Below are 137,013 nucleotides of genomic sequence, written 5' to 3'. Positions count from 1 at the left end.
CTTGAAAGCATGAACAATTTAGTAGCTTGAACGGCCAGAATTGTAAAAAAGTGATCAAAAATACGAGAGTATTTAATCTTGTACGGGTTCGATGTTTACATAATTAAATCTTATAACTTTTATTTCGTGTTCTTTAGATTTTTTTAACATTAAGTAAGACTAATTTGATAAACTTTTGTATTATTTTGAAAACACCTGAATGTGTGAATTTATTCGTTCATTTTCCATTGTTTTATTTTATCATAAAATATGATAAAGATGAAAAGAAGCCGTTACAAAGTCACAAAGCACGCAAACAGGAATGTATTATAAAAAAAAAATGCTGAATAGTTTTTAGTAGCTTTACAAAACGTTTTAGCAAGTAAAGGTCAGTTAAAGTATGAAGTTAAGGTTTTTCAAAAACCGAGGTTTTGATTACCGTCATTTTTCAGAACAGCTGGGTCATCTTTTTCCACGTCTTTAAAGATGTGAGAAAAGATGACCCAGCTGTCCATAAACAAAAATACAAAAATTTATTTTGGGAAAATATTTTTATCAGGTGAAATTAAGGCTTCTCCAACTTATTGAGACGATTAATCAACTTGTCCCGCTGAGTTAGGAATCTCGAAAAACCTGGCCAAAAGTCGAAAATTCACTGGAATTACATAAAACTTGTGCATAACATCTAAATCGCCGGATCCGAAATTGATGTTGGAATTAAAAAATTCAATATGTCAGAACCAAAATGTAGAATATGTTAACAGGGTCGCTCTTGAGAGGTGTAAGTTAAATCTTTTTTTTTATTATTATTTACTCTGACTTCTAAATAGCTGTGAAAGGTGCATATACATATTTACAATATTTCACATATACTATTTACAATTAGATGTTTGTTTGGTTTTCGTTTTATATATATGGGCAATTCAACGTAAAAGAGGAAAAGAAAAAAAGAATTTCATGGCGACATATAATAACTTCATTAAATTTTTTTTCCAACTTTTTAAGAATACTTTTAAGAAAAAAATTTCTTAAAAAATCATTTTATCACACTATAACATCCTTTTAAAATTGTTAAGGGTTATATGAGCATTTTTTGACGTTTATATATAGTCATGTTGTGAAGCGTTGAAAAAAGTTTCAGTGCTGTTTTTTTAAATAACTATTACTTCTAAGTTTGACTAAAAGGCAAAATTAAACATTATGCATAATATTTTTTATAAAAACGAACTCTGACTAGGTCTATAAGAAGAGCATATTAATGAAAACAAGACGTTACGACCCTCAAAAAAAAAAGTCGAAAAGTTTTTTCTACGCTTCGTATCAAACTTTTTAAAACTACAACCACGGTAAAAGTAAAGATACTCATACATATTTTATTATCTTTTCAAAAATAAAAAACATTAAAGTGCTTTAAATCACCATTTCAACATGTTACTAAGTACGTTACGACCATCGCGAAATGTTTGTTTTCCCATCACGGTTTCTTGACTTAAAAAAAAATTTAAGTACGAACGGTTTAACTCATTTCAAACGGTTTACATCATTTAAACCAAGTTACAATATAAATCATTTGTTTATTGTTGAATTTGCAGTTTGTTTATTCATCTTATTACTAAACTTGTTAAAGTGCTTTTGAAACTTTGAGTAACTAATGAAACTATGATAGTAAACTATTGAAAGTTTCTTTGCCCGAAAACGGAGACATGGATACCTTAATCACCTATAGTTGATGGATTAAAGAAGATCATCGTTGTGTACTCAGTCAACATAAAAAAAAACATAAAAAAGTATTTTTAAAGATTTCCGCGACAATTTACTAGAGTTTACTGAGCATCATCTCACTAAAAAGCACCATTCTGAGCAATATTGCTGTCAAAAAGAAAATCTCGAACCAAACCAAATTTTGATACACTTTGATAATTCACAAAACTATACATGTGGTTATCAGGATGCTGTTCAAGCTGCTTATTGGTCGCAGTCAACTATTACCTTGTTTAAAATTGTAATCTACCGTTACCAATTAGAGCCAAAATCAGTTGTAATAATATCCGACGATAATGATAAAACAAAACGCGCCACTACTACATATTTAAGTGAAATATTTGACCTCTATTGCATTGATTTTATTTAAAAAGTTATATTATGAAGTGATGGTCCATGCACTCAATTTAAAAATAGATACATGGCCGAATTCATACAAGATTGCTCTGTGAAATATCATTTTCAAAGTATAGAATGGAACTTTTTTTTCTCACGGTAAGGGGCAGTTAATGGAGTAGGAGGGTCATTAAAGCGATTTGTTTGGAACAGCGTAAAATCTCGTGAAGTGGTCGTCTTAAACGCTAGACTTTTTCTTAGCATCAAAACGGTGCAAAACTTATGTTAGACTTATCAATACTGATGATATTAATCTAAGGTGGGCCTTAATAGCTGATAAAATAGAAGAAGCGAAAGTCGTTACAAATATTACCCAAATGCATTTTTGGTAAATAAAAAATGGAAAGTTTTTGGTTTCTAAATTCTCTAATATTTTTTAATGGGGTTGCGGAGCAATTTTAAAATTTATATATTAGTAAAAAAAGTTCGCTATTCTAAGATATTTTTTTCCTATATTGGATTCCCGGCTCCTCAAAACATTTGCGAGGCATATGAAAGTACATACTCCTAGATATTGAGTTGTTTTAAATAGAGTTAATAAAACAAAAAACACAGGAAGCATAAATAGCATTAAGCGTTTTTTGCCTACTCCAAATAAAACGATCCCAATATTGAAGAAACATCATGGGTTTTCTTGATAATGTTATAAAATTCATATTTTTTAACCTAAATTAATTGGTTTTTATAACCATTCAACTTTTATCATGTCATTCATTGCGTTATTTGTTGTTTTTCATTTTTGGCTTTTTCGTTACGACCGTCACAGTTACGTCCGTCACGACATAAAACTTAATAAAGTTCTCGGAAAGCTTCAAGCTTCAAAAATCTATGAAACTCACCATATAGTAAGTTCAATGTGTAATTAAAGAACACAGGAAAGAATTTTTTTTCACTGTGTAGATGTCTGCATAAAGATTGACAAAGTTTATTTGTTTAGATTTGTCTAAAAGTAAACGTTACGGCTGTCACGTTACGTTAAGTTGATTTTTCAAATAAGTTGAACACTTGAATGATTTAACTTTTGCATACTAAATTGTATAATAGTATTTAACATTTCTGGCAATTTTCATGTGAATACCATTCTTGGTTAATTTTTAATGGCTAAAAAAGCGTCAAGTGTTACGACCGTCACTTGCGTGGAATTGCCCATATAGTTTTTTTTTTTTTTTCACATATATTTGTTATATTTACCTTTATACATATTTACTTTTTTAACCTTGTTAAGGTGTTTCTCGTATGTTGTATTGTTTCATTAAACTTGTCTATACAAAGTTGCGTTAAAGGTGTTTGTCCGGGGGGTAGTATTCTGTTCCACCTGAAATATTTTGTTTGGTTTTGTTGTTAAGATATTTGTCGAGTTTTTACCTGTGTCAGTTTTTTGTCTTTGTTTTCTATGTGGATGGTGGGGATGTGTCTTTGGCAAGGGTAGTTTTGTGTTTCGGTGTTTAGTGGGTAGAGCCACGCCGTTGGTATCCGTAACTTTATTTCCATTATTGTTTTGGATGGTATTTCTAGTTGTTCTGCTGTGAGAAAACCTGGGGTTGAGACCTTGCATATGTCTGCGATGATTCGTATGTTTTGTATTCTTGTGTCCCTTGTTTGTCTCAGTAACGGTGGAAATGAGTTTTCTGAACAGGTTTTTGTTAGCAGTTTTGGGTTAAAGTATATGGGTTGATACAGTATGGCTTCAATGGTGTTTTCTGGTGTTCTGATGTCTTCCTTAAAGTTTTCTCAGCTGTGCAGTAGATATCTGTAAGATTTTGGGATCGAAGGTTTTTCTTGTGGTGTGGGGAATGTGTGGAGCGTATAAACGTTTTGTCCTGCGTTTCTATATCTGTTCAGGAACAATATAGCTGTGTCGGTCCATGGCATGTGGTTTTCGTGTGAAAGTATTTTGATGACCCATTTTATCTGAAAAGGTTTGCGCTTTGGTATTTACGTCTATTAGGTTTTATCCTCCCTTACGGATTGTCCGTGCATCTGTTCCAATTGCCGGTTATATCATCTTTTCCGTCGTTTGGGAAAAGTTAGTCCGAGGGTATGTATCTTTGTTTTACTCCAGTCAAAACCTAGCGGTTCTGTTGTTTTGCCTTTGTTTCTTCCGAACCAGAGGCCCTGACATTTTTCTCTGTTTAGTTTTTATCCCGTTGCTTTTTCAAACTTATTTAGGGTGTTGCCTAGGTTCTGGATAGATTTTAGTTTTCTAGTATAGAACACGAGCACGTCGTGTCGTCCGCGCACGCAGTTACTTTTGTTTCGAGCTGATTTATCTTTATTCTTTTTATGCGTTTGTTCTCTGTTATATTGTGTATTAGAATGTCTGCCTGTATTATGTATAGGCTTATGGATAGAGGGCATCCTTGTCTAACTCCTCTTGTCGGTTAGAAGATTCTCGATATATGTCTGTTTGCTTTTATCTTTGTGGTAATCTTTGTATATAGCGTTTTTATGTTTTGGACTGTTTTGCTTCTGTAGTTGTATTTCATAAGTATTTTGAAGAGGTAGTTTCAGTCAACTCGGTCGAACGCTTTGATTTGGTTAATTGAAATGATAGCCGTACTTTTCATGTTTTCGATGTTTGTTATTTTTATGACGTCTCTGGTGTATAGTACGTTCATGTGGATTTGTCTTTGTGGAATGCATGATGTTTGATACCTGCAGATTAAGTATGGTAGGGTAGTTTTTAGTCTTTTCGTAATTGATTTAGCAATGATTTTGTAGTCTATGTTTAGGAGAGAGATCGGTCTCCAGTTTCTAATGTCTTCTCTTGGGTGCAAGTTAAATCTTTAACTACATTTGCAGCATGACCGACTCCTGAAGCCCGAAGACTCATCTGAGTGAAAGCTCAAACGAACTGCATGTGGAACACATTTCCTCAGTTTTTGGGCGTTTCGTTTGTTCACTTGATCAAAATTTAAAAACGGCCCTTTGCACTTTAAAAACGGCCCTTTGCACTTGAGCTTTTTTTCTTTTCTATTTTTTTTGCATGAAAAAAATTTAGATTTTTAATACAGAAAAGAATATTGAAAATTTTAACAGAGAGAAACTTAAAATATCTTGATGCGATATTTGTAGAGGCTTTCAGCCATAATCATGTGTTTTTAAAAATGTCAAAAATTTCCTTAGTTTGTCAACAAGTTTTTTTGTCGAGAAGACCTTCTTCAGTTTATTTTTCCTGGCATCTGTGATTGCAAAACTTCAAACTGGTTATCTAAATCTGAAAATAATTTGTTTTTTCAAAACTTCAAAAGTTTCCAGAGGAGTAATTTGCAGAGAATAGGCCGGGTGAATAACAATGAGCAATTGCTTTTACTCAGTAATTGGTCAGCTTTACGTGAATAAAAACTTCAACAACTTTTCTTAAGTTTTTATTAAAGTAAAATTGAGCAATTACTGAGTAAAATGCTTACTTTTACGTGAATAAAAATATGAGGAAAACTACTGAAGTTATTATTCACGTAAAGCTGACCAATTACTGAGTAAAAGTAATTGCTCATTTTTATTCAGCCGGCCTAATCTCCTTGTAAACCTTAGAACGGTGATTCCCGGCGTGGGGCGCGTGCCTCACCGGTGGAGCGTAGAATATTTTTAGGGAGCAATCATAAAATTTATTTAGGTGAAAATTACCTAAGAAACTTTTCCCCTGAAAATTTTCTATGCTCCACCGGTGGGGATCGCTGCCTATGAATGTAAAGAATGTAAAGAATGTAAAAATATATTGAATTGAAAAATTTATAAACACAATTTTATAGAATTATAGTTTTATAGAATTAAAGTTAAATTAAACAAAAAACAACCCATGTTATATTATATATATATATATTCATTCCCAAGAAGAAATGTAAAAAATATAAAACAATATTTAAATGTATAAATATATAAAAGCAATATTTAAATGTATAAATATATACAAACAGTATTTAAATGTATAAATATATACAAAAAGTATTTAAATGTATAAATATATAAAAACAACATTTAAATGTCTAAATATAGTACCCTTAAAAAAATTGTACATCTTAATAAAAATGCAGTTCTACTAAGATAAGATAGTTAGAAGCTGTTTGAAACGTTTTTTGATGTTTTAACCGCTAAAGTACAACAAGCACTTTGTAATCTGTACTTTGTGGTGTATCTAACACCACAAAGTGCAGATTACAAAGGGTTTTTTTGCCATAACTTCCTCTTTAAATTTTACCAAATACATTTTTTGTGCGTTACACGAAAGTTCAAGATAAGACACGATTGGTAGGGGCTAACCAAATTCAAGGCAAAAAAAAATAAAAAAAGAAGCTAAAAGTAAAAATAAGGTAGTGGCATTTTGCAGCTGTCCTTTTTGTGTTTTTTTTTTTTTTTTTTTTTTTTTTGCCGCGAATTTGGTTGGTTGCTAACGATTGTTACTTGATAAAATGTTCTGCGGTCACGAAAACAACGCACCATTAACTTATTATTTTAAGTTTCATTCGAAAAAAACAGTTTAAAACACCAAGCTCGGTGAAGCAGTGTATCTTCTTTGGATGGGTTGCTGTAAATCTTCCTAGTTTTGAGGAAAATTGAAAGAATTCGTATGAAAGTTTATTAAATAGTAAAAACCTGTATTAAAACATAAATAAATAAAAAGCCATTATTGTTAGAAAAAAAAAAGGTATGTAGAAATCTACATTTTATTAAAAATACTAAATACTTTAAAATTACAACTACAACGTTAATAAATAGTTTTTTTTATGCTTTCAATTAAAAATTTTTTTAGAAAAAATAGTTTCTTTTAGTTTTTTTTTTTCTTACCGTAGAAAATGAAAAAATGTGTCGTACCTGAACTTCTTGTTTTATATGCAGCCGCGACGTCTTTATTCATTTATCTCGGATACGTGAACACTAACCTAAACAAGAATCTTTATTTTTTACTCAACAAAAGCTCTACACTCAGTCTTCCTGAGACTCAAAATACTTGTTTGAAATATAAATTCCGCGAAGTTCTTCTTTTGATCACGTTTAACAATCCTCTCTACGATCATATTCCATTACTTCTAAACATGTACGGAGGTGTTTTTTCAAACATCATGTTTTGCGGACCAAAAAACTCGCCGTCTATTTATCCAATGATTAACTCAATAACTTATAAAGGATTTTTTAGCTATGATGAATGTGCTGCTCAAGTGATGCGCACACATCCCAATTACACTGGTTATTTGACCTTCAGCGATGACGTTTTGCTTAACGTTTGGAACCTAAAGAGCATCAATCTTGACAGGTTATGGCAAGGCCCAGAGTTCCCTTACAAGTCTGGAAAGTTTGTTGTTTCATCAGGAGACGACTGGCATTTTTGGAAAACCCCATTTGGTTTACAATCTTGTGTTCAAGCCCTGCAGAAAATTAGCTCACTCAACACGTATAAACATCATGTAAACCGTTTAATGAACTCTAACAACACTTACGGAAAAGGACTAATCATGAAGTCATTTGGTAACTACACCTGCTACGGTGAACGCTCTGACATTTTTTATATTCCGCAGCACATGGCAAAAGACTTTATCGAACTTTCACACGTGTTTAAAAATGAAAACGTGTTTCTTGAAATTGCCGTTCCGACTATTATAAGGTTGCTTGCCACTGACATTGAGAACTTAAAAGGCATCTACATGCCTGGAGAAGTCGGTAGCGATCTCGTGAGAAGAAGCGATCGTCTTCTTCTCTACTACAGCTTAGATTTACACTTTATTCATCCGTTTAAGTTTAACTACGGTAAAGATTCAGCTGTCGGCCTGAACTTTTTGAGAAATAACTTCACAAAAATGGTAAATAATTCAGCAGCATGTTAACAAATGGCTGTATTATGCTGATATTTTCCGAAAGAAAAAATGAAAAAAAAGTTTCTAAATGAACAAATATCGAAACGTCTTTTTACAGAAACAAAGAAAGAACAAAGATTCGACTTCTGTATGCGATGAACAACTTATAAAATAACAAAAGTTGTGAGAAGAAACAAAATCCCCAGTTAACCTCCTAAGAGTATGGAACAGAAACAGAAATATAACTTTTCAAATAAAAAGGAAATTGAATTAGTAATCTTGATTTGAATGAATCTTCAACTTTATCTAAAATCAGATTTTGTTACTTATAAAAAAAACTTGCAAAACTTGTTCCAAGGTTGCTTTTTTTCCCCCCTTTCTCAGAAATAATTTTATTATTTTTTCTCAGAAGAACTTTTTTAAATTGTTAAAAACTCATTTTGCTTACAATCACTTTGGGCGATGCGTTACTTTAGTTGTTTAATTCTATTTACAAATAATAAAAACAGCTACATCAAATCCTACAAAGGTATCTTCAAGTCTTCAGATTTAACTACCCAGATATAACTATAAATAGTTTACACCCTAAAAATCAAAGTGTAAAAGAAAGAAGATGGTTAGGAGTTTGCTAGAAGAGGGGAAAATGAGTTTAAGCCATAGGAGACATAATGATGAGTACATAGAGTTTGGGCAGTATACAGTCGGATACGCAGAGATAAAGAACAATAAAAGAAAGAGAAGGATGACCTCAGAAGCACTTTTTATTATAAAGTTCGAAATTTGTGATTAACAATGGCGTTTTCATCAGAGAAGGAAATTATTCGCGCGCACAAAAAAAAAAAAAAAAAGACGCGCGTATTGGAATTAAATCAGAGTATTACTGTTACACAGAACCTTAAGGCATCCCCACATCCTTATACAACCAATCCTCCGATCCTTGAACACCTTAAATCCCATAGAGATAATATAAGAGTAAAAAAATATTAGAAGTATCAAAGAGAAGCCCAGCCATATAAAATAAAAAGTAGATAAATTATCTCAGTAGCCACGACGTATACTGTGCCGATGTAATTTTAAAGCATAAACACAAATTTAAATTACGCGTGTTCACTAAAGCGAAAAACTCAACTCCACCCAACACGCAAGATTGTAAATAACGGACGGAAAACACTTTTTCGTTAATTGTTTTTTTTGAGGTTAATGCTCTTTAGAAAGTGCGCAGATTGTCAGCATGAAAAGGTTTTTGATTATTTTGAATGATCAAAGGTGAACTTGACTCGTTGTTTCAGAAAATATTTAAGGTGAACTTTGCAAAATAATAAAATTGCGAAGACCAACACAAATGTCTAATACATATTTTTCTTAATCAAATGAACCTTCAACTAAATGTTCTTAACCAACCAAGCATCAGAGACAGCATTCGCCAAATATTTATTGGATTCATCCAGCTGCGTAGACATGACAGAAATTTTTGGGTCATCACAAAAAGTTCGCAAGCTTTTCGAAGGAGAAAGTTGCGGCTGCGCAAACGCTATAAAAACTTTTCTATGCAAACCAATCAGTTTAATCACTAGTGTTATCTAGTAAACTTTAAAGTAAACAAAAATAGCTCCAACCATAAAAGAAAAAAGAATTTTTAAATTTATTTCAAAATGTTAACAGTTGCATCTGAATCTTAACTATAAGTAATATTTGCGCTTTATTTTTTGTTTACAGTAAAGATCATTGTTATTTTCCAATTTTTTATTTTTATATTTTATTTTTTGTATATATAATTTTTAATATATATATGAATGTATATATCGATAACAATATATACAATTTTTATTTTAATTATATATTCATGTCAACAATAATTTATATAATTTTTATTGGTTGTTTTACACACTTCAAAATAGTCAGTTTCTTCAGTACTTTAAAGTACAGAGGCTAGCTTGGATTAATACAGACTTCATTCACAAAAAAATTCAGCGATTGTCAATTTAAATCATTTAAAGGTTTGAAAAAATCCTTAAAAGTTTATTTTAAAAGTGGTTGCTTGGTGAGTTTCACACGGAAATTTAGGAAATTTATATAACCAACTTAAGTCTTGTTCATTTTTAAATGGACTGCATTTTTTAAGAAATATCAATTTTAAAATGGTTTCAACCAACTATGAATCTTAAGCAAAGTTTGTATCAGAGAGTGCACTCTTTGATACAGCAAAAGGTGTATCAAAGAGGTGCACTCTTTGATACAGCAAAAGGTGTATTAGAGAGGTGCACTCTTTGATACAGCAAAAGGTGTATCAGAGAGGTGCACTCTTTGATACAGCAAAAGGTGTATCAGAGGTGCATCTTTATGAGGGGATTACACATTAATACAAAAGTAAAGTTACTTTGATTTGTTAAAGTTATTTTGATTATTTTTGCTGATAATGTTTGCTCTGAAAGAGGGAATATTTATTTTATGGAAATTATTGGACTTTGAGCTAAAAACATTCACACGTTTAAATAGAAAACCTTTTTTTTTTTTTTTTGACTCTTTAATTGGCCATATTGTGTTAAATGCCTCTACATCCATTTTTAGCAATTTGCGGGAAAAGTGGGCTTTTTGTGTGTGTAGATGTATGGTTTAGATATATGATGCTTTTTTAAAGGTTTTTAAATTTTAAATGAAATAAAGCATTTTATTATCGTGGTTTTGGTTTTGTTTGAAAAACAAAACATGACTACGTGGAGGAGGCCATTTTACAGGTTACATTCTCCTTTAATGTTTCTTTCAATAAATCGATGAACTTCATTCTATTTGTAGCGAAAAAATAGTAATCATGTTTCTATTGATAGTTGTATTCTGGCCAACATCATTTTTGAAGAAATACGGATCAAAGTTTCTACCAACCCATAAAATACACCTAACATTGGCTTCTTACGGATGTAAGGGTGCACAGTGAATTGCCTACAACAAGTTAGTTGAAACAAAACATTTTGTTCAGCAATTTGGTTGCTATGGATGCGATTAATAATATTTGGTTTTTTGGTTTCTTCAAACCTTTAGGCAATTTTTATATCAAAAAAATTAAATACGAAAGAAAAAAATGCAATAAAAAAAAAAGAAAAGTTTTTTAGCAAAAGAAATGTTTAAAAAGAAAATACTCAGTTTAACAATTAAAAATATATGTAACTATATATACTATAATTTAGGTGGTAACCTTCGATCATCACGTGGGCTGCAGACTTTTGTTATAAAGAGTTTTTGCTGAAAATGGTGAAATTCTCAACTCCAAAAGACTTCTCTGAACCTCGAATTACATCACAAATGTTTTACAAAGTAAAAAATAAAAAAGAAGAATTTTTTTCTTATTGATTACATTTCCGGCATTCTTCAAATAATGTTTCTGAAAAAAATAATTTTTCTGAAAAAAATAATATTTCTGAAAAAAAAGCACACACAATATAAAAAAAAAAAAAAAAAACTTAAATTACAAAACATTCAACTGAATTTTGCCATGAAAATATGACAACGAAAAAAGAGAGTAAAATTTTAACAAAAATTTTTTTTAAAAAAAAATATTCTAACGTACATAACTCCTTTTTTAAATAAAATTTTTAAATAAAACAGTTAATGAAATTAAAAAGTACTTATGCTAATTTTTCGAATATGCAAATCACTTCTATGAAAGTGTTTCCTTAAATTGGAACCCTGGAAACATCATATTGCGGTTAACCATATTATACAATACGATTTGGAATTTAAACTCATAAAAATGGTGGTGAATTCATTCATCATGAGTTCAAAAAAATGATATTAGGTATGAGATAACGAAACCAAAAACCACTCAGAATATGCTAAAAGGTTACTGTTGAAAGCTGTAGAATTTGCAGCATTAAGAAAATAAAATGTCTATGCTTTTTATTAAAGTCAATATACTGTTGAGTTTGTGTACGATTGTGACAAATATTATTGCCTTTTTAGAGTAAATTGAATTTTTCGCAGAAATTCTTTGGGTTTCTAAAGAAAATGTTAGAGATTGATTATTGAATCTGTTCTAAAAATCAGATAATGGAATTAATTCTCCAACGTATTTTTTCTCAAAATTTTTCAGGAGTGATCCCTTGTGCTTCGGATTATGCTCCAATAGAAATTATCTCCAATAGCTTATAGAAATTATCTCCAATAGCTTATAGAAATTATCTCTAATAGCTTATAGAAATTATCTCTAATAGCTTATAGAAATTATCTCTAATAGCTTATAGGAATTACCTCTAATAGCTTATAGAAATTATCTCTGCTGTTTAATGACATAAAGTACAAGATTGTATTTATATATCTAATTATCAATTAACTATTATCCATGATTGGTTGATACATGATTAAAAGTTATTTACTATTTGCGATTGGTTGTTACATTATTGAATAAAATAAAAGGTTATTGACTTGTTTACATTCATCAATTTTTTTAATTTTCTTTCAATACTAAAGACCATTAGAAATGATGACTCGATAGTTTTTGGTTAATTCAAATAGTGGATGCTTTAAAAAACTTTGACGTTTGGTACAAATTTATCATCTCAAGATACAAAAAAAAAAGAGCTCCGGGCCAAAGTCGGCAGGTTTCTGGAGTCCATTCGATACCACTCTTAAAGAATATTATTTGAGTTTAATGTTTGTTTTTTTTTAGTTCATAAGTTCATTTTTTTTATTTTTTTTTAATTTTTTTTATACAAAAAAAAATAAAAAAAAATATGAACTGAAAAAAAAAAAATTACTTGAGGAAAAAAATTTTTTCATCATTCAAATTGGTGCACGCTCGTCGTTCTGATCCAGTCAGAGAACCTCAGCCCGCCTTACCACCTTCTTTTCTACTGTTTTAAGATAGACAACTCACGAAGTGTCAATGTTAGTTTTTGATGCATTTTATGTATTTGTAAATGTAATTCTAAGAAATCAGTTTATGATATTGAAATTAAATATTATGTATAAGACTTATTAGATTAAGAAAATGTGTAAATCAAGCAAACTTTTAAAATTTTTGTTGAAGCAAATTTTTTCATTGAACTTATAAAATTATAGCCAGTTTTCTTTCTTTTTTTCATCTGTATGGCGTTAAAAAATTTGTTGTTGAAAGAAACAGATAGTCCAGTCTGACACACAAGCGATTTGTTATACTCTGTTTATAGATAGCAGTAATTTAAGTTAATAAAAGTTTTCAAAAGTTTCAAGGCCGAGAAAAATAGTCGAAACCACTTTTTTTCGACGCAGTCAAGGGTTTTAATGGACCAGTAGGAAGCAACTAAGTCCCGCAGCTTCGCAAATAATGTTCGTATTTATGACGTGGAAAAAGTATTCACAAACTGTGTTTCAAAATTAACAATAATTTTTTCAAATAAATTTTTGTTTAAAAAAGATCAAGCAATCTGGATTTATATTTTTAGGACAATATAATTTCTATGCAGTAGGAAACTAGAAAAAAATTATTTTTTTCCCATAACTAACTGGTTATGTTGAGTTCTCTTGCAAGTGAAATAGCTGGATATACCCAAGAATACCACCAGCTGTGTATTGCTGCCGTTTTTGTCAGTTCTTAAAAAGAAAAATTTAAACTCTGCTCTTTAATTATATGGTAATGTCAGTATTAGTTTTTAATATCAAATGTTGAGCAAAGAGAAATAAGGTTGTAAAATAATTTGCATTAAAGCTTTTTACTTTTGTTAAATAAATTAGTTCTATTTCTTTTCAGCAATAAATAAGAGAAATGTCTGCTACTTTTTTTCTTGTTATCATTGGGCTTGCAATGTCAAATGAATCACCAGAAAAGAACAGTCAAAATGTATTTTTTTTTTTTTTCTTTAAGTTATAAATGTATATATATATATATATATATATATATATATATATATATATATATATATATATATATATATATATATATATATATATATATATATATATATATATATATAAACATACACACACACACACACACACACACACACTACTGTCCATAATTATTCAAACGACATACAGATTTTTAAAAAAAGTGCTTAAATTTCTTTTACATGAATGTGGATAGTTTAAGTAAAAAATGCTGAAAAAAGTTCTAAATTTAGCAATATATACTTTCATATTGTCTCAAGTGGTTTTTCACGGTTTCTCTATCTAAATATACTCTTTAAATAAACCATGATAACTTCTGCAGTTTTCAAGATCAATGCTCATGCTAAGAATTTAGATGCTAAGAAACAGGCATTTAGCTATTGCTTTGTATTACATTTTTAAAGGTTAAGATATTGTTTTGCCAGTGAAGTTTTATAATAATTGTAATTTTTTTATTTTTATTAAAGTTGATATTTTTGAATAAAAAATGGCAAGAAAACCTAAATTATCAGTAGAAATATGATTCGCAAAAATTACATTATGACAATATTTAGACAAATATTTAATGTGAGAAATTGCAAAAAAATTTAAAGTTTCAACTTTAATGGTATAAAATATTATAAAAAAGAAGAAAGAAACTGCAAGTGCGGTCAGTCAGAACTTATCAGGATATTAGCAAATTACCTATGCTACAGATGAACTGCTACTACTAGTAAAAGAAATAAACTATTAACTGCCACAGAAATTACAAATTGTAGGAAAAGTTCCTGAGAAGAGCCAATATTTGTGACAACAGTGAAGAAGAAATTGATTGAAGCAGGACACAGTGGTAGAATAGCTACAAGGAAACCATTTCTTTAGTCCTTAAATAAGAGAAGAAGACTAGAGAAATGGTTTCCTTTTGGCAAAACAATATGAAAAATTTGCTGTTGATGACTGGAAATGTGTTTTTTGAATAAATACTCTTCTCTTTGAAGAGTATTTATTCAAAGAAAAGTTAGTAAATGGGTGAAAAACATGGTGGAGATAGTGTCATGGTGTGGGGTTGTTTTGGTGGCAATAATACTAGTGATATTGTTAAAATAGATGGAGTAATTGTAAAAGAAATGTATTTAGGCATTTTAAAAAATTATGCGATTCCTTTCAGAAGTTGGGTTATTGGAAATTTATTCATTTGTTCAAAAAAATATTGACCCTAAGCATTTCACAAAACATTGTAGGAATCATGTAAGCAAATTAGAAAACGATAATACAATTAAAATAATTTGGCCTCTTTTAAAAGTCTATTTTATGCCACTCACTTTTAAGTTTTTCCCATATATCTTTGAAAAAGATGTTATTCCCACTCACTTTCAAGTTTTTCTTTGAAAAAGATATGTGGGAAAAACTTTAAAGTGAGTGATATAAAATAGACTTTCGAAATTGAAAAGTTTGTTATGCTTAATGCTACAAAGATATAAAGTGGTTATTGCCACTAAAGGTAACTACATAGATGAGAGCAATTTACAAGTTAAATTTTTATTATAAATTGGTCAAGTTTTAAATTTTAAAATATAAAGTTGGGTATACAACGATAACCAGGTTAACTGATGAATGATAGAAGCTGTGTATTTAATGGTGTTTAGTTTTTATTTGCATCAAATAAAAACAATTGTATATACAAATTACCTTAGAATTATTTTATGCATGCATAAAATAATTTTGAAATAATTAGTATATATAATTGTTTTTCTCTAATCCAATTTTTCATTTGTTTCGTTTTTCTTGTTGCTTATTTTTTTCTTCTTCCTTTTTTTTTATTATTTAGTTTAAGCTTTTGGTTTAAATTTAACCTAAACTCCAAAATTAAATTTTTAATCCGAAATTAAAATTTTAATTTATAATTTAAATTTATAACTTGAGTTTTTATTTTAACTTTATGATTTAACTTTTAAATTGAATTCAAATTGAAATTTACAATTTAAATTTATACTTTTACTTTATAACTTTTCTTTCAAAAATTTGCCAAATTGTCATCGTTATAATGCACATTGTATCTGGACCATGTCTTTATCAAAAGTAACTAATGAAAATAACTTAAACAAATATAGCAGTAGTGGTGTCTAACCAGCTGTATTTTCTCTTCAATCTACTTGGATAATCTCTGTTTTAGAGATGTAATTATTTTTTTCTTGGTTAAAACATTACAGATTTTTAAATGCACATAAATTTTCTTGCTATATCTCATTGACTGATGTTATCTAAAGTTAAAATTTGCAATCAATAAAAGGTGTAATACTATGACAAATCATTGTAAAAAAAAAAAAAAAAAATTTAAAAAAATGAAATTTTATGACATTTTCCCCTTTTTTTCAATTACATTTGTCTCTAAAGTGGTTTATATAAAATGTTTAGGATCAGGATTGGTTTTTTCATTTTTAAGATTTGCTGACCTCTAGATCACAGTTTTGGAGATAATTTTATATGATAAAAGAAAGAACCAAGACTCATTCTATAAATTGTCGGAACAATCTTGAAAGTAGAAATCACTTAAAATAACTTTTTTTTTGTAAGACTTTGCGCTCTTAAATATTCTAAAGGATATCTTTAATTCATTGGATTTATTATACTTTGTGTATATATTATGGAATGTGGCTTAGTATTTAGCATAATTCTAGCATAACTTTATCTTATCTAATAAATACCAATTTAGCATAATATACAATAACTATGTTTGTTTAGATATGAATTACTATGCTGAATTTATTAATTATGCTGAATATTGTAAACTAAGTTTTAGTTTTAGAGGTATTTTTTGCAAAAATTAAATTACTCTATCAAAAATTACTTAAATCAATCAATCGAAAATTTTTTCTGATTTTCTAATTGTCTTTCTCCATTACTTTTCAACAAAAGTTTGTCAATTTATGTCACAATAATATCGGGTTACAAAAAAATCATGATCCTTGTATGTTTGTGTGTGTATGTATGTATGTAATGTATGTATGTATGTATGTATGTATGTATGTATGTATGTATGTATGTATGTATGTATGTATGTATGTATGTATGTATGTATGTATGTATGTAATGTATGTATGTATGTATGTATGTATGTATGTATGTATGTATGTATGTATGTATGTATGTATGTATGTATGTATGTATGTATGTATGTATGTATAGAAAGAGATATACATACTTTTTTTTAGCAAACAAATTATATTTTCTTATTTACCAGTGTAAGTTGCTTGAAAAAGTTAACAACCAAATAGTGTTGAAGTATATGTTTTTTTAGTTTTTTTCTTTCTTAGAATCATCTCGTAATGCCTGAAAAGCTTTTATTTGTATCCACCCTTAATGGCAGTTTGTTTGCAATTAACAAGTATGGTGGTGAAATAAAATGGGTAATTAAAGAAAGTATGAAAAGCTTCTACTTTTTTTTTATTTCTCTTATAGTCAGCTGTAAATAAGAGTATGACATTCGATTATCTACTAAAAATCGAAAATTTTTACTTGAGAATTTAAAGTTTGTTTATTTTCATGTTTGTCTTCCACTTTCAACTGTTCTCAAATCTTATAAAAAATATTTTTTATACTTTGTATTTAAATTATTTTTACCAGATCCAGTTCTTACTGCACCACTTGGAGCTCATCCAGGGTAAGTTACTAGGCTTGTTGTGCTCATCCTGTCTTCATGCATAATATCTGTCTTTGTTTAGGTTTATAAAAGTTATATTCTTAGAGTTTATCAAAATTTTTCTGTAAATACTAATTGTGCCATGATTTTTAATTTCTAATTTAGACCAACTTTTTTGCCAAATCCTCATGATGGTACATTATATGCATACCTAGGAAGCCATGTACAAGACAGTTTGAGAGTAAATAACTCTTTTTATCTGAATGAAAATTTTGTTAAATTCAGAAAATATATTTTTCTGAATTTAAGAAAAGTTATTAAGATAAAGCTTTTGTTCTCAGTCTGAATATTCTTTGATAATAAAAAAAAAAAAAAAAAAATGGAGAGAGTTTTTTTTTTTCATGGTAAAATCTCTTCACATTGGTCACATTTCCCTGAAAATAGTCTTTTGTTTGAACTTAAATAGTCTTTCAATTTCTATAGCTGTTTCATTTTTAAAATAAATTTTAATGTAAATATGTTTTTTACTGAAATTATTTCAGAGTTGCTGCTCAAGTTTATTTATTTTGCTGCTCAAGTCTATTTTGCTGCCCAAGTCAATATATTTTGCTTCCTTAATCTTTCTTTTAATCTACCTATTCTATTCTATTTTGTATTTAAAAAACAATTTGTTGTTGAATTTAGCATTACAGAGCTTTCCGTCCAGAAAGTTTTGACTTTTTATTTAAAGCAAATATTATGACTGACCTAATTGATGTGATATATTAAGCAACACTTTGATGCCAACTTTCTTAGTCATAAATGTAACATTTTTAGAAACTTCCGTTTACCATTCCAGAGTTAGTACATGCCTCACCATGTCGTAGTTCTGAAGGAGTGTTATATGTTGGTATGTTCACCACTTTCATTTCATTTTAATTCTGATATTTACTTTAGAGGGAAAAAGTTCCAACTTAATTATTACATTTAGAAATATGGAATAATTTACCAAAAATAAAAACAAAAAAACAAGCAAACTAAAGCATCAATATTTCAAATCCAATTAAAATAATTTCTATTAACTGAAATAATTTTATTTACCGAACATTTTTGTTAAAAAAAATATTATGCATGTTAAATTTTATTCATCTCCTGCATATTCATAGACCTGTTGTCAAAAATGTTCTCTACATAAACCCTCCATGCTATCCCTTAAAATAGATGTAATTTGTATTTACCTCAATAGCAAACTAAGTTCAATGAAAGTTTCTAACAGTTTTCATATCAGATTTCAACATTCAGCTATAATTAAAATTGTTTTTAAATAATTATATAATATATAAAAAATGTAAGTTGTTAAGAAGTTTTTTTCTAATGGAATTCAAAATTAGAAGAAGAGCATCGTTACAAATTATATGTTTTTCAGGACAAAAGCAAGATGTGTGGCATGCTATTGATCCAATGACAGGTGTCAAGCATCATCGTCTCACAATGGATGGAGTTGATCACATGTGCCCACCAATTGAAAAGCATTCTTTATTTTATATTGGCCGCACAGGTATTTCCTTAATATCTGGTAAAATTTATCAAGTTTTTTTTTTGATTTTTAGTTGATTATAATGATAAAATTAGACAGTTTATTTTTTTGCAAGAATTATTTTTTAGAATATGTTGTTTCAATGTTTGAAGTACATTCTGGAAAAAAGAAATGGAATGTTACATTTTATGAGTATTCTGCAAAAGAATTGGAAGAAAATAGCATTCCAGGTAAACAAATCTTTTTCTAACATACGTATGGTGTATGTAGAAAAATTGTTCTTAATAATCAGGTTTCAGTAATCAATCGCTTATATCGTTTATAATTCTACAACAAAAATTTTTTATTCAGATGAAAGTAATATGAAATACTGTGATGTGCATGTTAAAAATTGTCATGTCAAAATTTAGATCAAGTTCATTTTATATCAAGTTCAAGTGGAAGAATGGTGACTATGGACCAGCTTACTGGTGATTTCTTGTGCTTTGCAAATTTTAATCAGATTTTAAGAATTTTTATAAAAAAGTCATTTTGTTTAGTTTCTGTTTGTTAAAAACTCTTTTAAAGGTGCAACCACCTGTTCAGAGTTTTTAAGTATGCTAAGATGTAAATCAATAGATTAAGTACATATTTTTTAGCTTTCAAACCAACAGTTGTTTAAAACATTTTTAAACAATTTCAAAGACTGTAAAAAAGTTGTCTTGGATTTTTTGAAAAATTTTTTATCTTTTTGAAACACTCTATTAGTACTTAGGTGAATTATCATGGGATTGTATTATTACTTAGGTGAAATATCTTGGGAGGCAGAAGTTGGAACACCAATTGCTGCTATTTATCAATGGCACCCTGAAGGTCTCCAAAAAGTTCCCTTTACGTATGTGGCAGAAGAAACTTTAAACATGATTGTCTCATCTGCTACAAGTGGAGAGAACGGAAGCCGTTTCCTTGGGAAAGGAAATGAGTTTGTTTTAAAGTAAGTTTTTTTAATTTTTTTTTGGAAAGTTGTAAGTCAATGAAGTTGTTATTAGCAACAAGGGCTTTCTCTTCTTTTTTATGTTTCCATGATCGCAATATCATCTCACAATGCTTTTCTTTCTCAAATCATGGACATGGAAAAAATGGATAATTTATTATTATTTTATAAAATTAATTATATAAAATTAATTATTATTATTACTAGTATTATTGTTATTACTAATATTGTTAATGTTATTCTTATTGTTGTTATTATCATTACTGTTATCATCATTACTATTATTATTACCATTACTATTATTATTATTATTACTTTTTTTTTTCCCTTCTATTTATTCATTTTAATTTATAGTAATTAAAAGTTTTAAAAGTACAAACAAAACAATTTTTCAGACCTACTTTGTATATTGGAAAACACAGCGGTGGTTTGTATGCTATACCAGCATTGGTTGATGAGACTTCGGTTGTCATAGATGTAAGTTCATTTGTTGAAACTATGCAATCAATTAAAATATTGTAAAGTATAATAAAAAGTCAAATATATTTGTAATTCTGCCTAGCCAAAAATGTTAATGATAGCTGGTCCCAAAAAGCATGGAGATAACAATAAAAAACAGCAAAGCTCAATTCCTATTCTGATGGGGTATCATACTGTCCCAAAAATTTCCATGTCTACACTTTCTCCAAACAGTCTCTTGACTTACCAAGATAAGTCAGTTCCTAAGAAGTTAACTGATGAGGAGATAGATGCCAGGTTTAGTCCTAAACATCAACAAAAAGAAATTTTAAAGATTTTAGAAGATGCAAAAAGTTATCAAAATATGATCTACATGTTGTTAGCTTCTGTTGGAATACCACTATTTATTACACTCCTAATTTATTTTGAAGTAAGTGCTATTAAATAATATAAGCAAAAGTTTTTGTTATTATTATTATGTTATCATCATCATCATCATCATCATCATCATCATCATCATCATCATCATCATCATCATCATCATCATCATCATCATCATCATCATCATCATCATCATCATTATCATCATCATCATCATCATCATCATCATTTTCATTATTATTGTTGTTATTATTATTATTGTTTTTATTATCATTATTACTGTTGTTATTATTGTTATTGTTATCATTATTACTATTATTATTATTATTATTATTATTATTATTATTATTATTATTATTATTATTATTATTATTATTATTATTATTATTATTATTATTATTATTATTATTATTATTATTATTGTTGTTGTTGTTACTATTATTGTTTTTGTTGTTGTTGTTATTTCTTTTTTTTTTCTTTGGCATTTATTAAATACTTAGTTTTAGAATACTTTGCTTTAAAAATCAAAAAAAAAAAAGTGATTTTCTATCAAATACTAAAAAATTTTAGTAAATATAACTTATTAGATTGAGATATATTAATAGCATTATCTATCTTAATATTTTTTTCCTAATTTTTACTTTTATTTTTTACTTTGTTGTTACATTTTAAGCGATGCTTAACAAACAGTTCCCTGCAGCAGTTGCAGTCGCCTTCTCCTTCCACTACAAAAAGCTCTCAGAATTCTTTTAGCTCCAACAATTCAAATTCTTCAACAAGTTCTTTAACAGGTGGCTCAGTTGATCACCTATATCCTATAGGTATGTCTGTAATAATTTTATATATAGTTTGTATATATATATATATATATATATATATCTTTTTTTCTTATATTTATGCTTACTATTTTATCATCTTTTAAGTTTTATACAATTTTAAATAAAGTTTACATGTTTTAAAAATGATTTAACTTTAGTTGTTTTTTTTTTTAACTTATAGAAGATGATGAAGGTTATGTTCACATTGGAAAAATTCAATTCAATCCAAAAATGCTCCTTGGAAGAGGTTGTGAAGGAACTGTTGTCTACAGGTTTCATTCTTTTAAATTTTCATTGATTTCTGCTAAAGAAAAAATTGTGTTGTTTGTTTAAAAAGAAAAATTATTTGTTTTATTAAAAAAAAAAATATGTTTTTGAAATTCCTCAAACTTAACTAATGAATTGCATTATGGTAAATTCAGCAGGATTTTTTTTACAGCCAATCAAAGTTGCATTGATCAGAAGATTTATTGCCCTCTTATATTATTAAACTTTGAATATATTATGTTATTATTGCTAATATACTTTTATCATTATTAAGTTTCTTCTTTCTTTTTTTTCTATACTTGTTACATGTCTTTTAACAATTGTCTTTTAAAATAATTTATTACTTAAATTCTATAGAGGAAAATTTGATGAGCGGGATGTTGCTGTCAAAAGAATTCTACCAGAATGCTTTAATTTTGCCGATCGTGAGGTATTTTAAATTCTTGGTGATATCTTATGCAAATCATCTTCATCTTTTTAAAAAATGCATTTTATTTTTTCTGTTTTCATTTTTTTTCCAGGTAGAACTTTTGCGAGAGTCAGATGAGCATCCCAATGTGATCAGATATTATTGCAGGGTAAGATAGCTGTGTTTGGCCAATACATGTACTGATGAATATAGTAATTTTAATGTTAATAAAAAGCAGAACTAGTCAATTTTTTAGAAAATGAGAATTCATAATTTAACATTGTAAATGTCAGCATGTTATGATTTTATTTAATTTTTGTTGTTGTTGTTGTAAAAGGAAGAAGACAAGCAGTTCCAGTACATAGCTCTAGAACTGTGTCAAGCAACATTGCAGGAGGTGCTCTTCTTTGATTCATATCTTGATGATATAGTAGTTATAGAAGTCTCTAGACCATTTTTTAATATGAGCAATTGCAATAAATATAACTTGGTAGTTTAGTAATAACAGCTCTCGATGAAGCTAATTAACCAATAATGTTATTTTCTTAATTAGTATGTGCATGTATCAACATTTGAAAAGAAAGGTTTGTCAGCATCAGATGTCTTATTTCAAGCTCTATCTGGAATAGCTCACTTACATTCATTGAATATAGGTGAATTTTTTGTGTGCAGTATTTTCTTGGCTTAAACTTTTTTTGTTGCATTAAACTTTTGCTCTAAGTAAATAGTTAATGAACCAAAGATTTTTTAGAAACGATGTCATGTTACATTTAATCAATACAAATTTTAACAAGTTTTTTTTATTTAATCATTTTTTAGAGAATCTTCTAAGAAAATAGTTCTAAGAATCTCCTCATTTTATGAAACAATTCTAAATTCCATTTTTTTCTATCTGTTATGTTAATTGTTATAAAAAACTTATCAAAAAATTGGTAAAAAATAATTTTTTTTTCCAAAAAAAAAAAGGAAATAACTCAACATGATTAAATGAGCAATTTTTATAAAACATTTTAGTGCATCGAGACATCAAGCCTCATAATGTCTTGATATCTTATCCAAATGCTTATGGTGTAATAAAAGCTATGATTTCTGATTTTGGCTTATGTAAAAAGCTGGCATTGGGGCGTCACTCTTTTTCATCACGATCAGGGATCGGTACTGAAGGATGGATTGCACCAGAAGTACTGAGCAAAGAAGCAAATATTGTTAGTCTTTTTTTATCTGACTTTTTAAGAACTTAAAGGTTTTACTGTAATTTGCAATGAGTTAGCTTATTTGAAACATTTGCTTGCACTAGACCCGAGCTTGTGACATCTTTTCATATGGTTGTGTCTTCTATTATGTGCTCTCTGGTGGCCTTCACCCATTTGGGGATAACTTCCGTAGGCAGTCAAATATAATATCAGGACAGTATTCGTTGGAAAATCTGGGTTACTTAGAAAGTAAGGAGTTTTTTTTGAGCTCTTGATGAATGTTTTTAAAATAAAAACTTTATAATTAAAAGGGTCAAGTCTTAATGTAAATTCTACAAAACTCAATCTGTTTAACATATAGCTTCTCATCCATCTTGAAATTGTTAGAAAAGTATTTAATCTTTTGGGTTGATGAATTTTAGATGAATTTGAAGCAAAAGATTTGTTAAAGCAAATGTTGCAAGTTGAACCCTCTCGAAGGTTTGATGGTTTTAATGTACAACACATCTGTGTTTTGTCTCAAAATAATTTACTCTGACCAATTTTTGGTTACTTTTCACTTTTTTTTCAATCTTCTTTTAATGTTTTTAATTAGTAAATAAATGTATGTTATACTTTAAAAAATTTATAAAATATGAAAATTCTTCTTTTTAGGCCAACAGCAAATTGTATCTTGAAACATCCTTTTTTCTGGACCAAAGCAAAACAACTTGCATTTCTGCAGGTAAATCTGTGCATTTATTTTTAACATCACAGAGAAAAGTTCAACATTCTATATGCACAGCTTGAATCTCTTGAACTTTAGGATGTGAGTGATCGTATTGAAAAAGAACCTGAAAATTCAGAAATCTTAAAATTCCTCCAAGAAGGATCGATTGCTGTAGTGAGAGGCGATTGGAAGATGCATATTGGAGAAGCGCTTCAAGAAGGTCTTTTTTTTTTTTTTCTTAAACGTAAAAATTTAGGTGAAAATTCAGAGTAAAAGTTTTTATATTTTTTTTTAATTCCAGTTGCAAATTTTTAATTTCAATTGATTAAAGAAAAAAATCTTTTTTCAGATTTGCGCAAGTTTCGCACTTACCAAGGTACACAAGTTCGTGATTTGTTGAGAGCCATGAGGAACAAGGTAAGCATAACAAACTTATTTTTTAAACAATTATTAACTTTTAGCCCCAACCAACGGTTTGAACAGTAATCTCATGAAGTAAATGCCTAAAGTGTATTCAAGATATACTCAATACATTTTAGATGCGTTTTTAGCCCTTGGGGAAATTTAAAATAGGTATCTTCAGTTTCAGGCATCAGAGGACAATTAAATCGATGATTTAAATCTTATGTTTTACATCTTCTTTGTTCTGTTTTCAACAAAAGAAAATATTTTTCATCTGTGATTTTCTTTGAATCTCTAGAAGCACCATTATAGAGAGTTGCCAGAGAAGCTTCGTGAATCTTTGGGATCAATTCCTAACGAGTTTGTAACTTACTTTACGACACGATTTCCACGACTAATCATACACGTATATAACAACATTAAACCAAATTGTGAAAATGAACCTCCTTTCAATGTATATTATTGATTGGCTGATTCGATTAAGGTATGATGCTATTAAGAGGCAGTTGCGCTAGAAAGAGGCAATTGCGCTGAAGAGACAAATTGCGTCATTAGGATGAAAATGGAAATAAAACAATTGAGATTTGTTCTTTACAGAACTTACTCAGACGGGGGTCGTTGACTAATATTCCTGGAAGATCATTTCCAAAATCCTAAGATGATTTCTCTCGTATCAACTGCGAAGATGGGGCAAATGTCTTGCTGTAGCAAGAAAGGCAATAGATCGAATTCCGATCGAATATTTTAATTCCGATCACTTTGTTTATTTGGCTTCATGACGTAATGTTTTAACATTTGAATGTTAATTTTGTTTCAGCGATGATGCGGCTTATCATTGCGCATCCTCTCATTTATTGCTGCTTTTTTTTTTTTTTTTACTGGTATCTTTGATATTTTTTGGTTAATTGAGAGTTGGTTTTACTGCTTTCGTTGCATTTAAAGGATTTTACAACTGTTGAGATTTCGCTAGGTCTCTCTAAAATTATTTATTTCTGCGGAATTTTTTTTTGTAAATTTCTTGTAAATAATTCATTGGTTTTAATGATCGTTTAATTTATTCTTGGAATTTTTTTTGCCCTTTTTACAAAATTTTTTTAAAACGTATTTTACATAGTTTGCAATATTAGTTTGTTAATTTTGAATTTAAAATGTGTTGATTATTTACGTATTTCGTTTTATGTTTTATTTATTGTTTACGGACGCTCGCGCTATTGTTTTAATTAAAAAAATCTAATTTCAGTTGGTGTAACATAATCTTAACAGCTAAAACTAGTACCCAGTACCATTAGAAACTAGTATATCAATGTACTCGTCGAAAATCAACTCCTTTGCTCAACAACAGTAAATCAAACAACTTTAAATGAGAACACAATCATCCTCGTGTTCAAACTGTATATATGTCATTGATCATAATGCACTCTCGTGTCAAAACCACGTTTTCCTCCCCTGTAGAATTCAAAAAAAAGTGACTCTTACTAAAAACCCTTCTCTGTCAAAAAAAAAAGCGACAAATATCGGTGATGTAATTGGACTAAAACTTTAACACCAGAACTGATTCAATCTTTAAAAGTGCTTAAATGTTCAAGAACTTTAACCATATTCATTAAGCTAATACATTATAAAATTTTGAATTTTATTAGAATTTTATTCGAATAAAAAAAGAAGACAAAAAAAGAATAAAAAGTTTACCTAGAAATAAAATAATTTGGATTTTTAAAATCGCGCAAAACTGAAAACTCTTAACCATAAAAGGAGAAAAAAATAAAACACATTCAATTACATGACATTAATTTTTCCCCTCTTCCTCAACACCAGATTAGGGAGAACATGTGTAGAGTGCAGAAAATTTACCAAGATTGACCACTCTCAAAGCTCACTGTTATATTAGATGTAATAATAGTGAAAATTAACCAATGAATAACTAATACCTAACAAAAGTGATCGAAACAAAATGAAAAACTCAACCATAAAAGGAAAAATTTTAAATCCAAATGAAAAGTAAAAATCTAAGGTATTAAACTTTTACATAAATTAACTTCACCAAATTTAACATCAAACGAAATTTATCTTTAAAAAGTATATCACGTACTTAACAGAAATTGATTTCTTCGGTGCCAGTGATAACCTCATACAATTAGAAGTTTAAACATACGGTTATCACCATATATTCAAACTTTTATTAGCACTCATGTCATTACAGCCACTCTCTAAAAGAATAACCTTCCCTCCAACTTTAAGGCCTTACAGTAAATATCCCCCTTAGCATCAACACAATGACTTAAAATCTTAGCTTTATTCCTAGCTTTTAATCTTAGCTTTATTCTTAGCTTTATTCTTAGCTTTATTCTTAGCTTTATTCTTAGCTTTATTCTTAGCTTTATTCTTAGCTTTATTCTTAGCTTTATTCTTAGCTTTATTCTTAGCTTTATTCTTAGCTTTATTCTTAGCTATTTTCTTAGCTTTATTCTTAGCTTTATTCTTAGCTTTATTCTTAGCTTTAGTTAAAGTTTTACTAAAAATCTTTGCTTTAGTTTACCGTAGTAAAAAAAAACTGAGAATCAAAAAACAAGAATAATGAAACCTAATTAAATCTCTCTTTCAAGAAATACACGTCCACTTTCTTTCCCTGATAGGGTAACTTTATCCTCCCCCTCGTGGCTCGTGGATCAGCATTTTCTTACCTTCAAATAAAAGGAAATAAATTTTTTTCTTGACTTAAAATAAAAGGAAAGAACATTTACTAAAATGATTCAAACACAAAATTTTAACTTTTTTATGTTCACCACGAAGTAAAAAAAGAATAAATTAAAAACCAAGAAATTAAAGTATAACAAAATAAAAACAAAGAGTCAACTTATAGAACTCAATTTATTCAAAACACTTCGTTGAGACACAAGTCAGTTTATTCAAAAACACTTCGTTGAGACACAAGTCAATAACTTGGAATCAAACTTACAAATAATTAATTAAAAAAAAAAAAAAAAAAAGATGTATAAATGATTCTTCATCTTAGTTCATCTTAAATGATTCTTCATCTTAGCTCATCTTAAAATCTCAAATTATAATTTTAATATTCTTTATTTACAAAGTTATTACCAGTTTTAAAAAGTGATAAAATTTGCTAATTGGTTGATTTTTATTGGAGATAAAACATTCATTTTATGATAAAACGATTTTCTTACACTGATAATTATCGATAAATTATTATCGTTGATGTACATTGAATTGATCATTTTTATGGTTTAAAAGAGAAAATTGTTATGCATCGCACATAAAAAAAACTACTAATGCGTTTGATTATCAAATAAATGTGCGTGATAAAACATTTTTAGGTCCCATTAATCAACGGTACCCCCCTCTGATGGGGGAATGAGGTGAGAGAGGGGTTCTAAACGAGCATACTTTGACATTGTGTAACTTAAAATCTCAAAAAACAAGTTACATTCAAAATATTATTTTCGTTAAACGCAAAAACTCGAGGTTTTTAACAGGTTTTCACCCTTTTAAGTTTGGGCATTGCGGACAACCACAGTTACTAAAACATGTAAAACTACAGTGTTTGCATTCTTGATAGCATTTGATGCAGCAGTCGTAACGATCTTGCGAGAAAAACGTTGATGGCAAAACAGGTCCGTTGCATTTAGCGAAATTTGTACAATCTTCAACGGTATGGTTTTGGTGTGGAGACGAGACGTGGCCATACGGCAGTTTTCTCTAAAATAAAATCAGTTCGTTTGGAATTGAAATATTCATTTAAGTTGAAAAGTTTTTACAACCTTAAGTTTTTGTCAACTTTTTTTTTGATGGAAAAGAAAGATTTACCGCTTCACCGTTGTTTATAAAAAACAATGTCAAAACAACCAGCACAATTTTCATCATTCTCGTAAATCAAATGCCGCAGTGAAAAAAATTATGTCTTTGGATTTGCTTTTATAGAACTTTTTGAGTTTTTGTTATGCAATATGATTGACTGAGACGTAGTTAAGTTCCTTTTTTTGTTATGCAATATGATTGGCTGAGACGTAGTTAAGTTTTTTTTTTTTTACATTTGTATCCTGTATGAATAAGAGCTTATGTAACAACCCAAATCAGCGTGACGTAATGTGGAAAGTATTTTGAATAAAATTGTGTATCTATTATTATGTCGATTAAAGTTACACATTCGTTCACCGTAGGCGTGTAAATCAGACTGGATGTAGTGTAAGCATTGTAATCCATGATTGAATAACTGTCTGTTCGCATTGACTGTTAATGCCATATATAGACAACTAGCCTGGTTATCTAAAAAGTTCTACGCCATATATAGACAAATAGCCTGGTAATCTAAGAAGTTTAAAACTTTTTACGTACTTTTCTTTAATTTAACAAAACACAAAAGCACATTCACGTAGTGACAAAATTCTTACGTCATACTTAATATCTTTTGTTTTATTTTGTTCCCTATAAAATAATTTCATTCTAAGCAAGCTAACAAGAGTAACAAAGAATAGATAATAAAATATTAACTAATAATCACAACAATAGACGCTTAAATACAAGCATAGTTTACCAAACCACAATCCAACTTTAATCAATCTATGCTTTATAATACTTTCTCAAAATCTATGACCTACTTTAACAAATCAACAAAGATTCCCTTTAAATCTTTTAAAAATGACTTTAATTTGGACTTTGTTTCGGAGTTAATGAAGAAAAGAGTGCCTATGATTTACTTTCTCATCTTTTTCTGTAAACATTAGGATAAAATCTTTCCTAAAATGAAATGCGATATAAAAACCATAATCACTTCGAAGCATGATCACAAGAAGATTATAAGACTGATCACAAGATCACAAATCTAAGATGATTACAAGAAAATGATCAAATGAACGCTCTTCGAGAACTTTGTTAAACATCAATGAAAAATGTGAAAAACTCAAAAAAACTCAAAACGTCATATGCATAATTAGTAGAACAAAACTAAAACAAATTAAAGAAGAAAATTTTTTGTCAGAAAATTAAATAAGAAAGCTTTTTTGCAGTTTCTTTTGATTCTCAACTTATGATAAAGCAAAATTGCAACACAACTAAACAAATTTAGTGGCAAAAACCCTTCAAATTCTTTCAGCTCATATCTTAAAACAAAGTGAGCTGCAACTTGGTTTGCAAACTCTTTAAAATGATAAGTGGGAAGGAATCTGTTTCTGAAATCATCGAATGACGCTTCATAGCCTGTTTTAGGAATTTTAAGAATCTGCGATGTTTAAGAAAATGTTTAAATGTGAAATGTCTCAAATAAAAGTCCCATATATCTACTTCCCTGTTTTCCAAAATATTTATAGCTTTTTTGCCAATATCATTAAATATTACATCTTGACAATTTACAATTCAATCATTGACAGCTTGAAGTTCGTTAAAGAATTTCCACTATGCAAATTGCACAGTATAGTTTTTGGTAAAGCATATATTTTAAACATGGTAATTTTTGATTGATATAAATTGTTTTGCTGCATTTTAATATATAAACAGTATTATTAATTAGGAAATAAATTGTATAGTTTTTTTGCTTTAGAAATGTTGATGGATAATTTTGGGGTTTGGTAACTAAGTGAGTGTGATGCAAAAGATATGATTCTTTATAATAATTTAAAGTACTTCTTGAATTTTGAAGATTTCACATTTTTGATAATATAATAAAAATGATTTCACTTTTTTAAATTCCTTTTCTCAATTCATTCCCAACAACAAATTAAACTTTCCCAACTCGATAGATACAGTACTGCAACCTTTCGTTACTTTGAATTTGGCATCTTTTGGCCAGTTTTGAGACTAAATTCTTTTATTATTTCAGAAATACCTAATTTGCATTTCGTCAGGTTAGAATTATTTTGTTCTATCTCCCATTTTATACGTTGAAAGAAAGTTTTGATTTTTTTTCTAAAAGTAAAAATTATTTAAAATTTTACTATTACTTTTTTAAGAAATAATAACTTATTCTTTAAATAATTTATATTTAAAGAAACTATTTAGAAAAAAAATTTCAAAAAAAAAATTTATTTTAAAAGTAATCATTGCTTAGTAAAATTAACAATTCATTTTCTCCCAACGTTTAAAATTGGAGATAGAACAAAATAATTCTAACCTGACGATTTGCCGTTTTCTAATCCATAAATCACGATCGTGGGATCGTGGAAAGAAACTCTACACGTTCTACACTTTAAAGAAACTCTACACGTTCTACACGTTAAAGAAACTCTACACGTTCTTATTATCTTATTGACTTTGAATCTTAATTTACAGGCCTGTGCACAGTGTGAAACTTCAGTACATCGTGGTGGCCAAAAATCGAAAACCATGTTAAATAAAAATTTTATGGCATTTTCTTTAGCTATACTATGATAACTCAGCCTCAATGAAATTTTCGTTTTTCCATCTCAAATAGTTTGTGAGAAATTTTAGGCAAATTTTGAAAAAATCGAAAAAAGCTCCCAATTGACTTAAAAAGAATTTTTTTATAAACCTAAGTATCACATTTTATGTCATTAAAATGATTGTCTTTTTACTAAACCTATTCTCAGTCTGAACTTTCACCCAAAGTCTTTTACAACAAGAGTCTTAAGTTTTTGTTTCAACCGGGTTTATTAGTTGATAGAGCTAATGAGAGCGTCAAATGATACTATACTCCATACGAAAATGTCTTTAAATCTGCTTCCCTACTTAATTTGAGGGTATGAAGTTCACGATACTTTCATGATACTTTCACAATACTCACGATTTATTTTTTGACTCTTCTTCACCCAATATTTCTAGTGGAACAGGCGAATGAAACAGAATTTCAGCAGCATTTGATAATACTTTATACACTTAAGATGGAATCATAAACCAAGAATTTACAATCAAGAAAGAATTGTCAATTTGAACTTATCAATATCTTGTCCGAACTGATTTGTTGTTGGCAGTTAATCGTGATTAACATAGTTTTGAATCGAACAATCAGATCTTCTGGTAGATCTGAAACTTCACTTAATTTCTTTGGATTGGAGAAAGCTCGTTGATAAATATTTTTTGTACCTGATAAACAATAGAAAAATGGCATCAATGTACCCGGTACTAAAAGAACCCGAGTTGAGACCGCAAGGTTTATACAATTTTTTATCGATATTTAATGTTTTTATGCGAGTTTTCATATTTAAATAATTATTTTGCATAAATTAAATATGTCAAAAAACTGCATAAATATTTAAATAATTATTTTTAAAATTAAATATGTCAAAAAATTGCATAAATATTTAAATAATTACTTTTAAAATTAAATATGTCAAAAAATTGCATAAATATGAAACTGGATTTTTGGCTGGAGTTAGTAAACATGTCACAGATTCGATTGCGCCGTATATCTCAGTTAAACTATTATTATTCAAACCTTTCTTTTTTTTACTTTTATTTTTAACAGCCATATTTTCTAAACTAATTTTCAGACGTCCAACAAAGATGAAGTTTAAGATATTCTTCTCTTAAATTTCATTTTTACAAAGGTAATTTGAAAGATAACCTGAAGAAATAGTACTTTTTTTTTTTTTTTACAAGTGATTATTAAAAACTACATTTAATTTAATTTTTTACGATCATAGCGGCCGAGAGAAATTTCGGGCCCCGGGGAAGTTTTTTTCATTATGATCAATTATATACCCAGGGCCAAAAGAAGCGTGCTCTGGGCATTGAAAACTAAAAATAAAAGTTAATTAAACTTTTAAAAGTCAAATCTAATTATATCTTTTGAAAATAATTTTAAAAAATTTGTTTGTACACACACAAGGCACCGGGAACCTTCCCGTTCACCCCACCCCCCTCTCCGCGGCCATGCTAACAATAGATGTCCGGGGAAGGTTTTATTCTTTACTGTACTAAGTGCTTTTCTAAAAAAAACATTTTTAAGAGTATGATTTTTACGATTTTTTTCTCGGAAACTTTGAATTTAACACTCTAAAACGGAGTTTTAAAGTCAAAGTTTCCGAGAAAAAAAATCGTTATTTTTGCTCCATCGTGATTTCGTTGAGATAGGCTTATTTTTATTGATATCTACTCCAGGTATTAATGCATATGTGTTACATTTCATTCTGTTTGTAGCGAGACAAAATTTGAGTGGTTCTTTATTTCCTTTAAAGCTGATAGTTACGGAAGAATGCTGTGACAGAACGTCCATTCCGATAATTACAGGCGCCACCAAGTTGTCAACGACAAAAAACTGTGCTTTTAGTTTTTCGCGGACCATTAGTAATGAACCTCGAAAAATTCCTTTTACTTTTAGAGTGGAGTGATCTGCCAGTGAAACCTGTGAAGTGCACCGAGTGTCGTAGACAAGGTTCCATTGCATGAGAAGTTCGGAGGTAATGAATAATTTGTCTGAGCCGGTATCCAATAATGCTTGAGTCTTATTTTTGGTTATGGTGACGTCAATTAATCTACTTGGTGAGTTGATTGCGGCTATGGCCGAAGATAGTAGTGTACTCTCATCCTCGTCGTCTGTGCATTTTTCATTAATTGCGGCTGTTTTAGCGTAATTTTTTTTTGTTTTTGAGAAACAGACGGTTGACAAGTGACCTTTTCTTTGACAGCTTGTACAGATTGTTACGTGCTGAACATTTTTCTTTTGTGTGTAACTTACCACCATACCAAAAACAAGGTTTGATAATTGCTTGATTTTTCGTAGCTGCAAAATTTGGTAATACGGTGGAAGCCGTCGTAGTTGTTAAATTGAGAGCATCTTCGGCTACCATTTTTATAGTAAGTGCTGTTTTATAAAGTACATCTAGATTATCTTCTGTAGATTCTAGTAGTAAAATTAGAGTAAATTCCTGCAATAAAAGCATCACATGTTGATAGGTTTCTATGTTGATCGGCGGTGAGAGACTGTGTAGGACACTTTCTGGCAAACTGCTTTAGGTTGCATATAAAGTTTTCGCCTGATTCGCCCTCCTGTTGTTTAAGCAATCGAGGTTTGTGACGCTTCATGTAGGTATGTGTGCAAAATTTTTAAACTATTCAGCTATTTAATTATTTTACATCATTGTAAAGAGCTTTAAATCAGTATAACGATGGTGAAAATTTCATAAAAAACTAATGATTCTACTAAAAGTTATGCCCACTTAAGTGACAAAAATTCATTATAAGGAATGCTTAAGAAAACTGCACCTAACTTAAAAAATTAGCGTTCGGCTTACGGTGGTTTTATAATAGAACTTCATTGTTTAGTTTTTAGCGCATTACTTTGCCTCGGTTATATTTTTATTCAACTAATAACAGAATATGGTTTTTTTTGTGTGTTTTTGTGTGTTAATCATATTTTGAATACTTTAAAAAAATCACCAATATTTTAAATAAAGTTTCATTTTTCTAAAAAAACAACTTTTTAATGAATAAAAAAGTCAAATATACAAAAGGTTCATAATCTTGAATCCCCCCCCCCCCCTCCCGACCTCTCCAACAGAAGAATATTTGGTACCTTTACTGCGTGCAAAAATAGAATATGAGCGTGTCATTATTTTTTAATAAAATTTGGCAGGTACATAGAAAATAGATATATAAAATTGATTCAAAAGTTAGAAAAAATACTTATCATTCCTTCAATGTCAATTCACTACCAGAGCAGGAATGAAGTTTTCAATAGCAATGAAATCACTAAAAACGCTAGTAACTGCAAAAAAAAAACAGATTGCAATAAACTTACAACACTCTACTTTCAAAATATTATCTAAGTCAAAATAACATTCTAAAAAAAAAGACGAGAAAAATCCATCCTTACGACACCTACCTCGAGCACGGGGTGAAAAAATGGTCACAGATTTAACTTTAAAATCGGTGCCGTAAATCGCAGATACGCACATACCTACATCATGATAGCCGTTGACCGTTTTGAATCTTTTGGTCAAGTATTGCTGTTGCTTCGTTGAATGAGGTTGAATCTTGATTTAATGTAAAGGCTTTAACTCCGCATAAAACAAATAAAACTTCAAGTTTACTATCTGCTGTTATAACTGCTTTTTCTAAATAAATAGCTAGCATCTTTTTCTAGTAAATATAATACTCTTCGCTCGGATCGTCACTAAGAACTTTTTTATACATTTGATTAAATTGTTGTGAGCCCGCAACAAAATACAATATTAAATATAAGGCTTTAATCAAATATATAAAGTCACTACAATAACGACAACAAAGTAACTTAGAATGTTCATATTTTTGATTTTTCTTTTTTAAATTTAAAATAAATTAAAAGAATCTTTTGAACTATATTAAATTTTTTATTTTCCCTACCGAATATGCCCGGTTAGCTCAGTCGGTAGAGCATCAGACTTTTAATCTGAGGGTCGCGGGTTCGAGTCCCTCATCGGGCGCTAGCTTTTCTTTTAATTTTCCTTTTCATTTAAAATAGTTATTCCACTGATCTCAAAATATAACTCGATAGCGTATACGTAAAACTTTTTGAAGCCAGTTTTGGCCTCCCAAGATGGCGGCGGAATTAAGGAATAGTGATATGAAAATTAAGAAATTGATGATAATCAAGTTTTATTTGTTAAGTTCAAATATTGATAAATATATAAGTTTCTAATAAAAATCTAGTTTTTTTGTTTAACATAAGATTTTTTTTTATGAAAATAACGGAATATTACATATTTACATAAATTTCAAATATATAAATAAATTTTTATTTAACAACAAATTCTTACAATAATATTCTATATTAACTTTCTGTTTTTCGTTTTTTACAATAAAAATAATAAAACAAAAATTCTCAGGAAAACTAAGAACAAGTTTTAATTTTAATTTTCTAAAATTTAGTTTGTTTAATGATAGTGAAGAAAAAGTATTTGTTTGGTTGTGCAGAAATCTCAAATTTCAAATACCGTGGTGTCACCTAACAAAGTCCTAAGCTTTAAGAAAGTCCTAATTTAAGAAATAACAAATTTCGTATATATAAAGCAAACATTTAGAAAGAAAAATAAAGTTATTTTAACTAACTAGATATCTAGTTAAAATAGGTAAGTTATTTTCCCAAAATATTTAACTTATATATACGATATTTGTTATTTCTTAAATTAGGACTTTCTTAAAGCATAGGACTTTGTTAGGTGACACCATGGTAGTTAGCATTTTTTATATAATTTACGTACCTTTTAGTTCTTAACTACCCAATGCTGTGTGCTAGAAGGTTAATAACACAACAGCATGGTAGGCAGCTGATTTTTTTTTTTAAGATAAAATATTTTTTAGGCATTAGTTTATCAGATAGCCACTACAAAATTATAAATGCTGCATGAACTATTAGCTGAGCGCTGTGATTACACACAACTCAGAGGTTTCTTCTAGAGTTATTTTATATATATATATATACATATATATATATATATATATATATATATATATATATATATATATATATATATATATATATATATATATATATATATATATATATATATATATATCATAAAATTTATTATAAAAATATTTTAATGATAACTTTTGTTAATTGCTTCCAGTTATTTTATTTATGAGCTTTGTTCCAGTTATTTTGGCAGTTTGTTCTTTACCCAGGTGATAAAAACGTATTTTTGCATAGTTTTCTGAAATAAGTTTAATCAGTGCAAATAAATGGTTATCAGTTATAGTTGAGTCAAACATATGAGAAGTTTGTTCATTAAATATTTTTGAGTAATCAACTGATCTTAAAACAGCACTAGAAATGGCATTTTGAATTCCTATTTCATTTGGAAAGTGGCCATTTATTGAGGCAAGCAACCTTAAGAAACATCTTTCAGTTTCTTCGCATATGATAACAACACTTTTGGTTGGTTTAATTAAACCTCCTCTGTCTTTGAACTTTAAAAAACTGGTTTGTTCGAAATGAAAAGAAAGTACTAATGCATTCCAACATTTAATGCAGATGGTTTATTGTAAATTTAGGTATCATACATTTCTTGATAAGATACATGTTGATAATGTTAGATAACATACAAAATATATGTTATCAAAAAATCCCTTTAATAAGTTGATTTAAATAACAAGTCAAAAACAATCGACTCAATCATTTAGAGCTGGAATATTACAAAGAATAATATATAAGTAAAATAACTTATGTTAAAAAATAATACTTTTTATTTAAAATTCTTAACAAATACTACATCCATTAATTACATTTATGTATTAAATAATCCTAGAAGGAACCCCTGAGTTGTGTGTACTCACAGCATTCAGCTAATAGTTCATGCAGCATGTACATATCTGGTATTTTGCTACAAAAATTGAAAATATAAAATTTGTCAAAACTGTAAGTAGACACCACTGCCGCTTACCATGCCGCTTACCACTGCCGCTTACCACAGTCATGTTATCAACCTTCTAGCACACTGAATTGGGTAACTAAGAACTAAAAGGTACATAGGTTATGCATAAATATTATTTAATCGTAATTTGCACTTAAAAAGTATATCGAATATTTTGTACCTTAGTATCTAAGTAATTACTTTGTCTGATTTTTTTTTTAAATCATTTCATTTCTTTAAAATTTTTAAAACCTAATTTCATAGTCTAGTTTTTCTTTCAAAACTCTATTTATTTTCTTTCATATTTCTGTAAAAAGCCTTATAAAATATACATCGATCACCGCTAAGAGCTCCGATCGCCGCCATCTTGGGAGGCCAATTTTGGCTTCAAATTTTTTTAAAAAAGAAAATTGAATACGCTATCCAGTTATATTTTGAGATCAGTGAGTTATTCCCGCCATAAATACGGGTTATACAAATTCAGTGAATCATAAAATCTAATCAAATCAGGAATCCCCAGGAACTTTTGTTTTGTATTTCCACTCATATGCGGTGTTTCTACAAATTAGTTAGCCCCTGAACTTTAAGGGGATTCTTTTTTCTAATGAAAATATTTTCAGCTTGGTAGAAACTTTTTACTAAGAAATGATCGACTGAATGTATAGATAGCTCAAGAGGGGCGGCTCAGTCACGGTATTCAGACAAGTCAATATCCATCTGTAAATGATTTGTTGGGGTGTCTCATTTGAACAAATTACTGAGTTACTATTTTGGGTTCATGGTATGAACGTAAATGTGAAATCGAGACCACATTATGAGATACTTTCACATAAAGTTCTTTTATACTGAGTATAAAATATATAATTTCTACAGGTTTCTGTAGAGGAGGGGATAGGGGGGAGGGGGAGATAGAGAAGGTTCGGGTTGAACCTCTGATCTAATTACTCTATGATTATTTTTATCACGTGTTGTATCATTTTGCAGACATAAAAAAGTACAGATAATAAATAAAAGTCATAAGTTTTATCAGCGCCGAAGTTTTTTCTACGTTTTTTTTTGTTGATATTATTGATTCTCATTACAGATCATTGTCAAATCATTTTAATCATCATTATCTAATGTTGTTAATTCATTCTTATTATCATTATTCATGGTTGTCAATTCATTTTTATTATCGTTACTTTGGTTAGCAGTTTGATGATTTGATGATATTATTGGGAAGTTTTGCTTTTTCTAAAATTTAGTTTTTGTTTCTCGAGGTATCTTTCACTGATAAGGAGTGGAGTAATCGGCATGCTCTCCCGCGTCAATTGAGTTCTTTTAACAGATTTTGACAATTTCCTTTTTCATAATGGTAGCTGCTATTGTTGAAGTGAGCACAACTTCCGCAGGTTTTTTTTCATTTAAAACTATCATTTTCGTTAACTTATAGTCAGAAATAACTATTTATTATTTTGATTTGGCACATAAAGCGTTATGCTTGTGTTGTCTTCATGTAAAAATGGTTCCGTTTCTTTATTTTCACTCTCTGGACAACTTACATCAATTTTCATCTGAAGACCTTCTTCCTTCCGTTGTGACAAATTGTCGCTTTCTGATATCTTTTTATGAAAAGAATTACAGCTGGTTGATCCTTCAACGTCTTGCAGATTTTCATCTTGATCTTCTTCAGGTTCATCAACATCTGGGACGTTTTTTAAGGGGACACTTACAGAATTACTACGATATCGTATCAAAACATTGTCTAAAAAGCCGTTGGATAGACAGGAATCGTTTTTTATCATCTGAAAACTTTTTGAAGATATGCTACTTCTTCTGTAATTCGAAAGTTCATTTTTATTTGCGCCCTGAAAGGATTCGTTTGTTACATCACTGCCATTTTGGTTAGACGAGGACTCGGATAGTGAACGCAAATAACCCAGAGCAACGTGACCATTTGATCCTGTAGATTGAAAAATTTAACAATTTCACATTGAACTAGGTTAAGTAAGTGTAAATTATTTGCAAAACACCAAAAATCATTTTATACCGTATTTTGAGTTCTTTGCTACATAAAATAACTTTATTCAGTTAATAGATGATTTTTAATTTTTGAAGTTTATTGAGATTTAAAAAATCGTAAAATCTTCCCCAGTGATGATTCCTTAAAAAACGACTGGCGATGTTATTTTACTAAGACCTTTTCTGTTCTAAACCCGATTTAAGAAAATATAATTCCAATTTACTACCTCGACTTCCTTGACTGATTTTTCTTGCGTTGACGCTAACTTTTCTTTCAATTCTAAAATAACAGAAAATACAACAGTAGGAGCATTTTATCGCTAAAAAGAAAAAAAAAAGGGTTGCAATATTCCAGCCATTAAACAAAGCGCCGGAGCTGTTCATATACTCACATGAGCTGCTTTTGTCCTGATCCAACCAATGAGGTTTTCTTTGAAATCGTCGCTTGTTGACTCTCTTTGGGCTTCAACTTGGCTTCTTCTTTTTTTTTCTGCCTATATATATATATATATATATATATAAATATTTCAATTAAGAGAAAAATTATTGCCGAAATTTATAAACTTTAACTAAAGAGTTTCTATTTCTATTCCTACATCATGCGTCATATTATTATGTTAATTCCATATTTGTTCTTATGAGAATCTAGACTCATTCTTTGTTTATACGTTTTAGCATGTCAATGAAAAAGTTTTGACCACTTTCAAGGTTTTAATTGGATTTTATATTATATTTGGTTGTTAAGTTATAACAATAAACCCAACTATATCATGTATGCATGGCGTAGTTAAAACTACGCCATGCATACATGATATAGTTATACCCATGTATAACTATATCATGTATGCATGGCGTAGTATATATATATATGGCGTAGTATATATGCATATGTCGTAGTATATATATCATGTATAACTATATGCATGGCGTAGTTTTTAAAGTTTAATTTCAAATAAACAGATACGTGATAACAAGAAATTGAAGTCTAGCAATATCTAAGCCGGATCTTTTAGAGAAATGTATAACAACTATGTTTTAGAGCAGAACTAAATGTTTGTTCTGAAAACGTTTGTTCGTTTCTGAAAATGTTTGTTCAAAAACGTTTGTTAATTGCATATAAACAGTTAACAAAATAATTGCACAACAAACAGTTAACAAAATAATTGCTTTTTTAATTCCCTTGAGTTTCCTTCTTGAAAAGTTAAACATTCCCTTGAGCTTCTTCAATTTTCCTTAAGAAAAGCTAAACGTGATCTCATTAGAAACAAGAAAACACTTACATGGTTACTTTTTTGTAGTGATCGTACACAACGAAGATGATTATAAAGCCAAAAAATATGCAAAAACTTATGATGACTATAATCATGAAGTGTTTCCCTTTTTCATTATTCGAAGAGCTATCAACATCGCTTTCTGAAGATACCGTAAAGTTTGTGATTGTCCTGTTTCTGAAGATTTCTTCAGATGCAAATTCGTAATTATGATCGATTCGATTCTGGAAATTTGTTGATGGTGGTGTCAGCTTCATTATTTTTACCCTTAAAGATGATATAACAAAATTTATGTAAAGTTAAAATTCGAAAGATCAAAAAAAATTTTTTCTATTCATTAAAATCTTAACATAAAATCCTATTTATAATGATATAATTGACTTAAAAAGAGAAAACAAATGAAACAAAATTTGTTTAACACAAGTATAATAAAAAAAAAGGGGCTTAACTGATGCTTTTTTCAATGCTATAATTGAATCATTTTTTTAAAAAATTTGATCCATAATATGACTTAAAGTTGTCTGAGAACTTACAATTAAATCCGATACATAAACTAGCCGATCCTGTTTCAATTTTCCACCATGCCGACATTTATTCGCGTTAGAGCGAATCACTCCTTATCAAATCTATTTTGACCAAAGGCAGTGAACAAAGATGTAGAACAGCCTGGACAAAACAACGTGACCTTGAGCTTAAAGGAAGTTATATTAAATAGTCCTAACACAAAATTTTCAGGTACCATATACCTTCATTAAAATATCTAAAACGCTTTTATCGTTGTTTGTTTTTTTTATCGTTTGTAATTTTTTTTTAATAAAGTTGATAATTACGGCGATAAAACTTTTTTCTCAAAAAGATCTTGTAATTATTGTTATAAAAATAGAAATTAAAAAATGAAACTTAACAGAAATAAATTAAAGAGAGGGAAAATATTTTAATGCAGTTTTTTTTTCCACCAAAAACGTTACGTACAAGAAAATAGTGTACAACACGAAAGGCTGCATAGAGTACGTGAAAGAAGTCCTAGACTAGAGTGTTTCTTGCATTAAAAGGTTGGTAGCAATATATACAAAAAAAGGTAAAAAAAAAAAAAAAAAAAAATCATACGCATTTAAAACTATGACTTTCATTTATTTTACGCGCAGTTTCAGCGTAAAGCTCTAGTGATGCAACAAACTTACTATATGAAAGGCCAGATTATCACCGGAATAAAATGAGTTATAGCTTTTTATATCCATTATTTCATGGATCCTTTTGATGAAGATTTAAACGCATTATAAAGTACAATGTAATGAATTTAAAATCTCGATTTCACGCATAGTTATGCACAATGCTTCAGTGTTGTAATTGTTAAACATACCGGCGGCAAATTTGAGATTCTTAATGGTGCATTCGGAATGCGGAAAAGTTAATTTTGCCAAAAAACTGGAAGTTAGTTTTTTTTTTTTTTTAAGAAAAACTATTTCGGTGCTTAATATTTCATTTCGCTAATTATTTGAAATAACACTTATTTGATTAATATTTGGTTAGCGATTTTTTTCATTCAATCGCTCATAATTTGTTAATTCATTTCTCCCACTAAACAAATATAATGCTGATAAACAAATTAAGTGATTTAATTTTTTTTAAAATGTTTGTTCAAACCTTTTTTTTACTTTTTAAGCATTCACTTTTTAAACAACTTTAAAAATACCGTTTTATAAACGCAGAGGCAGGATTTCTTCTGATTTCCTAGAATTTCTGAGGATTTCTTGGGATTCCTTACGGTTTCTTGTTTATTCCTTAGGATTTTACGTAAAGTTTATTGCGCAGATACAAATCGAAGATACAAATTGGTTTATGCGAAGATACAATAACTTCAAATGTTTTTTTGAGAAGGAAAAGAGCTTTTTGGATTTTTTTTGGATTCTTGGATGAGTTTAGAGTTGTAATCCAAAGTTTATTTTAAAAGCGTGCACCAAAAAAATTTTTTTTCTTAAAAACAAAACCAAATGAATCTACCATCGCACAAAATAAAAATATTTAAAAAGATAATTATATCTCCAATTTTCTATTACAAGTAAAATATCAAATTTAAACAAACATCAAGTAACCAATAAATGTGTGAAGACAAGAAACGCAAAAATTAAAAAAATTAAAAATAAAAAAATAAATAAAAAAGTAAAAAAGCCTTTCAAATTTTGAGTTATTAGATAACCAGACATACTAAAGAAAAAAGTACTGCACCAAAGTAAAAACGGGTGTTCATAATCTGCAGAATCAAACTACCATATTAATATTTTGATCAGTTGCATATATTTGTATAAAAACATCTTCAATAAATGCTAAAAAGCAACTAATAGAAGTTCAGAATGTTCACATATGCCAATGCCAACTGTTATTAAAAGCATCGTCACAATTTCCTATGTTTTAACTGATCAACGCAAAACAATAATTTTGATATTATAATTTTTTCATCCTTTTTTTTAAAAAACAATTTTCACGAGCCTCGTTTTCATCATTGAATGACTTTTTGACAACGTGACAATTGATTTTTGCATTGTTTTTTAGTTTCTACAACTTTTTTCAAACTTATTTAGTTACAAAATTGATTCTGTAAAAAAGATTTTAAGAAAAAAAAAAATTTTTAAGCTTCTGTAGTTAATTATTATTTAAACAGAACCTACACCTCTTTTGTTTTACGAGTTTTGCTCAAGAATCTTGAATCCTCAAAAGATATTTTCATTAGTGAACTAAGTTGATCAGTTGAGTGATCATTTACTAAAACTTCACCATATGCATTAATAGGGAATCCTTTTGCAAGTTCTGTTCTTTCAAATTTATTGCGTTTATATTACATATGTAAAAAAAAATAATACTAAATAAATAAGAACTCGTTATGGAATGGATTTCTCCACGATTTATAAATATTTTTTATATTTGTTACCTTTTTAAGTGTCTGCAGTTTTAGTTTCAACGGACAATAAAGAAAAAAAGACAGCAGTTTGTTTAACAAATCAAATTTTTATCAAACGATGTTTTCGAGCAACTTTTGGTAATGTTTTACGGCTAAAAGGCATTTTATTTTTATCGAATAGGCTATAATACCCTCCCGCTGCGACTGGTTTGAGACATAAATGAGGACCTAATGAAATAAGCTTAGAAAATACCACCTTGCTCAAGAAGCATTTGTTTTCATTTGCAGTCATCCAGCTGACTTAAAAAAAAATAAACCGGCGATCGCATGACAACCAGTGATCGCATCCAAAAAAAACCTAATTTTCAGATTATAAATGCTTAAAATCTTCATTGATGTCTTGTTTTTATAATTTGCTTTTTATGATTACATAATCTTGTTATATACATGCGAATGAATGTCACTTAATGCTAGAATTTTAGGGTAAAAAGTTCGAACACGTTGTAACTTTACCCAAAATTCTTACAAAGTTTTTTTTTTCAACAGGAAAACTTTTGTTGCCCTTTTGAATGAGAAGAACAAAATTTGTAAACACAAAAACGAAGCTCTCCGAGGGATCTCGGTATTGCAGTTTTGATTGAGAACGGGCCACAATTAAAAAATATTTATCATATATTGTAATAAACGAAAAGATAAATTCTTTTGTCAATTCGGAATAAAATAATGAAAGAAAATTTTTTGGTAAATCATCAGACCAAATATCATCGAATACCATCATAAATAGTCATATGTTATTGAAATAACTCAAGGATATATCAAAGCTTATCTGAACTCTTTGGTCCGCTATTGTGAAAGATCCTTTATGACAAATTCCAAAATATTTCAAATATATCAAAATATATCACGATATATCGAAATATCATACTAACGTTTGTTGTTAAAAATAGTACGACAAAAATTTACGTTTGTTGTTAAAAATAGTACGACAAAAATTTACGTTTGTTGTTAAAAATAGTACGACAAAAATTTACGTTTGTTGTTAAAAATAGTACGACAAAAATTTACGTTTGTTGTTAAAAATAGTACGACAAAAATTTACGTTTGTTGTTAAAAATAGTACGACAAAAATTTACGTTTGTTGTTAAAAATAGTACGACAAAAATTTACGTTTGTTGTTAAAAATAGTACGACAAAAATTTACGTTTGTTGTTAAAAATAGTACGACAAAAATTTACGTTTGTTGTTAAAAATAGTACGAAAAAAATTTACGTTTGTTGTTAAAAATAGTACGACAAAAATTAGAAGCACATTTTATTTTTTAAATAAAACTATTTTTTTTATTAATTTAAGTTTATGATGTTTTGGATTAGTTGATAAACAAACAAATTTTTACTCTGAACTCATTTGAACGGGTTGTAATGGATATGGTTGAAATAAGAAAAAAAAAAAAAAAAAAAAAAGCAGCCTTGGGTTTTTTTTTATGAACGCATCATTCAATTCGTAATGCGGAGATAAACAGCGTTGAGAAGTTCTGAATTAAAACGAAATCTTATTTATGTTTTCAAAGCGAATCGAAATCCTAAATTTAAAGACCGTCTTATATTGTTGCCGGAAGTTACAGATTTCGGTTTAAAAATCAATATAAGATCATTTAAATTAAATTTTTTTGTCACAACAAATATTTATCTACTAATGATATATATTAAATGATACATACTTACGCCAAACATAACTTCAGTCATATTTTACTCCAAGCCGTATAAATCACAGGGAACTTAATATGTAAATAGTTCATTCAAGGTAATAAAAAATCTAGGAGTATTATATTTGGGGTTCTTTACGACCCCACCTTTCTATATATATGTTAAATAATTTTCAAAAATTTAAATTATTCACAATTAATGTTTAAATAGAAGTTATATTTTATTTGAGAAGTCTTCTTGTTGTGTAAATTATATTTTAATATCTTTTTCTTTCTTATAATTTAGTGACTTAAAAATACGGCCTAAGTTTTTTTAATAAATTAATATTTCGCTGTATTGGTATGCCCGGTTAGCTCAGTCGGTAGAGCATCAGACTTTTAATCTGAGGGTCGCGGGTTCGAGTCCCTCATCGGGCGCATTGTTTTTGGCTTTATTTAAAACTTCTGTTAACTAATTTTCACTTGAGTTCTGACAATCATACGGTTAGTAAAAATCAGGTTTAATATTAAGGCGATTCCCAAGAAATTTTAAAATATTTTAATTTAACCGAGTGAGTAATTACATTTTTTAAACTTTTTATGAAAAACACCTTCAATTCACAAATTTCAAGAATGCCATATTTATCTCACCTTTTCAAAAATAACATCACAAAAAAAGTTAAAATAATTAGTTTTACAAAAATAAGTAGTTTTTCTATTGATTTACAAAACAATAGATTCGTTTCTACAAGAAAAATGACTACAAAACCATTAGAGTAATCAGTTCTGTGCAAATGATTCCAATTTGATTCTATAACTTTCAATGAGTTCTGGGACATGGAAAAAATGGCATCTTCTATACGAGTCACAGCGATACACAAGTGAAGGTATGATTGCTTGAAGTGTTCAATTTTTTCAACTATTATGCGAAATTTTTCTAAAACTTTGAGCACTTTTTCACTCATAAGTATTGTAAGTTCACAAATTTGCTAATACAAAAAAACACAATTCCCATTTTTGCACGCACAAAAAACAAATTGTTTTGCGGCAATCTTCATGATTTTTACTGTATTAGGAATTTTTTGAATTTCAGGTGCGAAATAATAAGTTACTTGTTCACAATAGATTTGTAAACAGGTTTGAAAACCAACTTGATAATTCAAGGTAAGAAAGGAGATTTCTTCTATTGTTGTAATCATGCAATAAAACATTTTTTGATTTATGAAAAAATTTTGAATCGATGTAAAATAATCATCAAATTTCAAGTAGATGATCATTTTTAGACGGTTCTTATTTTATATCTTTCACTAATTAAGATTGATGCAAAATAATCAAAATGTATTATGCGGTTTTCATCAAAATCTTAAAAACTGAATGCTTCTCTCAGACAAAGGTAAAAGATTTTTAATATTTTGCATAGTTACTTTACCGTATGTGTATATTCATACCTCAAAAGGTTTTCTTGGGAACTGCCGTAAGTATTAACCCTAAAACTAACAACCTGTGATTATTAGATTGCTGCATAAAATCTTTATTCGCAGTGATAATTTTGAAACCGCGATTGAATTGCTAATTAAAAAAAAAAAAAAAAAAAATACTAATAAAAATAAAAGACGTTTACTTAAACATGCATAACTTGGAAAGGCAACTGCGTAGATCGATAGCTATATATGGTGATTGAAAAATATCCATACCTTTATCAATAAAATTATCTAGTCATGGCGTTATACCATTAATGATATAACCCCACCACTACAAGACAAACACAGTACCTTATGCTGAAACTATTTAAACCAGAGATCAGACAACAATGACGTGACTCATAATGAACGTGAAAACTGAAACAGGAGAGTGACATATTTCTCACCTCCTAGAGCGGGATGTTTTGAGAGGTATTGGTTCCTTGAAGGATGTTAGAAGGTAACTATTTTGATAAAGGCTTTATGCATTAAGAAATATTGCGTACTCTTTCTATGGGTCATTTTCTTCCAAATACTTTTTGAAAAAGCCAAGTAAGCATGTTAAGCTGTGTTAAAAAATCTTTATGAGGAATTTGATAGAGTATTTTTTAAAGAAAATTAGTTACGTTTCATCAACAACTAATTAACTTTGCTACCCATTTTATATATGTTAAAAGCTTTTGAATAACTTGAATTTTATAAAATGCCATAAGAGTGCGCCATTTTAAGTTTACAAAGATTATAAGATGTGAAAGATTTTTATAAAGACTAAAAAATTTTAAACGATAAAAGTTTCTTTTGTATTATCATCATTTGATAAAGTCAAGTTGTGAAGCAATTTTTCTGAGGGGGATTCCACAGACTTTTATTTATTTAAGTGTTAAAAAAGCAATAAATATACAATATGTAAAATAATGTAAAATAATAATACGTAATAATAAAATATGTAAAATAATAGTATGGTGAAAATAGTAATATAGTAATAATACACATGGATTATTTTTGTTCATTAGAAATGATAGATACTATGTGCTTTGAAATTGTGAAGCCAGTTTTAAAATTCATTTTCGAATTGAGCTCTGGCATCCTTTATCTCAGTTCAGTCATATTACAAACATACTTTAATTTTTTAGGTAGGGTTATAAAACAGCGACTCGATTAACTCAGTTTACGAGGATTTTCCATCAACTTCATGTTTTTTTTTTTTTTTTTTAATTCTCCCACCAAAAAATTTAAAAGCATAGTGATTTATCTTTTCAATGGCTTGTTTTCTTTGTTTTCTTTTGTTTTTTTTTCCTTTTGTGTTTGGGATTTTTTTTTGTTTGTTTCTTTTTTATCTGCATGTTTGTCTGTACTTTTTAACTTTTTAGTAAACTCATCTACTAGAAGAAAGATTCCTAATTGTCAACTTGAAGAATGATCAAACTTATGTCCTTACTCATTCAATCAAATTTAGTTTACATTAACAAATGTTTGCAAAATTAATATCAAAACATAACATTAAAAAACATTTGATAATTTATCTTCTTAATCATATATAAGAAATAAATTTTACTTTTTTTGTGTTGTGAAGATTCCAAGGAATCGGGATCACATTAAAAATTCATTCCTAATTTTTCAGAACCGATAACGAACCAACGATAACGAACAAGATTTGAGAAAACGAACTACTGGAGATAAAGATTAGAAAACAATTATTAAGAATATGATGGCAACTAAATAACATGATGGCAACTAAATAACATGATGGCAACTAAATAACATGATAGCAACTAAATAATATGATGGCAACTAAATTCATAGATTTTAAACCAGAATTATATAACCAACTCATAAAACGTTACAAAGAGTATCATTTTTTATCTCATAAAATGTTGAAGCCTGAATCACTTATCAGCTCGTAATATGTTGCAATCAGAATAACTTATTAACTCATAAAATGTAATAACCAGAATAAATTAACAATTCATAAAATATTATAAACAGTATCACGTACACTCCCATAAAACATTGCAACCACTCTATCACTTATGATCATGTAAAAACAAAGTGATGAAACTCTATTTATTTACGATTCTGGTTCACGCCGACCAACTAAACCACTAAACAGATTTGTTTCGTAATTAGTACAAATATCGTTGCGAAGAATTATCGATATCATCATGACATCGATGCGAATATTCATTTAACTGCTTTATTTCACTAACATTTTTGTTCAATTGTTTCGATTCACATATAAAATACACATACAATGCATGCATTAACATATGTAATGTATGTAATGAATCATATACACCATGTTCAAAAGCACTAAATGCTGTTCAAATCAAGACGCTCCACTCCCAAAATTTGAACATTAGTAAGCGTCAATAGGTTGAGCTCAATAATTCTTATCTTAAAATAACTGCCCGTCAAGAGTAAAATTTCTCCAGCATTTGATTCTTTAAATATTCTGCTGCTGTTATTTGTAGAGATGGGTTTATATTTGATCCCACAAAACTTGACGAAGGATTTAAATGAAGGACAGGGGAGGGTTGCGTATGATAATAATAGTTCGTTTGACTCGGCGAGTAATTAAAAAAGTTATTTTTGATTGGATGATATTCATGATAATCTTGATAAAACGGGGGAGCTGCAGGGTAAACAAAATACATTTGTTCACTGTGTTTGGTATAAGGCTGTCGGTGTCGAATTAATTTCTTAGAAAATCTTTTTTTGTCACACAGTTCAATATTCCCGTTTTTCTTGAGCTCATTTGTAAACTCTTGAGTAATTAGTTTTACTTTATTCTTGTAATCAGTTCGCGCTTTCTCAACAAGCAACATCAATTCTTTAAATTTATCCTAGAGAAAAAAAGATTTGTAACTATATAGCAATGGCTATTTACAGTAACTATTGAAATGGTCAATTACAAAATCAAAATCGACAAATAAAGTTTTATGAACAAATTTAGAGCCATTATTTTTGTCTAAAAATAGTGTTTTGTAAAAGGCAGAAACTAACCTGTGCACCATCATAATTAAAGATACCAACAACACTAGCAGGAGCATTCTTTTTCATAGTTTTCCCCAAAGTGTGTCGATTCAAGGCAAAGATAATTGGAACCATGTCTTCATTACATAAACTGATAATGCTTGTCAAGTAGTCATCAATTCCGCCTAAAAAAAAATGACAAGCTCTTAATTTTATCTTTTGAAAGAAATGATTTATGATGATTTATGATGCATTTATGATTCATTTAAACAATTAAGAAGTTTAGCTTGAAAAAAGACAGAGTTCTTAAATTTCAAGTAAAGAATAAAGTGCTACACAATTACTATGCTACTTATAAAACCTTATACCTAAAAATACTTCCTGCTAAGTATTAATATATATTCATTTTTATATTATATTTTTACATTATATTTTTATATTTATTTTTTACATTATATTTTTATATTTATTTTTACATCATATTTTTATATCATAATTTTATTACATTTTTATATTTATTTTTGCATCATATTTTTATATCATAATTTTATGTTACATTTTTATATTACATTTTATACTATCCTTTTATATTATACTTTTGTATTATATTTTTATGTCATACTTTTTGTAAACAATGAAGTGCAAAAACACTCTCTCTACTGAAGTAGAAAGTCTCCTTGCACTTCACAATTCATAACTTATTAACAAGATAGAGATAAGATTTTATCTCATAGATAGAGATAAGATTTTATCTCATAGATAGAGATAAGATTTTATCTCATAGATAGAGATAAGATTTTATCTCATAGATAGAGATAAGATTTTATCTCATAGATAGAGATAAGATTTTATCTCATAGATAGAGATAAGATTTTATCTCATAGATAGAGATAGAGATTTTATCTCATAGATAGAGATAAGATTTTAGACTTAAGATTTTAGAGATAAGATTTGATCACTTCAAAAAAAAAGTTCTTAACCCAGCTTTAACTTGCTTACCCCAAACCTCAAGAATTCATCCTTTCACTACCTTTTCACCACTCTTTTAGGTGCAACATTACTAAATTTATCTTGGCGTTAACATAAAAAAACACACACTAAAACGTAACCTCAAAATATGGAACTTTTAAAATAAGATACTATAATGTAAATAAAATAAGCAAAATTTTTATGAAGCAAAAATCTTAATTAATGACTTAATTCTTATTTAAAAAATGATAAACTAGAAAAGATCTAGAAAAGGTTTTTGATATTTTTTTTTTAGCTAATTTTCATAAAATAAACTTTTTACAATATAAATACATAAGACATTTTCTTCCATGATTCTCTTTAATCAAACTAAAAACATTTCAGTTTTTCAACATCTAAACTAAAAAAACCTGCAAAGCTAGTTTTTTTTTCAGACCTTAAGGAGAAAATAAATTTACCTTCACATGAAATTCTCTCAATATTTGGAGCAACAATAATTGCTTTTAGTTTTTTCACCTTCAAATGTTTGAGAACTTCTCGAAGACCAACCACATACCGTCTTTTTTGTTTAAACTGAGAAAAAAATATTTGATGCATATAAAATTATTTGATATGTAAAAATATTTAACTTATATATAAATATTGAATATATACAGTGGCGTGCAAAAATTTATAAACAGCTAAAATTTTCTTGTTTTTCGTCATAACTTTTTATCTTTTAACTGAAAATGAATGGAATTTTTAACAATTGTTCTTCTAAAGTAATTACATAATATAATTTACTCAAAAAAAAAGAAAATTTGTTACCAAAAGAAGAAATTCAAATTTTATTGAAAACATAATTCAAGCAAAAGTTTATAAATGAATAAAAAAAAAACTCAAAAAAGAGATACTATTTCTAACTCTACATTTTTTCATTACAGCACATCAGTATTTTGTTGGATAGCCTCTAGATTTTAATACTGCTTGGCACCGACGAGGAATAGTCAACTAATTTAATAAGCACATCTTTGAGGATATTTGCCCAACAATCTGAAAGCATCTTGAATAAATAATTTTTATTGGTTGGTTTTTTGCCCTTCAATTGACGATCAAGATGTTTCCAAAGATGTTCGATTGGATTTAAATCTGGACTTTGGGAAGGCCAGTCCAAAAGTCAAATTTTTTTTTAATTTAAAAAATTTTTGACAGAGTTTATACAATGCTTTGGATTGTTGTCTTGCTGGAAAATCTAACCAAGAGGCATTTGCCCTTTCCATGTGGGAGCATAACATTCTTGATTATACCTAAATATACATTCCGATCCATTATGGCTTCAATGTGATGAAGTGGACCAATAGAATCACAACTGAAAGTTCCCCAAACCATTATATTGCCACCATCATGTTTAACTGTTGGTATTTGATACTTAGGAGCAAATCTTTTACATTTCGGACATCTCACGTACTTTATACCATCGCTACCAAACATGCAAAACTTTGATTTGCCGCTGAATAAGACTTTTGACCATTCTTTTGAAGTCCAATGCAAATGATCTTTTGCAAATTTCATTTGTGCTGAGCAATTATTTAACAATATTAATGGTTTCTTGGCAGGTTGACAACCAAACAAATTTTACTGATGCATGTGACGTTTTGTAGTATCTACACTACACTTAACACCATAATTCTTGCTCAAAATACCAATTAATTCAACAGCACTTCTGCGGGGATCTTGTTTTGATTGTCTTACCAAAATTCTGTCTTGATGTTCTGCAGTTATCTTTGGGCTTCCTAGACAATGCTTGTTTTTGAGTGTCTTACAGTCTCTATATCTCTTAACTAGTAAGCTAATTGTTGATTTTGCCACATCATAAAGCTCAGAAATTTGCTTATAAGGATCTTCTTCTCTACAGCACGTATTATTAAATTTTTATTTTCTAGTGACAATTCCTTAGACTTTCACATTATTTTTTTAATTCAATATAAGTTAAATATTATCTCCAGTAAACTAAAGTAATTTTAATAACAAAATGTTTTTCTTACTGAAACTTTGATTTTTTAAATGGGGGCACAAAACTGGTTAAAAACTTTTGCATGATTATGTTTTCAATAAAATTTGAAATTCTTCCTTCCGTAACAAATTTTCATTTTTTTGAGTAAACTATACTATGTAATCACTTTAGAAGAGCAATTTTTAAAAATTCCATAAATTTTCAGTGAAAAGGCAAAAAGTTATGACGAAAAAACTAGAAAATTTTAGCTGTTTGTAAACTTCTGTATGCTACTGTATATATATAAATATTTAATATTTATAAAATTACTTAATATGTATAAAAACATTTAATATATTTGTAAAAATATTTGATATATAGAAAAATGTAAACATAAAAAAAAGAAAACTTGATCATTGAAAGAGCAAAGAAAATAAAAATAAAAGAGTAGTAAATCAATAAGAAGCAAATATTTTATTGAGGTGCTTGAAAATACTTTTGAATAATAACAGCGTAAAACAATAGGTTAAAATTTTGAGGAAATCTAGAATAAGTGGAGATAAAAATGAGCAAATATAACCAATTAATCACTTTTTGCTAATCTCTGCTATAAATAAAACTCAAATTATGATTAGTTACTTTAATTCGATTCTCATGGTAAACCCTGTCTTGGTATTTGATAAGATCTAATAACAGTAACTGAGTCAAATTGTCGATCTCCTTGGTTAACAGATGGTTGCAATACCTAAATTACATTGAAAATACACGAACAATATTAGTCATGCCAAAAACTTGTTTTGTAAATCTCATTGGATTCATTATAAATATGCTAAAGATAGATAAACACAAAAATAAAAAAACCACATATAAACTATGAAATATTTAATAAGGTGCATTACAACTTTGTTTAACTCTTGAGAACAAAGTACATACTCTCGAAACTTTCTTGAATGAATTTCTCTTTTAACATATTCTGGAAGGCTACAAAGTTTTACAACATTTGGATCTAAAAAAATGATAAAAAGGAAGATGAGATTAAAACAAGACAACCAAAAAAGAGAAAAACAATCTTTGAAAAAAAAAAAAAAAAAAAAAAAAAAAAAAGTACTACTATTGTCTGAAGGATTGGTATTTGAGGTATTCTGGGAAACAGTTTCCTTCTTGATTTCAATAGATTCCTCTGCAATGCAATTGTCTGATAGACAAGAGTTCTCTACAACAGTATCACTGACTTCAGTTAGCTCATCTTTAATTGATAAGCACTCATTATTCAAAGTTGTTACCAAATCATTAGATCTGCTATTGCGATATTTACAAAAGTAATGCAAAAATTTGGATGCAAACAACCATCAAAAAGTTCTACAAATTAATTTTAAACAAAAGTTAAAAAAAAAAGAAAGAATATAAAACATACAAAGTAGATGGTTGTTCTTTTTCAGGGTCTCGTCTTCGTTTTGTCATATTATTTAACTGTTTTCTTTCACGCTCACGTTTTATAATCTAAAAAAAAAAAAAAATTTTTACAAAATTATTTTTCTTATTTGGTGATAACCAATAACTTTGGATTCACATTTTACTGAAAGGATAAAGAAACATGGAAAACAACAGAAAAAAAAACAAGGAAGCAAGAAAAAAAACAAGATGGAAGAATTTAATGAAACAAATATGCAACTACAAAATTATTATTTTACCACAATACAAAACACAATTTACACAAAGCTATTTTTACAACAAATTATGTAACTGGGCCTTCCTATTTAAAATGGACTTTCAGCATTTCTATAGAACTATAATTTATACTAGTTTACTTTAAAAAAATTGATTGTAAAAAATATCATTATTTATATTAATAAAAACAACTTGCAAAAAAAAGTTACAATGGTACAACATTGTAATTACTTTTTTCAGAAGGGTTGGCTTCTTTTTCTTTGGTGTTTCTCTCTCTTTCCCACGTTTTATAATAGGAGCTGTGCTGTCTAAAAGATTTTGAGTTCCACCGTACACCATACCACCAAACTAAAGCAACAGAATGCTTAAAACAGTTCCTTGCATTCTTTTGACTTAACATAATAAATCTACTTTACGTAACGTAAAATTCTATAGAAATATTAAAAGCATTAAAACCCAAACTGATTTAAAATTTTTGAAATTTAAATGAAAACAGATTGCATAATCTAAGTAGATAATTAGATTGAAGACACCTAGTAAAAAATAAAACTGCAACATACCTTGTCTCTCACTTTTCTCTTTCCATCTAATGTATTTCGCTTTGCCATCCCTGCAACAACTGACACTACTCCAGTTGACACAGCTTTTCTTTGTTTCTTTTTATTCGCCATCTTTTGAGATTCTAAGTGCTAAAAAAAGTTGATGAACAAAAACTAAAACAAAAATTACAAAAGAATCAAAGGCTATCTTTACAGAGACAATTTAAAGTACAAAGGGTTAAAAAATGATAATACAAATATATATTACAAAGGATACAGACAATAGTACAGATAAATTTTTACTAAATGTAATACAATATAATAAAATATATTATAGTAGGGGAGGGTGGGGAGAACTACAACAGGGGGAACTGGGACAGCCCATTTAGTTTCTTACTTTTTCAGCCAATCAAAATTTGCAAACCATTTTATGCAGCCCTTGACTTCCTTTTTATCATGTGTGATGAAAGCCAGTCTTGGATTCTTACAATAATTACAGCGCCAATAATTTGATATTAAACCTCAAAACTTATCTTTTTAAATATGTTTTCAAAGTTAATTGTTTAATAGATATTGCAGCTAAATGATTGTAAATGCTGATGTAATAGTGCTACCAATGTTAATGTGTTACTCTACAAAGGATATGATGTTTACTGTAGGTGTATGCTAGTGAGAAAAAATATGGTGTGGAAACTAGCAATGGGTCAAACTGGGACAGGCTGTCCCATTTCTCCCATGACTGTCCCACTTCTCCCAACATTTTTTTTTTAATCAACAAAATACTATTTGAGTAAGAATGTAAACTATACTATTGATATATTTTTTCTTTTTTTTTTGTCCACAGTAAACTATAAAGCCTAGAAAATATCAAAGAAAAACAGCTGCAGGACTAGTACCTCCAAGAGCAATGTTAGAGGCTGTTTTGGAGGTTGTTGAAAAGAAAAAAGGAATAGGAATAATAGTTCTTGTTTGACTTTAACATTAATAATTATGTGGTGTTAGTAGCCTAATAATTTTCTTTTGATTTGTATTGTTTCAGGCATCTATGAGAAAAGAATAGACCAGAGGACATAAAAGAGAAAGAACAATGAAAGCCAAGTCCAGTCCAGAAATGAAAAGAATCAGAGAAGAGGCTGAACTGTGGCAGCAAAGAAAGGTGAAGAAGTCAAATAGAAAACTGGTGCTTGAGGGAACTGAAAATAAACAAATCAATGCTAACACTTCGGACAGTAATGAGGATGATGATGTATTGATGGTGTTGAATGACACAGATGATGACAGTACAGCATTGAGTGAGGATGATGGTTCGCCAGAAATTCATCTGGGTCCTGTTGCTGTGAATGATGTTGCTGTGAAAGAAGGACATGTTTATTCTTATTGAACTTCATTCTGAAAAGAGCATGAAACCAAAATATTATGTGGCCAAAGTCTTGGATGTTGCTGAAGAAATGGTTATTTAATGAGTATTTAAGAAAAAGTACCAAAGTGGAGAATAAATTTATACATCCATATATTCCAGATCAACACCCAGTTGACTTGGAGGAGAACAAAGCTCTTCTCCATATGCCTGTGTCACAGGGGACAACATCTCACACAAAGGGTGATATTGTCTTCTTCCTGGACTTCAAAAAATTAAATATCCAGTAATAGGGGTCTACATTTATTGTATTATATCCTATTAAAAAATATTATGTTTTTGTAATCATTTGGATAACATAATAAAATATGTGTCTAAAATTTAGTAAAATAATTGAATGTTTTTCTTTCTATTAAATGAACAAAAAAGAATGAAAGTTTAAGTGGTATCCCACTTCACCCCATTGTGTTCGACATCTCCCCATCTGCTGTCCCATTTCTCTCCAGGGTGTCCCACTTCTACCCACTACCAATAAATACCAACAAATCAAAACAAAAGTGACACACATCATTATTTACAGTAAATGCAAGCGAGTTCATCTGAAGCGACGTTGAAATATCACATTTAAAACATAGAAAACAACATATTTACGTGTATGGAACTCAGCAGTGACAAAAATGGATAAAGCACATATTATTGTCCCAGTTCTCACCACCCTACCCTAATGTAATCTTTTACAACAGTTACAACAGCATAATTTCAAAAAACTATAGCAGTAAAAGATAATTTTCTAAAAAACTTTAAAAGAACAGATACACACTTAAAACATTTCAGAGGGATGCTTTTGGGTCAATTGAAAAATCTTTTTTTTTTTCACCTACTACACTCCATCCCCCTACTTTTTCATATTTTTTCTGATCACACACACACTATAATTTATTATTATTACTATATATTATTAAATATCTAATTAAATGATATAAGTATAAATTTGATGTTTGAAAGAAAAATGATGTGAACAAGTTTTACAGTTCAACAAAACAGATGATATTAAAATTTTTGATTTTATTTTTACAATTATTTACATCTACAATAAGAACATTTTAAAAATAATTTCTAGTACCTCAGATGTTAGCCGGTCCAACAAACTACCAAAGTCAAGGATTGCTTCTTTATTTGATTGTTTTTTTGGAGTTTTAACCTCCACCATTTTTGTTTTGGTTAGTAGAATTTTCTTCTCTCTTGCTTTGATTTTCCGCTTCAACTGCTTCATCTTCTTTTTTTTAATTTTTTTCTCTTCAGGCGTTAATCCACTTAGCTCTGGTTTTTCATCATCTTTGCTTATTTCAATGGAAGAGCTACTTATAGGCTATAACCAACAATAGAAAGTCATATTTACTTTAAAAATCTAATTTAAAAGATATGATTACAAAAAAATAATAAAGATACTTACACAAACATGATCTCCTAATGGGTCATTTTGTTATACAAAAGTAATTTTATAAAAATCTCAGCTTTTATCGAAATTTGGTAAATTTATTTGTTTTATGTTAAGAGCAGAAAAAGTGATGAATTTCACATCATAAATAACTGTAAACAAGAATAGAAACTCACATTTAATTATAATATCTATAAATAGGAATATATTGCTTACTTCAGAATTCAAAAAAAAATTATTAAAATATTTCACATAAGGCACATTTTTTATTATAAAAAAAAAAAAAAAAATTCAAAATACATTTTTTAAATTTAACTACAAATAGAACTTAAGAACTTTTACAATTATCATCCTAAGAAGACAAATAAAATATAATGAACAATAAAAATCCTGGAAGGACTTCAGAAAAAGGTGAATAAATTTACACAAGTAAATTCAATGTTGAACTTTTAACTGAATGAATTGTTCAATATAAAAATAGAAAAAACCAAGAGTAATACAAAAAAGTTTTTAAACATCCAATTTAAACAACAGCGCACTTATGTACATTTTTTATAACTTACATATTTCATTTAAAAAACTTACCATGACTTTCTTTACAACTGAGCTGTAGGACAATGTGGTAACTGCAGAAGATATTGGGACAGCAATATCAGGGTTAAAAGTTATCTCTTTTGAACTAATGGCATCCATATTTTTCCTAAGCCTCTCTAAAAGCTTTAGAGTTTGTGCATCCTTATCAACATTAACTAATCCTTTACAAGAACTAGCAGAATCAGGAAGATCATCCACTGGTGATTTTTCATCTTGCTTCTGTAAACTGCTATTAAATGATACTCTTAAGTTCGCAGGTTTTTTTTTATCTGCCTTTTTAAGTGAATTTCTGCTCAAACTGTCTGAAGTAGTTGAAAGGTTTTGTTTTTTTTCCATGGGAAAGAGCTGGGCATTGGATTGAGGATTATTATTATCATGAAAGCTTTGGTTTTCTATGAAATATTTTTGGTTTTTATTGGATGAACATAAGTTGCATTGTAAATCTTCCGTTTTCTTTTTGGAGAAGTGTTCATGAAAATGTCTTTGATTATGCTTGGATATATTAGTTTTTAAATTAACTTTATAATTGTTTGCATTCTCAGTTTTAATATAATCTTCATTTTTAAATAATGTTTGTGATGTTGTATTTATATCTCTTTCTTTATGCATTGGAGAAACATTTGTTTTGTTCCCATTTAATTTGATTGTTTGAGAACTAGGCACCTTTTTAACTATTGAACTCCATGAGAGTTGGGTAGGTTTTTCTAGAAATAAAGAGTATTTGAAAACAAATCATGAAACCTAACATAAATAAACAGAGAAAACTTAAACTCTACTTTTATCAATAAAAACAGAATAAATAAATAAAAAATTTTAAAATATTCCAACAACTCTTTAAGTTTCAACAAATAAAATGAAACTTGATTAACTGCTTAACTTTTTTAAAGTTTTTTATTTTATTGCTTACTGTACTTCAATATATTTTTTTTATGAAATTGCTTAGTATACTTCAATATTTGAAATGTTATAAAACTTTTGTTATGAAATTTATAAAATAAAACTATTAAGTAGTTTTAAATGCAAAACACCTCGATGAAATTTTTTAAAGCAGAAGCCTTAATTCTTTTATTTCAACTTTGGTAAGAGAATAAACAAAAGTAATCCAAACAGTCATTTCTTTTACAGCAAACTTATAAGTAATTTTTTTGCATAACTACCGCATTTTTAGATAAAATCTTAAAAATAGCGGGAGAACCCTGGAGAGTAGTTTTGGTAAACAGCATTTGTAATTTCAAAGTTACAAATGAAACGACCATTTTCTAATTAATTATAATTATTTTTAATGATATTAGTCTTTTTTGACAAAGATGATTTCGTGTTGGTGGTCACCCTTGTAAAGAAAATGAAACAATCAAATTTTTAAATTATTGATTTAAGAATTACAGTTTAAAAACTTGACCTTGTCAAGAAGGCCTTAAATTTAAAAATTTATTCAATGAAAACATACAAAACCTACCATTTTTATCAGTGTGAGTTGCTGGAACCATCTGTGGAAAATCAAAAATAAAAAGTTAAAGTTTAAAGTTATTTGCATTCAGATAAAATATAAAAAACATTCAACTTGTTAACATAAGCTATATTATAGTAAATACAAAAAATCAAAATAGATGCTAGAGTATAATTAATTGAGTATCACCAGTATATAAAAACATTTCACAAATAAGTAATATACAAGCTGCTACATTTAATTTATAAAAGAATTTTTGATAATGGGAGTTCAAAAATTAGTCCACAATATTTTGAAAATTAATTTTTAAGATTTTTTAAAAAATTTCAAACAAATATTTCCAAAATATGAAAAACAAAATATGAACTTTTTAATTAAATTTTTCAAAAAGATATCAAAAAGACCAAAGTTTATGTTGATAAAATTAGAACTTGACCCTACTTTTATCCACACAGAAAACAGTTTTTATATGAGCAATATAATATTATAGAGATTACAAAAAAGCTAATTTACAAGAAAAAAATCATAATACTCTAGATATACACCGAGATTTATTTAACAGGGAAATATAGCATGAATTTCAAAATGTGCTTCTCATTCTATTATCATTATTTTTTAAATAGCTACATACCTTACTTTTTTTGATATTCTTTTTTATATTACATTCTTTTTCTGCTTGTTTTAATTGAAACTCTCTTACTGAAACTTTATCTTTAGGATTGGTGTCTTTGTGTGTTTCATGAAATGAAGAATTTTGATGCTGAATATTGGAAGAACTGCTTGATATAGAGCATTTTTCAGAGTGCTTTGGTCTATTTTCAAAATTCTTTTGAACATTTCTTATATTTTCAGGGATAAACTCAGCAGCTTTTGCTGATAGCGTAAGTGAACAACTGTTTTTTGGAACAAACTCTTTAGCAGATACTGATAGATCAGAAATCATTATTATTTTTAGACTGAAAGAAGGTACATATATATATATATATATATATATATATATATATATATATATATATATATATATATATATATATATATATATATATATATATATATATATATATATATATATATATATATATATATATATATATATACATACATACATACACACACACACACACACACACATTTACATGTATTTATTATTTATTTACATGTATTTATTTATTTCAAAAAACATATAGCTTTGTTCAATTTGTACAGTTATAGATAATTTACTTTTATTTATATGACTAAGATTTCGATACTGTAGAGCCTCCATATTTTAATATCTGAAGGAAAGTAATTCGTTTTTACCAAAAATAAAATTAAAACTTATTTAAAAAACGATGAATAGTTTTTTAAGTTAGGCTTGTTACATCGAAGTTCGGTTCGTTATATATCTATCAGGGGCAATCATATATTATATATACTAGATGTCTAACTTGCGGGATTTTATAAGAAGAAAAGTGAAGCCGCTTATTTTGTTTACAAATTGAATCCGTCATTTGTAATAAGGGCAAAAGCTATATCCGACGTGCGAAATAAAAGTTAAAAATGCATGTTTTTGCCCGAATTAGTAATGGCTTCCACGGCTTCACTTTTCGGATCGATTTTAGACATCTAGTATATATAGCTCTGGCTCTGGAGTCTCGAAACCATTTTTGTTACGAGACATTACGATACGAGATCTCGAAATGACACTGATTTTCGAGAATAGTTTCGATCATGGTTTTCACAAGTTTCGAGAACTTGTTTCGAGAGGTTACGAGAAGTAACGAGATTCTCGATTGAGAATTGGTCACGAAATTTCCCTTCTCGAAACATGACAATACTATGAGAATAACGAGAAATTAACGAGATTTAAATATTTTTTCGATGTTTTTCGAGATATTACGAGACAAGTTTTCTAATTTTTCAAATATATTGAAAATTATTGGAACAAAAGGTTTTTTGTTCATTTTTGTAGCTAAACTTTGATTAAAATAACAAAACATTATTTCAATGGCCACCTAAGCAGCCATTGGCAGTCCTCATCGTGAAACATTCGACTACTTTTTCAGTTTCTACCAGATTGAAGGGAAGGTTGCATCTGGCCAAGAACTTGGCAATTTCTATGTCTCCTCGTAGCTGCTCTTTAACCTGCGGCTTATACTTTATGTATGCATTAATTTTTTTGGCTTTCTCAGGTGTTGATGGTCCTACCAATTTCCTCTTTTTAATTCCTCTTTCTAAGGCTTTAGGTGTATGTCCTCCTTGCTCTTGCTCATATCGCTCATCTTCGTCGTATAACTAAAAATTAAAAAAAGTAATAATAAGTACCTTTTTTTGTAAAAACTAAAAAAGGTTTTGGATTCATAAGTAAACAAAAGAAAAATGATTCAAAAATCCTAAATCAACGATGAAACAATTAATATTCAATAAAAATAGTTTAATAAAGATTAATTTTAAATGATTTAAAACACCAATTCACCTGCTCTAGTTTCTGATAGGCAACATCTCCTTGGCGCTTTTTCTCTGCCTTTTCTTTTTCCAAAGTCAGCCAGATCACTGAGTGAGAACTAATCATGTGATGCCTCATACCACTGGTTTTTCCGTCTGTAAGGTTGGAGACATGGCCAAAGTTGTCAATGTTGCACTTCGCAAAAACTCAATGCCATTCTCGATGACTCTTTCATCAGTAAAGTGCTTCCATATTTCTGTCCTTGGACGAACCATGTTGTCTAAAAATATGAAATCAAATATCACAATCAAAATCAAAAAAAAATTTTCCAGGACAATAATTAAATACGTCCGATCGTTAAAAAGTTCCAGGAACTACAAAAGAAAGCTTGCACTTTCCCGGAAAATGATTACCAAAATTTGTACTGGAATTAGCCAATTACTTCAATACAACATTTCATCTACATGACAATTCAAACTTGTAAGTGTAAATATATAACTGTTTATTTCACTGACGTCATTCACTTTTAATATTTTAACTTTGTCATCTTGTTAAAAACCTAAAAAAAAATTTTTAAGTAATGAACTAAAGTAAAAAGAGTCAACAAAATAAACAATAAATTATAAAAATATATAGTAATAAAGTGTTTTCTTACCTGATTCTTTGTAAAAAAGATGACAATATTGTTGAATAAAAAAATATTATATATTTAATATAATTTGAAATAATTTCATTAAACATTTAAAGTTTTTTAACTTTTAGCTCTGTTTACACTGCAAAAAAAAAAAAAAAAATAACAATTCAGCTGTCGCGTGCGTCAATTGTCCCAACAATGCGTACTTTGTACAGATTAACTAGTTTATCCCTTATTTTTTGACGAGCCATTACGAAATTTTCGAGATATTTTGATGAATTTTCAAACCCAATCTCTTAACTTCTCGTATCACCTCGTATCATCTCAATATAAAAATCTCGATTGAAATTTCCCGAAACGTTTCGAGACGCCTGAGCTTATCAGGGTTTCGCTATATCAAGAATCTGACTTCTGATTAAGAATCTGGGTGTCGAAACTTTTCTTATTACGATACGATAAGATATTGGAATGTGCATATTGTAAGTTTTGATATATCACGATAACATCGTATTCATAAAATGTTCACGATAAAGTTTCGATATTTATCAGATATTTATCAGGCAGAAAATTCGATATTTATCAGGCAGAAAAAATCGATACCGAAGCCGAAAGTTTCCATTCACTACAATTAGTGGCGACATTTCAACTAAATATTTTAATTACATAACAAGTACTTATTATTAATTAAAAAATTGAATTGACCACAATTGTTAAAATTATTTAAAAGAAAAAACAAAACGGCTTAGAAAAGATAATTCATTCCTTTTTAAAAAATGAATTATTTTTTTGAGTATTTTGTTTTTATTCGAAAAAATAAACAGTTGAATTGTCCTCCTAACCGGCTAAGACGTTTTTAACATCTTAAAAATGGCGTTAAAAAACAGGGAATTTTTATTTTTAGCAATATTTTAATCAATAGATTAAGAAAATATATATCGCAAAACAATTAAAAAAAATTTTTTTAACTTAACATTTAGTTATATCTAATACAAAGTATCGTAAAATATCGAAAAGTCTCGAAACCCAAACGTTAAGTTATCGGTTTCATATCAAAACTCAAAAAATATCGTTATACACTCTTACGATAATTAAACCGATATTTATCGCTGGTAACGATACGATACAAAATTGATATTGCTAATATCGAATACTTAAACGATATTTTATCGAAATCATATCGAAACATATCGGATTATTCCAAATCATATCGAAACACATTATCGTAAATAAGTATTGGTTAGCTTCGATACTTCGATAACGATACGCAGATGCTTACTTCTGATTGATGCACGAGGCATTGGCCCCATAGAGAGGTAGAAATTTAAGTAAACCATAGGGAGACTCAGTTTCTTCAGTGAACAAATTAATTTTGAATATCAAAATTCATGAATACGTTACATGGGGGCGTAAGAATTTTAGAAAGGGTAGAGCATGGTACAAATGGGGCGTAAAGATTTTAGAAAGGGCAGAGCATGGTACAAAAAAGGTTTGTAAACATGCTCTGTGTCTAGAAAACAAAAAATATTATTTTAGAAAATTAAGCAATAAGTGCGCGAATAAATAAAAGTCAGTTCTTGTAAGTAAAGTAATAAAGATAAAACAAGCTAGTTGTTCTCAATCATATTGTGCAGCCGCCTCTAGTGATTTCGCATGACAAGTTTTAGTCAATAGAAAGTTTATGTTTTCTGAACTGATGACGTACATTAAAACAAAAAAAAAAGTGGTATGCAGTGAGACACAAAAAAGTGGTGTGCAGTGAGACATAAAAAGTAATGTACCTTGACACATTGATTTGTGGTGGTGAAATTTGATTATGCCTAGTACGAAGCATATCTCTGTTTTAATATATTTGCATGCATATTTTTTAAGCATGCTGAAGGAAAAGTTTTTGCTGTGTTTTTTTTAAGGTTTTATGGTATTGGGGTAAATTTCTGACGCATTCCGCAATCGCAATATATGAGATTACGAGCTGTGTCAATCTGGGACATCAAAGAGCCTTTTTATAAATACTGTGTACAGTAAGACACTTTTTCTAAAATTTAAAGATGTTTTTTTTAAGGCCGTTGCTACTTGAAGCGCAATGCGCTTTATGCTGTGGGGATTTATTTAGACTTTCCCTGAGACATTATAGAGTCACTTTTTGAACTACTACATGAATATGAGAGATCTGGGACAAAATCATTTTTTCATCTTCTTTGTGAAAACTTCGATAATCGCGGGGTAAAAATTTTCTGGGGCAAAAAAAAAATTTTTGGAAAAAAAATTTTTTGGAAAAAAAAATTTTTGGAAAAAAAAATTAAAAAAAAAAAAAGATCAAAAAAAAATTAAAAAAATAATTTCAAAAAAAAATCAAAAAAAATTTGAAGTTTTTTTTAGCAAAGAAAAAATTTCAATTTTTGAAAAGGAGTTTAAATTTTTCATTGCGAAAATTTTCTTTTTCTTTTTTTGTTTGGTCTTGTTCTTTTTTTGCTTTGATGAGTGATTTGAAAATTTCAATTTCGCGCCAATGTGCTCCATTATTTTTTAAAACTTGAATGGGATCATGTATTTTAAAACTTCGAAGTTTTCCGTCCTCATTTCGTATGATTCTAACTTTGCGAGCTTCATTCATTTTAATACGCGAAGAAATTTTTTTTTTACAAAATTAAATTTAAAAAGGTTTAGAATTAGGCGTAATAATACGCTTGTCCGAGAAGAAGGTAAAAGCTTCCGTATTGACCGACTTGCGAATCACCGGAGTTGAGTGTGACAACGAGTCTTCTTCCAGCTGCGACGCTGGGCATGGAGTCCGCCTCTGCAAAATTTCTATGAAAGGAAATGGTGGTGGTGGAGCCGATGGAGGCGGTGGATTGGTACAGGAGTCCCGTCGATTTGTTGTTAAAAGAGGTTAAGTTTGATCCATTCCACGAAGACAAGTAAAAATCTTCCAGTCCAGACGAGGAGAAGATGCATTTGCTGTCGGTGTCATACCCAGGGAAAGTGTTGTAATTGTTTTCATTGTAAGGAGTCCATGGACCAAGGACAGTTCATTTGCCTGGAGGCAAATTTCCGTCATACATTCTGACTCTGGACTCCCACCAGTTTCCAGAAGCGCCGATAACATGCATCCTGATGTATTTCAGAAAAACGCCATTTCCTTTTCCATTGGTGTTTAGCAAAACATATTCGTTTCCGTAAGTGGTGTTTAGATATCTGAACGTCACTGAGAACAATTTAACAGAGGAGAGAAGAGGAGGGACGGAGGTGAATGTGGAAATGAAGGGTTGAATCCAGTGAGTAATGGATCCAGTATTATTATTGACCAGTTCGATGATTAAGTTTGTTGTAAACGGTAAGTCGATATCCTCCCAATGAATTGGTGTTGTAGACGTAGCAACCTTGCAAAGAGTTGGCGTAAACCGGTCCGCCAAGAGGGGAAAAGAGCAAGTCGCAAGCAAGGGCAGTGCTGTCCACTCCTATTCCTTCGTTGGTTGTTGAAGTATTTCCAAATACAATCTCTCCATCTGCCAATACTTGAATAAAGATGCGTCCAGGAACTGTTGTTCTGGTTCCATTTATGGCAAGCCATAGCCTTGTTAGAACTCTAGGACCGTCTACGTAGCTGAATACTGGTGCAATGGTTGATCCTGTCACAGTTTGCGACTTTAAACCCAAACTGGTGAATCCTGATCCTGGAACAAGTCCTAAAAAGTTGGATTTTTGTAACAAAACGTCTGCGTAACTTTTTGTCGCGGCGTCTTGCGCGTTTGATGGATTAAGCAGATTGATTAATTTATGGGAATTTAAATTCAAGTCTGCAGCTCCAATAACCGTGCCAGTTCCTCTAGACGAATGCGTGTCCACATAATTTTTTGTGGCGGCGTCGTGTGAGTTGGTTGGTTCTGCCAAATTAATGATTTTTTGAGAATTAAAATCAATGTCTGAAGTGATGGTGCTGGAACCGTCTGTTTTAATAAAAACGTTGCTTGCTGAGTCTGTTGAATTATTGTCGAAATAAACGCTGAAATCGCTTCTGTTGAATTTGTCAATCATTTTTTAAATGGAGAAAATTTTTTTAAATTCGGTTTGCAATCACCAAAGGGTGTTGACGATGTCTTGAAAGCTGTTTCCCACTTCACATTTTTTCAAGACGTAAACGCACAAGTGACCACAATAAGACGTGTTTCCAAATTGAACTCTTTCGCTGTTGTAAAAGACGAGAGGTGGTTGGGCGTAAGAGTCAAAGCTGAACTTTTCATCCCCGTCTTTGTACCAACACACCCAATGAAACCCTTCTGTGCTCGATTCCCCCGTGTTGACAATTCCGCATTCTTTTTTGATCGCCTTTTTGGGCAATTCGTCTCTGACAAAAACTCCTCGAAAGTTTTTATTTTCAGTTTTTTTGCTGCATTTATTAATTGAAAAGTGGACAAACCCTCGTTCGGCAAAACAATTCCCTCCACATTGATTTTTTTGTTGCTCATTTTTTTTACTTTGTTAAATTTTTTAAAATCCTTTGGACTCCGCGATTATCTCTCTGCACTCTGCGATCAACATTTTTGACTTCTTTGAAATTTCTTTGTTCTCTGCGATTATCTTTCTGCACTCTGTGATCAACCTTTTTGCCTCTGACTCTTCCTCTTGCTCGGGTTTTTCCTCTTGCTCTGGATTTGCCTCTTGTTTTGGTTTTTTTTTTAATTTGAAATGTCCATAAGCCAACGTGTGAATTCCATCTTCCAAAATGATTCTTTTGTCGTCGGCGGCGCTGAGAGAGACTTTGTTGATTTCTTCCGTGTAAATGTTGTACAAATGGAATCGGATGACGTTCATTTTGTTTACCTTTTTTTTTTTTGTTTCGAGACATTTTTTGTAATCGTCGTGGGTGACGTATTTTTGTACGACATTTCTATTGACTCCTTTGCATCTTTTGTTTTCTTTTTCATGGATTTTGAAAGAGTTTTGAAAGATTTCGACCTCAGACCGACAAACTCTTCAATCTGTTTTCCTCCGGTTTCGTGTTTGAGTATCCCAACCTTTTTGTTTGCACCAACCTTAAACCCAACGCTTTAAATGGCAGGATGGTTTTTGTCAAATTCACTCGTATCGAATTTGCTTTCCACATCCTCGGCAACGTCTTTGTAAAAATCGTCCGTTTTTATTTAATAAATCAGCGTGTCCGTCATCAACAACTTTGCTTTGTCGGAATATTTTTTTCTGATGTAGTCGTAGTGGAATTCAAGCATCAAAGTCTTGCTCAAATCCAAGATTGACATTCCCAAATAAATCGGTTTGTTGAAAAGCAGCTTTGTTCTTTTCATGTGAACGGCGATCAAATTTTCGTCGAAAATCGTGTGCCTGGTTTAATTTGGTTTGGCCGACAATTTAATTGCTTCTTCCTTTTTTGTAACCAGTCTCACGTCCACTCGCTTTTCAATGTTTTCCATGGTTTTTCCAAACACCGAATTGTTCATCAGCTTGAAAAAATCCTTCTCAAAGTCGTTGGTGGCTTTTGTTCTCAAATTGGTGTTGAGGTCAATGTATGGTTTCATCCAATTTCGTTCCTCAAATTTGATGCCTCTATGCACCTTTGAAATTTTCATTCCCAATCGTTCATACAATTTCAGGTTTTCGCTGAGAAGGACGTCATTCTTTTTGTCGTTGAAATTTGGAACGAGTTTGTCCACTTTTTCAGTTTTCATTCTTTCAGGAGCCAGAGGGTAATCGTTGTGTTCGTCATGAAGACTTTCTGGATAATCCAAATCAACTTCCAAAATGCACGAAATCGATTTTCAATTGGAAAGTTCGTCTTCAACCATCCATTCCAAACCGTGAGTGGGAAGAGTTTGCTCATGGCCCATCCGTACAAGTTGTTGGCGTCCAAGTATTGAATGAAGGACGGGTCTTTGCTCGAATCGAACGAATCTCCCATGTATTTGTTGTTTGATTTTCCAAGTCGGGTTGAAATCATGCTGATTCCTCCACGGGTTCCTTTTGGACGATGCGAAGCATGTCAGGATCACTTAACAATTCCAATTTTATTTTTGTCATTTTCAAACAAGCGTCCCAAGCCAACTCGGGAGATGTGTAATACCAGGCGGGGTCGAGCTTGTAATGTTCATGCAAACGTCCCTGAAATTTTCGAAGATATCCGCAAGAATCAAAACGTCAGACACGTTTTACAATTCGTGATAATCCCTGAACGTTTTGCATTGAAACTCTTTCCAGACTGTTTGCGCATGCGCATAATTTTCGTCGCTAATATCCTCGTGGCAGAGTTTGGAGAAAAACACTTCTTTTGGAGGAAATTGCTTTTCATGAAATTTATTGAATGAGTCAATCCAATCGTAAGGGTACACTCCTTTTTTGCGCAACAAATCAAATTTTTTTCCTTCAAAATATTTTGTGAGGTTTTTGAACTGTTCTGGCTTTAAATTCTAAGACAAACTGGAGGCCATGAATTTAAAACTGTTGATGAATCTCAATTCAACTTTTTTTTTCTTTTGGTTTTCCATCTTTTCCAATATAATCCCCAACTTTGATTTTTTTCGAGAAGCTGATGTACTTTTCCTCGTTGTTTGGAATGCAGGTTAATTTTCCACCAGACAATTTCTTGATGAACAGGTGGCTGTCGTAACCTGACAAATTGTGAAAAACAACAAGAACGAATTTTGGAATTTTGTATTTCAAATTGCAATCGTTGTGGGCAGCTCCTCGATATTTTCCAGTAAAATGGCAGTGATCGCGCACTTTGTCATTATCGAGAATTTTTTCTTCGCAAATGTGGCAAACTGTCGCGGATTTGAAATTTTTTTTATCTTCGAGGGTCATGACCATATTTTTTTCCCCGGTCTTTCCATAAAGTTCTTTTATTTCTCTTTCCAAACTTTCAACAAAATATTGGGCAACGTCATCGTTCTCGCTTGACGATGTGGAAATTGACGGATCACTATCGTTAACGGTTTCGTCAAAACATTTGATGTAATAGGAAAAGGAACTTGGAGCATGCTTTTGAAACTTTTAGGTGTACGACTGGCTTGGGTCTTGTTCGCACGAATCCATCGGTTTGATGAGACTTTCAATGTCGGGATAAACCACAAGTGGAACTCTCGTTGACCTTTGTTTTTGTTCGAATTTCATGAACGAATTTTCTGGAGGAAGATCGACTCGAACTGAGCTGTGCTCTCTGCAATAGGCTGAAAGTCTTGAAAGATCTTCATCGCTTTTCATCACTTGCAAACAATTTCTGCAAAAATATTTTTTGCCGTTGTGTTTGGATGATTGGGAGGAAATGAGTCGACTCAGATTTTTGATCAGACAATAATGATTTGTTTTTTCGTCTGAAATGAGCAGCAAATCAATTTCATGTTTTTTGTTTAAACATTTCGATATTAGTAAAGGTTGAATGGATTTATTTACGCACATGAAAACATTCACGCTGATTTCTGAATTATTTTTTTCAAATTTTTTGATTTGATTGAGTTTGACCGGAAATTCAATCCCTTCCCAATTCAACTCTTTCGATTTTTCGATCAAGTCTTTGTCAATTATTTCACCGTGTTTCTCTTTCATGTTCAAAAACCTTGAGACGCACCATTTGAAACATTCGTTGTCTTCGTTTTCCATGTTGATAATTGCTTTTTTGCTTGCCAGAAAATCATCGAGAGGAATGTAGGACCTCGCGTCGATTGGATTGTAATCGATCAAGTTGGTTTCCATTTTCAAGATGGCGGACACTATGCAATTCGAACCCATTTTGTTGTACTTGGTCATGTTTTCCAAAATTTCCTCTTTTGCTTTTTCGTAAAATTCTGCCAAATCCGTCGACTTCAAAATAATTCCAGCTTTTGATGAAAAAGGGACAATTCGATACACTTTCTCTCCAGTCGTAATGCTAACACTCGTCATCTCGCAAGTCAAAACAATTAACGCTTTTTTATTTTTATTTTCTTCAAGAATTTTCATCGCTCCGTCTTATGCCAAATCTAAAAAGGCAGAAGCGTCACGATGATCTCCTTCTACTTGATGTGAAGATTGTTTGGCAGCATGCTTCAGCGCGTGATCGGTCAATTTAAAATCAATTTGTGGTTTTCTGAACACGAGCAATTTCAGAGACAAGGTTCTTTTTTTCAATTCTCTTTTTGTATTTTTTAATCTTTTTTTCACCACCTCTGGAACGTACGGATCAACAAACTCAAGCACTTGGTTGAAGGAGTTGGAGACGGTCGTTGCAATTCTTGAAAACAAGCCAGGACGAGAAACAGGAACCGGTCTGGGTGTGATGACGCTCGTTGAATCGGAAACAGGTGTATTAAGGATAGATGGTTCAACTCTTGTCACCTGATTTTGCAAGCGAGCTGGTCCGAATGAAATCATTTCGTTGGAAACAGGACGCGGAGCAGGAACCGGTCTCGAAACGATAGGACGCGGAGCAGGAACCGGTCTCGTGTTTTTTATTGCTTCAACGAGATCAGCCTTTCGCATCTTTAAATAATTTTTCAATTTTTGGGCTTTGGCGATTTCTCGCAATTCTTTGACAGTTTTGTTTTCCATTTTATCTTGCCAAGAAATTTTTCTTAACCCAAAATCAATTTTTTTTTCTTTGGCGATTTTTCGCATTTCGTTTTCCATTTTATTATGCCGAGAAATTTTTTTCCTCAGCACATTTTTCAGATAATTTTTTGTGAATCTCATGTTTCATTTTTAAAAAGAAAAAAAAATTTTTAAATCATTTTTTTTTTGTCAAGAATCTCATGACGGTATTTTAGACCTAATGAACAGCGTTCATGCTGGTTCCATCTGAAACGAATTTAATCAATTTGTCGGAAATGATCACTGCAAATATAACGGTGTTGTCTAGCACTGCAGTTCGGAATTTTAGGTTCACAACCAATTCGGCCGTTTCGGAAACAACTCTTTCCTTTTGCTTGCTGATGTCGACAAAAAACAATGAATACAAATTTTTATAATCAAGCAGAGTCAATCCAGATTGGCAAACAAGTTCGTTAGTGCCGTAATATTTTTTGTCAAACAAGAACGCGTCAGAATGAGCCATGACAATTTTCTTTTCTCCAAAATTTAAGTCATAATTTTAATTTGGATACTTTATCCCATTAACGGTCACGAAAAAATTGTTGACATCGCAATGATCGAATAGGGCTGGATTTGCGGATTGACTGGAAGGTCTGTTTGTCTGAAGTCCAAATATGATATATCTCGGAACGCTTTTGTCCGTGATTCTTCCGAGAGTCCAGGTGAATTCTGTGAGGCCAGCGGGAATGGCCTGCCTTTCGACTTTGTTTGCCTTAAATGCCACTGGAACGGAAATTTTCTTCGCCATTAAATCCATGAATTCGGATTTCTTCAAAATATCCAAGTCAATTCTAAACATAAAAAGTCTGATTTTTTTTATGTCGATCATTCCTGCTGCAACAGTCCCAGCACTGTAAATGGCGTCGTCATATTCTTTTTTTGTGAAGGTGATGGTGTGTCTGAATCCATAAACAACTTTGTCATAAGTTTCACAAAAACCAAAAATGTGCTTCAAAGGAATCCTGAACGAAAAAGATCCAATGGATGTGGTGTCTGCGAACAAGTGGTCTTGTCTGGTGGTGAATCCTAAATTTCCAGTTCCGGTGACGTTTGAAGTGTCTTTGTACCACATTTGCTTCAAACCATCTGCAATCTGAAAACCAAAAGGGTATTTCAACAATCCAAGCATGGTTGTTACTTGACCTGGATACATGACTCTTTCCACTTGCTGTCCTGATAAGTCATAAGTGACGTCGCTGAACAAATACATGATGGCGTTGTTCACCAGGGCAATGTTGTCTGCTGCTGTGTAAGCAGTTCCATCCGCTTTTTTCAAAACTCCTTCGACGAGGATGTAGGCCTCAGACAGAAGTGTCTGCACAGACTGGCAATCAATCTCAAAAACGATCGATCCTGAAGAATTTAAATCGAGGTTTGGGGGGGGGGGGTACTCGAAAAAATCAACTTTTTCAATTCCGGTGTCATACTCTGGCTTTTCATCAACTCTTAATCTGTCGGTGTTTATCATTTTTTAAAATGAGGAAAAAAAAATTTTATGTCATTTTGATTCGTGAAAAAATTCACGCAATCAAAATTCCACTCCCCATTTTGACGAGATCTTGAATTCTGGTTACATTCTTTTTCGTCATTTTCCTTTTTGCTTGAATGGACGAACCAAACATTTTTTTATGCAGCTTTTCCATCGGATTAATCGGCACATACTGATCCACCTTTGCCGCGTCGTTCACAATCGTGTTGACCAATTGGTTCGGGTTCACCGTCCCTGTCTAGGCGTAAACTCTTTCGATCGCTTTTTTTCCTTTGTCAATGGCATCATATTTGGCTGTCAATATGGCTGAAGAGGCCAATTCTTTTCCGGCAGACTTGGCTGCTGTGATTGCTTCTCTTCCAATTTCGCTTGCTGCTGTCTTTCTCAACAAATGAAGAGACGATCTTGATGCGTTTGAAGCTGCCATTCTCCTCAAAAAATTTTTAATCGTGTCCACTATTCCTCCACCTCCAACGACTTTCTTTTTTAAATATCTTCTGTTGTTCACAATGAGCATTTTTAAAATGAGAAAATATTTTTTTAAATCCATTGGGTTTTCACGATTCGATGTATCTTTGAATCGACTTGTATTCCTCTTTGTTGATTTCCCCTGACTCAGCAGCTCGTCAAAAATTGCGACAGCTTCGTTTCTCGATGCGACATTTCCAGCATGACCTGCGGCGATGCTCAAGCTAAGTCTTTGCGCAAGAGCATTCGGATCGCTCGCAAGTATGATCATTCCGTGACCTTTTTTCCCCCTCGTTTTAATTTTATTTCTTTCCCAAATGGGTGCAATGATTGTGACATATTCTTCACTTCTCGAAGCTTTTGGTATGGTTGGACGCCCTTCTATCTCCATTGCATGGGTTTCGATAAGGATATTTTCGTAATTTTTAAGGTCATCATCCGTGTACTTGCTTTTATCGGGTTTGGATCTTGAAATCAGCTCCAAAAGACCTTTTGTTCCCGCATACTTTTTTCCACCAACAATGACATCGTTTTTGTCGATGGTAATTTGCTCTCTTCCAATGTACATTTTGCCACCTTCTCCTGCGTGAATTCCAAACACTCTGTCTGAAGCAAATCGTTTGGATGCGTATTTGGTCAAATAATCCAACTCAGTATTTCCAACAACCATTCTTTCAGGAAGTTTTTCAACACTCTTGAAACTTTCAAAAGACGACTCGATTTCTGGATAAGTCAAAGCCAATGGTTCAACGTTAACCACTCTCTCAGCGATGCTCTTCAGCCCGTTTTTCACCTTTTCATTGCTCTCGATGAGCGGTTTGTAAAACTTGCTCAAATCAGCCTGATAATTTGTATCTGAAAGTTTGGTTTTGAAGCTCTCATTGTAAAGCTTTTCTCTGTTGGTCAGAGAAAAAAAACTTTAGCAAAAACGAAAACTCGTTTGTGTTTAAGTTTATTCACCTTTTTTAAACAGGTTGTTGAATGCTTTTATCGCGTCTTCTCTTCCTTTTTGAATCAGCGACTCTTTAATCAAATCGTCAATGCTGCTTTTTGCATTGGTTCGTATTTCTTCAGTCATGGCTTTGAATTTTTGAAGCACGCTGAGAATTAATTCGTACTCGGAATCGCTCACAAATCCGTCCATGAGCGATTTTGAAATGTGATCGCTAATGGTGTTCAATTTTGACTCGGAAAGAACTTTCAATTTTTCGTGCTTTTCAGCCTTCAGCATCAGTTTTTTGTTCTGTTGATTTCCGAAAATGAACAAAGCTCCCATTCCAACAGCAATAGCCTCGCACGCAATCGATATTGGAGTGGCAACGACGGTTGACAAAAGTGCAATTCCTGTGATTCCCAAACCAATGCACATCGTTTGCAATCTATCATCTGCAAAACGAATAATCATCTCAGCTCGATGGTATTTTTTGCTGAGAGCCATTCTCTTCACTTTTTCATCCACCATTTCTTTTTGGATCTCGCTTATTTTTTGAAGTCGATAAATGTGACCTCCATCTGATGGTGCTGTTGGAAAAACTGGGTAAATTTTTACAGTGGTTTTCAATATTTACATCTTTTTAAAAATCTTTTTTTTTTAAAATTCGAATCGATGTGATTTATTTTACAAAGCTTTTCACCTTTTTTGACGATGACGTCTTGGTGGCTGTTGTTGCTCACATCCAAAATGACGTCATCCACAGACTCTGAAAAAATAACATCGTTTTTGTTGTATTTTAATTGATCGCTAATTTTGTTCATCAAAGTGACAACAGCAATTCCTTTCTCCAAATTCAATCCAACGGACAACGATATTTGCGTGTAAGAAAGAGCAACAAATTTAATGTCTTTCTGAGCAAAAATCTCGTGCTGTCCGTTGGCGTTGAAATAGGTGGGATGATCCAACTCTTTTTTGACAACAATAATGTTTTTCGGATTTTTTTGTTCCAACTCTTTGATTTTCTCCTCCAAATGTTCCAAATGAAAATTCAAGCTGTGAAGTTCTGCTGAGGCGCTGTTTTTAAACAACTTGTGAGGGGCATGCATTTTTTAATATGAAAAGAAAATGTTTTAAGTCCTTTTATTTTCTTTTTTTTTTTGCGCAATTTCACAATTCATCATCAGATTCCACTTCTCCCAAATCCAAATCATCACCAATGATGCTTTGAATAGATGGTGCATTTTTTGCAATGACCACTTCGGAAATTTTAACCTGAATGGACTCGATCTGTGCTCCTACAAAAACACCTTCAATTTTCAGAGGCGATGGCGTAGCACTTTTGTCGAATGTATTCCAAAGAATTCGCTGTCACGAGCATTTTTTTTTCATTGTCGTCTTTCGTTTTCTTTTTGAAAAACAGAGAAGACACTTCAATTTTTTTTTCGTTTTTCTTTGTGAACAACTTTCCGAAAAAAATGGGTGCTGCGTTTGGATTCTCAGATTTGTTTTTAAAAATGAACAAATCTTCCGTCATGATTTTTTTCGTTCTTCCTCCTTTTTTCAAAGTGGGCACCATTTCCTTGACTCGATTGCCAAAAAATTTTGATATTTTTTCAGTCACCTCAATAAACTTTCTTTCTTCTTCGCTCATTCCATTTTTTTCGTTAAAACCGAGAAAGGACATGGAATAACCATTCAGTTCTTTCTTTTCAAAACTGCAACTTTCAAACACACCCAGCGAAAAAAAAACGGGAGTCCTCAAAATGACAGGACTTTTTCCAGAGGGGTAATCATAAAAAATTGGAATCTTTTGGTACTGAATTGGTTTGGTAGCTGAATAAATTTCTCCAATTGATAATTTGCTCTCATCAAAATTTTCAATCGTCACAAAATTCATCTTTTTATTAAGAAAAAAATTTTTTTTTAAATCTTTTTTTCAAACGGATCAATTCTTTATGATCCACCACGAGTTGAACGAGTCTGGATATCCCAAACATTTGACTAATGATTTGCTCTTTGTTCTGCGAATTATTTTTTCAATTCTGAATATGTCTTGATAGGTCTTTTGCATTTCCTGCTCGTAAAAAGTTCCTTGAATTTCTTCACCGTTGGCGTCTGTGACTTTGTACGTGGGTGGATCCGTGTGCTGAATTTTTGACACTGTAAAAACCTCCTCAGTCCATCTCGCCGTGTACCCTTTTTCAAAATTGGACTTATTTTTGTGATCCTCACTTTGTCACCCATTGAAAATTTCGGTTCTGGTCTTTCTTTTTGCACATTTCCATTCAGGTTCATCCAGACCTTATTTTTATTCATTTCATTGCTGGCTTCAACTGGAGTCATTTTGATGGAAGAGTGCTTTGTGTTGTAATTTTTCACCATTTCGTCCAAAACGTCAATTTGTTTTTTGGTGTTGTTTGCTGAAAAGAATTTGAACATTTTTTCTTTCATCGTTCTGTTCCATCGTTCAATGACGCAACTTTTTTCTTCGTTTTCAGTGGAGTATAATTGCACACCCAGCGCTTTCACGTGCTTGTTATAAAATTCTTTTTCTTTGTCCACCCACATTTTAGTACACTTTCTGTTTTCAAAGATTTTTTTCAACGCTTCAGCCACATCAAGACCCGTTTTGATTTTAAAAGGAACGATCCATCCATACTTTGAAAAAACGTCAATGACCATGAGCAATTATTTTACTCCGTTGTTGAATTTTGAAAAAGAGCACATGTCAACCAAATCTGCAGCCCATATTTCATCGACGCCATTCACAAACACTTTTCTTTTTTTGAAATGATGAATCACCGGTTTGTGAAGCTCCTCTGCAAGCTGATCCGTCCATTTGAGATGACTCTCGGGAATTTTTTTTTTTTTGCGACACCCAGTCTGAATTTGGCTTTGGCTTTGATGATGGGAGTGATGAGTTTTCTTTCGTTAATTTCTTTTTGAGTGGGATTTTGAATGGAGTTCATTTCTCCAAGTATCATTTGATCTGCCAAATTTCTGTTTTGAACGTCGTTGAAATATTTACAAGCCAGGTCGTGATGGTATGCTGCATTGTCCACTCTGTCCACCGGTTTGCTCCACTCCTGATACATGTCGGTTGAAGTGAGCCTTTTGTCCAAGTTTGTACCAGGTCCTGCAAAATTCATTCCTGGAATGTGCATTTCTCCTGGGAATTTTGCCCAAGGAAATTTTATTATTTTTGAAAATTTGTTGATCGATTCCACCAAATCTCCCCCTTTTTAAATGATTCATGAAAAGGAACAAACTTGCATTTTGTCGTTCCGCAAACATCACAAGTTCCTTTGATCATGTTTCTGTTGTTTTTTGAGACTTTGTTTCTCAAATCGAACGTTTCTGTTTTCCTTTTGCATTTGACGCAGTACATTTTTTTATTTTAAAAAAAATATGATTTTCAATTTTTATTTTAAATAAAAATGGAAATTACTGATTTGTCATGGAATATTGGAAAGAGCAAAGGAAACAACAACGAGATTTTGCCGAGGAGCATTCGAGGAATCATCGTCGGAAAGTCAGGTTGTGGAAAAACAACCTGGATGGTTGGATTACAACCATTTGCAAGTTTTTGGGAAATCTCTTTTCCAACCCGAGTACAAAATACTCAAATATTCGTTCAAAAAAAATTTACCAAAAGAGGCTATTCTCGATTTGTTCAAGGTACAAAGCTATATCGAAAAATTGAATTTAAATCCTGAATGTGTCATCAACGACTCTTCAAAAGATTATTCTGAAAACGAGGGCATGGAGGGTCAGTTTTTCGAAACAGCTGACGACGTTCCCGAACCTGAAGATCTCGATTCAACCAAAAACAATTTGATGATCTTTGACGATTTGCAATTGACCAAACAAAACAAGTGCGAAAAATATTACATCCGAGGAAGGGACTCCAACGTCAACTGCTTTTACCTCGCTCAAAATTATTTCATGCTCCCCAGACAAACCATCAGAGAAAACACCAACTTTATTTGTCTGAGATTCAAATTTTTTTGTCAAGATTCAAAAAATTTGGACCACATTTATCGAGACCACGTTTCGAACGACATGGGAAAAGAAGAGTTTAAAAAGTTTTACAGACATTGCTGGTCTGAACCTCACGGATTTGTGGTAATTGATTTGTCATCAAATACATTGGAAAATATCGAAGAAAAATACAATAGAAAATATCGAAGTGGATTTGACAACTTTTATTGTCCAAAAAGAGGCCAATGAAAAAAAAGATTTTAAAAAAAAGTGACGCCTATTAAAAATGTCAGGCATAATCATCGACGTGGATGGAAATTCCAACGTAATAATAACAGAATTTTTGGACAAAATTGTCTTTGAAAAAGGGAAAACTTATGAGATGGCTTTTCTCGGTCTAGAGACGTACAACAGCTTTCCAAACATCACCAGCAAAAACAATTCTTTAAGGTACCGCATGAACAACGGAGCCAAGGGAAAACATCACCATTCCAGACGGGAGCTACGACATCATCGACATCAACAATTACTTACAAAAGTCCGTCTCAAACACAATAAAAAATTACGCGTCACAAAGTGCAAGCTACGTCACAGCAAATAAAATCAGCTACTCTCCTGAAAATATCAAAATTGGATCAAGTTCAAACACTTTAAAATCAACCATCAAACTTGGTTTGAATTATTTCACATCGTCTTTAATGAGCACCATACTTCCGACACCTGGGAGTTTCACGTTGCCTCTCTTTTCCCTTGCTTGTTGTCGTTCTTCCATTGCGTGCACGTACTCCTTCATCCATCTTTTCCTTAAGTGATCCTTACAATTTTTCACAAACTTGACTCTCCGTAGTGCGCAATCGTCCCTTGTTATTAAATCGATATCTTCTTCAAGCAAAACTGCAGATCTCCCCCTCATTAATACATTTGGCGTCAATACTTGATTATCGAATTGGTTCACCTTGGTAACAAAGTGGGCTTTTGTTCATAGCGCATTCCACATCCAACAATACTTCTTCCAATTCAAAGAAGCTTAGGATGCCCTTACCGATTGTAAGACAACACATGTATTTTTTACTGACTTTAAGACAACACATGTATTTTATTACTTAAATCTGGAGACACCTTTTTTAAAAATATTTCATTATTTAGGTGAAAAATGCATCTGCCATGTAATATTTGGTACTCAAGGAATTACTAGTCAGATGGCTCCGCTGAGTGCTGTTCAAAATATTCCTAACTTACTAGTTTCAACAACAGAGAATGGATCACAAGATCACAAATCCTTGCTTGCATTTTATAAATTATTCGACAGACACTTGATTGCAAAAAAAATACTTCGCCCTGTTGTTGTACTGAGCGATGGTCACAGTTCTCGCTTCCATTATACCTTACTTCGATTTCTTAGAGAAAAAAAAAAAAATTAATATATATCACCTCCAGACACTACTGGGGTAACACAACTACTTGATCAAATTAACAAGGCACTTCATGAACACTATGCTAATGCAAAAGAAAATCTGTTCAATCAACATCAAACAATTAATAGAGAAGCCTTTATGTTGTCTCTTGCAAGTATGTGGGACAAGTGGGCTATGCCAGAATCGATACAAAAAGCTGGTAAGAAGGTTGGTATTACTAATGAAACTTTAAATGTTGCATTTATGCAAAGTGATAAATTCCACCAAGCTTCTATGTTAGCCAAGGAAGCTGCTTCGCCTAACATTACTGATATTTCAACAATTCTAAATAGCAAAATAAGTTCTCCTATATCTATGAAACGAAAAGATAACCAAATGTATTGGAAAGAGAAAGCTTCAAACTGGAAAGAAAAATGTTTGTCATTGCAGACCATGATTACAGACTTACATGAAAAAAGCATCAATCTTAATGAAATACCAGGTCTTTTAGCAATCCAAAAAATAAAGTCAACTCAAAGTAATGGTTTGCACAAAGCAACTACAAGGGTAACTCAAGTCTATGGCTCCATGGAAGGTCAAGATGTGCTAAAACTCATAGAATCTATTAACAACTCAAAAGAAAAGAAAGTGCAAGAGAAGAAAGACAGAGAACAAAAAAAGAGTGAAGAAACTGAGTTGTTCTGTAGATGCAAGGAAAGGTGCATTTCAGATAATAGCATTTGCAAAGCTGCAAAGCTAAAACTATGTTTCATGTGTCAAATTGTTATGAATTTAGTATGTGGTAAATCAAAGTGCATCGTAGATGGTAAAAGACCAATTATGATTTTACCTAAATGTTTATCAAAAAAAGAACTGCTGCAAAGAATTTATTAAGAAAGTCTAATGATAAAGAAGATAGTACTGAAGATTCGGAATCCAATAGATTTCATTATTGAGGATCTTTTTTATTATTCATTATAAACTAAAGTGTTTTGTTTGTTGTTTTTGAGACCTTTCTCCTTCAGAAGTATAAAAAATTGGAAAAAAAGTTAAAAATATATGGTGCCCTTAAAAAGACAAAAATATTTACATTTTAGCAGTGCTTTTTAAGCAACCAAAACTTTATGTTCCTATTAAACAACTGAAAAACAATTACTATTCTTATAAGGGCCCTATTTATAGCCTCTTTTTAGACTCTTGTTTACGGACTTAAATTAAATATTTTTCGTTTTATGTTAAATATTAGTCATTTTATGTTCTGAAATTTTTTTAAAAACAATCTTTTGGAACAAAATTTTAAAAAATTTTAAATTTCTGCACTATAACTTGACTTTTTTCTGAAAGTTATATGGTCTGTTTATATTTTTGAATTCCCCAACTTTTGTTTAATGCTTTTCAAGATAAGTTATAGGCAATTTAATTTTTTTGTCTTTTTAAGGGCACTATACCTGTACAACATGTTTGAAAAAGCTTAACTGAACAACTTTAGTATTTCCTGTAATATAAAGTTAACTTAATAATATAGTGTTATTACAGGATGTAACAATGTGACAATTGTTAAAGCCATTACAAAATAAAATTTTAAACAGTGTAAAGTAAAAAAATATATAATGTAATTTAAAATGTTTCTGATTTATTAGTTTTATTATATTGATGGTTCTTAAAAGCAATAACAATGAAAAGATTAGATCTTATCCCAAAGATACGTGAACTAGGAGTGGATAAATTAAGATTATGGAAGGATTTACTTAATGAAATAAAAAATACTGAAGAAATTCGCAAAGAAAACTTAAATAAAGTAAAGGTTGCTTTAGTTATATTTATTTCAAAGGTCAAGAGAAAACTAACACAATGTGGACGAAATTATGATACATTTATACAAAAAGAAAATCGTTGGCTTCAAAGAAACCTTTTAAACAATAAAAATAGTCATTTTGGTTCTGGAAGGCCCCAAAAGCAATGGAATGTTCTTGGAGAGCAAAGCAAAAGAAAAAAAATAAAATAACTAGCCACTGAACATCATGAAGCTCTATTTTTAGCTTCTGCAAAAAGTGCAAATGCTGCTGGAGAAAAAAAAAAGCTTCTTTTTTAAAAAACAATATCTCAAATCTTTTAGAGATAGAAAAAGTTGATAAAACTTTGGATAAAACCTTTTTCCATCATTATGAGTGTAGAGGAAGCTCCTGCATTAAAAATGAACACTGATCTCAGCGATAAACAATATCAAATGATCAGAAACTCAGCTCTTGTTATCATGTACATATTTATCCTACCTTGCACGATATTTTGGTGGAAAAATTGAAATGTTATCCTGAGAATATACATTTTTCTGAAATTTCTGCAAAGTGTACTCTTCAAAGCATGTTAGATCACACTGTGAGTAGAATAGCTGAAATGATTGATATGCCTAATGTGGTCAAGGTAACGAAATATTTGGAGTTTTATATGGAAAGATTGGTTTTGATGGAGCATCAACCCAAAGTGTTTATAAACAGAAATACTTTGAGACAAGCATCACAAGAATAGAACTTAAGAGTGAAGATAATCTTTTTAGTACAGCTTTTTTGCCTTTATTGCTCAAAGTAAAAGATGGCGAAATTTGGAAAAATGCAAATCCTTCAAGTTGTCACTTTTGTAGACCTCTTCATCTACAATATAAAAAAGAGAGTCCAATTTTATCCAGAGAACAAGAATCAGATCTAAAAAATCAAATAAATACCTTAAAGACGTTTTGCAAATTTTTTGATATTGCAGGAAGAAAGGTGACCTTTAATATCAGCTATAGAGTTGATCTTACAATGTTTGATAATAAAGTTGTTAATGCACTTACAGAGACAAAATCCACTCAATCCTGCAATGTTTGCAATGCTAAACCCAACAAAATGAACAATATTGATTTATTAAAAGCAAAAACTGAGAATGAGTCAGCCTTGGGGCTTGGAATTTTAGCTTTGCATTGCTGGATAAAATGCTTGGAATTTATTCTTCATTTGAGTTATAAAATTGAAATTAAAAAGTATAAGCCAAAAACAATTGAGGAAAAATTATCTGTAGACTTAAAAAAAAAACAGATTCAGGTACTCTTCAGAGAACGGTTAAGCTTAAATGTTGACATGCCTAAAACTGGGTCTGGAAATACCAATGACGGCAATACTGCCAGAAGAGCATTTAAAAATAGTAAAGTTTTTTCTGAAATTACTAAAGTTGATTGTGATATAATTGAAAGATTGCATAATATTCTCATAACCATATCTTGTGGATATTCTATTAGTATCAATGAATTAGATTTATACTGCACTAAAACAGCTAAACGTATAGTGAGTTTGTACGACTGGTATGCTATGCCTCCCACTGTACATTAGGGTGTCCCAAAATTATACAAAAAAACACTTTTTTTTAAAACTCCTCTTGTACACCCAAAATTCCTTGTCTATACTAAGGCAGAAGACAAATACATGCTAAAAAATTACTCTCAGATCATTTTAAGTGCTTACTGTAAAATTCCAAAATCTCTATTTTTTAGCTTTTCAAAATATCAAAATAAAATAAATAACAGTGTGATTATTTTGTACACTAATATATATTAATATTATCATATAGAGAGCTTTAAATATTTATAAGTTCTTTTTGAGTTACATTCTTTGTTACTTTTTTTCTCTCCTCTCTTGCTATCAATAGTATATTTTGGCGCTGTTCTTCCTTTTGAGAATATTTAAAAAAGTCGTTTATTAAGCCAATGTTTCTTTCAGCGCAGTCATTAGTTACACTAAGTCCTTTAACAAAAACTTCAAAAACACCATATGATTCAGTTTTTGAAAAGTTGGGATGAGAAGAAACCCAATCTTTAACTTGATTTGTGATTCCAAGGCGTAAAAATATAAGCCAGCTATCAGCAGTAACAAGTTCTGAAAGCTTGCTGTTTGGTAAGATTAAAACTGGATTAGGTTTTTCCATATTTATATTTTTTTGCTCTGGAACTGGAAAAGAAATTAGCTTATTCAAAATCTGATACTTAACAGACATTTCCAAGTGAGAATCAACGAGTGAAAACACAACTATTGCTGGAGAAAGATACCACGAATGTTTATGAAAACTTTTAATCAAAGCATTACCAATATCAGCATTAAATTCATCCTTGATAACATATGCTGCTTTAAAAGCATTAAAATCATTAAGTACAGCGTGTTGAGCGCATCTAGATTTAAGGTACCATGGAGCATAACAAACAGCAACAATAAAGGCACATGTTTCTATTTCTTTTTTATTTTCATCAGGTAAAAAGCTTATAACAGTGGATGTCATCTCTAGTGAAAGAATATACAAAGCATCTGCCATAAATCTTGCTTTGTGACAAGCTCCAGGTTGATGAATTTTAAATTCTTTAAGCTTATCAGATTCGACGCCAAGATAAAAAGCCAAATATTTTACAAGGTGATTATAGTCATTTCTTGGAAAAATTTTATTCTCTAATGAATACTTTGCATAATCTTTAGCTGCTAGCGCCAAGATGTGAAGCTTGCTACCTATTTCGAGCTTGTTCCAATCAAATTTTTTCAGTTCTGGAACTCTTGAATTCACAGATTCATGAGAAGTTTCCCAGTTTCTTTGAAAAGCCAAGTACATAGATTTACTTGGACCCTTAGATTTAACTTTAGTGATAGCCTGTATTGCATGATTTATATGAAGTTCATATATGTGGTGACGACACATAAACCAAAACAAACATTTATCAAGAATTCTACTTATTATTATTATAGCTCCGTTTAGTCTACCTGTATTACTTGATGTAGTATCAGTACAAACTCCAATTATATTATCCGCTATTTCAAAGTACTCTAAAATGTTTTGAATAACAATGGCTTGATTTTTTCCTTTAGTGCTCTCTACAGGTATAATTCCAAGTAGGCGATCGTCTTTTGTAGTAAATTCAGGACTGGTAACAGATATAGCAACCCTTTTCTTCGTAACAGTAATTTTTAACTTTTCCTCTATTTCTTATACCAACTTACTGTCAAAGTGCAAGATCAAATTCTTTCCTGCCATTTCTTCGTAATAGCTTGATCTGATGGTGGTACCTAAATTAAAAAGAATTTATTTCTCTTTATAACTACTATTGATTGTTTTAATATCAGGGTGTTAGCCAAAATTAAACATTATACCACGTTTTTGCTGTATTGGGAATATTTATTGTTGTTGTTCAGGAAAATATTGGAAATTTTCAAGAAATTGTCCTAAAAAACTCAAAATAAGAATCAAAAAAAAAAGTCATTGATTTTTAGGAATTTTGAAACCATTGTGAATTCCCCAATATACACCTTTGGGCTAGCTAACACCCTGAATATAAATATTTTGAATGTAAACAAATCTACCTAAATCTTCAATATACTTGAATCTACTTCTAGCTACTGAGCTTCTAGATATATTTAAGTCATTGACATTTCCGCCTAAAGCTTTAATAACAGCTCCTAGAAACATTGTTTGTGAGCGAATGCTGATTCCGCATCTAACACTAACAGGTGTTGTAGCTAATATAAGATTGTCTCTGTCAAACTCTATTGCAATTTCTGAACAGCCCAACTTAGAGTGTTTTTGACGCTTTAGCTTTGTGTGTGTTGGAAGCTGGGTTTCACCCCTTTCTTGAAAATCTAAATCACTATCACTAGAAACTGAAGATTGGTGAGCAGCAGAACCTAAGTAACAAAAAGCAGTAATTACTTTATAAAGCAAATATAAATTTTAATTAAACCATTATTAAGAATAATTATTTAAAAGTTTTCAATTAAAGTTAAAATTTGAGATATCATTTACCTGATGCCTCAAATTCATCTGAGTTATGAGAGATCACTTCATCCATTTCAAAATCAACTTTTCTATCCAATCCAAAATATTCATTAACTCTACATTTTTCTTCATAAAATCTCATTCTTTCATACCTTTTAATTCTCCTTTCAACTCTTTGCTGCATATCAATGTCATATTTATCACTTATTACACCTCTCCTCATTGTTCTTTGATCTTGAAGAAAAGCCAAATCTTCTATAACTGCATCATTCGATCTTGGCATATCTTTATCTGATTTGATTTTATCTTCTATGTTGTTTTGAGAAATATCAAATAAATTCTCAAGAAATTCTTCAAACCGATTTTCGTGATTTTTTTTGGTAATTGTGTTCCAGGAAAGATAACTTGTATTTCGCATAGAAATGTACAGTTTATTTAGTTTAATAAATTTTTTAACAATTTGTACTTCAGAAATTATATACTTTCCAAAACCAGCATATTTCCATATGTTTACAACTTTTCTAAGGCAACATATCTCCATACTTTCATAACAAAAATCTTTGTCATGGCAAACCGTATCCCTACTCCCACTCTTTGTTTTGCAAGAGAAATTTTCTTGAGTAGACTTGAACCTTTTACTTTTTTCTGTAATAACATACTGATAATATCGTAGAACTGTTCCATTTGTTGGTAGTTGATGTATGGGAAAAACAGAAATTGGACTTCTGAGAATGTAAAGTGGTCGACGCGGGTTTAAATTAACATTATAGTTGGATTTTTTTATTTTAGCAGTCTTCTTTCTTTTCGCCATAACATAAATATATTTTAATTTTTTTATAATTAATTTTTATCAATATTTAATTTGTAATAATAAACTACGCAAAATATTCTTTTGTAAAGAGTAACAGTTTGATTCGTTGTTTTTTTATCAGAAAAAAACGATTGGCTTAAGTTTGTTTACCTTATTTAATCAAAATTGCGGCTTTCAAAGTTGGTGTATTCACAAGTCGATATTTTAAATAAGATAAAGTTGGTTTAATCAAAATCAATAATTGCAAAGAAAACAACTAATTGTCAAAAAAGTACAAAAATAATACTCAAATAATTATTGTATTAAAAACATATCAGTATATATATATATATATATATATATATATATATATATATATATATATATATATATATATATATATATATATATATATATATATATATATATATATATATATATATATATATATATATATATATATATATATACATATTGTTTTTAAAAGTTCTTAATATTTAGAACAGTGATCAAGAAAAGTGTGATAATACTAAGTTATTGAGTTGCCACCATATCCTACTACAAAGCTACCAATATTTTTTTTAATGATTACAGATGTTTAAACTATAAAAAACTACAGTTATTAGAATTGTTAAAAGAGTAAGTTTTTATTTAGAAGGAGCGGAAATATTTGAGTTTAAAAAAAATCAGTATATTTAATAAAATCCCTTTTTTCAAATTTCTACAGTAAGCACTTGAAGTGATCTTAAAAACCTTTTTTCAATACTAGTGGTCTTCTATAAGTGTATAGACAAAGAATTTGGTGTGTACAACTTTTTTTTTTTTTTTTCGTATTTTTGGGACACCCTACTGTACATAAACTGCTGCTTCATAGTTCTTCCATATCACATAAATTACCTTTGCCAGTCGGGGTATATTCGGAAGATGCACTGGAGAGTTTAAATAAACAGATAAGAAATTCTAGACTTAAGCACATGGCAAAAATTTCAAGGTTAAACACAATGATGAATCAGATGCACTACCTTCTAGTAAGATCAGATCCAAAAGTATCAAGCATATCTTTTAGAAAACATAAGAGCTATCGAGGAAAACCGTTACCAGATGAAGTTATTAAATTAATTGTAATGTAAATAATAAAATGAATGTAATAAATACAGTTTTTTTTCTCTATGTATCAACCTCCTTTAAAAACCATTTTTATAAAAATATCAAGTAGAGTAATATATCAAGATAATGTGTTTGTCTAGAAGATTCTAAAACTTGAAAAAAAAAAAGTTTTTGTAGGCGTATAGTCACCTTAAACACGCGTATACGCGCATAAGCGCGCGTTATCCGCGTCGAAGCTACGCATAAAAAAAAAATTTATTAATAAATTTGAAATCTTTGACCCAAAAATTATTATTTTGATACATAACATAATTGATTTACGATTTATGTCAAATTTTATTTAATTTTTACCGTTTTTTGATCGTTCTGAGTCACTGTGCAACGGTTCAATTCTACATTTCCTCTTATACTAAAAAACTCTTCTCTACTTAAGTTTTGCATAAAACTTATAATAATAAAAATCCGTAAGAATATCTTAATTACTATCATAAAAAAAGCCACTCAAACTATATTAACAATTTTTTAAGGAAACAACGTCAATATACGCTTTACGGAGTTTCTTTCTGAATGGTTCAAAATTGTTCTGTTAAATCGTTTTTTTCCGAGTTTTAAAATTCCAGAAAATTAGAGCCAATTTCGGGCTAGCCCGAGTTTAGCCCCAAGCCGCCTTTTATTAGGATCTGCCCTAAAAACACCCTAACTTTAAAAAATCATCAAAAATATACTAATTTTGTGCTGAAAAGTAATGTAAGCTGATATCTTTTAGTTTTGATAAAAAATTATTTGAGAAAATTTGCCCTTAGAATACCCTGAACCACGAAGGGACCCTTAAGGGGCCCTTAAGTCATTTTAAGGCGAGAAGTAGGTCTCTGACAGCAGCTGAGTTAAAATATAGCATTACAGAAAAGGAAGCTCTTGCTTTGGTATGGGCAATTGCAAAATTACATTTTTATCTGTATGGAAAAAAACTTTAAGGTCGTAGTGGACCACAAACCGCTCAAGTTTATTTTTTCATCCAGTTCTAAAATAAATGCACGCATTGCAAGATGGCAAATCAAATTGCAGGCATATGTTTTTGACATAATATGTAAGAAGGGAGAAGAGAACATTGCAGACATTATATCCAGAAGCTGTATCCCAAATGAGGTACCCAATGAGTCAGATGAAAATGAAGTGGCGGCTTATGTAATCTTTTTAGTGACAAAAATGGCACCCAAATCAATATCACTTGAAGATATAAAAATGGAGGCAGCAAGAGACATCAGTTTCGTTGCAATAAAAAATGCATTAGAGTTTGGTATATGGTATGACAACCCAATACTGGGACCATATCGTAGATTTTAAAATGAGTTAACTGATAACTAGGGGATTATATTAAGAGAAACAAGAATTGTCTTACCAAAGTCTCTTCAAAAAAGAGCTTTACAAATTGCACATGAAGGACATTTAAGTGTTGAAAAATGCAAAGGATTATTGTGTCAAAAAGTGTATTGGATCAATAGGAATAGTGATATTGAATCACATATCGAAAAATGTCTTGGATGTCAGACCAATTCAAGCATGCCAGATCCTGAACCAATTAAAATGTCGATTTTACCAGAACATGTTTGGGATGAATTAGCGATGGATTTATTTGGACCATTACCATCCGGAGAGTATTTATTTGTTATAGAAGATATATATTCCAGATACCCATTTGTTGACATAATGAAAATCACAACAGTACCAAGTATTATTAGGGGTGTCCACTATGCAAAAAATGTTCAAAACCACCCAAATTGAATTTTTTCCCATTCTAGTGTTTGTGCATAATGTAAAAAATTTTTTTATAAAATTTTAATAACTATTCTAGAGCCCCCTCAGAGCCCCTAAAGACAAGCCCCAATTTCCATTTTAAAACAGTATCTTTTTTAGTTAAAACACAGAGAAATAATTATTGTGAATCTCATTTTTCAAGTATTTAGAAATTAAATCACAGAAATCAAGCCAAACAAAAGCAGCTTGCATAATATATGTTAAATTATCCAGTTTAACCAAGCTAGTTCTGCATTTTCGGTTAACAGTTATAGTCAAAGTATCAGACGGGAACCCCAAAACTAAAATTAAGACTGTCTTTCTGAATGTTATTAATGTTGTTTCATTTTGCAAGAGTTTTTTTGCCAAAATCAGGATATTGCTGCCTGTGATTTTCAACGCCCTGCAACAGCCATTCTCTTTGTTCTGGATCACTGGTTATGATGGTGGCAAATTCTGAAATCAGTTTAACTCCTCTTTCTGCGGTATCATTTACAACTTTTACCGTACGAACAAACCTGATGAGTTTATACAAAAGAAAATACAAGTTAATGATAACGAAATAGCAAAAGCTGATAGAAAATCGTATCCCAAGCGAAATCATAGACCTGTGAATATTTAAGGGTTATATACTTAGGCGGATCACAACAGGTTCTATCAGTGCAATTGTCTGGAAGCCCTTTGCCAAAGATTAAGAAGCACTTTGAACATCTCTTTTGGTTCCTCTCTGGCTGTTTTGACATGATTGGGACTGATAAAGGATGATTAGAGTTTGGCTTCATTTGGGCAATTTTATATAAGTGTAAGGTGTATATAGGTATATATATATATATATATATATATATATATATATATATATATATATATATATATATATATATATATATATATATTTATATATATATTTTCTGAAACTTTTGTTTATAAACATTATTAAGTACTTATTTTCAATTTGTATATTTCCGGTTACATCATTTTTAGGTCATTTGGATTTTGTTGAAATTTTATTAGCTTGTGTTTATTTCTTTTGCTGAATTCAAAACACGTGCTTTTTACTTAAAGTTACCACTTTTTTTTCAATCATAAATCAGTTTTTCGGTATTAGCATCTCTAATTGCCTTAGGCTATTTTATTGATTTCTTTGTGCGGTAAAAACATTTGCTCATAAATCTTTCATTTTCTTAGTTCAAGTCCAATAAACAGAAAGCGAAAAGAATTGCTCCATTTCAACTTCTTTCTAGTTACTTTTTTTGCAGAATGCTAAATAAAATATTTTTGTAAGTATATGATTTAAGCAGACTTTAATAAGCTTGTTTAATAGTATCGTTAATAATACCATTGTATATTAATACAATAAAACGTCTCGTTTAGTTGTATCGTTACTAATAGCATCGTATGTTGATACAATGCAGATTTTTGTACATTAATACATTACAAAGTCTCGTTTAATGGTATTGTTTTTAATAGCATTATATATCAACAGCATTTAATAGTGTCGTTGCAAACAAACTCCCGAAACGAACAGAAATATCGATGTGCAGCAGATATTTTAAAAATTTTTGATTGTATTTTGAACAAACATGTCCCTTACAAAAACAATAACAAACTAATGATTATAAACCTTGGTTAACAAAAGGCATTCTAAAAGTTAATGACAATTAAAAATAATCTTCATAAAAAATATTTAAAATCAAAAGAAAGAAAAGTTTTTTAAACTTCATAAGGTTGCTTATACTATAAAGATATTGTTTAAACTCTTTATAAAGTTTAAACAATATCTTAACTGTAAAAACAACCTTACAAAGTTTAGCAAAAAGGAATATTAAACAAACTTTTTTAGTCACAATATCGATAATATAAAAATTACCTGAAAAGGTATAAAAGAGTTGATAAATGTAAAGCCAAGTAAAAGTTGTCATCCAACAAGCATACTGATCAACAACAAATGCGAAACTAATCCTACAGCTATCTCTAATCACAATTTCTTTACTACGATTGCTTCAAAATTATCCAATGGAATTCCAAATTCTAGATTCAACTTTCAAAAGTATCTGACCAATTCTAACAGCAACTCTTTTTATGTGCAAACAATAACTGAAGAGGAAACCCTCGACAATATATATTTCACCATCATAGAAGGTTACAGCCTTCCGACAAAACTTCTGAAAATGGTGTCAAAAGTTCTATGCAAACCACTAAGTATCATCTTAAATAATTCATTTTGAAAAGGAACATTTCCTGATGTCTTCAAGTTGACCCAAGTTATTCCACTCCACAAAAAACCATCTACGGTTGATTGTACCAACTCTCATCCAATTTCTCTTCTTTCTATTATAAGCAAAATTTTTGAAAAAGTTATGGATAATAACTTAAACAACTTCCTTAATCAAAATCAATGCTTATATAAACACCAGTTTGGTTTTTGTAAAAAGCATTCAACAGCTCACGCTCTTATCGAAATTACAGAAAGTATAAGAATTGCTCTTGATAATGGAAACTTTACTTTTGAGGTTTTCATTGATTTACAAGAAGGTTTTGACACCGTAGACCATGACATTCTCCTATCAAAGCTTAACTGTTATGGTGTACGCGGCATACCCTTGCAATGGTCTAAATCATACACATGGCCGCCGAAAGGAGGGGGGGTGGACGGGGAAGATTCCCGGGGCCCCGTGTAGGTACAAATAATTTTTTAAAGTAATTTTTAAAAGATTTAAATAGTTTTCACTTGTAAAAGATTTAATTAACTTTTATTTTAAATTTTCAATGACCAGAGCACGTTTCTTTTGGTCCTGGGTATATAATTGATCATAATCAGGGCCCCTTAAAAAGACTTCCCCGGGGCCCGAAATTTCTCTCGGCTGCTATGATCATACCTTTCCAATCGTCAAAAGTTTGTTACTTTAAATAGTATCTTCTCAGAAATTAAAAGCGTTTGCATTGGTATTCCTCAGGGATCCATTTTGCGTCCTCTTCTCTTTATCATTTATATCAATGATCTTAATCTTTCTATCAAACATTCAAATAAGTATTATTTTGCTGATGATACAAATCTTTAATAAATAACAAACTCTCTCAAAAAACTAAATAAATATATTAATTAGGATATGGCCAGTCTTGTTCAATGGCTCCGAGCAAACAAAATCTCATTAAATACTAAAGAAACAGAAATAGTAATATTTAAGACGCAATATACTTACTTTCTAAAAAAACTAACATGAATCTTCAAAAATGCTTGAACTTTAGGATAAGTGGCCGAAAACTGTTTTTGTCTAACAAAATAACTTATCTTGGTGTTGTGATAGATGAGAAACTTATATTTAAAACACACATAAATAACCTTACTCTCAAATTAAACCGTTCTAACGGCATATTAGCAAAAACTCGACACTATGTTAATTTTGAACTCAATTTAGTTTACATTTACCATATGCATGACAAGTTTGAGGACAATCTAAAACTGTCTGTCTTTCTATAATTGTTTTGCTTCAAAATAGAGCTATACGAATAATTCATTTCAGCCCAAGAAACTTCCCTACTGAAATCCTGTATCTTAAATCCAAAGTTCTTCGTTTCTATGATTTAATCCAGTTCCTAAATTATTCATTTGTCTGGGATCAACAACAGTCTCCGTCCTTCCATATATCGTAGCTACTTTAATAGTAGGAAAACGTGTGGGCATAACCTAAGATCAGTCACTTTTAACAACTTAACCATCCCACAAAAACAGAAAACCAAACACGGAATAAATTCCATTACTTATCAATGAATGCTTTCTTGGAACACCCTTCCGTATACCCTACGAACAGTTTTTATCCTTAGATCCAAGAACCTGTTCTTAAAGTCTCTCTATGATTTCTGTCTAAAAAGTTAAGCTTAACTTTCTTCATAACCTCTAAAGTTAAGCTTAACTTTATTCATTACCTCTATAACTTTTTTCTTTATGTTTATGTACATTTTATAATTTCTTATTTGTTTATATGTGTAAATATGTATGTATATGTGAATGCATTATAATAACTATTTGACCTATGTTTTAACTCTTTTAAAGTCTGTTTTATAAGTGTTACTTATAAATTTTTGTAAAGCTCTATTTTTACTATGTGACTAGTTTATTTGTTATGCTTTTCTCTTATCTTTTGTTTATATTATTTAGGTCATTGCGTTTTATTAGTGAATTACTATTTGCAATTACCTGTGTTTTTTGTAACATTCTTAACACGAAATATATTGATATTGATTTGCCAAAAGTACAAACTTGCTTAGAGAAAAAGTTGTGAAATCCAAAAGAAATTGCTGCTTTAATAAAACATTAAAAAATATTTTTTAAAAAAAGCCTTTAAAATCCATTTTCTGAGTCATGATTATCTAAAACAGGTTTTACAAGTTTTCTTTTTATTAGTCTTTACATCAAATGGCAGCAGAACTTTCCATAACTTTACTAACTAAAATCATACCATTGTGTTTCAAGTCGTGTTTGCGAAAACAGTTTTAAACATTAATGGTGGGACTTATTTATTTTTTATGTCATTAGATATGTGTCGTTCGAATGTAATATGTTTAAGTCGGGTAAAACTTGAAGATGATGTTTATAATATTCTCATTTTCCCTCCTCACAATATGCTTTGCTGGAAAATAATTGTCTACTAAATCAAGAAACGATTTCCCAACTTTTTTGATGGCATTTTTGAAAAATAGTGGGTTGAACCATAAAACATTACGCTTGCTATTATATTTCTTGATGATTTTATTAGGAGTATTATTACATAACAATTATAACTATAAACTCCTTTATTTAATGCCTGTTCATAACACTTAATACACTTTGCCAAATGTTTTCTCGATGGATGAAAGTCTCGATAATCTGCTTTTTAATGAAATGGGTATTTGCTAAATAATAATCGGAGAGTGGTTTGATTCCTTACGTATATAGTTTATTTGATTTCTTGGCTTTCTATAGGGTTGATAAGTGGAATTGTTTAGATTCAAAGTGATATCCAGGTAGTTAACAATTTTTATATTGAATTTAATGGTAATTTTTAATCCATATTCTTTAAACATTTTTTTGATCGTTTTCTTAACACTTTCTGATTCTGGGCCACTTTGACTTTTTAAAAACCGCCAAATCATTGTCTCTCTAATACTTATAAATTTTTTATTATAAGCTGATGAAAACTTATCTAAAAGGAAGATACTCTCTAATTTGCAAACTCCAGCCCAATCAATCGCATTCATTGCTACATCAAATAGACTTCATCCGTTTTTCATCCATGCCTCAACTCCATGAAACAGAAGAGGGTTTCCGGGGTGGTACACTAATATATATATATATATATATATATATATATATATATATATATATATATATATATATATATATATATATATATATATATATATATATATATATATATATATATATATATATATATATATATATTTATATACATCAGCAAATAGCAACTCAGAACTCCGAAACATGAAAACAAGCTAAAACTGAAATTGACAGTAGGCTAATTGTCATTAAAAAGAGTTAGACGTATATGAAATTTTAACAGCGCAGCTTTTTTTTTAAAACTTATACCAGTTAAATGTTCTCAGAATATTGCTTGTTTAAAATCTGAAAAGTATTTTACTACATATTTGGTGCCCTGAGTTTTTAAGTTCTAATATCAATCTGTTTAACAAGATGCCATTTAGAATTTATTCGCATACTTTGAAATTACGCATTCGAAGTTCCGCTATTTGATTCTTGAAAATGTTCATGTCCATGTCATGAGCATGCGCATTTAAATTATTAGGTGCATTTAACCATGTATTAATCGTTCAGCTCCATTAAGCCCACAACTTAACAGCGCCAACGAAATCGACAAAAGTATGAATTTCTATTCTGTCACAAACATTGTAATGTAAGTTGATTCTTTGATGTAATTCGACTTTTTATCTATGCAAAATTTAAATTTAATGAAAATATGATAATAACGAGAAGAGAGAAAAAATGTTTTTTTTTAATAATAAACAAAAGTAGGGTTAGGGTTAAATAAATTCAAAATCTTTTATTCTGAATAGCTTACGGTTAGTTTTTGACCCAATCTTAAGATTTACTCTAGCCGAACGGTCTTAAGACCATTTTTAACGTCGACTCTAATAAAGTTAATGCAAACGAATCGCATTTAAGCAAGTTTACAAACCTTATGAACATGACTGACATAATAATAAATACGCTTTGATACGACATGATAATAAATATGGGTATGACTGACAAGATAATAAATACGCTTTCATGAATTGAATAGCTACTTTTATTACTTCATATTCTTTTGAATTAAGTTAAGCTCTGGGGAATTTCATACTTAAAAAATTAAATTGTTTATTGAAGCTTGGATTAACTACTGTGTTTTAATGGAAAAAATAAACCTACAGCCTACATTTTGATTTAAATCCTGCTTCCATTTTACTGAATATGTTTTTTACCGTTGTCGAAAATTTAGACGTATTATTGTTCGAATAGGCTTCTTTTATGAATAAATATTATGGTTTGTTCTACTTAAAGAATGCAGTCATTCTGGATCATACGGGATGCCACTTTATTTAGCTGCATAAGAATACGTTTGCCATAACTACTTGTTTAGTTGCTGGCACTGTACAACTATCCAAAATGTTTCAGCGTTTTTCCAAAAAATGTTATGTTTTAAGCTTTTTATCGATTCATTAATGTAAACTGAAGCGACTAAAAAGAATTGAAGCCAGTAATGTTTTTCTCAAAAAAAGTCAATTTGCGAGAAACTTTTACAAGTAGTTCTAACTTTTGTAAACTTTTCCTGAGTTATCTCGAATAACCTTTGCTAATTTATCTCGACTAATTCTCCAGCAATACTCTGACATTAGTTCTTTGTCACTAACCATGTAAACTCTCTTCAATTCTCTTAAGATATTAATGCTGATGAAATGACCAAATTGTCATCTTTTTTTCTAAAAAGCTCTGCATCTTTTGTAAGATTTTGTAAATATACCTTTTTTTCTTTAATGAAAAAACTTTTAATACTGAAACAATAAGCCAAAAGCTGACAATGTCACTTTTTATTGTCTAAAAACATAACGTTTAGTAATAACCGATTCAATATCTATACATAAAAAAACTTTGAACTTTCTAAAAAAAAAAAAAAAAAAATGTTTAGACGAAGGGGTTATCACACAGTAAATGTTTTTCATCTTGATTTCTTATTGAATTTTTAAAAAATCTTGATTTCTAATTGGAATTGAAAAATTTAAATAAATAAAAAAAAACTATATCAAAAATTCTATAAGAAAGCGTTTACATTTAGAATTATGGGATATTGGTTGATTACAAACTTTTTACCTTCAGAAATTAGAATTAGAATTAAAATTAGAATTAAAACAATTCACTTAAGATAAAGTGAAAGAGAAAACTTTCTTCTTAGAAGTTATGTTGTTAGACAAAGGCAGTTTTCGGCCACTTATCCTAAAGTTCAAGTATTTTGGAAGATTAATGTTAGTTTTTTTAGAAAGTAAGTATATTGTGTTGGAAATGCACAACTCCGTTGATAAAAGAGGTTTTAGTTTTCTTGCTGTAAAGTAAGAATGTTTGGAGAGCTGCCAAAGATTGGAAAAGATTGAACAGAAGGTTGTTTTTCTTTTAGTCAAAAGGTTTTCTTCTTCGTTTAACTAAAAAAATTACTACTCAGCTATTTTTTTAGAAAACTCCAAAATCAAGCAATTCATTTTTAAAAAAAATTTATGGGGATTTAAACGATTAACGTTACGCGCAGTCTTCCAAATCTGATGCTTATGCCTGCGTTTCTCTATCTGGTATGTTGTGCTCACACTTTGACCATATAAAAAAAATCTTGTAAAAACTGGAACTAGAATCTATTTAGATACTGAGATCGGTCAAATAACCGCGGAGATGCTGGGATAGAAAGCTATTTTTTGTTATTTTTTTGCAAAAATGCTGTTAGTAATGAGGTGTAATGGTTATCGCAAAACCTTTAAGACATTCAAAAATAGAACTTTTTTTCCTTTTCTCAAATCACAAAAACTCTCTTCATAAAATGTGCGTACAGTATGTGGAGTCTCCTGTTTTCCTTGACACCAAATTAAAAGCTGAAAAAAAAAAAAAAAAAAAAAAAAAAAAAGAAAAAGAAAACGATTAACCCTAATTTAAATATTTTCAATTTTTTATTGCTCTGAGCATATAGCAGCCGCAGATGTAATAGAATGAGGTTTACGTTTGTAAATACTTATTAAAATTGTAACTTTTAAGAAATCAACAAATTTAAAATTTCTACGAAATTCTAATAACAATATAGTTTTAAGAAATAAGAATTTATATTGGACCACCCATAGTTTAATGTAAGTTTATTTTTTTATATAAGAAGACTGAATTATTCAAAAACTAAATTCAATGAAAATATGGTTAAAACGAGGAGAGAAAGAAAATTTTTTGAAGAATGAAAATTTTGAAGTTTTGATATTATTGGATGTTAATAGGCAACCGAATTTATTTCGTGATATTACTCCTAAAACTTGCTCTATTGTTTCTAATAAGGTAATTAAAAAGGCTGGGTAACAGGTTGAGTTTTAATGTAAGATTAAAGCAAAACTCTTTTATCATCGAAGTTGTACATTTCCATACATTCTCCAAAGAAGAAAGTTTATTTGTTCACTTTATCTTAAATAATAATAGAATCAGATTGAAATTTTTGGAACTTGCCTTTTTTAGGCTTTAGGAAAACGAAAAAACGAAATATCTTTACAGCAGTTTTTAATTTTATTTCCACAGTTTAGAGCAGCATAAAATGAGAGCATTGATATTGCTAAGATCAAAATTCTTTTAGATATATGCAAAGAAAATATTTGCTATTTAATATTATAAAATTTCAATGGTCCGGCAGAACATCCCAGAATGCTTTGCGACAAAACTACATTGAGTTTTATGATATTATTCCGGAGTGGATAATTTTTGCTAAACCACACAATGGTAATAAAGCTTTTTCGCAACAAACAAAACAATAAATTACAAAAATCTTCTTTCCAAACAAAAGTATCATAAAGTTTTACAAATACTTCCCTAAAAAATCCTCATAAAAACCGCTATCCCATATTTGCAATTTTTTGGTTTTCATTGATAAAAACGATTAAAATTATTAGCTCCGTAATCACTTCTTGGCGGCACAATGGTCAAAAACGGCACTTTCCATTTTAATGATTAGTAAATATTAGTCCATAATTTCTAATAAATCAATGAAAACTATGTTCATGCCGAACTAGCTTTTTTCGCAAATTTTACGCTCTTAATAACAATAAACTTTTTAAATTAGTAAATGATTGAGTGAATAGTTATCCACAGTAAAAAGCTATTGAAAGGTGTCAATATTTATTATGAAGAAATATATTCAAAACAAATAAAGGTATATTTTTGAAATTTTTATGTTCTTAAAAAAGGCTGAATTTGAATGAGAAACTTTAACTTTTTTGAAAAGTCAAGAGGAATCAATTTAAGTTTTAAAAAAAATATATATATATCAGTATGCACAATTACATTTCAACAGCTTTTACTGGCGCAAATTGGCGCTTTTGTCCAAAAAATGCAATTTTTTTATGAAAAAAACGAGTCATTTTCTTCCAAATATTATGGTGTAAAAATGAAAAAAAAAAAAAAATTTTTGTTTATCATTTTCACTAATCCTTGAAAAAACAGCTGAAAATGAGAAAACGTAATCCTCTGTCTACAGCAATACTTTTGATCTTGGAGAAACCATTGATTTCTCTACCCGAGATGGAAACAGAAAGTGATCAGTCTGAAGTCGAAGATACAGAGATTTGTAAGAAAGTAAAAAAAAAAAAAAAAAATTAAGTTTTATTGATGTTTTCTGCAAATAAATACTGTTTTTATTGTTATTATAGTTATAGTGTATTAGTAATGTCTTAGGGTTTTTTCGCATTTTCAACCAAAATTGACCGCTAAGCGGGGGCAAGGAGTGATTGAAGAGAGCTAAAACTTGGTTTCAGCCATAAGCACCCTGAACATGGAATCCGAGAAATTATTTAAATAATCGCAATAATTATATTCTCACTTGGCCTTTTGGTTGTTAAAAAAAATTTAATATATTTCCTCATGGTTTTGGAGGGATTCACTGCTCTCGGATATTTATTGCAATTTCATGTCCAACTTGTCATCTTGATTTATCAAGAATTTAAAAATGCAATCTGGTTGGCAAAATTATCTCAACCTTTATTTGAAATGCTCAACTCTGATTGCCTGTTACGAATAATTCAAGGAATGCTAAAACCAGCAAAAGCGATTGTAAAGGGTCATTGTGTGTTTTCAGAATTGTTTCCTTTTCGTTTCTTGAAATAATGTTAGAAAGGTTGCAATTTCTTTGTTTATTAATCGTAAATTTTACACAGGGTGCTTTTTGCCTTCAAGGATTGCAAAAAGCTTCGAAGAATTCCAGACAGGCTGTCTACATGGTTGCCAACTATTTTGACACCTGTTACAAATGTGAGTGAAAAATTATTTAAAAATATTATCAGTCAAAAAAGCGATGTAACTTGCTGTAGTCTACTTTTGTGCAAGTTCCCAATCTATCATTAGACATGCCAGTTGTCAAAAGTTACGTCTAATGTGGCTAATATAAATAAGTGCTACAGATGATCTGAAGTAATGCAATCAGTTTCGAATAGTTAAAAGAAATGGGAGTTATCGTTGTGAATAACTCCAAAAATACAAAAAGTTGTAAGTATTAGGATACAAACTCAATAAAAATTAGTTGAAGTACCAATAAAACTGACTATCAACCCTTAAAGTCAGCTTTTTGGCCCATAAAAGTTTGACTATTTTATTTCCTTTTTATATCTTTCCGACCAATACGCCATGTTATTGAAAGCCAAGTTTAAAGAAACTAAATTCACTCTGCAGAATTTGGTCGAGAATTCTGAAAAAGCTTTCAAATATCTCTCGTCAATTTTGTTTGACAAAGTGGGGAGGAAGACTCGGAGATGGAACCATTCCCTATCAACGATAGCCTTCGGTACTCACAATTTAGAAGCTTCTCTTTGATCTTTATCCAGCTAAAGAAGCAGAAGAAGAGCGCGATTGGATTGATAGTAGAATTTTTGTCTATGAAAAAGACGTTGAGGCAGTTTCTGCACGGATTGGAAAGCCAATCCAATTGTGGGTGACAAAACGGAACGTCAATTGAATTCTTTACAATACTGCCTTTGCTATCCTGAACATTCCTGCAAGTTCAGCATCCTCAGAGCGCTTGCTTACCGCTACCAGCCTGACACTCACAAAGAGAAAAAATCGCCTGGATACTCTGAAGGCTGAAAAAGTTCTTCATCAAAAGCAACTACTCTTCGTTTGAGAGAAAAATGCTGCTCAAATTTAATTCAGCAACAAAAAGCTCTTCATCAATTCCAATTGAGGAGCCTGATAATGACATCACGGAAGCCCCTGTTGATGCAATTAAACTTGCTTTAAACTGCTCTAAAATTTGACATAGAGACACCTAATTCTGGCAATAACCTTCACTCAAGCACACTTGTAGACAAAGAAAATTATAATGAAATAAATGAAAGTCTGGAGATATTGTTTTCTTCCAGCCATGATGTTAAATAAGGATTCAGATTCCAATGATTAGCTTAAAAATATAAGTTTGGAAAAGTCTTTTGATTGTAGTAATTTCTTTTCTGTTTCTTTTTCTGGTGAAGATTGTTATGGAAATATATGACATTGAAAAAAAAAATTCATGAAAACCAGCAGTACATCTCCAAATTTTAAATGTTTATTTTGTAATCAGTGTATGGTAAAAATTCAAAGGTGAAAATGCAAGATTTGCCAGTGTTTCATTTCTTTGATGACTAAGGCAACTAATGTGTTTAAAAAGTTAACTTATGGTAACAAAACTGCTTTTATTTTAAAATCATTTAAACTGTTTCATTTACAAATGTTATTTAGTTAACTGTGAACTCAATCTGTTTATTTAAATACTTCTTTAATTAACTCCCAGCTTAAATAAGTTTAGTTTAGTATCTTTTTTAAATTTTAGTACTTTTCATAGATTTCTTCCAAAGATGCTAAAGTTACCGTAAGCAAATCTTGTAGCAAGTTTTTGTTGCTTTGCGACTTTTGCAATTTTTAAAAATCTTTTACTAAGTTTCAGGACCCGAACGGTGATAAAGCCGAAAACCAAACGGGTTCGGGTTTTCGGGTATTTAAAAATTCAGCTATTGAACGGGTACCCGATAATTTATCGGTTTCGGTTCCTTAGCTGTCGGTGCTTGTTAACCCGTTCGATCATTGCTTCAGGTTATCGGGATATCGGGTATTTAACGGGTCTATACCCAAACGGGTTCAAGAACCGAAAAATTTTATCAAATTACAAGTTCGGCGGTCGAACGGGATGCCGAACCGACTATCATCTTAATAATCAACAACGCCTGGTAAGAAAATTTTTTAACAATCAAATTACAAACTAAAGAAAAATGAAAAAATTGGGAAAAAAAACATAAAAAAGACGCATACTTTGAATGCTATGGCGTTACAATACCATTTTACCAGATTCAATGTCAAATGGTTATAGAATGAAACTTTTATCTTATGATGTCCCATAACGGATGCATCCTAGCGATCTTGATAACACTTTTCTTTTGCTTAAATATCTAGTTGAAAATGTTCCTTTTACTCATTACTGAATGTTCACCATTTAGAAAAGTTACATAGTAGGGTAGAGCGGGGCGCGTTAGCCCGATTTCTTTTTTTAATTCCTAACTTTTTCACATTTCGTGTTTTATTTTGTTTCTTTATGGGAGAAGGTTGTTAAAACTACATACAATAAAAAAGTGTATTATTAAAAGCTTATATAAGTTTGTGAATATTTTTAAAATGCTTTGTGCCCCTTACTTGGGCACAAATGTAATGTGCCCCTTACTTGGGGTAAGTTGGTCATAAGCTGGGGCAGATTGGCCCTCAAAATAATTTCTAGTTAAATTTGAGGTAAGAAAGGTGCATACAGTGAAAACAATTATATATAAATAATGATTATTTTATTATAGCATTTAATATGGTTACATATATTATAATATTTGGTCACAGGTTAGTCACTTTCTTTATCTAATGGGACTAAAAGATCATTACAGTATAAACATTCATAAAATAGATCTTTGAGTTTTGTTTCTAAGCATGTCATTCTACTCTGCACCTGGAAGACTGTTTAAGAAAGGTTTGAGGCATCTAATACAAAAAAGCATCTTCGTTCTCATTTTCAACGCCATCTTCCTCATCTTTTTTATTCGGTTTCTTCCTCTAAGTTTGAGAATTATTTGAATCACCTACATTGGTAGCTGGCTTTAGAATTATTTGGATCACCTACATTGGCAGAGATTAGTTTTTTAGTACCTGTCTTATTTATTTATTTCAAAGCCCTTTCTTTTTTTTCTTTTGATGTCTTCTGTTTGTGTTCCAAGGCTTTCTTAACAGGGGTATCTATTAATGTAGCAGGAACTCGTTTCCGATTTTTTGGCCCATTTGTTCTCTGTTTACTAGGCTTGGCTTTTTCAAAACGCCTTACTTCAGGAGACGGTAAAAATAATGGGTTAGGAGTGGCACCTGATACTTCATTTAATTCTGGAAACTTTTCTTCCTCTGAAGTAGACAGAGAGGTAATCGATTTATTGAGATTTGTTTGTTTGGAAGTGTTGTAATCTGCAAAGGTGAAATCAACATCCGGACCTATCTGATATATACGACAGCAAAAAGTCACTTTCTGAAAAAAAATCTATGCTAAATGGATAACTATCCTTACTTAGAAGCTACTCATTATGTTCCTTGGAGTTATAGCATTAGAAAGTGCTGTTCTTACTATCCAGGTACATCATATATAGTCATAGGTCGTTTGTTTACAGTTTTCTACGCATCACACGCTGAGTTAACAAACTTTTTAAAAGGACCTTAAACACTTCTATCCAATGGCTTTAGCTTATGGCTAAAGTGTGTTGGAAAGGATAAAACTGTAATCCCATTTTCTTTGCAAAATGTGGTTGTCAATGAAAACTAGTCAAGGACGGTTGCGTGAGCAACGTGTGTGAGTGGCAAAATGTTTGATATACTTAAGAAAGTTTTTCAATCATCCAGTCTGAGGAATGGGCTGATCTATCACACCCTATTGGTCCATCACGAATAAAGTGGGACTTAAAGTTAACTCTCGGAAAGATAAAATATGACGGCACACAGTATTGTCAATTGAATTAACCGCCAAATTCATTGTCACTTATGCTGCCCTTTCGGCATATGTTACTTGACCTATCTGGGGAAAGCCTCTACGAAAAACGATACGGTCTGGTCGTTGCACAGTTGTGATTTCCGTCTCATCAATATTTCACATGTCTGTAGGGGTCACTTTCAACTTTGTCAAAACATTACTTTTGTCAAAAAACAATTTAACATTGCAATTTAACATGCTGATTAAAGCTTGTGCAGCGGGCTAAACTTGTTGCTTAAGGAGAACGAATAGAAAGTTTTGAATGCCTCTCAAGAATCCTACAAACCAATCACACCCTGCAACTTGTAACTGTCCATGGTTGGGGAATTTTCTGCTGTAGGCAAGAGTATACGCAAAGCGTCTGACCTCTTTAGGAGAAAGATCATAGGATATGTCAGTTGCTGAAAATAAAATAGAATTAGCCAACACATTGCATAAACATTCTTTTTAATTACTCCAGTTGTGTTTTATATTGAACCATGTGTGCATGGGTCTTTACTTATATTATAGAAACAAATTATCAAATTCAAATCAGTAACTAAACACAAAAAATAATCTTTTGACGAGACGAAACTTTTTACAAGGATTTCTGTTTGATTTAGGAGAATTATCAGAAAAGCAAGGAATCACTGAGTTCTCATGAGCCACCTCAGTTTGAATTACTAGCAGAAGGTAATCCATTGATTTTAATGCAATACCTTCCTAAAGTCTTCCGTGGTATTTTGAACACTGTACTAACATTTCAAATTGATCTTTTATAGTTTGTAGCTTGTATTACTGCTGGTAACATTCGATCTTGCGTCACTTTTCTTCGTTCTGACTTGCAAACATAGTTTCCTACCTTATGAAGCACATTTACACATTATGAAACCTTGATTACACTAACAAAATTCTTAATTACCCATTTATTCTATAGGATAGTTCCTCACTAAGTATATAGGTATAATATAACAGATTTATAGTATGTAGGTTTATAACTGATGTGTGTTGAAACTTAAAAATAGATGCTATATGGTATATTTACTTTTATAAAAAAGTAATATTTACTTATTAATATTACATATTTACATATTTAATTTTTTTAATACTAGAAAAACAAATTTACTTACTGTTATTACATTCTTACATAACTTTATATATTACCTATATAGTATGAAACTCTAACAAAATTATTAAATACTAATTTGATTTATTAGGCTTAATTCTTATTTAATATTTTTTGAAACTGGCTTAAGTATCTCAATAAAATTAGCGTTTCAATAAAAACATTTTATCACTATCACTTTTTTTTATCACAAACAGTTTAACATGAATTAAAAATGTGCATACAACAGTAGTGCTATAGCACTACTGTTAACTAGTGAACGCAATCGCAACAAACAAAATGTTCAAAATATACTTCAACTTATCCAAAATTGATAAAAAGATACAGCACTGCCAATGTGCTCAGATATCTGTGATACTTCTAAGGAAAAAAGGGAGAAGTGCTTCCTACCTTCCCCTTGATTCCTAGCGCGTTGAAGCGCATAACCAGAGAACTAACGCAAAAAGGCCATCTTCCCCCTAGGGCAAAAGTACCCCGATCTACCCTACATTCTAAATCAGTATAGTCGCCTCATTTATTTTAGAACGCTGCAACCCAAAAAAACTGATTTTTCTACTTTTTACTTAATTGTTCAAAACCCTCAAACCATAATATTTATTAACTTGGAGGCCAATGGTAAACCTCGATCTTAATTTTGAACTTTTTAGTTTAGGGAAAAACATTGATGTACTGATTTGCTTTTGATTATGCAACTAATTCGTGAGAACAGAAAGCATTTAACTCTGAAATGAAATCAGAGTAAAAACAGGATGAAGCAACAAATGTACTTCGGAATAAATCTTTTATTTTTTCAGCACGTCTAGTTTTAGGAATATCAACCAACCAAACTGCAACTTCCACAAGAATAATGTTTACTCATTTTTTATCTTGCTCGATTATATTCATACCAAAAAAGGCTTCATAGATTAATCCAAAAATAAGTTAAAGAAACCAGGCTCATAGGTTACAGAAAAAATTTGTGTAAAGAAACCAGGTTCACGGGTTACAGATAAAAATTGAAGTGGAATGATAAAAATGAGAAAATTAAGTCAAAATTAGAAACGCAATTATATATCTGACGAAAAGTTGACGTTTAAAAAATGGAATTCTATTTTTTTCAAATGGTTGCTGCGGCGCAATATGCATTAGGTGACTTTTTGTAGCCGATGATTTTGTTAGTAACAAAGTTATTTTGTGAGTGTAAAAGTTGGGAAAAACTTTATATTCTATGTTTAACACGAAAATTAAATATGTCAGACCTAAAGAAATATGCTTCTCTTAAGATATTGAACAAAATGAAGCTATCAGTTTATAGAAAGCGTGAATTAAGCGAACAAACCCCAAATGCTTTGTAAAGTTTCGTTATGCTTTTAAATAATTTAAAAAAGAAAAAAATACAAAACATTTATTTTTGTCCTTTTTAAATTATTTAAAAGCATAAAAAATATTTTAACTTATTGTAATATATTTCATGAAATAATTTTAATAACAATAAAGTTTAACAATTTTAATAAATTAACAAGGAAGTTAATGATGATGTATTATTAAATAATAATTTATTGCATATCTTTTAGCGGACCAATTGAAATGAAGAAGTGCAAAGTTAGGCTATTCAATTTTTGTGTTGCTGCAGGGTTTGTAATTCTTTATATCGAATATTTACATTTAGAAATGGATATTAAACCAAAACAATTTCATGCGTTTAAACTTAATAAGACTCACAATCCTTGTTTAAAATACAAATTCCGTAAAGTTCTTCTTCTGATCACGTTTAACGTTCCTCTCTACGATCATATTCCATTACTTCTAAACATGTACGAAGGTGTTTTTTCAAACATCATACTCTGCGGACCTAATAACTCGGCGTCTATTTATCCAATGATTAACTCAATAACTTATAAAGGATATTTTAGCTATGATGAATGTGCTGCTCAAGTGATGCGCACACATCCCAATTACACTGGTTATTTGACCTTCAGCGATGACGTTTTGCTTAACGTTTGGAACCTAAAGAGTTTTAATCTCAAAAAGTTATGGCAGGGTCCGCAGTTCCCTTACAAGTCTGGAAAGTTTATTAATTCATCAGGAGACGATTGGGATTTTTGGAAAGATCCATTTGGTTTACAATCGTGCGTTCAAGCCCTGCAGAAAATTAGCTCACTCAACACATATAAACGTCATGTAAACCGTTTAATGAAATCTAAAAACACTTACGGAAAAGGACTAATCATGAAGTCATTTGCGAACTACACCTGCTACGGTGAACGCTCTGACATTTTTTATATTCCGCGGCACATGGCAAAAGACTTTATCGAACTTTCACACGTGTTTAAAAACAAAACCGTGTTTCTTGAAATCGCTGTTCCGACTATTATAAGGTTGCTTGCCACTGACGTTGAGAACTTAAAAGGAATCTACATGCCTGGAGATGTCGGTAGCGATCTCGTGAGAAGAAGCGATCGTCTTCTTCTCTACTATAGCTTAGACTTACACTTTATACATCCGTTTAAGTTTAACTACGGCGAAGATTCAACAGTCGGCCTGATCTTTTTGAGAGATATCTTTACAAAAATGGTAAATAATCCAGCAGCATGTTGGAATTCTTCAAATGGTGATGTCATTCATAGACCTAAAACTTAAGTGAGTTTAAATTGCTAAACATTCTCACTTTTTTTCGATATGTATGGTTGATGTTAAAGAAATATAAGAACCATGGATTCTCATTGGATGGAAATTTTTGTACATTACAGCAGGAGTTCTTTCCATAAATGAGATTTGAAAGATATTTCTTGTTACTTCGCTCAGAATTAAAATACAACCAAAGTACTCAATTGAAAAAGTCCCGAAGAAGGCTTTCCAAGGTTCGAGCAGTAAAATAATAATCTTTAAACAAATATGCTATGCTAAAAATGAAAACTCAGTTCCAGTCACTAGTCAGTGAAATTCTATTTCAGCCGCATGATGAAAAGGTGTCACTGATTGTTAAAGAACAATATATCCTGTCTTTTGTAATGCTTTTTTAAAAGGATTTTTTAAAGAATTATTCCAATGGTTATTATTCTAATTATTCTAAGGAATCGTTCACATAATAAACATTTTCTATTGCTGGCAATTTTTCCACTTCGAGGTTCGAAGCCAAATGGATTATTACATCGATTAACATTTCTAAAAATTTCTAAGAATTTTAACTTCTTGTATCAGATTTTGTGAAATATAAATTAATTTCAAACTTATAGCACTAGGGATATTCGTGCTAAATAATCTCTTCCAAAAATTACAATTGTAGCTCAGCGCTGTAGATTTATGAATGAAATTTGTAACTATTCATTTAACAGTTTATTTCATAGTCCATTTCACATCAAAGTTTCTGCATATGCCAGGCATGCATGATGCAATTTTATTTAAAAGCATATGTCAAAATTGAAAGTAATAATTTAATTATTGCAAAGGAGCATTTTGAAAGTGTCATTCATTATCTAATTATTGTAAATAGGTTTCGTTAAATGTGCTATTTGTAACATAGTTATTGTTATCATTAATAATGGTGAGTTTATTGGTGCTTTCAATCCACTGACCACTTTTTTATTATATTTTCTGTTGGTGGAGCAGCTTAGACACTCTTCTATTTTGTATTGGTGAAATACATAGTCTCTTCAAAGTAAAAGGAGAAGTTTTAAATTCTCGAGATTTTACATGGCGCCCGATGAGAAACTGTGATGGATAGCGAATTAAAAGATTAAAGAAAGAAGTTTATCAAGAGTTAAGAAAATTTGAGTTTTTGAATATTGAAGTAACTTGAGTATGTTATTTATGATTTGTTTGGGAAGATTTGATAGGATTTAATTGTTGAAGTGTTGATTGTGACGAAAAATTCGATTTTATTCTGAGTTGTTGTGCATATTTATTTAAAAACGGCAACCGCCTTAGGAGGGAAAGTAGCGAAAAGGAGGGCATTACGATTAAGTTTCGGAAATTTGTTGAGCGAAACGAGAGAGGAATTAGAGAGTGAGGAGTTTAACCATGCCAAATTACTAGGTTTAAAAAATGATTTCAGCGAGAGTTACGAGAGATTAAACAATATTGATGAGGTAATATTAAGTAATTTAGATCAAGAGGAAATTGAAAATGACGTTTCGGAGGGTGCAAGATTAGTGGAGTTTTATCTTGTGGTGATGGCTGGAGTGACACTAAAATTAAAAAACATAAAAATAAATGAATCAGATAAAAATTCTGTTAAAAGTTTAAACCAATCTAAGTGTATTTTACCTAAGTTAGAATTGCCAGTTTTTAACGGAATTCTGTAGATTGGCAGGGTTCCTGGGACCACCCAGTCGGCAAACAGCGTTGAAATAACGTTGAATTAACGTTGAAACCTAACGTTGAATTTACGTTTAAGCAACGTTTAGAATGAAAGTTTTTTTCAACGTTGATTTATCAACGTTAAATCAACGTTCGGTTCAAACGTTAAATCAACGTTTAATCGACGCAAAATACGTTATAAGAACGTTGAATTTACGTTGAAACAACGTTTAGAATGACAACTTTTTTCAACGTTGATTTATCAACGTTAAATCAATCTTCAATAGACTCAATTAATTGTGTCTATTGGACTATCAATGTATATTAAGCGTATAAAATATACTCAGTCTACAGTTAGACTATTTTTAGTTAAGTTTAGTTAGACATATATTAGTAAAGAAAAAGATAACATTTGTTTATGATATTTATATATTTAAATATTACATATATTTACATATATTTGAATAAAATCAACACAAATTTCTTTTCTTTACTGCCACCTTTTCTAAATGAGCGTATTTTAGGAAGTCAGACAATATTCCATCAATCAAAGTTTCTGTCGCTCCATCATATATAATAGTAAAAGCTGTAAAAAAAAAGAAAATATAAAGTAAAAATCAAAAAAGGAAGATTTTAAATAATGAATGGAAAAGTTTCACATAATTTATAAAGATATACCTTTAACAATGCCATATAAATTAGTGTTCTTAAAACATATTTTTCCATCTTTGCCTTTCATATTCATTGAGGCCATAAAATTGTTTGAAAATATTCTAAATTTTTAAAAGATAATGTAACTGTGAAATGATTATAAATAAATATAATTTTTCAAATATTTAAATTGAATTTATTATGAAATTTTTTCTAAAATTATTAAACAAATAAGTTTTGTAAAAAGTAATTATAAATGTGATAAGAGCTATCAGTTAATTACCTCAGCATAATTTTGTGTATTCTATCTTTTGAAGATGTTCCTTCAATTAATCGTAGCTGATTTACCTACAAAAAACATAAAGTAAATCTAACATTATGGTTTGGGTCAAATATGATATCAAAACATTGAACTATTTCAGATCTCTAAGACAAATTTTAATAAAGTGATCCAGGATTTTTCTAGGACAAATTCCAAGTTCCAAGTATTTTCCAAGACAATTTTTTTCTATATAATTCAAGAATTTTTTAATGTTTTTAAGGGCTGTTGTCCATCTTTTTTTAACTAAAGGGTAATGTTCAATAACTAAATAACTATTTAATAAAGTACTTGTTATAACTCACCCATGATGAGCGCACTTTTTCATCATCTAATGCTTTATCCACTTCAGTGAACTCCACTTCTGATAAAATAACCCTTATTTGGCTTACAAATTCACTATTAGAAGCAGACTCAGTCACTGTTTTGATTTCGCATCTCATTTCTTACATTGGTAAGTAGATACAACACTTTCTTTTGAAACTCTACAAATTTTGTTAAGTTTTACAAAATAATTTTAGTATTTGCATAGTAAAGAAATTTTTCAGTTTTTAAAACTTTTAAATCTTATATGAATTTTATATTTCTACAAAAAAAAAAAAAATTTTAATAAAAATTTACTTTAAAATATAAAATATCATACTGCCTTCAGACATTGGAAACTTATCAACTTTATCTAATTTCTGTAGTTTATTTCTATTTTTCTTAACTTCATTGTGTGGTAAATTGTTTTTAACTAATTTCTTTATACAAATTGAACTTAAAACACATAGATTAAAAAAGCTTTGTCAACACTATGTATCACTATCAGTTGAATATTACACTTTATATTATAATTGTATCTTTTTTTTTTTAAAATAACACAATGTTATTTTAAATTAATTAAATAAATTTAATGAGACAATAACCTTTATCTTGAAAAGAAGAATTGATATCTTCTTGGAAAAACTTTTGGCAAGGTGAGTTTAGGTTCTTTCCATACGCATCAACTTTTGACTCTAAAATTATAAATTGAAAGTAAAATTAAGTTACACAAACCATTAAAATATATATTTCATAAATACAACGACATGATAACATGTCATTGTATATATGAAATCATATATACAATGTATATATGTTTTTTTAATAAACTTATTTTATATATATATATGTATGTATGTATGTATGCATGCATGCATGTATGTATGTATGTATGTATGTATGTATGTATGTATGTATGTATGTATGTATGTATGTATGTATGTATGTATGTATGTATGTATGTATGTATGTATGTATGTATGTATGTATGTATGTATGTATGTATGTATGTATGTATGTATGTAGGTATGTATGTATGTATGTATGTATGATAATTCCAGCATATAAACTAATGCCTACTTGGAGAATAACCAGGAAATTCTCTTTGTTTATATTTTCTTTGTTTATATTTTCGAAGAAAATCAACATCCTCATTGTCACTTTTTTCTTCTGTGGTTGTGAACTCAAAATTTTCACAATCCTGTTTGCTTTCTGTGGAAATGAAAAAGTTATAACAGCTCTTTCTCTTAGCCCATTAATTTAAAAAAAATAACTTTAAGAAATAGATGTAATACCAGAAGAGAATTTAACTTTTATTATTGGAAACTTTTCCGATTCCGTGTCATACTTAAAGATTATTAACCGATTTAGTGTCATACTAAAAGATTATTTCAATTACTTTTTGGCCTTTACTTATTTTACTTTAAACACCAACACAATGCATAGTTATTTAAAAACGGAGTTTTTTTGTCAACGTTGAAATAACGTTGAAAAAACGTTTACTGAGCAACGTTTAAATAGTAACGTTATTTTAACGTTGAGATTTGGTTAACCAACGTTGAAACAACGCTTCAACCAAATATCACCGACTTTACGAAATCGAAGCTCCAACTGCGACGAGAACGTAAAAGTTATGATTTTATAAGTCGTCGTCGTCGTAGCCGTTTTTCGTAAAATATAGTTACGAAAATTACTATGAAAACGTCACGATATGAAAACGTGTGAAAACTATGAAAAATGTTAAAGTTTTTAAAATTACTTCGCGTTTTCAACACAACTCCAAAACTTTAATTTTCACGTCCGGCCTAGAACTTGAAAACGCGAGTAGGGATTTACCCTGAGCACACGCATGCGCATAACCAATATTTTGTGCATAGACGTTGCAGTTGCAGTTGGCGTTTTGATTTCGTAAAGTCGGTATCAACGTTGAAACAACGTGAAGATGCCGGCTGGGCAATTTAATTTATCACTTCATATGCATGAAGGTTTGTGTGATATAGATTGATTAAACTATCTAAAAAACATCTGGCCAAACATTGGCTACGATTTCAGGACTTTCACTTCCCAGCAAGCACACGAAGTTGAAACAACGTTGAAATAACGTTAATCATCGTCGATCAACGTTATTTCAACGTTGTTTCAACGTCGTGTGCTTGCTGGGTTAGTTCAGAAAAATATAAATAAGCAATTGATATTTTTAATAACAGATACGAAAATGCACTAGTTTTAGTTTCAGCACTTATGGATTCTTTACTAAAAATTAAGTATATTAAAGATTTCTATGATCTAGAAGAATTAAGAAAATTTTATAATAATTTTGAGAGCTGTGTACGTAATCTTAGATCCCTAAAAATAGAAACAACAACTTACGGTTATTTCTTAATTCCTATCTTTAAGGAAAAGGCTAAGTTTTTTAATTCAGAGAGTGAGCGTGGAATATTCAGAATATTATTTGATAGAAGTAGTCAAAGGTCTTATGTTACCAAAGATCCATGTAAAAGATTGAATATAAAAACAATATGGCAAGAAGCTATGATAATAAATATATTTGGTCAATTTAATAATGCCAGGGTTAAAAAGCTCGATGTTGTTCAACTTAAGGTAAAATATGGAGATGTGTATGTCGAATGTGTATGTCGAGGCTCTGTGTGTGCCAGTTATTTGAAGCTCTTTGCATAGGCAAGAGATGTCTCAAGCGTGCAAAAATTACCCACATATTTCAAAGGTAATTCAAGCTGATTATGATGATGGGTCCAAAGATTTTTATATTAACTTATTGGTAGGGTGTGAGTTGTACCATAAATTTATGACAGGTAAGGTTATTAGAGGGATCAAAGGTCGCCCTGTAGATACTTCCTCTGTTCTACGATGGGTATTAAGTGCCCCAAGGCGTTCTGTAACAAATGTTAATGAGAAATTAATCATGAATTTACGCGTTGATGCTAATATAATGGGAATGTGGAAGATCTACGCAGTGAGATAGATGAACTAAGAAGTGATTTACAAAAATTTTGGAGTGTGAAGAAAATGGAATCTACAAATGAGCGTGTGATACATAAATTCGAAAATGATATTATGCATAATGGGGAGAGATATGTAACTATGCTTCATTTTAAACCAGATCACGATTGTTTACCAAATAACTATAAAACTTGTGAAATAAGACTGAATAGGTTAAAGAAACAATTGAGTGATAAAAATTTGTTAAGTGATAATACGCTATTTTTAAGGAATAAAAAATGAATATAATCATTGAAAGAGTTTTTGACAACGAAATCGCTAACAAATCAAAAAAAGCTCACTTCCTATTTTACAAGCAGTTGTAAGAAAAGATATGTAAACCGCTAAGATAAGAGCAGTATTTAATGTTTCCTGTTCTTAGAATGGAATGTCCTTGAATGATTGTCTTCATTCAGGGCCAAACCTAAGATTCAAATGATTTGATGTACTAAACGCGTTAAAAACACTACAGGACCCCTTAAGGGCAATCCCTTAAGGGAATCCTTACGATAATGTCCGCTCAAAATATCAGGGTCCCTTAAGGGCTAGCCCTAGAGCGGTCAAAAAAATTAACCACGCTTTACTACTCATCCTCTATGAGTTATAAAGCGTGGTTGTTTTTTTAAACTAGTAATACTCAATAGATAAACATATTTTATTTAATAATATTTATACAAATCATCATTACAAATCTTTATTTATAAAAGTTATTTCCAAGTATGTCGCTTTTTTTTGTCGAGGATCTTCTTTTTCACTGTCGTCTTCATTTTCTTCATTGGTGTCATATTTACCCTCTTCCTCAATCGAAGCTTCAAGTGTCTTTTTCTTGCAGCGCCGCAGATGAGCGACCTCTGGCGTTATTAAAAAATCGTGCTACTTTTAACTCTATCCCTTTAGACGTGGTGCCAGGCAATAAGTGAAGAGGTGAAGGTATAATCATTTAAATACTTATAAAGAAAGAGAAAAAATATGGAAATAAATACTAATTTAAATCTATCATTACATAATCAATTACAATAGTTACATTTGATTATATGGATCCACATTATTGGAGATTGTATAGCTTGATAGTGCTCTGTCGACAATATAAATAATATCTGCATATAAAAAGATGTTGTTTTACTTTATTTTATTGACAATAAAATAAAGTAAAACAACATCTTTTTATATATTTGAGTAGAGGAGAGAATAATTTCGGCAGTTACATGAATTTTGTAGTAGCTGAAGAGAAAGATAGAGTGCAGTTGTTTATCTTAGAGTTAAACGAATGATGCTGTTGAGGCATTTAGCAGGATAAGAGAATCCAGCAAATATTCCAACTGGTATATTTTGTTTTAACCAATAGAGTAATAGTTGGTTATCTGGATCTAAATTTTTTTTATAAAAATAAGGTTGAAGTATGATTGTTTGATGGTGAGAATAGTTTGAATGTGGATAGATAAATGAAAGCCTGAGTAGTGTAAATATGGTTGAGACTGTGAGTAGCGGTAATATTGGTGTTCTGGTAGATATTAAAAAGTATAGTACATTGAACATACTTATAATGGTGACTGGGTATGTGAATAGATTTGCAAATAATTTGATAAAAACAATTCCGAAGAACAATCAATTAATTAAAGAAATCATATCAACACTTGATGAATATGATAAGGCATTTAGTTAAGGGTTATTAATTGAACAGTTTTATTTACAAAATCAAGATAACTGCAAGAAGCTAATTTCATGCTTGAAGTTGTTCACTGACGAACAAAACAAACTGCAACTAAGAGAACGATTTGGAAATTCGATATTAAGTTATAATGAAATATATCCGAATATTTCACGTGATGGAATACATAGCTATTTTACAGTGTTAATCATTCGTGACGACCATGAGCGTGTCATGTATAATGGCATTGAAATGGCAATAAGTCAATTCAAAGCAAGGTTTTGGATTGTAAAAGGAAGAAAAACCTTCAATAATGTTCTGCGTAAGTGTAATATTTGCAAGAAGATTGGTGGAAGAACAATGCTACCTCCCCCAACTCCTGTGTTACCTGATTATCGCGTAAATGTTTCTATGTTTTCGTTTCAAGCTATTGATGTTAATTCTGCTGGACCTTAATATGTAAGAAGTTATTTAGAAACTGATTCTGTATCTAAGGTTTACGTTTTGATTTTGACCTGTGCGTCTAGTCGTGCTGCTCATCGGGAATCAACTCCTGACATGAAGATGGGACTCTCAAAGCACTCAAAGGTTTTTTTGCACATAGGGCATACCTGATAGCACTACTAGTGACAATTTTAAAATATTTAAATCTATTGAATTTAAGAAGTTTTGTTTTAATGATAAGATTAATCAAAGTTTCATCCTACCTGCTTCCCCTTGGTCGGGAGGATTTTATGAAAGATTAGTACAATCGGTTAAGATACCATCACTGAAGGTTTGAGTAGGTTTACCTGAATAAATTAAAACATCAATACTTTTATAATAAGTTTAATGATAAAAAACAAGAAAAGGTATTAAAAGTAAATGATATTAGGTTAATTAATGACAGATTTGACACCCAGAAGTCTGTGGAGAAGGGCTAGAGTTGTGGAAGTTATTGAAGGTAAAAACAAAGCAATTCGTGGAGAAAAACTAAAGGTTCTATTGAATAGAGTGACATCTAAGATATGTTTCCAACCTGTCCAAAATTAATTAAAAATTGGTGTTAAACAAGGTAGCAAGGATAAAGATGATAATTCTAAAAAATCAGTGTATGTGAAGTTGAATACGGGGTTGGGTAGAATGATGCGGCGCTCAGGTCAAATAATAAACGTACAACTCGACAGGCAGTTCTTGATGAACAATATCTGTTGAAAAATATTGTTGAAAAGTCAATAGAAGGGAGAGTGTTAAAAGTGACAGTAATAATCTAATTTTGTAAAGGAGCATTTTGAAAGTGACATTTATTATTTAATTATTGTAAATGGGTTTTATTAAATGTGTTATTTGTAACTTAACTATTGTTATTATATTGATAATGGTTAGTTTATTTGTGCGTGCTCTCCACAGACCTCTTTTTTGCTATATATTCTGTTGGTGGAGCAGCTTAGGCACGCTTCTGTTTTGTATCGGTTAAATACATAGTCTCTTCAAAGTAAAAGGAGTAGTTTTTAATCCTCGACATTCTACAACATGCATCAACCTAAAAGAAAGTTCTTTAAGAATTTTGTAATCAAGGAAAAAAACTTAAAGCAAACCACGCTACATGCTGTAACAATTAAATTTCTATTTATGAAAATTCTTCTCCGACAATAGATTACTTCTTCCTTTTCATAAACAACTGTTTTATTCATTTTCATCCATATTTGTGATAGCAGTAACTTTGACGAAAGCATTTTTATTTTCTGCGGAATGATAAAAAAAGATAACATGAAAAAATCTGATTCAGTCTTTTTTATTTTCTCAAATGTAGCTGATGGCGATTTTTAAAAAACCTTCCATTTGATCCCGGAAAATTTTTTTTTCAGGTTTTTTAAAAAATTTAAAATGTCTTTTAAGACTGTTTTTCTGGACATCTAAGAAAGTAACACTTGATCCCCATCTAAAAGATAAAAACAATAAATTCTTTATACAGTACAATTTCTCTTATTCGAATCTTCTTCATTTGAAAACCTCCATAATTCGATTAAATGTAGTTACTGTGAAATGCGCTTAAGAAAAGTCAACTTTCTATAATTCGAAAATCTCTCAAATTCGAACTTTAATTTTTTCTCATAAAATTCAAGTTAGAGAGGTTGTACTCTAATTTAACAGTAGCTAGAAATAGTTAATATATATTAAATTCTATATATTAATTAATATTTACTAATTAAGTTTAACCAGCCCATTTAACATCAGATAAATATATTTAAGTATACTGAAAGTTGTCAAAAATAAATAATGGTAATGAAATATGTATAAAAAAAAAACGACTAATTGTTTAACCTAGATAGCTTTAAAAAAATTCGGATAATTCTTGAAATTGTTTTAAATTATCAATGCTAAATATTTATGGATTACTAGCTGAACTTTTAAAAGTTGATCTCTGAATGGTACATTCTATAAATTTTTAACGGTATTTTTATATCACAAATTTTTATGAAGCTAAATATTCTTTAAACTAGTTGAAAATTTTATCTTGTTTTCAGCACCTGCGTCTCGTCTTGGAATGTGAAACGATTTAAAAAAAAACAAAAATGATTTTTCAACAAATTTTGTGAAGCGTTATTTTTTAAATGTGTGCTCTATGCAAAAAGAGTTAACTGAACTCATTCTGTCAAGCTCACAGGATATGTCATACCATGTGACAAAATATAATTAAATTTAAGGTAGCACAACTATTTTCCAAACTTAAGGTAGCATAAATATTTTTCAAACTTAAGGCAGCATACCTATTTTTCAAAATAAAGGTTGCATAATTATTTTTCAAATTTATGATTGCATAATTATTTTTCAAACTTAAGGTTGGATAATTATTTTCCAATCTGTTCTTGTACATTTTTTGGTTAAAACATCAAAAAAATGAAAAAAAATGAAAGGTGTAAGAAAAAACCAGTGATATCACAGTATTTTCATCTTGAGAAAACGAAAAAAAATAAGATTGAGGACATATGTAATTAAACTTAGTGTAGATTCATAAATTTTTAGATTTTAAACTTAGTATGACCTGTTACTTGGTTTAATTTACTTAACTTGGTATTATTACTTAGTATTTAATCACAACACCATGTTGGAAAGTATACTACACGAGTTGCGGCAAATCCTGAAATCGGTGTCCTCTTGTAACGTCACTGATTTTATCCGTAAATATAAATGTTGTCTATATCAAAAAACATTCAACAAGTTGCTGAGCCTCCAAACTTTTCACTATGAAACATAAACATGCTCAGGTTTGGGCAATATGGTCATTGCAACCCCACCCCAAGTGATTGATTCTGCCATTTTATTATTCTGTTAATTTTTTTGTTGGACAGTTTTTTACTTAAACTTTTAAATCATTTTCTTTTTCCTTTGTTCATCCACACTTCCCGCTAAGCACTCTCCCTGAAAAAGATGACATGTGAAAACAAAAGACATATGGTAGCTAAAGAAAAAAACAGCACAATTAAAGTGTGCAATAAAATTGTTAAATTTTGTTTTCACATGTCATCTTTTTTTTACATTAAAAAAATGTCATATTTTGACTTATTCGTAATTTATGTAATCGAAGTATTTTTTTATGCAAGTGGTTATCTTTAATAGTAATTTAAGCTTCATTCTGGCTCAGACAGTTCTGACTCTAATTCAACGTCATCCAACAGACATGTGGAATCAGACGTATAAAAAACTACTGAGCCTCAGTAAAAAGGTCTGAAAACATGAAAGTTAGCATAAAACATGAAAGTTAATATTTCAGTGAAAGAAAATATGAGGCGCTTTTGAATTACCTTGTTCCTCTTCCAACTGCTTTAAACACAACACCTCATTTGAAAGGACCATTACAGTTCTCTCTGCATTGTAAAGAGAACTGGAATGAGAAAAATTTTAGTAACAATAATATATATATGTATATATATATATATATATATATATATATATATATATATTAGTGGCGGATTGAGGTTTAGTGTCGCGGGGGGGGGGGGGGGGGGCCAAGTCAGTAAATAGGGGGCGACCAGGGTTGGGTGTGGTATTTTAAGCCCCAGAAATTATTTTCCTGAAAATTGCACTTATGGCTAAAATACTTTAACAGTGGTTTTATTTGACTTTTATCATACATATTACATACTGTAAGACACTAAATAAGCTAATTTTTTTTTTGAGTTACCTACGTTAGTTTTAGTTAACAATTATCTTTACAAAAATAAGAAACATTTAACAATACTGAAATAGCTTAGTTATCTAAAAATATATTTAACTAGACATATTCGAAAAGTTAGCATTGAGAAAAAAATTATCTTTTCAGATAGTTTAGACACTTTTTTTCTACTAGATTTTATTAAAGCAAAACTATTTATTGAGAAGTTAAAGTCAATGCTTTCAGCAAGCTCTCGTTCGATAGAAATTAAAGCTTATCCAGAAAGACGTTCGTTTGTCATTGTCGATCTAAGATAATCTTTTTTTACTGAAACTTCTTTCAGCATTAGCAGATGTAACAGGAAGAGTCAAGTAGATTTTGTAAAGTAAAGACAAGTTAGAGAGACCGGGTGCCATCTGTTTCTCAATCAAGAATTGAATTACATCTTTCATTTGTTAGTCAGTTGTCAGCGATGGGGATATCGATGCATACACATCTTTAAAAGTCTTATACTCTACGACTGCTTCTTCAGTATTTACGTCGTTACAATAAGTTTGACATAAATTTTTAAATGAATTTGTATTTTCTTCAGAAAATTTTGACGGGTAAAGGGAATCAAAATGTGTAACTATGTTACTAAAGTCGTGAAATCGTTCATTAATTTGGGTTTTAATTGTATCAAAAACATTGAAGTAAGTTTCACATTTAAAGCGTGTAGTTGGATCACCTACTCTTTTATCTTTCCACAGCTCTCCTGTCATGCGTTTCTTTTTAGCAACTCGCCTTTCTTTAAATTCAGTTTCTACATCTAATTACGCACATTTTTCACTGATAAATTATTTGACTGCTAAATGTAGAACTTCAAAAGCTGCATCGTTTCTCAAATTAACAACTTTTTTTTTTGGTACATCAATCAACTGTTTTGCAAATAAAACGTCTATATCTTTTCGATGCAAATAGTTAGATAACACAAAAAGATTATTTAACAACTTTTGCAGAAATAACATTAGAAAAACAAATGAATGTTTTTTTTATTTAAACTGACAGTACAATAGCTTCTGTTCTAACATTTCCTGTATGTGCTTTGGATTCTCCTAGATTTATATCTTCAAGAGTAGCTAGAATAGCAGAAAAAGATTCAACAACAGCATCAACTGCATGCTTCCTACTTATCCATCTTGTATCAGAAAGTCGTTTCAGAGTATCTACTGTTGATTCATAAAGAGGTTTCTGGTGCTCTTGGAGAATATGAAGTCGTGATAAACTAGACGTTAGGTGCATATACAATTTTTCAGCTGTGCCAAAAAACAACTGGACATCACTGTTTACAGACATGGTTATTAAATTTAAAACATGAGCACAACAATGAACATAGATGGCATTCGGTGAAAGTGCTTTTATTCGAGTTTGAAGACCAGTTTTAATTCCAGACATTACAGAAGTACCATCATATGCTTGTCCTCTGCAGAGTTTAATATCAATGTTTCGTTTTTCAAGCTCTGATAAAATTAACTCAGCAAATGCTTGCTAGCGTTGCTGTTTTCTAAATTATAGAAGCCTATGAGTCTTTCCACAACATCACCTGATTTCAAAAAGAATCTCAATGAAACTGACATCTGCTCAATTCTGGAAATATCAATAGCTGATCAATAATCAGCGAAAAAAACTGGGCTAGTTTAACTTCAATGTTGATTGTGGATGAAATTTCAGAAGCAAGCGGTTGAATTAAATCATTTTGTACATCATGAATTAAATACAGTTGATTCCTCTTTTCATACCTAAGATGATTGTCCAAAGTAAGATCATATTTGGATAATAGAGTTAACAGTGCAAAAAAATTGCCAGCGTTATTAGTTTTACCTTTACTACCCAGTTTATATTGTTGGTTTTCTCTGTGTCCTCTAAATGATAAACGTTGCTTTGCTAAGAACAACGTTACGTCTATCATTCGTTTCAAGACTTCTCTATTCTTTTCTACTTAGCGACATTCTTGACTAATTAAACCAGATATAACAGTTTTATCATTTAAAATACGATAATTAGTTAGCAAATACTGGCTTATTGCATTTTGATGCTGGTGAGAAGTTGCGTGTTTAACAATTTTTTCCATCCCTTTTTTCCACCTATTTATTCCTGCTGCTGCATCAGACCATTCTTTGCTATAATTTTCAGCTTTAAAATCAGCAAATAACCAGCAAGAGTGGCAGTACATTTTTTGATTGCTAGGTGAAAATACAAGCCAATTTCTTTCCTTTTTTATATTTCCCTTTCCTATAGTTTTTGTATACCATTTGGAACTTACGGCCGGCCTTATCAGTTGGAAATTGGAAAGATTTATGTAGACCTGGCTGACATGGTCCTATTTCACACAACTTCCTTAACAGCTTTGCGCTCAAACTTTTATTATTATAGAGTCCGGAATCTGAAAGATAGTCCGATTGAGGAAGAAGTGGTTCTTGAAAAATTGTAACTGGTACCGGGATATATGGGGCAAGTTCTTTTTCATCAAATGCTTCATTTTTAGAATTAGTAGACCTAATATCATTATCGTTTGTCTGCTCGAAATAGTGTTGAAATCTTTCAGCAGGCTCATGATCAGTTTCACGACTTTCTGTATTAACACTTTCCAAAAGGTGTTGATCTTCAGACACTAACGTATTTACAGCAGAAGTTGTAACTGACTGAGTATCTGACAATTTAGTTAAAAAGGCTTATAGTTTGTTACAGTTGTTGCATCCATGTTCAAACGAACCTTCTTAGCTAACTTGCGGGAAGCTGCTCCACTTGACTTTCGTTTTTTATTTTCATTGCTAGGTTTTTGATCTGTATCATTCATAGTAGTTACCATAACAATATTAAAGCTAGTATTTACGACTATTGCTCAACTGTTTTGATTTAATACAATCGATCACTCATATATATTCTGTAAAAAAATATTTTAACAATTCTTACAAATATTAATGCTGATTATTTTAAGCAACACCTAAGTCACTAATTTTTAACATGTAATTAGTGACAATATTAAATAATTAATAATGTTTAAAAATCAAATAATAATATCAGTATATATATATATATATATATATATATATATATATATATATATATATATATATATATATATACACACACACTCGCGCGGGTCTTTTAAACCGTCTTTAAGACATTTTAGATATGACGGCTTTAAGACGTCTTAAATAGGACAACTTAGAGACGCTTTTAATTAGACCACTTACAGTGTTTCATTTGAGACTAGTTTGAGACATTCTTTATACCAATAATTTGGCTTTAAGACAACTAGTTGTTGGGTCCTCGATGATTAAAGATTCCTTAAACTAGTTATTCCGACAGACATCGTGTTAAGATGTCTTACAGATGTCATAAGTTACATACGTCTTAAAGTCGTCTTATGTTGCGTGGGGAAATTGCTTACGTTTTACATCTTCGTCCATTTCATCAAAAGTTTCATGAATAGAAACGGTACTTGCATAAGAATAAAGATGTTGGGCTTCAGCTGTATCTAAAAGTGCATTAACTCTTTAAGCACACCCTGTAAATATTGGAAGTTAATACTTTTGGAGATCACCGAAAAAACCCCTTTGTGGTCTTGTTATATATACTTAGGTGACTTACGTGGCAAACTTTCAAAATCTTTTACCGACGTCTAAGGGAGAAAAAGTAATTTGAAGTTTTTAGTAAAAATATCCGAAAAAGAACCAAAAATTGTCAAAAATACTTTTTGTTAATTGGCATTAATTTTCTTCAAAAGTAAAATTTTCTTGTACTATGTGACCAAAATATTACAAAACACAATTAACTAAAATAGTTTTGCAATTTTGTGCCAATAATTTCAAATATTGCTACTATCAGAATTAAGAATTCAATGTTTTTAACACATGGAAACAAAATTCTCTAAAAATTCTTTTACACATTTTTCTGAAAATATTTCTTCTAACTTTTAAGGATGTTTGCTGTTAAGTTCCACAACACAGTGTAGAAGCTGGGTTCCATACTAAGGATGTGACAGGCTTCGCTTGAATCTTTGCTAGTGAGTCTTAAACCTTGAATCAATTGCTTCAGTTGCTTGCTCACTGAACAATCCAAGTGCAGACCCATGTCGATCAATGAACTCGGAAATGTGATAAAAAGCTGCATGTGACTTTGGAGTCACTGTATTTGGCAGAGAGAGAAAAGAATCTTTGAACTTTTCAATTTTTTCTTTGAAGTTACCCACAAGTGACTCTCTCCAAAGCAGGAGGAAACAACATCTCTAAGATTGCGAAATGTTTCAATGAAACCCTGAGCTTCATAAGCACAAGCCTTTTCAGCCAGTCTTTGAAGAATGTCAACATTTTGCAAAAGTTTGTGACATTCATTTCCAGTAAATTGTCCCCCGTGGTATGGCTGAAGTTAAATGTGCAACAGAGCAGGCCATTGTTTTGCTCCTGGCCAAAGTTCTGAAAGATTTTTGAAAAGATGATTGACTATTCCTAGTAGAAAATGTAGTTCAACTGATGGAATGAAGTCCAAAATAAGTCTTGAGTCCTCCATGTTGATTAAAGGAGGATGGATTATGTTGTCAAAATCTTTAGCCATTTTGAATTTGGAGCCAGCTGACACAAATGCTCTGTAGCTCTCTTGTATTGAACCAAAACCTCTGGAAATTCCACATTCTGAGAGGTTGTTTGAATCAATGTTACACCAACAGCAGGGGTGTTTACTTGAATGAGACTGATTTCCACATAAGATCTTAGTAATTTTGAGATCACAAGAGATGACAAAAGAGACGTCTTCAACATGGATTTGGTCCATCATCACCTTGACAGTTGCATATGTTTCAGGCACATCTTCCACAATTGCAACAATGAGTTGACGCTTCACACCTGTATCACGAGCAACTGAGTTTGTGAGTTGGCGTGAACTTTTTTGTTGAGGACTTTTCGACTCATCAACTTCTTCTGTACTTATAATGCCAAGACTAATTTTCAGAAATGAACCACCACCATCTATTCCCAACTTGACTAAATGCTGAGGGAAGTAACCTCTTGAATACAAAACATGAGTTGTTAGGTCTTGCAGGTTTTTGTAGTGAACCATTGATCGTTTTTCTTCTTTTCCCTATTCCATGGTAAAGTTTGACTCTAACAAGGTGAAGAAATCTGCAAGAGTTTGTCCAGCAGCAGCAAATTTTTGCTCAAAATATAGCTCAACTAGTCGAATCTCAGTGGATTTGTTTAGCGTTGATGCTAGAAGTCTTATTCCTGTATTAAAAAGTCCAGTGTTTAGTTGAACATTCACTAAACTTTGTGTTGTGAGAGGTGTGCTGTTCACTTTGTGAGAGGTGTGCTGTTTACTTTGTGAGCAATGAAAGGGCTTGAATAAAAAAAGAACAAACGAGTTCATCTCTTTCAAATTATTTTCACAACAAAATCTTTTTTTTGTAGGTCATTGATATAAAATTCAGATCATTGCATAGGATGGTTCTCTATTGGTTAAACAAAATTCAAAGAAGTTACAATAATAGAACTATTACACACCTATTTTGGCCACAATTTTTATTGCTCTAAATCAAAACTATGTTAGTATTTCATTGCATTGTAACAAGTAGTGTGATATAAATAAAAAACAGCAATGCAAAATTAATTTGAAGGGTATTATCTTTTAGTATGTTTGCCTTTCATAGCGGACAAAAGATACTAAAAACCAGAGGAAACATATAATACAAATCACTGTATATTTTTGATATGTAAAGAATAAAGTGCCTCAAATCTAAATGTGTACATGACAGTTTCCAGTAGACCAATTTGAAATGTATGCTATTAACATATGCTATTAATATGTACAATATATCGTAGTATACACCAGCAAATTTAATATGCAAGGGGTCAAAATGATGTGTCTATGAGATGAACTTTTTTATTCAAATATTACCTGGTGTAACTGGAAACAATTTTCCACCAGTTCCTTGACTAAGTCTAACTTTTCCATGAGGAGAAGCTTCTTTGTTGGCAATGACAGATACTGCAATTTGCTCTGCCCCTTTAATGTCATCTTACACCAATGACTGTAAATTTCTGTGTCTTGTTCCAGGCGTGCAAAAATGTCTGTGACCTCAAGCTATGACTGACAAAAATTGTGTGCACGTTTTTTCTGCCGATTGAGGTTGTTGATTTGAAGTTGATGTTCCTGGTGTTGCAATAGCTTGTTCCTTAGTTTGTTGCTTAGACGAGGATTGAACGAAGATTGGATGCTGTTGATTTAAATTGAGCCTACTGATTTGGCTAATGCGGCATTCACACCTATTTGCTGTTCTTGTAAGAGGCTTTATAACAATGAAGTTAAAATTGTAAAGTGGTGGTAGTGGACTGTTCAAATCACCATTGTATCTTTTTTGCAGAAGAATACGGCAAGTTTTGCAAATTCCTCCTGGAACTCTTTCATCCTCAAATTTCAAATCACTTTTTTACAAGTTTCACCACTCGTGCAATCATAAAGTCAGTTAATTCTCAGTCACATTTTCTCATGGATAAAAAGCAAACAGTTTTTCTGCAATCTTCATGAGTTCTGGCTTTGTTTGGCATTTTGATTTGTAACAAAAACGTTTTTCACTATTGTAAACAAAAAACTTGATATTTATATTTTCCTCAGAGTTGTTTACTTTCTACTTTTTATATTCTTTGGAACCTAAAAATAATTTTTCGGGAACTAAATCACTAAATATTTTTTAAAGTTTAACTAGCTATTTCTTATAATTTTATTCAATTGACAAATAACACAGCAAAGTACAAAAAAATTAGCAGTAACTAAATTTGTTTCCACCATAAATAAGTTACCAACCCTAAGAGTGGTAGAGGGGATTATTTTTAAATGTGAGGTTATCCCCATTTTAGGAAATTTCGAAATATTTTAAATTAAATTTTTACAAAGCAGGAATTAAAAATATATCACATTATTTGTGCTAATCATTTTATTCAAAATAAAATGGGTAAAAAAATTTTTCGATGAAATTACTGTAAGATAAAAGTAAAACTACTTTAATTAATTGTGCTTTGTAGTATTTTGGTATGATTGTACAAGAAAATTCCACTTTTGAAGAAAACTAATGCCTATAAAAAAAAAAAGATTTGACATTTTTTGGTTTTTTTTTGGATATTTTTACTAAAAACTTCAAATTGCTTTTTCTCCCTTAGATGTCGGTAAAAGATTTCGAAAGTTTCCCAGGTAAGTCACCTAAGTGTATATAACAAGACCCAAAAAGAGTTTTTTCGGTGCTCTCCAAAAGTATTAACTACCAATATTTACAGAGTGCGTAAGCTAAATGAGCTCTACAGATACATATACTATATGCGTGCTACAAATGAGCCATATATACACATATTCAACTACTTATTAACATTTACGGAAAATACGAAATTGGATATAATTTCTGCAATTAGTGAGGTCTAAACTAAAGGAATCTGTATCTTGTAGTCATATTCATTAACGATTATGACAATTATAAATATATATACATAAATGGAGATGAACACGCACGAGCAAACATTTACCAGGATTAGTAATTATAATAGTTTTTGAGGTGCATGAAGCCACCATTTGTTGTCGAAACACTTTATATGCAACTTTCACATCTCTCAGGAACAGAACTAAAAAACAAATATAATTTAAAGAATAACAGAGTAAACTTAATTATTTAGATTTAAACGAAATTCTGGTACTGGAAGTGAAAATCCTGTGATCTTGTGATCTTGAAAATCCTTGTGATCTAATCATAGTTTATGGTGAGAATCAAGTTTCACCTATGAATTACGTTTGCTAATTCTATCAGAAAAGTTTTGTGTTGATTAGTTAATTCTGTGTTATATGTTATAATAAATCAATTAAATATTTGAGTAGAGACAGTAAACTAAGTGGCTGAGTCCACTCAGGTGTATGTCTAATTGAAAATATGTATGAACTATATTTTCAATTATTATTAAGCAGTGGTTGTCTGAAAACATCAAAGAAGTTCTCCAATGTTCAATTCTATCTCCAAATCGTAACAGTACTTATGTCCTGTGGGATCATTCGAATAAAAAAATTTAAAACAACGAATTTAGCAATCTAGCTGAGCTTAAACCTGTCAATGTAAAACAGGAAAAAATAAATAAATCAAAAAACAGTTAGTATTTTATAGACTCTCTTTAATTTTTTAAAACACATTGTGAAGTCCATGACATTCTAATAATACACATTTCATATAGTTTTTTCTTTTAACTTGGTCATATTGATGACCTTCTTTTATGAAACTTCTCTTCACAAACGTTTTTCTATTGAACTAAGATCTGGTGCATTATTTGCTCATTCAAACTAAGGTTTCTTCTTATTACAAAAAAATATTTTAATGAGTTTTGCTGTGAAGCATTGAACTTTATGAAAGAAAAATAAGTTAAATAAAATTTTTAACAGAGCAACAACAATTATAAAATAATAAAACCAGATGAAATGAATTATTAGGATTCATTGACGAAATGTTCCATGATTCACCAATCGCAAAATTTTAGGAGGAAACGTTTTGTTTAAAAATTTTAAATTATATTTACAATAAAATTTATAAATTTTATTTACAATAAAGTTTATAATTTGTATTTACAATACAAATTCTATGTCAACATATGATTTTTAAATTATTAAATTATATTTACAATAAAAATATATATACAAATTCTAGGCATAGGCAAGAGAGGCAGCTGCCTCGGGTGGCACTTTCCCAGAGCATTTCCAAGGTTTCGACTTTCAATATGAATTTATTTTAATTTGGATTTGTTTCAATTTAGGTTTCTAAAAGGCCAAAAAGTTATTTCTTGACCAAAAACATATTTCGACCAAATCACAGGCAATTCCAAAGGTAAGAGTATTGCTTAAAGTGTGAAATATTTTGAGTATTAACTTTTTTCTGACATCCATAGATAAAAGTAGTAGGACCTAAAAGAAAGAAGTCTGGTGATTTCTACAGAAAGTAAAAAGAAAAACGAAGAGAAGAGTATGAACAAATATCTAAATCTTTAAGCAATTTTTTTAATAAGAACAAAAGCAAGCCAACAACAACTATGAGAGATCCTTATGATGTTAGTGTTTGTAATAAAATTTGTTAAATTCAAGATGCAACAACAAGTTCAAACTTTTTAGTGAAAAATGAGCTGAAAGGTGAAAAATCTAAATTGCGAGATGAAGCAAATTTATCTTCGACTTTGCAAATTGAATTGCTAGAAGAAGAACAGAGTTTTCAAACTTTACCAACTGCAGACCTGACAGATCCTGCCCATTGGCCTGATCGAATTCCAAATGATCTTCGAGTGACTCTTGTTCAAAATGGTTCATCAGCATCTAATCCATCTTTTCTATTTCCTACCAATGCCAACAACAGAAGATTTAGTCCTTCATGCACCCAAAAAGTACCTAAGAATGGTGAAGTTGTTAAAAGATCCTGGCTTATATTCTCTAAAGGAAAAGATGTTGTGTTTTGTTTCTCATGTAAGTTGTTTGGTGACATGGACATGCATTTGAAGACAATCAGATTTAGAGACTGGAAACATTTGCAAAGACAGCTGAAGGAACACGAAACTTCTAAAAATCACATCTGTTCATTAAGCAAATGGATGGAATTAGCAAACCGACTAGGTACAAACAAAACAATTGATGCATCACAACAACGACTTCTCAGTGCAGAGATACAGCGTTGGCAGTTAGTTCTGGAAAGATTATTTGGAATAGTGGCATTTTCAGGAGAACAATTTCTTGCCTTTCGTGGAAATTCTGATGTTTAACATGAGAAAATTAATGGAAACTTCCTGAAACTAGTTGAACTGGTCGCACAGTTTGATGCAGTTATGGTAGATCATGTTCACCGAATAAAGAATGAGGAGATTAACACCCATTACTTGGGGAAAAATATACAAAATCAACTCATTTAAATAATTCCAAACGAATTCGTGAAGAAATTTTGTCAAAACTGAAAATGGCAAAATATTTTTCCATTATAGTGGATTGTACCCAAGATGTTAAGTGGAACAAATGTCAATTGTGCTACGTTATGATCAAATGTCAATTGTGCTACGTTATGCCTGTGAACATTTCATCGATTTCGTACCTGTAGAGCAGACAACTGGTGCAGCACTCACAGATGTTGTTCTACAAATGTTGACTCAAACTGGGATTACAATTGAAGATAGGCGTGGACAGGGCTACAAAAACGGTGCGAATATGAGAAGACATCAGTCAGGAGTGCAGAAAAGAATATTGGAAAAGAACAACAGAGCCATTTTAGTACCATTTATGTCATGCTTATTCATTAAATTTGGTCGTTAATGATGCTGCAAAACCATTTAGAGTGGCTGTTGCTTATTTTGGAATGGTGCAAGCCATTTATAACTTTCTTAGAGGACCGTCTCGTAGATGGACAGTTTTGAAAAATCATCTTGGAAAAAAAGTTTTTCCAAAACCTTTGAGTGCAACAAGATGGGAAAGCAGGATTGAAGCTGTGCGACCTTTTCGATACTGGGCTGGAGAAATCTTTGATACTCTTTTTGAACTCAGCCGGGACATTTCTTATGATCCATCTTCACGTCATGAAGCGGAGGTATTAGCTCAAAAGATGAAAAACTTTAAATTTTGTTGCTGTACTGTGGTATGGTTCAATATTTTGAACCAAGTAAACTTAGCCAGAAAAGTTATTCAGAATATTGAAATTGACATTTCTGAAGCCAAACAAACTTTGAACAAAACTGTTATCTTCTTAAAATTATATCGCTCAGATGAAGCTTTTGAAAAAGTTGTTTCTCATGCAGAATTAGATGCAGCTAAGTTAGATTCGGAGCCATCATTTTCATTTGAAGTTTCTATTAGACCAAGGTATACAAAACAAATGCTTTCTTATGAAACTCGAGATGTTCCCATTATTAATCCAAAAGATAGATTTAAAATAGAATGTTTTATTGCATTTTGGATAGTGCTATAAATTAGATTGAAGAAAGATTTAACCAGTTAAACGAACACTATGATGCTTTTCAATTCCTGTACGATATTGCAAATATTAAAAAAAAATTTTCAAAGAAAAGTCTTAGAAAAAAATATTTAAATCTTTAAAAAATATAAAGCACAGACACTTCTACAGATATTGATGGCATGGAATTATTAGATGAATTTCTTGCATTGTCTGAATTAATTGAACCAAAAACGTCATCATTAAAAGTACTAGAGTTTATTTTAATAAACAATAATTTCACTCCATATGGTTCTATTGCTTTACGAATTCTTATGATACAGCCAGTATCAGTTGCATCTGGAGAGCGTAGTTTTTCAAAACTGAAATTAATTAAAGATTACTTAAGATCTCCTATGTCTCAAAATCGTTTGACAGGTCTATCTTTAATTTCCATAGAAAGTGATATAGCTAAAAAATTAGATTTTACTGAATTATTGAAGGCTTTTGCATCTGAAAAGAGTAGGAAAGTAGACTTCTTTCACTAAGTCATGTTAAAATATGCCAATTTTGTATGTATTTTGCTTGCTTTTTGTGCTTGTACTTTTTGGATTTAATGTTTTGCAAATATACAATTTTATACGTCACTCATAGTTTTACTTTAAGGTATTTTTTTAATATATTGGTGCTTTTTAGTTAGGGCTGCAAACTGGGATTTTCCCTCGGCGGCAAAATTCTTGAGCCGGCACTGCTTAACTGAATGTATATAACATGCATAAATTACATTTAGTTTGCAAGAGTTGTTAGATACTAGTATTAGTTATATAAAGCTCATAAAAGTCTAACATTTTTTGAATATAATGAACAAATTATAAAATTCTAAAAAGGATATATAAAAAAGCAGATTCTTGTCTCTTAAGCTTACCAAGATAACAAATAAGAAATGGTTTAATATTACTTAATTTCAAAAGTTCAAAAAGAATGACATGAAATTTAAAAATACTCATCTAAAAAAAGAAAATGATTTGAACCAAATTAATTTTTTTTTTTTTTTTTTTTATCTATTCAGGTATTAGTTTGATAAAAAGCTTCAGGAGAAAAGATATTTATTCTTATAATGCTTATAGTGTTTTCGAAAAAACTTAATAAAATTTGTTACGGTTCATATTCATAATTAACAGTTTCCTGAGTTTATGTTTCTCATTTCTTACTCATAGAGCTCGACAGCGTGACGACTGAGTTAAATTAAAATTATTCATTACGGAAATGTTTAACAACATGGTTATAACAATTTATCTGGAATAAATATTTTTTAGTGAACATTAAGTTTTGCCATTCAGCATATCATTTACACTTTCATAATTTAATTGACTTACAACTATGGAACCCACAAGAAAAGTAGCAAAGAAATGAGGGAAGGATAAAATGGAAGCACTAGTTAAGCAGTACACTCAAGCAAATTGGATCGTGACATGTAAAAGCAAGTCTGCCTATATATAAGGAAATAATATCCAGGAATTGAGCATTAACTTTTTCTATACATAAGAAAATAACTTCCGTAATTGAAAACAAGTTTTCTGTAAAACAATAAAATCTAAGAAAACTTACTAAATCTGCAAATCTCGATGTGCAGATCCCGCTGTAATCAATTCTGATGGAAGCGTTATCAAATATTTATTACTAATCACACATAGCGCATGAAAGCATTCTTTTAAACTATTCCGGTGTCATGTTAATATTTTACTCCGTTGAAATTTTACTGCGCAGTAAATTTTTAACGCTATAATTTTACTGCGCAGTAAAATTTTAACGTTAAAAATTTACTGCGCAGTAAAATTTTAATGTCAAAAATTTACTGCGCTTGTTATTTATTTACTGTCATCAAGAAAAGAAGAGATGTTAATGTTTTTGGGAGGGGCGGGTAAAAATATACATGTTTTATAAAACTAAGGGTACTTCAATTTTTCTTTTAATGAAACTTTTATTATTAAATGCATACATTAAATGAGAGTTTACTTTCCAGGCTAGATTTTGATTCACTTTTTTATGTAAAGTTTTGCATTTTCCCTTATTCTTAGCATTAGAAGATTTTACATTTAGGAACATATATCAAATAAGTTTACCAATAACTGAAGGCCATAAATTATTGACATATATATCTGACGAATGGGTTCAGATATACTTCCAATAGGACTGTATATACTTCTAAAATAACATGAAAAATAAGTGGAACCAACAATATTTTATTTCAGTATAAATTTTTCTCACTTTAAAGTCTTTAGTGACAAAACAACATTAAAATGATTATTGTTTTTATTTTCTAAAAGAATAGTATGAGATGTTAGTTGATCAAGTTTAGTGGAAGCTGGATATTTTAGCCATGTTAGTTTTTGTCCTGTGAATGACCACACCGCTATTTCAATTCCAATAAGATTTGCAGTTCCAAGAATTTCTACATCTGTAGCCCATATACCATCTGCGGCCATGTCACTTTTGGCGAAATAACTTTCCACGTCATCACCTAAATATCCTGATAAGAGACTGGAGCAGGGTTCTGTTGTCATGTGTTTCACAACCAGATCGCAAACACATACACTGCAGGCCAAAAGTTTCCGGACACTTGGATTTTGTTTAACTTTTTAATTCAAACTCCCATAATTATTTCAATAAAATTCAAATATCATATTTATTTTTTAAAAGATACATATAGTTACTATTTAAGAAAAAAAAAGACAAAAAATGAAATAAAAAAGATACTAACAACACTATTATTAGTAAACTGTCTTTTCGTCAAAAAATAGCCCACGAGTTTTTATCACTTTTTTTGCGATCCGTGGCATCCTATTTATTAATTTATTTATTATTTCGGGTGTAATTGATAACCAGGATTCTTCTAATATTTGCCACAGGTGCTCTTTGGATGTTGGGCATTTTTGTCTGACCTTTCTGTCCTATTCTTCCCACAGTAATTCTATTGGGTTCAAATCTGGTGATTGGGCTGGCCAGGTCATGTTTTTGAGAACACCATTATCCTCTTGTTCCTTTACATAGTTCTTACATAATTTTTAGGTGTGTTTAGGGTCATTGTCCTGCATAAAAACAAAACCACAACCAAAGCCAGAAGGTATAGCATAGTTCTTAAGCCAGAAGGTATAGTATTGTTTTCTAGAAATGTTTTATATTGTTCTTTTTTCATAAAACCCTAAATTTTAACTAGGTCACCTACACCAGCTGAAGAAAAACATCCCCATACCAAAACTGACCCACCACCATGCTTGATTTTTGGCACTAAACACTCTGGGATCATTTTTTCTTTTGTTGTTCTTCTGATGCAAATTCTACGTCTTTGTCCCAACAGTTCAAATTTGGACTCGTCGGTCCATAGTACTTTTCCCCAGTCTTCTTCTGTCCAATTTTGGTGGTCTATAGCCCATTGTAACCTTTTCTTTTTATTTCCAATCCGTAGCAACGATTTCCTGACCGCTATACGACCAGAAAGTCCTGCTTGTCTAAGACGTCGTTTTGTAGTGGTTAATCTAATTATAGATTTTGAATGACTCCTATTAAAGCCTGAAGTTATTTCCGGGGCCGTAAGTCTTCGATTTCTTTTACTCATCAATGTTATACTATTATCTTCAGCTTTTGTTGTCTTTCGTGGTCTATCAGATCTTTTTTTGTCTTCAAAAATGCCTGTTTCTTTCCATCGTTTGATGGTATCTTGTACAGTACTTCTGGCAACTTGTAGTTTTTTGCAAATTTTACGAACTAAATAACTTTCTTTTATGCAATGTAATTATTTCAGAAAGTTTTGCAACCGTTAAAGAAGGTTTTTTACCCATATTTTTAAATAGTCGAATTATAAAATTTCAAAATTTTTTTGAAGATTTTTTTATACAACCGTCATTAATAGCAAATGAAAACTAAACAAAACTAAATATTCTTAATCATTTTAGTCATTTTATAAATATTTCCTTCATGTTTCAACAAATAAATAACTTTAACAAGACCAAACTCTTAAGAGTAATGTAACGCTATATATCAAGTTAAAATAAGCAATTAAAAAAAACAAACTTATTTGAAAATGCATGCATGCAAATCTGATGGATATTGTTTTTTTCGAGCAAAAACGAAATTGCTCGAAAAAAACAATTTCCATCAGATTTGCATGCATGCATTTTCAAAGGTACACCATTTTCTTTTCCATCAATGAGATCTGGCATAACAAGTATTTTGAGAGCAAGTTTTTCAGCAATTTTCTGGCGAATATCTTTGGAGGGATGTTTCATTAGGTTGAGGTGGCGTTGAAATTCATCTTTATCACTACATTCTGAAGGTAATTCAGACATTTTTGAATTACTTTCCTTTTCAATAAATGGTTTAAGATGATGTAGAGAATATTTTTTTTTGCAATGTGTTATCCCCTTTACTGTTCCTTAATAAGCATGTAGAATTTGATAAAATATCAAGAATCTCATATGGACCCAGCCACGAGAAAGTCATTTTTGCACCTTTCCGATCATCGCTTTTAAGATTTCTTAAAAGTACTTTTTGACCAACACAATACTTTGGTGCTGTTGCATGCTTTCTGTCATAGTCAATTTTTTGTTGAACAAACAAAATTTTTCATGGCTTTTTCTTCAATTCCTCTTTTCATTTCTGAAGCTTTTTGTAAAACCTCTTTATCATATACAGGATTATATTCATCATCATTGAGTCTATCTATGTATTTTACATCGATTGGAAGGCAGGGTTGTCGGTTATACATAAGGAAAAATGGTGAGTACCCCATAGAATCATGCACTTTAACACGTAGAGCAAAAAGGATTCCATCTAAAACTGACACCCAATTTTGAACATTTTCATTTAAGACCTTAATGATTGCTTTCTTAATTGTTTGGTTCTGTCTCTCTACAAGGCCATTGGCTTGTGGATGGTAAGCCGAGGTAATATGCTGCTGAGTACCTGTCATGTCATGTAATGCATTGGATACAGAGTTTACAAACTCCCGACCTTGGTCATTGATTTGTATTTTAAAACAACCATGTCTGCATATAACCTTATAGAGAAAGGATACTACTGATACTGCTGTTTTGTTTCTTAGAGGTTCGGCTTAAGTCCATTTAGAAAAATAATCAATAAGAACAATCAGAAATTTGAATCCATTCGATTCAGGTAATTGAATTAAATCCACACCAACTTGCTTCATTACTTGTTGTTCCACTTTAACAGGTTTTAAAGCAGGAGATACTTTAAGATTTCTGTTGGAGGTTTTCTGGCATCGCTCACATTGATTTATATGCTTTGTGATATCCTCCACTATTGAATGCCAAAAAAATCTTGAAGATATTTGCTTTCTAACAGCATTAATACCAAGGTGACCGACTAATGCAACAGCTTTCTCTGAAGTTCCAAGACCCTCATGAACTTCTTTAACTATGTTTAGTTGCTCTTCTCGATCTATTATTACAATCAACTTCAAGAAACAAAAGTTTGTTTTTAGACATTTAAATAAAAACAATAATTAGAACTAAAAAATGTTTTAAATGTTAAAATACTTTTTGAAATTTTGAATTAGTTAAAAAGTTTTTCTAACTATGCCAATATTTTTTTTGCAATACATCAATTTGTTGTCTATAATTGCAAAGTTTTTATATTGCCTTTTAAAGTTTGCCTTTTTTTCTCTCTCATTTATACCTTCAGGAAACCTTTTGTCATTCAAGTATTTCCTGATATCATGAAAGTTAATATTTTTGTACATCTTGAAAACGCCAAAAAAATAAACGCCAGAAACTGTATATTAAAAAAGTCAGTAAAAAAATAACGATAGCAGTAAAATTCCAACGTTTAAATTTTACTGCGCAGTAAAGTTTTTACGTTTAAATTTTACTGCGCAGTAAAATTTTTACGTTTAAATTTTACTGCGCAGTAAAATTTTTACGTTTAAATTTTACTGCGCAGTAAAATTTTTACGTTGGAATTTTGCTGCGCAGTAAAATTTTAATGGCAGTAAATTAAAAACGCTACACCAGCATCAATCAGTATAAAATTCAAAAAATTTCACTTCATAATTATAAGAGAATATTTTTCAATTTACATGGCAAACAAAACAAGAGTTAGAATTGTCGTAAATAAAAGTCGAAAGGAATGTTTATGTATCTTATATATTGAAGTGTAAAAACAAAACCTCTCCCTGTGTTTTACAAAAACATTAATGAATAGCGCAGTAAAGCTTAAAACCCAAAGCACTTTTCTGATTAAAAGTTTTGAATTCCAAACTTGCTGAAGTATAGAAATCTTATCTTTATTTCATCAAAACAAATCAACAGCAATTATTTCAGAATGGAATTCCAACTGAAGGCTGGTATTATGGTTTAACAAAACGATGGAGAAATGAGATAAGTTTACGTAGAGCTGATAACATCATCATCACCTAGAGCTGCGTCTTGCACTATTGAAATAGTTGATCAATATTTTAATAATTGTAAAAAAGAATTTGATGACCTTAGCATCGATGCATCGAAATCTACACATTTGTGGAACTGTGATGAAACTGGTTATTGTTGTGATCAAGGAAATATTGCAATTATTTTCAGAAAAAAGGTTCTAAAAGACCATTACTAGTCACAGAAAAAGCGACAAAATAAACTACACTGTTAATAATTGCTGCAATGCTGCTGGTAAGTTTTTATCGTTGTTTATCGTGTATAAATTGCAAAATAGATTGTATGATCGTTGGTTCACATGAGGAAAAATAAAAGTAATCAAACTTTAGAAAAATTAAAGGTGAGTGCCTTACTGAAGAATTTGTGATTGAACTTTTGAAAGCAATAGAAACAGAAAGAGGAATTAAAGGAAAAAAACGTAAATTGATTTTCAACAATAATGATAAAAATAAAGATACTGATGGCAGTGATCTAATTGTTACGGAAACAACAAATAAAGGAGAAAGAAAATCCAAAAAGTGAAAAAAAAGCATTTTATGTTGATCCATGTGAAAACGACGCATCGAAGCTTGGCTTAGCAAAGATGCTTGTCTTCCAAAAAGCATTTCATGTTGATATGCTTGCATGTGAAAACGGCGCATCTAATGCTTGGCTTGTCTTCCAAAAAGATATAAGATTGGAACTGATTTTTTTTTGTATATACAAATGCAGGCGCGGGTTTAGCTTTTTAAAGAAGTTAGTCAAGAAATGTTAACACTTCTAGGTATAGAGAGGGGGGGGGGGGGGGGGGGAGGGAACCTAACTTGGCCTAAAGCTACGCTACCGAACGATGAAAAAAACCTCTAGTTAAATGAACTTAATAATTTTTTAGACTCTCGTTTTCCGAATAAACGGGCCAAGTTAGGCGCAAAAATGTTCAACCTAACTTGACCTGAAGTTACGTTACCGGAGGATAAAAAAGAAACAATTTAATAAGATTTTATACGGTTTCGAAATCTCGTCAGCCTAATAAACGGGCAGGTTAGGCGCGCCTAATATAGTCCGAAAATACGTCACCGATAATAAAATTAGAATCCACTTTACAAATATTTCTTAAATTCGGAAGCCGGTAAAAAACGAGGAAGATGGGGACTTAATACTTATAAAAATTCCTTAGATATCGCTAATTTACACTCAAAAAATAAAAAAAATAAAAATGAAGAACGTATTTTTTTAAAAGTAAATAGTCAATAGTCCTTGGATTACAAAAGGCTTAAAAAAATCTTCGAAAATAAAGCAGAAGTTGTATATTAAATATTTAAAAACTAAATATTCTGCAAATGAAAGAATATATAAAAGTTATAAAAATTTATTTTAAAAAATTCACAAAAAACCTAAAAAAAAAATTATTATACCAATCTGATCAATAAGTTTAAAAAGAACTCAACGCGCA

General features: G+C 30.4%; 8 protein-coding genes, 2 long non-coding RNA genes, 2 other non-coding genes and 5 pseudogenes across 22 annotated transcripts; 7 read left to right on the top strand and 10 right to left on the bottom strand.

The window, feature by feature from the left end:
* The first annotated feature begins 451 nt into the window (after positions 1–451).
* On the top strand, positions 452–7,955 carry LOC145193260 (uncharacterized). Its single transcript, XM_090073203.1, has 2 exons — positions 452–760; positions 6,927–7,955. The coding sequence occupies exons 1-2, from the start codon at positions 734–736 to the stop codon at positions 7,953–7,955; spliced, it is 1,056 nt and encodes a 351-aa protein (XP_089929329.1). The 5' UTR covers positions 452–733.
* Positions 7,956–13,337: 5,382 nt separating this feature from the next.
* Positions 13,338–25,703, top strand: LOC145193031 (serine/threonine-protein kinase/endoribonuclease IRE1-like). 3 transcript variants are annotated; one of them, XM_090073035.1, is made up of 25 exons: positions 13,338–13,527; positions 13,645–13,734; positions 17,075–17,180; positions 17,385–17,421; positions 17,566–17,641; positions 18,217–18,289; positions 18,806–18,937; positions 19,045–19,146; positions 19,327–19,386; positions 19,703–19,889; positions 20,285–20,366; positions 20,452–20,778; positions 21,403–21,550; positions 21,729–21,819; positions 22,172–22,244; positions 22,336–22,392; positions 22,561–22,620; positions 22,777–22,876; positions 23,238–23,428; positions 23,521–23,665; positions 23,839–23,896; positions 24,071–24,140; positions 24,222–24,345; positions 24,475–24,542; positions 24,826–25,703. In XM_090073035.1, exons 2-25 carry the CDS (start codon positions 13,660–13,662, stop codon positions 24,991–24,993), a joined length of 2,610 nt encoding a protein of 869 aa, XP_089929161.1. In that variant the 5' UTR covers positions 13,338–13,527; positions 13,645–13,659; the 3' UTR covers positions 24,994–25,703. The 3 variants fall into 3 exon arrangements, with proteins under 3 accessions (XP_089929161.1, XP_089929162.1, XP_089929164.1); XM_090073036.1 differs by lacking the exon at positions 13,338–13,527 and having other exon boundaries at positions 13,605–13,734; positions 24,826–25,011; positions 25,125–25,205; XM_090073038.1 differs by lacking the exons at positions 13,338–13,527; positions 18,217–18,289.
* A 2,226-nt stretch (positions 25,704–27,929) lies between these two features.
* LOC149878055 (uncharacterized) lies at positions 27,930–28,472 on the bottom strand. Its single transcript, XR_016447648.1, has 2 exons — positions 28,350–28,472; positions 27,930–28,241 (listed from the first exon to the last, which is right to left on the bottom strand). It is a non-coding gene; the product is annotated as an uncharacterized LOC149878055 (long non-coding RNA).
* A 6,352-nt stretch (positions 28,473–34,824) lies between these two features.
* Positions 34,825–34,897, top strand: Trnak-uuu (transfer RNA lysine (anticodon UUU)). Its single transcript has one exon. It is a non-coding gene; the product is annotated as a tRNA-Lys (tRNA).
* Positions 34,898–37,781: 2,884 nt separating this feature from the next.
* On the bottom strand, positions 37,782–48,948 carry LOC149878051 (uncharacterized). 4 transcript variants are annotated; one of them, XM_090072823.1, is made up of 6 exons: positions 48,132–48,948; positions 47,691–47,805; positions 40,108–40,365; positions 39,220–39,321; positions 39,055–39,107; positions 37,782–38,768 (listed from the first exon to the last, which is right to left on the bottom strand). In XM_090072823.1, exons 3-6 carry the CDS (start codon positions 40,353–40,355, stop codon positions 38,269–38,271), a joined length of 903 nt encoding a protein of 300 aa, XP_089928949.1. In that variant the 5' UTR covers positions 40,356–40,365; positions 47,691–47,805; positions 48,132–48,948; the 3' UTR covers positions 37,782–38,268. The 4 variants fall into 4 exon arrangements, with proteins under 4 accessions (XP_089928949.1, XP_089928950.1, XP_089928948.1 ...); XM_090072824.1 differs by having other exon boundaries at positions 47,691–47,802; positions 48,132–48,312; XM_090072822.1 differs by lacking the exons at positions 47,691–47,805; positions 48,132–48,948 and adding exons at positions 40,632–40,764; positions 41,206–41,271.
* On the top strand, positions 40,646–41,984 carry LOC149878053 (uncharacterized). Its single transcript, XR_016447576.1, has 3 exons — positions 40,646–40,833; positions 41,420–41,529; positions 41,885–41,984. It is a non-coding gene; the product is annotated as an uncharacterized LOC149878053 (long non-coding RNA).
* Trnak-uuu (transfer RNA lysine (anticodon UUU)) lies at positions 45,041–45,113 on the top strand. The gene has a single exon. It is a non-coding gene; the product is annotated as a tRNA-Lys (tRNA).
* Positions 47,938–60,047, bottom strand: LOC149878050 (uncharacterized). Of its 4 annotated transcripts, none has more exons than XM_090072816.1 (13): positions 59,724–60,047; positions 59,102–59,132; positions 57,637–58,349; positions 56,737–56,982; positions 54,278–54,406; positions 53,949–54,065; positions 53,464–53,549; positions 53,158–53,348; positions 52,983–53,055; positions 52,689–52,794; positions 50,536–50,650; positions 49,139–49,293; positions 47,938–48,978 (listed from the first exon to the last, which is right to left on the bottom strand). In XM_090072816.1, exons 1-13 carry the CDS (start codon positions 60,033–60,035, stop codon positions 48,547–48,549), a joined length of 2,706 nt encoding a protein of 901 aa, XP_089928942.1. In that variant the 5' UTR covers positions 60,036–60,047; the 3' UTR covers positions 47,938–48,546. The 4 variants fall into 4 exon arrangements, with proteins under 4 accessions (XP_089928942.1, XP_089928943.1, XP_089928944.1 ...); XM_090072817.1 differs by having other exon boundaries at positions 53,161–53,348; XM_090072818.1 differs by having other exon boundaries at positions 53,158–53,345.
* A 10,817-nt stretch (positions 60,048–70,864) lies between these two features.
* On the bottom strand, positions 70,865–87,116 carry LOC149878047 (uncharacterized). 2 transcript variants are annotated; one of them, XM_090073324.1, is made up of 2 exons: positions 87,015–87,116; positions 70,865–78,988 (listed from the first exon to the last, which is right to left on the bottom strand). In XM_090073324.1, the coding sequence occupies exon 2, from the start codon at positions 72,185–72,187 to the stop codon at positions 71,219–71,221; it is 969 nt and encodes a 322-aa protein (XP_089929450.1). In that variant the 5' UTR covers positions 72,188–78,988; positions 87,015–87,116; the 3' UTR covers positions 70,865–71,218. The 2 variants fall into 2 exon arrangements, with proteins under 2 accessions (XP_089929450.1, XP_089929451.1); XM_090073325.1 differs by having other exon boundaries at positions 72,314–78,988.
* LOC149878049 (uncharacterized) lies at positions 82,550–84,163 on the bottom strand (annotated as a pseudogene).
* On the bottom strand, positions 84,178–85,702 carry LOC149878048 (uncharacterized). Its single transcript, XM_090073332.1, has 2 exons — positions 84,794–85,702; positions 84,178–84,675 (listed from the first exon to the last, which is right to left on the bottom strand). The coding sequence occupies exons 1-2, from the start codon at positions 85,575–85,577 to the stop codon at positions 84,308–84,310; spliced, it is 1,152 nt and encodes a 383-aa protein (XP_089929458.1). The 5' UTR covers positions 85,578–85,702; the 3' UTR covers positions 84,178–84,307.
* A 7,192-nt stretch (positions 87,117–94,308) lies between the features above and the next one.
* Positions 94,309–106,879, top strand: LOC149878045 (uncharacterized). Its single transcript, XM_090073092.1, has 2 exons — positions 94,309–94,366; positions 105,401–106,879. The coding sequence occupies exons 1-2, from the start codon at positions 94,335–94,337 to the stop codon at positions 106,464–106,466; spliced, it is 1,098 nt and encodes a 365-aa protein (XP_089929218.1). The 5' UTR covers positions 94,309–94,334; the 3' UTR covers positions 106,467–106,879.
* On the bottom strand, positions 102,201–102,745 carry LOC149878046 (uncharacterized; annotated as a pseudogene).
* A 1,696-nt stretch (positions 106,880–108,575) lies between the features above and the next one.
* On the bottom strand, positions 108,576–110,853 carry LOC149878044 (uncharacterized; annotated as a pseudogene). The gene is made up of 7 exons (XR_016447671.1): positions 110,694–110,853; positions 110,479–110,610; positions 110,004–110,093; positions 109,401–109,580; positions 109,060–109,124; positions 108,804–108,898; positions 108,576–108,711 (listed from the first exon to the last, which is right to left on the bottom strand). The product of XR_016447671.1 is annotated as an uncharacterized LOC149878044 (transcript).
* Positions 110,854–119,216: 8,363 nt separating this feature from the next.
* LOC149878043 (zinc finger protein 862-like) lies at positions 119,217–119,615 on the bottom strand. The gene has a single exon (XM_090073202.1). It carries the CDS (start codon positions 119,613–119,615, stop codon positions 119,217–119,219), a length of 399 nt encoding a protein of 132 aa, XP_089929328.1.
* Positions 119,616–122,139: 2,524 nt separating this feature from the next.
* On the bottom strand, positions 122,140–123,584 carry LOC149878042 (uncharacterized; annotated as a pseudogene).
* A 4,940-nt stretch (positions 123,585–128,524) lies between these two features.
* LOC149878041 (zinc finger MYM-type protein 1-like) lies at positions 128,525–129,686 on the top strand (annotated as a pseudogene).
* Positions 129,687–137,013: the final 7,327 nt, after the last annotated feature.

This window comes from Hydra viridissima, unplaced genomic scaffold (assembly GCF_058129835.1).
Source record: "Hydra viridissima isolate aposymbiotic clone 2 unplaced genomic scaffold, HvirCarnegie_v1 scaffold_15, whole genome shotgun sequence".
Lineage (NCBI taxonomy): Eukaryota > Metazoa > Cnidaria > Hydrozoa > Anthoathecata > Hydridae > Hydra > Hydra viridissima.
Note: the sequence above shows the minus strand (reverse complement) of the source record. Positions and strands in the feature narration are given on the sequence as shown.

What these genes read in the sequence shown, in the direction of transcription:
- LOC145193260 (XM_090073203.1), top strand. Translation starts at nt 734, where the DNA reads ATGTTAACAGGGTCGCTCTTGAGAGGT. An exon ending in CAGGGTCGCTCTTGAGAGGT is followed by an intron (nt 761 to 6,926) that starts GTAAGTTAAATC and finishes TTCTTACCGTAG; the next exon opens with AAAATGAAAAAATGTGTCGT.
- LOC145193031 (XM_090073035.1), top strand. Translation starts at nt 13,660, where the DNA reads ATGTCTGCTACTTTTTTTCTTGTTATCATTGGGCTTGCAATGTCAAAT. An exon ending in CACTCCTAATTTATTTTGAA is followed by an intron (nt 20,779 to 21,402) that starts GTAAGTGCTATT and finishes TTACATTTTAAG; the next exon opens with CGATGCTTAACAAACAGTTC. An exon ending in TGATCACCTATATCCTATAG is followed by an intron (nt 21,551 to 21,728) that starts GTATGTCTGTAA and finishes TTTAACTTATAG; the next exon opens with AAGATGATGAAGGTTATGTT.
- LOC149878051 (XM_090072823.1), bottom strand. Translation starts at nt 40,355, where the DNA reads ATGAAGCTGACACCACCATCAACAAATTTCCAGAATCGAATCGATCAT. An exon ending in CACTACAAAAAAGTAACCAT is followed by an intron (nt 39,322 to 40,107) that starts GTAAGTGTTTTC and finishes ATATATATATAG; the next exon opens with GCAGAAAAAAAAAGAAGAAG. An exon ending in AATCAGTCAAGGAAGTCGAG is followed by an intron (nt 38,769 to 39,054) that starts GTAGTAAATTGG and finishes TTCAATCTACAG; the next exon opens with GATCAAATGGTCACGTTGCT.
- LOC149878050 (XM_090072816.1), bottom strand. Translation starts at nt 60,035, where the DNA reads ATGATTTCTGATCTATCAGTATCTGCTAAAGAGTTTGTTCCAAAAAAC. An exon ending in CATTCAAGAAAGTTTCGAGA is followed by an intron (nt 52,795 to 52,982) that starts GTATGTACTTTG and finishes AATGTAATTTAG; the next exon opens with GTATTGCAACCATCTGTTAA. An exon ending in ACCATGAGAATCGAATTAAA is followed by an intron (nt 50,651 to 52,688) that starts GTAACTAATCAT and finishes TTTTTTTCTCAG; the next exon opens with TTTAAACAAAAAAGACGGTA.
- LOC149878047 (XM_090073324.1), bottom strand. Translation starts at nt 72,187, where the DNA reads ATGATAAACACCGACAGATTAAGAGTTGATGAAAAGCCAGAGTATGAC.
- LOC149878048 (XM_090073332.1), bottom strand. Translation starts at nt 85,577, where the DNA reads ATGGCGAAAAGAAAGAAGACTGCTAAAATAAAAAAATCCAACTATAAT. An exon ending in AGATGAATTTGAGGCATCAG is followed by an intron (nt 84,676 to 84,793) that starts GTAAATGATATC and finishes TTTGTTACTTAG; the next exon opens with GTTCTGCTGCTCACCAATCT.
- LOC149878045 (XM_090073092.1), top strand. Translation starts at nt 94,335, where the DNA reads ATGAATTTCTATTCTGTCACAAACATTGTAAT. An exon ending in TCTGTCACAAACATTGTAAT is followed by an intron (nt 94,367 to 105,400) that starts GTAAGTTGATTC and finishes CATATCTTTTAG; the next exon opens with CGGACCAATTGAAATGAAGA.
- LOC149878043 (XM_090073202.1), bottom strand. Translation starts at nt 119,615, where the DNA reads ATGTCTGGAATTAAAACTGGTCTTCAAACTCGAATAAAAGCACTTTCA.